This window comes from Syngnathoides biaculeatus, chromosome 6 (assembly GCF_019802595.1).
Source record: "Syngnathoides biaculeatus isolate LvHL_M chromosome 6, ASM1980259v1, whole genome shotgun sequence".
Lineage (NCBI taxonomy): Eukaryota > Metazoa > Chordata > Actinopteri > Syngnathiformes > Syngnathidae > Syngnathoides > Syngnathoides biaculeatus.
This window is the reverse complement of record NC_084645.1, coordinates 2707773-2851951: the sequence shown is the minus strand read 5'-3', so window position 1 is coordinate 2851951 and position 144179 is coordinate 2707773. Positions and strand designations below refer to the sequence as shown.

Here is a 144179-nt window from a genome sequence, read left to right as displayed (position 1 = left end):
TCTGAAGGAGGTTACTGACTGTAAAGTAGTGGTAGGGGAGAGTGTAGCTCGACAGCATAGGATGGTAGTGTGTAGGATGACTCTGGTGGTGGGTAGGAAGATTAAGAAGACAAAGGTAGAGCAGAGAACCATGTGGTGGAAGCTAAGAAAGGAAGGAAGTTGGCAGCCTTTCGGAAAGAGGTAAGACAGGCTCTCAATGGACAGCAGAAGCTCCTGGAAGACTGGACAACGACAGCCAAGGTAATCAGAGAGACAGGCAGGAGAGTACTTGGTGTGTCTTTTTTTAGGAAAGGGGAGAAGGAGACTTGGTGGTGGAACCCAAAAATACAGGGAGTCATACAAGGAAAGAGATTAGCGAAGAAGTGGGATACTGAGAGGACTGAGGAGAGGCGAAAGGAGTACATCGAGATGCGACGTAGGCCAAAGGTAGAGGTGGCAAATGCTAAACAAAAGGCATATGAAGACATGTACACCAGGTTGGACAGGAAAGAAGGAGAAAATGATCTCTACAGGTTGGCCAGACAGAGGGATAGAGATGGGAAGGATGTGCAGCAGGTAAGGGTGATAAAGATGGAAATGTGTTGACTGGTTCTAGTAGTGTTCTAAATAGATGGAAAGAATACTTTGAGATGTTGATGAATGAAGAAAATGAGAAAGAAGGGAGAGTTGAAGAGGCAATTGTGAAGGATCAGGAAGTGGCAATGATTACTAAGGGGTAGGTAAGAAAGGTTCTACAAAGGATGAAAAATGGAAAGGCAGTTGGTCCTGATGACAAACCGGTAGAGGTATGGAAGCAATTTGGAGAGATGGCTGTGGAGTTTTTGACCAACTTATTCAACAGAATACTAACGGGTGAAAAGATGCCTGAAGAATGGAGGAAAGGTGTTCTAGTTCCATTTTTAAGAACAAAGGGGATGTTCAGAGCTGTGGGAACTATAGAGGAATAAAGTTGATGAGCCACACAATGAAGTTATGGGAAAGAGTAGTGGAGGCTAGACTCAGGACAGAAGTAAGTATCTGTGAGCAACAGTATGGTTTCATGCCTAGAAAGAGTACCACAGATGCATTATTTGCCTTGAGGATGCTAGTGGAAAAGTACAGAGAAAGTCAGAAGGAGCTACATTGTGTCTTTGTGGATCTACAGAAAGCCTATGACAGAGTACCAAGAGAGGAACTGTGGTACTGCATGCGTAAGTCTGGTGTGGCAGAAAAGTATGTTAAAATAGTACAGGACATGTATGATGGCAGCAGAACAATGGTTAGGTGTGCCTTGGGTGTGACAGAGGAATTTAAGGTGGAGTTGGGACTTCATCAGGGATCAGTTCTGAGCCCCTTCCTGTTTGAAGTGGTAATGGATAGGCTGACAGATGAGGTTAGACTGGAATCCCCTTGGACCATGATGTTCGCAGATGATATTGTGATATACAGTGAAAGCAGGGAGCATGCAGAGGAACTATTAGAAAGACGGAGACATGCACTGGAAAGGAGTGGAGCACTGGAATGAAGATTAGCCAGAGTAAAACAGAATCTATGTGCGTGAATGAGAAAGGTGGAGGGGGAAGAGTGAGGCTACAGGGAGAAGAGATAGCGAGGGTGGACGACTTCAAATATTTAGGGTCAACAATCCAGAGCAATGGTGAGTGTGGTAAGGAAGTGAAGAAACGGGTCCAAGCAGGTTGGAACAGCTGGTGAAAGGTGTCTGGTGTGTTATGTGACAGAAGAGTCTCTGCTCGGATGAAAGGCAAAGTTTACAAAATAGTGGGTAGGCCGGCCATGATGTACGGATTAGAGACGGTTGCACTGAAGAAACAACAGGAAGCAGAACTATAGGTGGCAAAAATGAAGATGTTGAGGTTCTCGCTCGGAGTGAGCAGGTTGGATAGGATTAGAAATGAGCTCATTAGAGGAACAGCCAAAGTTGGATGTTTTGGAGACAAGATTCGAGAGAGCAGACTTCGATGGTTTGGACATGTTCAGAGGTGAGAGAGTCAGTATATTGGTAGAAGGATGCTGAGGATGGAGCTCCCAGGCAAAAGAGCGAGAGTAAGACCAAAGAGAAGGTTTATGGATGTGGTGAGGGAAGACATGAGGGCAGTTGGGGTTAGAGAGGAAGATGCAGGAGATAGGCTAAGATGGCAAAAGATAACACGCTGTGGCGACCCCTAACGGGACAAGCCGAAAGGAAAAGAAGAAGACGACCTCTACCTTTGCCCAACGTCGCATCTCAAAGTTTTCCTTTTGCCTCTCCTCAGTTCTCTGACTGTCCCACTTGTTCTTCATTAAGCTCTTTCCTTGTATGACTTCCAATATTTTGGGGTTCTACCACCAGGTCTCCTTCTCCCTTTTCCTACCAGAAGACACACCAAGCACTCTCTTGCCTGTCTCTCTGATCACCTTGGCTGTAGTAGCCAGTCTTCCGGGAGCTCCTCCTGTCGATTGAGAGCCTGTCTCACCTTTTTCCAAAAGGCCACACAACAGTCATCCTTTCTTAGCTTCCACCATATGGTTGTCTGCTCTACCTTTGTCTTCTTAATCCTTCTACCCACCACCAGAGTCATCCTATACACCACCATCCTATGCTGTCAAGCTACACTCACTACAGAACAGTCAGGGATCTCCTTCATATTACATCGCATGCACAGAATATGATCCACTTGTGTGCTTCTACCTCCATTCTTGTAGGTCACTCATTATATGTTCCTCTCTTTTCTGTGTTCACTACAGCCATTTCCATCCTTTTTGCAAAGTCCACGACCCCCTAAGTCCCTCAAGTTTCCTTTTCCTGGATGCTGTACTTACCCATCACTTCTTCATTGCCCCTGTTTCTTTCACCAACACAAATCACAACTCTCTCTCTGTCTGGGATGCTCAGAACTACTTCATCTAGTTCCTTCCAGAATTTCTCTTTCAACTCTTGGTCACATCTTACCTGTGGGACATAGCCGCATTATAGATACCCTCAATTTCAATTTCAACTTCATCAGTCTATCTGATATTCTTTTCACCTCCAAGACGTTCTTTGCCATCTCTTCTTTTAAAATAACCCCTACTTCATTTCTCTTCCCATCTACTCCATGGCAAAATAATTTAAACTCTGCTCCTAAACTTCTGGCCTTACTACCTTTCCACCTGGTCTCTTGGATACACAATATATTCACCTTTCTCTTAATCATCATGTCAACTAACGCCTGACCTTTTCCTGTTATAGTCCCAACATTCAAAGTCCCTACATTCAGTTATAGGCTTTGTAGGCCTTTTTCTTCTGGCGACTAAGCGGCTTTCCTCCTCTTCTTTGTCTTCGACAAATGTATACATGAAATATTTTCATGGCGCCATATTCCCGGTCAAACAGAGCTGCTCGATATTGTGGGAGACATTGAACCGGAGGAGAATATTTAAAATACCCGAGACCTGTTGTGCTGTTGGTTGTCACAACGGACGAGACATATATTCAGAGATCATTCTATTGCATACCAGCTGAAAAGACCAGAAAAGATCGATGGATCTCAGCAATTGAACGGGATTAGAGATGATGGGCCTGAAGAAACAACAGGAAGCAGAACTCAAGGTAGCAGAAATGAAGATGCTGAGGTTCTCGCTTGGTGTGAACACGTTGGATAGGACTAGAAATGAGCTCAGTAGAGGTACAACCAAAGTTGGATGTTGGCCAAGACAAGCGGAAGCGAATGAACAGTCCAATTTCTCTTCAGCGAAAACATCGACTTCGGCATTAAAGGCGGACTTTGTTCAAAATTCATATGTCCAATAAACCCCTCCAATGTGAAGTAATATTATTATTACATATATTTTGGGCATAATTGAAAAAAAAATTAAAATACAGAACATTTTTAAATACAAGGAAAATCTGGGTATGTGCCAACAATCACAACCAAACCCGGAAGAAACATCCTTCTGACGTCGCTGGTGCTTAGCATTACAGACCATTCATTCTAGCCAAGCCAGGATGCCGACGTGTTGTGCAACAAAACAGAGAAAACACACACAAATTTCTCCTTCCTTAACCTCCCGTGCTGTCAACCTGACAGGATTAGAGACGGTGGCACTGAAGAAACAACAGGCTGTCACAGTTGAGGCTCGTTCATCAGTGGGGAAATTTGCACACATCTAATCATTTCTCGTTATTAGCTGCTTAGTTATAGCCTCTTGTGCTGGTACTGTATAAGCAACAGCATACTTTATGAGGCAGCATGGTGGTGCAGCTGTTCAATCCGGACCTCTCTGTGTGGAGTTTGCATGTTCTCCCCGTGTCTGCGTGTGTGTAACCTGCATCCTGCCTGTTGTTCTCCCAGTGTCTGTGTGTGTTTAACCTGCCTCCTGCCCGTTGACAGCTGGGATAGGTTCCAGCACTCCTGCGACCATCGTGTGGCTAAGAAAATGAATGGATGGATATGTGTAAGCACACATAACTTCCCGGATACTATTTAGGGCGATGTACACGTGCAAACCCCCTTCCCCCTTACCGCCATCCCACCCGCCGGATGATTGCAAGAAGGTGGCTGCTTGAAAATTACAACTTGGGGTAAAAAAAAGTCTGGCCATGCCTGATGCATATTCTTTACACCAACTCCTCAGAAAACCATCAAACAAATCTCCGCAGTCCATATAATGGGATTATTGTTCGTCGTTAGTGCCACGCCCCCTCTCCAACACGTCAAGTGCCAGCTGTGTGCATTCTGGCTGAAGCGCAGAAGCTTGAACATTGTACATCATGCCATTACTTTTTGTTTGTTTGTTTGTAATAATTTTTTCACAAAAATCGGCCGCAAAATGCCAGATAGTGGACGTTCTCTGTTCGGTGAAATGTATGCTTGAGCAATGGGGGGTCAGAACAGCAAGCACTGCTGGCGTGGAAAACGTTGATTGGCTGTCAGTTTTCCAGCCGGGCTCATTGGAATGTCTGAGGGAGAGGAGAATTTCTATAATACTTTTCCAATTTAGAGATGTTTTTTGGTGAAATCTATGGATAACTCTGGCATTAAAAGAAACACTGAACCCTCATCTACTAATTTTTAATGTGTGCTCCCATTTCTATTAGGTTGGACAAAGTGTTCCTTTAAATATTGGTCCTCTATCCCAAGTGTCTCTCATTTTTCTATTTACCTTTGTTTATTATCAACTTCAAAATGTTTAACGATATCAGACACAGCCAGGGCTGGACCGGCAGGACCATGACAGTAACATCATAAGAGGTCCAGAGTGGACCTGAGTTCAACAAGGAGAGAGGGAGGAGGAGGTTATCTCTACCACCGATATAAAGGAAATGACAAATTAGTCTTCTGTGTACAGGGGGCTGAAGCCTATCCCACCGGTCTATTTTCCTTTTTTAAATACGCATTGGACTCATTTGAGAACAATGCACATTTTAAAAAAAAGTACGTCACGGAGAGGTTCAACGTGTGGCCGCAATGCCGTCTTCCGTGTTTTACCATGGACCCATACATATAAAAAACGTAAAAACCTTGTGTTACCAGGCAGCTCTTGTCTTCTTTATTGGCTATCCTGCCAGAAGACACACGTCTCGTGTGCGGCAGATACCTAGATAAGACCTGGACATCTGTATTGCACATTTCTTAGTAATAAATCCATTTGCTGTTGACTTTTTCTAATCACTGGTCATATCTTTCTCGACTCGTGAACACGTGTAGGGTCCAAACTCGCAATTCCATACAATGTGTAGATCCAGTTGTCCAAGACAAGCGGAAACAGGTTAACAGTCTACTTTTTTATCGGCGAATACATCGACTTCGGCATTAAATATGGGTCCTCTATGCCAAGTGTTTCTCATTTATCCATGTACCTTCTTAATTATCACCTTCTAAATGTTTAACGGTATCAGACAAAACTGTAGATGTCGTCCTATAAGACGTATTTTCATTTCGTCTTGTCAGATTCCGCTTATCCGCAGGACTAATCGGGAGAAATGTCCTGACCGACTCTGCAGTTAAAGGGTTAAGCTACCTCTTTACCCCACCCGACTCTAACGCCGTGCATGCAGGAGGACGGGAGCTTCTTAAGTCGGTGTCGAGATGAATTCGCCTAGGTGTACTAACTGCCTTTAGTTTTGCAGAGCCAATCCGGTCTGCCCCCACTTGTCTGCCTTGTCGAGTAACCTTTCCAAGTAACAAGGTGACAAAGTCTTCGCTCTGCTTTTCCAGCAGCTCCATCTCTTATGAATCGATTGCACTCGTCATTGACCTAGTAAATTTAACAATCCTTATTTGGATAGTATGGATTTGTTTTATCTTAAGACGGAGATTATCAATGAGTGACTGATTAAAATAGAATTTTTACGACTAAATGATGTTAATGTCGATGACGTTCAATTTTTAATGAGGTAGAATGGTAATAATGAGATAACTCAATATAAGAATGACAAAGATAGATGAAGATGGAAATTCTAGGAAATTAATAAAATGATAACAATTATTCCGATAACATTCATTATACAGTCATTCCCGCCAGACGCGGGGTATTGTTGCAATGTTAAGGCAAAATTCAATGTTAATTCAACATAAATCTATAAAAATGGTTAAAATGATAAAACTGATGGTAAGAAGGATAAGATAAATGATAAAAATAGCAAAAAGCAATATAAATAAAGTGAGATTCAAAGCGTCTAAAAGCATCAGAAATTAGGGATGATAAACATTTTTGAGTGAGCCTGTTAGGGTTGATCAAGTCCTATATAGCTCGAAGCCTAATTTAATAATAAGGGTTTTCGGGATTACGGATCAGTTGTCAAGGCAACTTGCCCTTCATAGGTAACCACGTAATATCACTGGTATTATCCTGCCATTACCTTATTATAGTAGTTTTATTTGCACCCAATCTCAAAAAGAGTCGTCAATTTAAGCATTCCAAGTTGCCAAATTCCTTCTCCCTGCCACCTTGCCACAATACTATTACACCTATAGAAAGACCTTGTCTCTTTGTCAGCGAAAACTGAACAAAAAGCCCCGAACTTCCATATCCAAGGTTTTTATAGCTTTTTGGTGGAACATTCTGGAAAATGTTGTCTGAATCCATGCCTAGTAGGAAGGGCCTCCCTTGGTTCATCCTATCGGGCCCCATTCGCCATTCCTGGCTTGACTTGTCACACCCTTCTTTAGCTTCACTCAATTTTGTCATTCTCCCTTTAATTAATAAATGCATCTTTAAAAAATATAACCACAACTCGCGTTCGGTTTCACCCTAGTTTTGAACAATAGCATAAATGTATCAACATTCTTGTGAATACAATTCTCTCATGCATTCTCAGGCTTGTTTTAGTTGGTTGCTCATCATGTGTTGCCTTGTCTGAGAGAGACAGCTATACACAGGTTATATTCTTTTCACAAAGCTGTTTCAAAGCATCTTATTTTCAGCTAAAAGTGTAGTGGAAAAATAGTTGAAATCTATTTCTGCTTGCCGAGATCCTGCGTGGTCATTCGAGTGTGACGGGCTTCCTGTTCAGTAACTTGATGTTGCAACCGTCTTGAAAAACGTTGGGTGTGACCTGACAGCTGCATCCTGTCACTGTCTTTATATCAGAAATAAGATGTGAATACAAAGAGAGAGAGAGAGATCTTTGCCGTGCTGGTGTCCCAATCAAGTATAATTTTGTTTGGCGACATCTGGTGTTCAATTTGAGAGTTGGTGGCTCGGCTCAAAATATGAACCTTAAGCCATACAGCCCAAATGTTATCAATTCGCTCCATTGCTATTTGGTGTATGGCAACCTATCTGACAGTCTCAACGGAATTAACTTGCAACAATGCTTTGTTTGATCAGCAATATGGCGAGTCATATGATTTTATGACATAGGTGCACGAGCTCTTGACAGGTCAAACTTGCATAAATTATAACCTAGGGTGAAACAATTCTTTTCATGCAAAGCAAAGCTTATTTATTTGTATAGCGCATTTCATGCACAAGGTAACTCAATGTGCTTTACATGATTAAAGGCATTTGAAAACAAAGCGATAAAACATTTAAAACTAGAAAAACAATAAAAATGACAAACAAAATATTTTCAAAAAGACATTTAAAACCGTATACAGTGCAAGTAAAATTAAATCTATTCTAAAGCTGACTGGAAGCCAGTGCAAGGACTTTAGTATTGGCGTTATATGCTCTGACCGCGTTGTTGTGGTCAGAACACGAGCTTTAGCATTCTGAATGAGCTGCAGCTGTTTAATACTCTTTTTGGGGAGTCCAGTCAGAAGACCATTACAGTAGTCAAGTCTACTTGAGATAAAAGCATGTATGAGCTTTTCCTGGTCTGGTTACAAGACTTGACTCAAGATATGTTTTTCAGATGGTAGAAGGCAGTTTTTGTGATTGATTTGATATGATTTTTGAAAGTCAGGTTCCGACCATTCACTTGGTCTTTGGTTTTTAAAGATAGAGAGTCCAGGTGTTTACTAACAGCAATTCCATTTTCTTTATTGCCAAAAACAATTGTCTCAGTTTTGTTGTGATTTAGTTGAAGAAAATTTTGGCTCATCCAGTTATTTATCTGATTTAGACAGTGGCACAATTCCTCAATTGAACTGTGGTCATCTGGAGACACAGCTAAATATAACTGTGCCATCTGCATAGCTGTGGTAGTCAAAAGTAAAGTTTTGAAGAATTTGAGCCAAGGGTAGCATATACAGGCTGAATAGGAGAGGTCCAAGAACTAACCCTTGAGGGACCCCATAAGTCTTTGCTGATGTTTAATTTTGTGTATTCACTGAACTGCAGCCAAATCTAAGTGATATGGGATTTACAATATCTGGTTATTCCAAAATATACCCAGGGATTAACAGCTGTTGGGAGCAGCTACTTGGTCCCTAGCCTAGTTGCTATATCACCAATCCTAGGTGATGTGACGTGGTGTTGTCATTCTTGAAAAAAAAAAATCTATCTGAAATACACACGGAAAGGCATATTGTTACTTGATGGTAAGATTTCCTTTGCTGAATGCCGTACTTACCCATCACTTCTTCATCGCCCCTGTTTCCTTCACCAGCATGTCCATTGAAATCTGCACCAATCACAACTCCCTCTCTCTGTCTGGGATGCTCGGACTACTTTGTCTAGTTCCTTCCAGAATTTCCCTTTCAACTCGCGGGCACATCCTACCTGTGGGGCATAGCCTCTAACCACATTATGCATACCACCCTCAATTTCAAGTTTCATCATCATCACTCGATCTGATACTCGTTTCACCTCCAAGACATTCTAACACAGCTCTTCCTTAAAAATAACATACTCCATTTTTCTTCCCATCTACTCCATGATCAAATAATTTAAACCCTGCACCTAAACTTCTAGCCTTACTCCCTTTCCACTTGCTCTCTTGGATGCACAATATATCAACCTTTCTCCCAATCAACATGTCAACTAATTCCCGAGCTTTTCCTGTCAAAGTCCCTACACACAGCTGTATGGTTTGTGCATTTCTCTTCTTCAGCTAACTAAGCCGCGTTCCTTCTTTTTTTTTTTGTCTTTGACCTACATTATCGGAATTTCTACCTACGCCTTGCAGATTAACATTTCCGGGTGCAGGCGTACGAAGGCCGGGCCACGACCTATCCGTTATGGAATTCGTATGATGAACGCTCATGTACGTTTGGCACAGTTTTACTTCGGATGCCCTTTCTGACGCAACCCCCTGCATTTATCCAGGCTTGGCAGCGGCTGACAGGTAGCACAATATTGTACAGCCCAACGGACTGCAGATAGTCAAAAAGAAGAAGCAATCAAATAAACTAAGTCAGCACAAAAGAAACACAATTCACATACTACCTAATCTATGTTAAAGTTAAGGTCAGATGAAAGCAATCACATAAACACAGTAAGCACATCAGGTACACAAATCACAAACTCCCTGTGTGAAAATATTAAGGATATGGCGATTTAAAGGATATGTGGATGGAAGGGATTCAAACCACAATGGCCCTCACTCTAGTAGTTGAAGGTTGAGTCCATGTTCGATGTTTGTTCCTCGTTGTATACTCTACGTAGGTAATGTTGTGAGTGCACTAGGCTAACTTGGGCCGAGCAGCTTCAACGCGAACGATACAGCACCAATTTGGGTACTAAGATGTACGAGGATAAGACTTGTTAAATTTCATATAAGTCCTCACGGCCCTCGTCGTACAAGTTATGAACTTACTCACGTTCGATGTTTCTTCAACATCCACGAATTGCTCACAAACGCGTCGTTTTAAAAAGCTAAGATAAGGAATACTCGGCCGATACCCAAGTTTAAGTTGACATTTCCACTCGCCCAACTTTTTATGAGTACTCACTATCCTTGTTGTGTACGATATGTATGTTTTGCAGGACGTGTAGATACTAGCGTTTGATGTTTTTCTCCTCAGTAAAACAGACCTGTTTTGTTGTCAGCGGTCTAAGATAGGCTAACTTAGGCTGAGCAGCTTCAACGCGAATGATACTGCTCCAATTTGGGTACCAAGATTGCACAGATGATGATTTTACTCCACTGCAGTCATTGCCAGGAGTGTCCTATGTCGATAATAATAATAATAATAATTATTATTATTATAGCATGCCTCCAAGGACATCCATGCTTCATATTTAAAATAATTATATTAAAAAGGCTGTCTTTTCTAAAGAATTCAGTCCACTTATGAGAGATTACAAGATTGTAACCAGCAAGGTAATTTGAATTGTGAGACGCTTTAAAAAATAAAGGTTTATTTAAATTCTGCATACATGACTGCAAGTAACAAAATCTGAATCATTTTTATTTGCAAAGTATGTCAGAAACATACAAGGAATTTGTCTCTGAGAGTTGTCATACTGGGTACTGGGCATGAAAGTGTCCTTTTCTTATCTCCAGTAAAATCTGTTCAGGTCATCAGCTAGCCTACTATTGTTCTCCACTTAGGGGGAAGATGGCAGTCCATGTGGGCAGTGGACTTGTCCTTCAGACTTGTATGGGTTAAACTGACGTCCCTGCCACGAATGCAGTGAAGAAAGCAAAAGAGAGACTGTAAATAAGTGGCCAGGTTGCTAGAACACGCCTTTGTGTGCATCCAATCGATGTATCTGCCAAACCTGAATCAAGCGATGAGATGGACTATTGGACAGCTACTGCCTCCTTCAACATGGGCACCCCGCAGCCAATAAGGTGCTGTCCCACCACAGTATGCTTTCCTCATTGGATGCATGGTGATTAGGAGAAATCCAACAGGCAGTTCATAACCACTCCACCAGGAACTAAATCAAAGCATCAAGAGAGCCGAACTCTAAAACTTGGAAGCTGTAACGTATGGACAATGCTGACCAGCCTTTCTGACAACCTACCGAACGACTCTAGAAAAATAGCCGTCATGAATGATGAGTTTAAAAGGATGAATGTAAATATCTCCACACTCCAGAAAACATAATTAGCTGACTCAGGCTCGCTAAGGGAGAAAGCCTACACCTTCTGTTGGCAGGGGATCACTTCCAACGAGCTACAGAAACACAGAATGGGCTTCTTATGAGAAACACATTGCTGAGAACGATAGAACCAGGCAGCAATGGCTCAGAGCGAATTTTCATCCTCCGAATGAACACCACCACAGGCCTTGTCACCCTCATCAGCCTGTACGCCCCAATGTTGTCCTCGTCATATGATGCCAAAGACAAGTTCTATGAGACTCTCGAAGCCACCATCAGTAGTATACCTGCAAGGAACATATGGTCCTACTGGGCGACTTTAATGCCAGAGTGGGTGCAGATCACATCTCCTGGCCCTCCTGCCTTGGACAGTTTGGTGTGGGCAGGATAAACAAGAACGGCCAATGACTACTTGAACTGTATGCATACCACAACCTGTGTATTGCCAATTCCTTTTACAAAACCAAGCCGCAGCATGAAGTCTTCTGGAGACACTCGCGTTCAAAGCATTGGCACCAGCTGGACCTCATTCTTGTCAGACGCTCTGCCATCAGAAATGTTCTTCATACACGTTCTTACCACAGTGTGGACTGGCACACATACTGCTCATTGGTGTGCTGCAAGATCAAGAGCCAGCCAAAGAAGTTCCACTGTAGAAAGAAGCAAGAGAATCCCTGAATGGATGTCAGCAAGATGCATAAGTCAGACCTCATGCCTCCATGAGGTCGCACACAGCCTTGTGAGAAAGTTGGCATCCCCGTAGCCTAGAGGCTCTGCCACCCAGAGGTGGGAAATGGGACCCTGCGCACCGCGCTGCCTTTGCCACCTTTGGGAAAAATATCACGACTGGTTTGAGCCCAAGGGTGCAGTAATAACTCCTGTCATTGCAGCAATGTGTGATGCTCTCATGGTCTACAAATATTCACTTAGTAAATAGAACTTGCAAGTTCTAAGGGCCACAAGAAATCAAGTCCAACAGACTACCAGACGTTGCACTAACGAGTACTGGACAGAGCTGAGTGAAGCCATCCAGACAGCAGCATTAACAGGGAACATCTGAGGGATGTATGATGGCATTGAAAAGGCCCTGGGACCAGTTTAGAACAAGACGGCCTTCATCAAGTCCTCCAGTGGGGATGTCATCATAGACAGAGGGCAGCAGATGGAGAGATGGGTGGAACAATACTCTGACCTCTACTCCGTACAGAACACTGGAGCCTTCAATGCCATTCAATAGCTGTCTGTCAGAGCCCACCATGGAGGAGATATGCAAGGCCATTGACAGCTGAGCTTCTGGCAAACCCTTGGGCAGTGACAGGATTCCCCCTGACCTGCTCTGCACTGTAAAACCACACTACGGCTCCCACTGCACAATGTGCTGTGTCAGTGGTGGCAGGAAGGCGCCATACCACAGGACATGAGGGACACCAACATCATCATCTATAAGAACAAAGGGGTGTGCAGCGTCTGTAACAACTACACAGGCATCTCCCTAGTCAACAATGTTGGCAATGTCTTGGCTTGTGTTATCGTTGCTCGCCTGCCCAGAGTCACAGTGGTTTTCAAGCCTGGCAGGAGAGCTTTCAAAGTGGAGAGAGGCCCTGACTCGGCAGCTCAAAATAGGCGAAGCAAAGCTGATGAAGGCTGCTGCAGAGAAGTGAGCTCATAGAAAGGAATATACCAACTCCCACTGACCAGCGCCATCTTTGACGTGCAACCTATGCCCAACTCACAGTCTTCGACTGTAGGAATAATTGTGATCATAATTATCATTCATCTGCCTTCAATAAAGAAAAGCTTTGCTCTGCTCTAGATAACGTGGCAGCCTCCTAGCAGGAGATAGCAAGAACAAAAACATCGAATCATCAGAACTGTTAGAACTGCTGCCTGTTAAAGAAATGATGACCACACATGTATTCAGCTATCTTCCACACATGCACACACACATGAACAAACATGTACACTTTGTTTCAAACTGTTTTGCTTGTCGTCTCCTTTTTGTAACATCCATGTAAATAAGGGGCGTCTTAAAACTAAATAAATAGAGGTGCCGAGAAAAGGATAATCAGAGAGTGCAGTGGTGAATTGTATGAAACAGTTCCTCTCCTCTCTCCTCGCGAGACTTGAACTGGTGTCTTTGCTTCCTTTTTTGTCCTGTTGAATGAATGTCTGATTGGTGAACCTGACAACTGTGCATCGAAGAGCAGGTGGAAAGGTAGTAAGGCTAGAAGTTTAGGAGCAGGGTTTAAATTATTCTACCAGATAAGAAGAGAAATGGAGTAGGGGTTATTTTAAAGGAAGAGCTGGCTAAGAATGTCTTGGAGGTGAAAAGAGTGTCAGATCAAGTGATGAGACTAAAATTTTAAATTGAGGGTGTTATGTGGTTAGTGGCTATGCCCCACAGGTAGGATTGAAAGAGAAATTCTGGAAGGAACTCGATGAAGTAGTTCTGAGCATCCCAGACAGCGAGAGAGTTGTGATTGGTGCAGATTGTAATGGACACATTGGTAAAGGAAACAGGGGCGATGAAGAAGTGATGGTTAAGTACGGCATCCAGGAAAGGAACTTAGAGGGACAGATGGTGGTGGACTTTGCAAAAAGGATGGAGATGGCTGTAGTGAACACTTATTTCCAGAAGAGGGAGGAACATATAGTGACGTACAAGAGCGGAAGTAGAAACACACAGGTGGATTATATTTTGTGCAGACGATCTGAAGGAGATTGCTGACTGTAAAGTAGTTGTAGGGGAGAGTGTAGCACCACAGCATAGGATGGTGGTCTGTACGATGACTCTGGTGGTGGGTAGGAAGATTAAGAAGACAAAGGTAGAGCAGAGAACCATGTGGTGGAAGCTGAGAAAGGAAGAATGTTGTGCGGCCTTCCGGAAAGAGGTGAGACAGGCTCTCGATGGACAACCGAAGCTCCTGGAAGACTGGACGACGACAGCCAAGGTGATCAGAGAGACAGCCAGGAGAGTACTTGGTGTGTCTTCTGGTAGGAAAGGGGAGAAGGAGACTTGGTGGTGGAACCGCAAAATACAGGGAGTCATACAAGGAAAGAGATTAGCGAAGAAGAAGTGGGACACTGAGAGGACTGAGGAGAGGCGAAAGGAGTACATCGACGTACGGCAAAGGTAGAGGTGGCAAAGGCTAAGCAAGAGGCATATGAAGACATGTACACCAGGTTGGACACGAAAGAAGGAGAAAAGGATCTCTACAGGTTGGCCAGACAGAGGGACAGAGATGGGAAGGATGTGCAGCAGGTAAGGGTGATTAAGCATCAATAGATGCTTTAATTAATTGATAAAGTAATTCATTAATTAATTCATTTAGCATTAATAAATCCTCAATAGATGGAAAGAATACTTTGAGAAGTTGATGAATGAAGAAAATGAGAGAGAAGGAAGAGTTGAAGAGGCAAGTGTGAAGGACCAGGAAGTGGCAATGATTAGTAAGGGGGAAGTCAGAAAGGCACTACAATGGATGAAAAATGGAAAGGCAGTTGGTCCTGATGACATACCGGTGGAGGTATGGAAACAATTTGGAGAGATGGCTATGGAGTTTTTGACAAACTTATTCAACAGAAGACTAGCGGGCGAAAAGATGCCTGAAGAATGGAGGAAAAGTGTGCGAGTTCCCATTTTCAAGAACATGGGCGATTTGCAGAGCTGTGAAAACTATAGAGGAATAAAGTTCATGAGCCACACAATTAAGTTATGGGAAAGAGTATTGGCAGATAGACTCAGGACAGAAGTATCTGCGAGCAACATTATGGTTTCATGCCTAGAAAGAGTACCACAGATGCATTATTTGCCTTGAGGATGCTAGTGGAAAAGTACAGAGAAGGTCAGAAGGAGCTACATTGTGTCTTTGTGGATCTAGAGAAAGCCTATGACAGAGTACTAAGAGAGGAACTGCGGTACTGCATGCGTAAGTCTGGTGTGGCAGAGAAGTATGTTAAAATAGTACATGACATGTATGATGGCAGCAGAACAATGTTGAGGTGTGTCTTAGGTGTGACAGAAGAATTTAAGGTGGATGTGGGATTGCATCAGGGATCAGCTATGAGCCCTTTCCTGTTTGCAGTGGTAATGGACAGGCTGACAGATGAGGTTAGACTGGAACCCCTTGGACCATAATGTTCGCAGATGATATTGTAATATGCAGTGAAAGCAGGGAGCATGCAGAGGAACAATTAGAAAGATGGGGACATCCACTGGAAAGGAGAGGAATGAAGATTAGCTGAAGTAAAACAGAATACATGTACGTGAATGAGAAAGGTGGAGGGGGAAGAGTGAGTTTACAGGAGAAGAGATAGCGAGGGTGGAGGACTTCAAATATTTAGGGTCAACAATCCAAAGTAATGGTGAGTGTGGTAAGGAAGTGAAGAAACGGGTCCAAGCAGATTGGAAGAGCTGGCGGAAGGTGTCTGGTGTGTTATGTGACAGAAGAGTCTCTGCTATGACGAAGGGCAAACTTTACAGAACAGTGGTGAGGCCGGCCATGATGTATGGATTAGAGACGGTGGCACTGAAGAAACAGGAAGCAGAACTGGAAGAAGCAGAAATGAAGATGTTGAGGTTCTCGCTCGGAGTCAGCAGGTTGGATAGGATTAGAAATGACCTCAGTAGAGGGACAGCCAAAGTTGGATGTTTTGGAGACAATATTCAAGAGAGCAGACTTTGATGGTTTGGATATCTTCAGAGGTGAGAGAGTGAGTATATTGGTTGAAGGGTTCTGAGGATGGAGCTGCCAGGCAAAAGAGCGAGAGGAAGACCAAAGAGAAGGTTTATGGATGTGGTGAGGGAAGACATGAGGGGAATTGGGGTTAGAGAGGAAGATGCAGGAGATAGGCTAAGATGGAAAATGATGACACGCTGTGGCGACCCCTCACGGGACAAGCCAAAAGGAAAAGAAGAAGATGATGGTGCAAAACATGATTGTCAAAAGTTACCAGAAATATGAGTCAAAAGCAAAAGTGGCCTGAGAGATCAGCCTTTAGAAAGAAGTGTGTATTGTAGATAGCTCATCTTTGAAAATGCATGGTATAGACAGCCAATATGCATTTGCAACAGTGCATGTTTTTATGCAGTACTGAAAGAAAGGAAAAAAAAGGTTTAGTTATTTTGGATGCCTTTTCAAAATGGATAGACCACTTTCCAGCCAAACATGCCAAGGGAGAAGGTACCGTGGAAACTCTACACAGAGGAACTCTGAGGGGATTTAAACCCACCTCCTCTCAACTGTGAAACAAAAATGCTCACCACTACTTACCATGATGGAATAAGGGTTCACAATGAGTATAATCTTTATTTTGCACAATTGTACTATGTTGATGTGTGAAAACTGAGCAGTATTGATTTGTAAAAGCAAACTCTTACAATATTTTGTGTTTCATTTTCAATACTGTGCAAGTTACAAATACAATGGCTGGTTGTGTATGTTCAACTTTCTACACTGTCAGTTGGTATTAGTCAGATGCGCCCTTTAGACCACTAACATGGATTTACATCTCCTTGCTGTCCAAAGTTAGGTTTATCTACCGAATCAGCCAATGAGCTTATTGGAACTCCAGTGGCTTTCAAAGCGCGTGCTGGTCAACTATTTGCACATGTACGTAACTGTCCACTCACCAAGGTTCATGACTTCTAAACGTTTGCCGTACTGATTACATGCATGTTTACAGAGTGCACATCCATGCAATCATTTTTAAAAAACAAAATACTTTACCTGCTCCACAATAGAATAGTAGTTAGCACACCTCCCCAACAGCTCTTGAGGTTCCAAGTTTAAGTTTCTGCTCAGACTCTGACTTGACTCTGTCAAGTTTGCATGTTCCACCAACCACTAATTTTGAAAGGCCATCTCAGCGCACATATACACGCAGACACACATACACTGGAAATGTTTTTATTTTTGTAAGACAGGACACCAATGGAGTGTAACCTTCAAGCTCATCACTTAAATAATATATTCACCGCATTATCTAAAAAAGTACGCTTAGTGCTCAGACCTTCCCAGTTACCTTTAAGTAAATTAAACCTAGTGACATTCTTTGTAAAATCACTCCATCTAGACAATCCCCCATACTCTACAACGAAAAGAGGTCACATTTTGTCTGTTTATTAGTCTTCTTGTAGCTGCATTTACAGAATGTTCCCAACGATCATTGCAGCTCTTTTCAGGCCATCATGGACAAACTGGATGGCATGACATTGTCGAGGGAAATATTTGAATTGTCAACACATATTCCACTGCCAGTCACTGTGCTGGTTGAGAACCCTAGTAAAACAGGGTGCACATAGTGGGTAAATCTGTATTTAATTACAGTGTAACCTGACATGGAAGTGCTTCGTATTGTGATGGGAAGCATTGTATTCCCCGGCATCTCACACTTAACGCCTACAACTCTTCAAAAGAGTGATACTGAGGATGAGAGTGAGGGAGCTGAAAGAGAGAAAGAGAGACAGCAAGAGGGAGAGACAGCGACAGAGGGAGTGAGAGAGAGAGCGAGAGAGCGAGAGAGAGAGCACATGGGTCAGTGAGAGTGAGTGAGAGAGAAAGACGCAGAGAGCCATAGAGATGATTAGAGAAGACTTTTAAAATTATTATTCTACTTGTGATTTTTTTTTAGTATTTTTGTAAAAACAAACAAACAAAAAAGATAAATAAGTGATAGTGTTTATTTTTTTATGATCCATTCCCATTTTGCTTTGATTCATCCATTTGCATCTATCATCAGATTTGATGCTTTAGTCAGACTTCCCCAACAAGTGCAATGCTTTTACCATGGTCTGTTTTGGTGTGTTTGGTTTTGTTTCATGTTTTCCTGTCTTGCATGTTTTTCATGTATTCTGTGCTCTGTTGACTGTGTCCACCTGTTTGCATTTGCCCTCAACCTTGTGTTCCCTCCAGCCACTCGTCTCTTCTCCAGGTGTTCCTCAATGTCTCGTCAATATGTGTGTATTTAACTCCCCGGTTTCATTCGGTTCTGGTAAGTCCATTGTTTGTTCATGTTAGTATCCTTATCAAAGTAATTGTGCCTGTCTCTAATCGTGCTTCTGCCATTGCTGACATCAGTGTCGGTGCCACATCTTAGTATCTAATCACGTTATGTTTCCAGTTCTTTGTTCTTGATAATTTGTTTGTTCTATGTTCTGAATGTCGTGCCAGGGCTGCACAGACTACCGGGGACAAATTCCTTGTGTGTTGTTACACACTTGGTCAATAAAGCTGATTCTGTTGTGTTTGTTTCTGACCTTGTTTATGAATTTCAGGACTTTGTGTAGGTTTTTGACCTGATTAAATGTAATTTTTGAGACTCCTGCACTCCTGCTTTGCCTTTCGGATTCCCTGGACTTGGGTCCTCTTCGACTTTGCCTTTCCTCCCTAGTCTACGCAAACCCTAACCAAGAGAGCTTTTTTTTTTTTCAAATGTGGGAATGGAATTGAGAGAGCGCATTAGAGAAAGAGAGAGAGAGCGTGATAGAATGAGACCGAGAGAGAGATATAAAGAGAGAGATAAAGAAAGTTTATTTAGAAGGCCCACGTTTTTTTTATTCTGTTTTTAATAAATCCATCCGTCCATGCATTTTCCATACCCCTTATCCCCAATAGGGTTGCGGGTGTGCTGGGACCTTTGTCATCTGACTCTGGGCAAGAGGCAGCATACATCCTGAACTGGTCACCAGCCAATCACAGGTCACACATACACAAATACCCGTTCACACTAACATGCAATCTTTGTCTGGGGCGTGCTCATTCCACTGTCTAACGTCTCTCTCTTCCTGTGAGCACCCTCCTCACTTGTGCCTTGTTTGTGTTAATTATGCCATGCATATAAGCCTCATGTGTCATGTCATTGTTCGCTAGTTCGTTGTTGAGTTGCCACCTTATAGTCATGTCTTGTATTACATGTTCCATGTTTTTTGCCTTGAAGAAATCCAACCTTGTTTCACGTTTTTGAACTCTCTCGCATTTTTGGAGTCTACCCATGTACTGACCTTTGCCTGTGTAGTGTATTTTGGCATTATATAAGATAAAACATGAGCGAGGGGAATTGAGGTCTGAGCTTAGGAATTAAGATGGACCAACTGCTTGAGATCACGGGCCAACGGTGCGGGTCCGAACCCAAATGCAGGACTCCCAAGAAAAGGCATAATGATCAGTGGATTTTATTCTCAACTAAAGATATCCACAATTGCACAGTCCAAGAAGGCATGATCCAAAAAACAAGAAACAAGGTTTGATGACTATAAGGCAAAGTAGCAGAGTAACCCAGGATGCGGTGAAGCATATGCACTAACACAAAGCAACGAACAGGCAAATGCCAGTGACGAAAACTCCAGCTAAATGCTTGGTCTAAGTGCAGTGCCTAATGCGAAACAGCTGTGACAGGTGACAGGTGTCAGAGGTGGCGCCACCCAGAGCAGTAGCCTGGCCACACCTCTCTTGGCAGTGGTCAAGCCTTGCTCATGATACTTGAGTAAGTCCACTTTAAAGGAATTCTATGGCCATTTGGTGTTTTTACGGTCAGCCACCTAACAAATGACCACTTGGGGTTATCACCATAGGCTCTGATTGCAAATCTGCATTCAATTGTTTATCACACCCAAGTATGGAAGGTCCACAGACATCCCTGCCGGACAGGGGAGGGTGGAACCTCTTTCCATGCCGAGGGAGCCAGGGGGAAGGATTGAGGAAACAGACAAATGGACTCAATGGAAAATACACTTCAGCTGGAATTTAACTTCCCATGATAACGTCACCTTGCCTTGGAGTTTGGGTCGGTTTATGGTTAGGGTCATTTGGGTCCTATCCCTTGTCCTTGCCCATGACAGAACAAACTGGCCTGACATGGACCCAGCTGATACGGACCTCCCTTTGACCGCAGTGATACGAACAATTTGTAGACCATCATTTGTGTCATGCATTGTGCATACTGGACGGATAAGTGTGAGCCCCCCTTTCGACTGCATGGGGCCATGAATGGTGGTGATGTGGGTTTCCAAGAGACACAATAGCAAAAGCCCTGAAAAATACAAATCAGCAGGGACCAAACCAACGTCAAGCTTGCGTGCCGCAGAGGGAGGGAGTGAGGGAGGAAGGAATTAAGGAAGGAATCATTAAAAGAATGGCGGCCAAGGTGAGCTGCAGAAAGACCAAATGAAAACCAGGCAATGATGATATCACGAACAATGCAGATATGAAAATAAAACCTGTGACCCAGCACAAAAGAATTGCATATCACAAGTGGTTACTGCAGGTGCACTAGAAGAGTTGTGTCCAAGGAGTTGTCTTGGAGATGAAAGAGTGAGTTGTGTGGTCAAAATGGCACTAAAGTCCACTTTGCGACGGAAAGTTGGGACACCACAGATGTCCGAGGTCTCTGAGAAACGACAAAAGCCCACATTTGGGATATTGAAGCAACAAATGTGTAAAAGTCATGAAAGAAACAAAATGACTTTGCAGCCATTGAGAGTGATGACCAGTCAAGCAGAAAAAACAGTGAACAGATGGACCAAATATTTGGGTGTGGAACTCAAAGGGTGCGATTCTGCATCTCACCAAGATGTCCTGTGGTCTCAAAAGGTTGAAGGAAGGCCATTGTCCCAAAGATGACCAGTGACGGATATTCTCAGCATTAACGGTGTGGACTGTCAGGTTAAAAAGCCTGACTCTATTAAAAGAAGGCGAACAGACAAGGCTTCAAGTTTTACTTGCTGCAAAGGGAGCGACAGGACTTACCTGCTTCCAACCAACTCCAACTTGTGTCTCCTTGCAGCTTCTTTTTATTCAGTGAATCACATGATGAGTGTGTGTGTGAGTGTGTCTGACTTTTTGATTGTTTACATCTGTTAGATTGATTACATCAAGACAGTGAGTTCAAAGGTACAAGCTTGGTGGTGATGTGTAACCAACTACAGTTTGAACAAAATGAGAACATATGGATGATTATTTCAACATTTCCCTCCTGTTTACCATTTTGGAAATACGACTGGGGACATCAGAATGCTGTTGCATTTTCAGAAAGTTCATCATCTACACTAGAGCGTATAAAAGGCATCAAAAGTTTCCTTTTGGCTGGAGCTGCATATTATCAGGGTCTACTTGTTGTAGAAGGGCATAGTTCACAAAAACTTGCTCGAACCATCATCGATTTCAAATGTGTGATTATACACATCGTGAAAAGGCAGAACAAACCCAGAACAGTAATTACGGATACAACGAACTTCATCATAACAAAATACCAAGGTTCGTAGGTGAATCAGACCAATAGTAATGATAATAATAATAATAATAACAACAATAATAATAATAAATAAACAGTGGGTGAACATCGTTGCTCATTTCTGAACCCATCAAGTGCGGGTACACAGCAGCCCAAGCAAGTCGAGTGTAGATATTCTTGGTACTAGAGTCGTGAAACATGTAAGGAGAATGGCAATGGTTGATGTCGAGATAAACACACAGCCTTCACTGACAGTGGAAGCCGTGATTAGAGATGTAACCCTCGCTGGTGATTGGAACAGTCATGCAGACTTTTGCACCCCATGGCATATAAGGACAAACATAGAAGGGATTCTTCAGCTCTGCTGGTGACAGTGCAGAGTCCTTGTCCATTTAAAGTCAGGCCATTGTCCTGAAGTCCATCGCTTGTATGTTTCCAAACAACAGTCTTTACATCTTCATCACCATGCAAGTCAGGTTGCACACCCTCTCCAGGTCTTGGTGGAGGTGCGTGAATAGCTGCAGTCATCTCAGCAACACCTCGTGTTCACATCTGGCCAGGGTGTCCTCCTCGTCCTTCTTAGGCATGAGCAGCAGCTGGTTGAAGTTAGCTTTGTGCTTCAGCTTCTAGTACTGGTACAGGAAGTCAACTGTCTTGTGTGTCATCTTGAGGTGACGGCCCACTTCCTCTGTGTCCACAAACTGGTAGAAGACCTCCTCCATCTCTTGCAATTTCATCTTGCGGACATTGACACGCTTTTCCTGCGGTCACATTTACAAACAAGACACAAGGACGACGAGGTGAAAGGGATGAGGCAGAGGGCAGCCATCTCCTCTTTTTTGTCCCTTCCAACCTTTCCTCTCAATTTGCCCATCTTGCTCCTGACACTTTCCTCATTTTCAACTTCAGTGGTGGAGTCCCGCTGCACAGAGTCACTGCCTTTAAGGCCCGAGTGCTTGGGCCAGTAGTACTTGACCTTGACTTTGTCGTTCTGAGTGATGATGGTCTCTCCAGGCCGGAGTGGAGGCTGTTGCTGGGAGTGTGCGACACGTTGGTGACGCGGTCCATCTTCTCCAGGTTCCCATTGCTCATCTTTGGGATCCACAAGGCACAGCTGACATCGACCCACTTGGTTCCACTGCGGGTGGGCTTCATAGCATCGCCCGTTTTAAGGGACAACTGGCACTTTGGCAGAATACCTGGTGGACGCAGATATTGCACTTGTTGCAGAACACCATCTCGTTGTCGTCCTCTCCGTTGGGGAACTGGCACGTCGCACACCACATTCTCGGTAGTGTGTGTCATGTTGTTATGACAACGGTGCTCAGCACTCTATGGCAAATTCATCCAGTGGAAGAAGGGAAACCTTGCAAACTCCTCGTCGATGACCTGCAGCCAGGTGACATCTTCCTCGTTGAGGTCGTAGTGACTCATGCCCTCCGCCAAAGTCCTGATGTCCACATAACTGAGGACCAGGTTGGCAGATGTGCGGATCAGCTTCTTGGGCCTGATGAACATGACATCCTTGCTTTTGTCAGATGGACTGCGGGCTAATGGGCACGTGGATACCCTTTTTCTCGCTTCTGCTTTTATGGATCGGCCAGGACGTAGTAATCCTCTGCGTTGAGCTGGTACGAGTCATGCACCTTCATGGTGGTGATCAGGTCCGTCCTGAAGACCTCAGATGGTTTCTCTCTGCATCCTCTCCTGGCCTGGCATGAAGTCTGGGACCAGAAGGTGGAATTGCTGGCATTGTCGGACTCGTCGCTGCTGCACACTTCTTTTCATGGCGGGGCATCTGAGTAGTTCCAGCTTCACCACACTTGTTGATCTGTCATTGGTTGTCCACAGAGGGACACCATATTCACATAAGAGTACCAGGTGTTGGCGTCCATTGGAGAGGTGGGATTGTCCTTGCTCTATGATGATTCATGTCCATAGATCCAGTGATAAACACGTACAGTCCCAGACTGGCCAGTGCGGAGGAGCCATGGTCCAAACAGCACGAAGGCCAGCAGTCCCAATAGTATCTCTCCTTTACCTAACATGCTCAAGCGCGGATCAGCTGAATTCTTCACCGGTTTGAGACCAGGGCAGCCTATTGCTACCCCACCCTTTGTAGCCGGACTTCCACTGCTACTCGTCGTTGAATGAAAAGGGAGCCACAGGCTTGCAGTGGGACAAGTGTATCCATGTGGGACGTTCTGCTATCTTTATCACCATGGGAGTGGACCATCCCAGCGAGGTGAGGACCAACACTTCCTCTTGATGATTTTTCTCAAGACCCAATCACCAATGGACACCAACAGCACCTGTGAAGAAGGCACAGTAGGCGGCAGATCATTTGCTTCTTTTACAGTTTTATTTAGCAGCATCTCTTTCACGCAATCACTTAAAGTATTTTCTTCTGACTGCTGCACTGGCCGCTCTACCATGGGCAGTCTAGTCTAATCTAATCTAATCTAATCTAATCTAATCTAATCTAATCTAATCTAATCTTCTTGATACTATTTCAAATGGGAACAATCCTTTATCTGTTGGGGTTATTTTCATATACAATTTTACTAAATGTAGTTTTCCTTGATCAAGACTTCACTGTCGCATTGCTTCGTTCCACTAATTCTGCACAATGATTTTTTTTTCAAGTTATTTCTAGATTTGCAGGTACTTGACTATTTTTTTTCATTAACAAAATGTGGCACATTGTTGCCATACAATTTTTCTGGGATGCCATTAGAAGGAATAATATATTTACACAAGAACTTTGCCACAGTAATAGCATCTGCACTTGTACATCGAAAAATCTCCACCCATTTAGATAAGGGGCAGATCAATACTAAACTACATTTGTAATGCTGTTTAACTCAAATAAAATTAATGTGTAAAAACTGGAAAGGCTGACTACCTTGGGGAAACTGCCCTCTCTTAGGTCTGCAGTTCCCTTGAGTATTGTGTTTGTAGCAATTAAGACATGATCTACAAAATTTTTTGAGTAAGAATTGAATCCAAAGGTGCGAAAATGTCTGTATAATATCTACCATTACCATCCCTCAGACAGAATTTTGAGACATGGCAAGGCCCATGACTCAAAATTGTCACTGTTTTAAACAGATTTTTTTTTTTTTTTGGATAATACAGGTTTTCCCCTGATTATGTATATCAGTGGTCTCAAAAGTCCATTCACCTCTGGGCCGCTGGAGGCACATTCTGGCTGAGGCTGGGACGCAGCCTCAGTGCACATGCACACAATTTGTCATAACATGTCATTATTCAAGCCGCTTATACTCACAAGAGTTGCAGAACAGCTGAAGCCGATTACAGCTAAATTCAGGCGAAAGGTGGACTACACCCTGAATTTGTTGCCAATCAGTCACAGGGCAGATATCGGCACCATCACTGAGCGGGAATCGATCCCATACTGCCCACACCAAAGGCAGACGTGTGTACCACTACCCCCTCAGTGATTCTCGTTGCACACAATTTAGAAGACTTTTTTTTAAAAAAAAAAACACAAAATAAGATAAGCAAGAAAGCTGGTGTAAACAGGTTATGCGCAAAACTAATAAAACTCTCCATGGCAAAATCACTAACTTTCACTCAATGAAAAATGTTTCTCAGCTTGCATCAGGACTTGTCACTCTCACACCCCGAAAGCCAGAACCCCACCGTGATTGGTAGGTTCACCAGCTCTGCACACAACACCGTAAAGTGCCATTCATATAAAACTTCAGGGCCACACCATCATTTGACTTTCATAGTAAGTAAGTTGGGGGCCGCAAAACATCATCTTGGGGCCACAAATGGCCTGCAGACCGCCAGTTTGAGACCACTAATGTATATTACCTTCTAATTCAGTTTTTTCTGTAAGCCATCACAGAGTTTCACTTTGAGGAGCATGTTTTGCACATCTTTTAGAACTGTTAAATCAATAGGAGGGTTGGGGGCTTGTGATTGTGTCACTATGTGTGTGCCATATTTTCCTGTTGCTGCCTCCTTGGCGCTTTTATCAGCGAATGTATTTCCTAGGGAGACAGCATTTTTTTTCTTTTTTTTTCAAGATTTTCTTACAGCTCTCTTTCTGCCTCACTTTCTTGAGCCTGTTTTAAACTGTTGCAGCTGGTTTTAATATAGCCACTTGTTGCATTACTTCAGCTGACTCTTCTGCCTTTCTTTCTTGCCTATGCTAACCAACCTCTCGCCATCCTAAGATGTAAGTCTTAATCTTGGCTTTGCCTACTTCCCATCAATCTTTCTACCAAGCTGCTGCATCCTTCAACTGTTCACTTGGCATTTAAACCATGCTATTTTTCTTTTTTTTTTTTCGTTCCCATTTCTTTAAGAAACATCATGCTGCCCGGTAAACATTATTTCATAAAGTTTACATCCCCTCTCGGGCAGACTTATTATTCCGGCTCACCATTATGTTTTTCTACATTTGTCCCGTACAGACTACTTGTCCTTTTTGTGACCCAAGTCCTAATCCACTACCTTGTGTACTGCACCGGAGCATGGAATTCTGTTAGCACTGTTAGGTTTCCATCCGTGACCTATGATTCCACAAGTAATGGCATTCACACTTGCATTCACTGACTCACACATTTATGGATCCTAATAAATAACCTCTTTAAAGGTGGAGTAACCTTAAAGCCTCCTTCTGGCGGAGTAGCCTTCAACCTCCTTCTGGCGGAGTAGCCTTAAACCTCCTTCTGGCGGAGTAGCCTTCAACCTCCTTCTGGCGGAGTAGCCCTCAACCTCCTTCTGGCGGAGTAGCCTTAAACCTCCTTCTGGCGGAGTAGCCTTCAACCTCCTTCTGGCGGAGTAGCCCTCAACCTCCTTCTGGCGGAGTAGCCTTAAACCTCCTTCTGGTGGAGTAGCCTTAAACCTCATTCTGGCAGAGTAGCCTTCAACCTCCTTCTGGCGGAGTAGCCCTCAACCTCCTTCTGGCGGAGTAGCCTTAAACCTCCTTCTGGCGGAGTAGCCTTCAACCTCCTTCTGGCGGAGTAGCCTTAAACCTCCTTCTGGCGGAGTTGCCTTCACTTACCGGTTCACGTGTTGTCTGGACGCCAGTTGTTCGTGATCCCGTCAACCTTCGTCCACCGAGGGGAGATTGGACTCTGGCACCGGCCTATCCACGAATTCACGTCCCACTAGGGCTTTTCTTCAGGGACAGCTAAATGCTCCTGGCTGTCGACAGACTTCGGTGTGTCTTCTCCCTCCTCGATGGGCGGTGGTGTGTTGGGATCCGGCTCGAAGGACCAAATGTCAGGTTTAAAAGCCTGACTCTATTAAAAGAAGGCGAACAGACAAGGCTTCAAGTTTTACTTGCTGCAAGGGGAGCGACAGGACTTCCCTGCTTCCAACCAACTCCAACTTGTGTCTCCTTGCAGCTTCTTTTTATTCAGTGAATCACATGATGAGTGTGTGTGTGAGTGTGTCTGTTTGATTGTTTACATCTGTTAGATTGATTACATCAAGTTTGATTGATTACATCAAGATAGTGAGTTCAAAGGTACAAACTTGGTGGTGATGTGTAACCAACTACAGTTTGAACAAAATGAGAACATATGGATGATTATTTTAACATGGACCCCTTTTTGTAAATATGTCATGTGGCTGCAGATTTAGTGAAAGCAACGGCTCACGTACTCTCAGGGCGTAACAATGGCTGGTCTCCCTAGTGCATTTAGACATTTGCTGGGGTATCCGCACCTTTGACCAAATGTCACGTCTTGTAATGTCAATCAAAGATATGAAACAACTTAGCAGATCTTGTCTTATTAGCAAAGGGACTGACTCAACAGGTGACACAAACACAGCATGAATTATGGAATACGGCCCAATTTTCCAGTGTAATGACACAAGAGTTTAATTGGGTAAAGGTAAAGGAGGATATTGTCATTTTACAATGTTAGAGGCCAAGCGTCCACTCCTCTTGCTGTAATTTGTCATGAAGCATCAAAATCATCTTTATTTCCCGTGTTTATAAAAATCACAAGGAATTTGTCTCCAGTAATTGGAGACCTTCATGTACGACAACAGGCAGTCAATTGACAAAGAATACATTTGAGACATCAACACCTTGAAAAAAAAAACAATGAGTAATAAATGTTTGCTAGTTATTTGGTATTGCTGGTACATATTTTAGTTTTTGACAAATGTGAAAAAGATGCAGTCTGATTGCAAGTGACTAATAAAGCAAAGCAAATCAAAGCAGAGTAAGTGTATTTGTATAGCACATTTAATACACAAAGTTTCTCAGTGTGCTTTATATGATTAAAAGCATTCAAATACAGTGGTACCTTGACATACAAGTTTTTCGAGATACGACCCGCTGCCAGGACAGTTTTTTGCATTGTTTTGTGTGCCAGGATTACATCGACTTCGGCATTAAATATGGGTCCTCTATGCCAAGTGTCTCTCATTTATCCACGTACCTTTGTTTATTATCATCTTCTAAATGTTTAATGGTATCAGACAAAACTCTGGACATCATGCTATAAGACATATTTTTGTGTCGTCTCCAATGGCTTTGCATTGCAGAATGGATTGTTTGCCCAGCACTTCCGGCCAGTGACGTGATTTGATGAAGTAGTGCGCAAGCTCTATATATTCTTCAGATGGTAAAAGACAGTTTTAGTAAGTGATTTGATATGACTGTTGAAGGTCAGGTCGGAATCTATCAGAACACCAAGGTTTTGGACTTGGTTTTTGCTTTTTAAAGATAGTGAGTCTAGGTGTTTACAAACAGGAATGATTTTTTTCTCTCTTGCAAAAAACAGTTACTATCTCAGTTTTGGTGTGGTTTATTTGAAAAAATTCAGTTATTTATCTGCTTTAGATAGTGGCACAACACCTCAATTGAACTCGAGTGTCTTGAGTAAGGCCTGGCCACTGCCAAGAGGGGTATGGCCAGGCCACTGACACTTGTCACAGCTGTTTCGCATTAGGCATTGTAATTAGACCAAGCATTTATGTTGGAGTTTTGTCACTGGCATTTGCCAGTTCGTTGCGTTGCATTTACTGCAAGTTGGATTCTCCACTATTGAGAGTAAGTCAGGTGTAGAGCTATCTTTGTCAAAGCGAGTCTGTGCCCTTTTGTTTATTCATGTCTTGTCAAGTCCAGTTTGTTCATAGTCATTGGACCTCATTTCATGTTTTTGAATCCTGCCTTTAGTCTAGCAATTTTGTGCCACTGCTACACCGTGTATAACCCTGTTTTTGGAATAAAGGCACTCTGGACATTATGCCGTTGCCTGGATGTCCTGCATTTGGGTCCGCCCCCATGCCACTGGACCCCGAGAGAATGAACTGGCCAGTACAAGACCCAGCAGGGAAGACGCAGCGGTGCTGGCCATGTCAAGAGGCACGCCGCCTGCCTGAGGACCGGGCATCTCCTATCCGAGTGGGTTCCGTTATGTTGTCTTCACCAACCGCTTAATCTGCACCACCCGGGTGGCCTGATTATGTTCCAACCACGATCCACTCACCACTACATATTTTTTCGGACTCAGATTTTTCGACAACCAAGCTACAGCGGACTATCACTTCCACCCCAGCGGCAACCAAGCCACAGCCAACCCCCATTCATTTCTTACCGGCGACTGAGCCTCAGCCGACTTCTGCTGACGCTTCGTTGACGACCAAGCCAGTGGACCCCGAGTTGATGGAGAAGCTTCTGGCCCAGAGGGAGGAGGGGTCTGCAGCCCCTGAGGCGCAGCAAACTGAGGTCTATGATGCCTTCTTCCGCTATATAAAGGAGCAGTTAGAACAACGGAGTACTGAAATTGAAAAGGTTCAGCGTGATTTAGATTACCGGCCAAGCCACGCCCACGCCTCGGTAGCGCCTGACCCGCTGCCACACCAAGCCCACGCCATGGGAGTACCCGACCCGCTGCCGAGCAATGGGCATGCCTCGGTGGTGATCGACCCGCTGCCGAGCCATGCCCATGCCCCGATCCTCAGCCACCTTACGTTCCTGTCCTGGCAGCGACTCATCCATAGGCGGCTCATGTTCCTGTCCCGGCGGCGACCCATCCACTGCTGCCTCATGTTCCTGTCCTGGCGCCGACCCGTCCACAGCCGCCTCACATCCCTGTCCCGGCGGCGACCCATCCATGGCCGCCTCACATTCCTGTTCCGGCGGCGACCCGTCCAAGGTCGCCTTATGTTCCAGTGCCGGTGGTGATAATGTCTTCACAGCCGCCTCCTGTTCCTGTCTCGGCGGTGAACCGTCCACGGCCACCTCACGTTCCTGTCCCGGTGGCGACCTGCCCACGACCGCCTCACGTTCCTGTGTCAGCAGCGACCGGTCCACGGCCACCACACGTTCCTGTCTCAGACATGGACCCAGCCAACTCTGATCCAGTGCACAATGCCCTCTAGGCTCAAGGTCGGTGTCTCGCTGAACACGAAGGAGTCCTCCAAATGATTGCTCGTCAGCTGCAGGAGGTAATGACCCGGATTGAATCTTTGCCCACATCCTCTTCCAGTGGAGCCAACGCCAGTCCGAATCTGGAAGCTGCTGCGACAGCCCTCTGTACCCCGGAGCCAGCCCTCTCGCCAGTTCCTGATGCTCAGATTGTCGTCTGCTCACCGCTGTCCTGTCCGGAGCGGTTTTCAGAGGAGTCGGGCAATATCAAGCCCTTCATCACTCAATGTGACCTGCATTTCGAATTACAGGCTGCCGCCTTCCCCACCGACCGGGCCAAGATTGTGTTCGGGAAATCCCACCTGACGGAAAGGGCGGAAGCTTGGGTGACTGCTGAATGGAGCCGCGACACAGACACGTATGTGGGCGTCCTTTGTTATGGGCATGCCGCAGGTTTTCCAATATGCGACCCCTGAATGCGAGGCCACAAATTTGTTAATCACGCTCAGCAGGGCCGGCGCAGAGTCTCCAACTACGCCATTGAGTTCCGCATTTTGACAGCCAAGAGCTAGTGGAAAAACACGGTGGTCCTAGATGCTTTTGTCCAGGGGCTGTCACCCACTATCAAGGATCGGTTAATTGCGATAGACTTGCCAACAGACCTCGACTCCCTCAAAGCCCTCGGTCTGAAAATTGACAGTAGGCTCGTCAATCAGCAACAGGACAACGACCCGCGGGGGAACTCCCGGCCATGCCTCAGAGAATCCATCGCTCGTCAACGGGCTGTTACTGATGCGGAGGAGCCCATGCAGCTGGACCATTGCCGCCTGTCACCCGAAGAACTTGAATGACAACTGTGGAATACAGTTTCTACTGTGGGCAGTCGGGTCACACCGTGGCTCGCTGCCCGGTCAAGTAGCAGGACCCGCACTCAGAGTGTCCATGACGGTGAATCTCAACGACATCTTGGACTGTCCCGCTTGAGCACGCCTTTGTGTAACCTTAAATTCAGGCGGACAGCCTCGCACTGCGATGGCTTTCATTAATTCAGGCTCAGACGCCAACCTCCTTAATTCTCGTTTCATTAGCAGTATAGGTCGAGGGACCTTCAAAGTGCAATGCTCCCGTCACGCATATGCTGGAAATGGCACATTCCTCAGCAAAATAACCCCCATATCGACTGGTCCACAACCCATGTCAAGCACGTTCGAGCGGTCCTCCAGCAGCTGCAGCGTCACCGTCTGTATCTCAAAGCAGAGAAATGCAAGTTCCACCAAAGCTTGGTGTCGTTTTTGGGATTTGTCTTGGGAGAGGGCGAGGGCCGCATGGATCCGCCGCAAGGAGGAGGCCGTTCTCCATTGCCCCACCCCCAGCTCTCGTAAGGAAGTGCAGAGATTTATTTTATAAATCGCAAACTTTTATCTAATTAATACGGAACTAGGCCAGGTGGCTTTCCACAAACTCAAGGCCACCTTTACCTCTGCTACTATCCTCATCATGCCGGATCCTGACCGTCAATTCGTTGTGGAGGTTCATGTGTCAGATTCAGTGTCGTGTTGTAGTTTGCAACGGGGCTTCCTGTGTGTAGTTAGTCTATGTGCACAAAGCAAAAGCTTATTCCAGTTCCTTGTTCTCAAGGGCCATGCAACACTTTGATGGAGATCTTCATTTGAAAAGTGTGGCCATTGGGGGTGGGTTGCATACTGTGCGCTAGCGCCTCCTCAAGATGAGTTTCAACATCAACTAGGCGGGATTGTGTAATGTTTGAACAAGTATTGAACTTTGGTTTTGTGACGGGCAGGTTAGTTCTTTTTTGTGTACTGAATCACTCAAACCAGTTCTGGAAAACAATTTGCGTAAAAGATTTGTTCATCGAATCTTTCAGTCCTTTTTCTTATAATCATTCACAGTGCTATGAACAGTAAGGATGTATTTGCCTCCCTCCTGATGTCTGTTTATTTTCTGCACATCCCACCCAAATGTTACAAATAATCAAACAAATTGTAATATTGTTCAGAGACAACCCAAGGAAATACAAAATGCAGTTTTCAAATAACAATTCAATTTATTAAGGCGCAAAAAATTCCAAACCTTTCTGACCCTCTGTGAAATGTAATTTCCCCCTGAACCCAACATGTAGACTTTGTCAAGTCAAAGAGGTCATTGTCAGTCAGTGGTTCCGAGTGACAATCAATTAGGGCACAGATGTCTTGCGTGTAATGTCGAAAAATCCCTCATCCCTAATATTGCAAGCCAGCTTCACTGCCTTCTCCACTGCTGAGTGATAAACTTCATCAAGAGTAAAGCCAGGATAGTCGTGCGCCACTTTCAGCCATAATTTCTTCAAGCTTGAGTTTATCGTCTCAGTTTTCATGTGCCTTAATGCCTGCTGGATATTACATGAAACGTGCCTGTGTCGTAACAACGCCAGTAGTCTTTCACACTGAATTCGTTGCTGTCTTCGTCAACTGCCAAGACGAGGGCCTCCATCGTGGAGCAGATGTAGAGTGCATTAAAGGCACGAATGAGACCTTGATCCATCGGCTGAGTAAGAGATGTGGTGTTTGGTGGTAGAAATTCTATTTGGACCCTGTCACACTGCAGATCCGTTGCATGGCCTCCTGCACAGTCCATCAGGAGAAGGACCTTAAAAGGGGAGGTCCTTTTCAGCCAGATGCAACTTCCCCTGAGGGATGAAGCAATGGGGGAACCATTCATTGTAAGAGCCTTTGTGATCCAAGCCTTGGAGTTGTGCATCCAATAAAGTGGGAACAGAGCCTTATTTTTGTTTTGTTTTTAAAGCTTATGGATTTTTTGAGAATCAGAGAATGAGAATCAGCACCTCCAAATCTGAGACTATGGTCTTCAGTCGGAAAAGGGTGGCATGCCCTCTCCAGGTTGGTGATGACATCCTTCCCCAAGTGGAGGAGTTCAAGTATCTTGGGGTTTTGTTCACGAGTGAGGGAAGAACGGAGCGGGAGATCGACAGACGGATTGGTGCAACGTCTGCAGTGATGCAGACTTTGTATCGGTCTGTTGTGGTAAAGAGGGAGCTAAGTCGAAAGGCGAAGCTCTCAATTTACTAGTCAATCTATGTTCCTACCCTCACCTATGGGCATGTGGGTCGTGACCGAAAGAACAAGATCCCGGATACAAGCGGCCGAAATGAGTTTCCTCCACAGGGTGTCCGGGCTCTCCCTTAGAGATAGGGTGAGAAGCATTGAGAGGGGCCAGATGAGGTGACTGCGCATCTGATTCGGATGCCTCCTGGACACCTCCTTGGTGAGGTGTTCCAGGCATGTCCAACCGGAAAGAGACCCCGAGGACGACCCAGGTCACGCTGGAGAGACTACGTATCTCGGCTAGCTTGGGAACGCCTCGGTATTCCTCCGGAAGAGAAGCGGCTGGGGAAAGGGAAATCTGGGTATCCCTGTTGAAGCTACTTCCCCTGCGACCCGACCCGGAAAAGCAGTAAATAATGGATGAATGGATGGATTTTTTGCTTCATAAATAAAGCCTGGTTTCAGCAGGAAACCCGCTGCATTGCCAGACATGACGACTGTCACATGGTCTTTGTGGGCCTCTTCACTTCCTCCCTGAAGGAATGTGCGTGAAGATATCCTTTTCCAGATCAGAATGGTTTCGTCCATGTTAAAGACCTGCTCGGAGAGGTAGTCTCCCTCACTGATGAAGTTCGGAAAGTCATGCTCAACACTACGACGGGCGGCATCGGTCTCCGCTGAGGAAGCCTCGCCATACAGAGGCATGCTTTTTCAGCTGTAAATTTTGCAAATCAACCTTTGCTTACGGAAAGTCCTGGTCCTCCAGGGGGAGAATCACTTCTTGCTTTGCTAGTCCTGGCTTGAGGTTCGTCTGCACTTTGTTCACTGTCTTTATCATTGTTACAGGGCAGGATTTGTTCATAGAGGGCTTTCGCTTTGGTCCTGATCATGTTTGTGTGCAAACTCACCGCTTTCTTTCGGCAATTTTCAATCCACAAAGCTAACGCAGCTTTCATGCGTACAATCCTGTTATTCTGTGGCGTCACCACATGTTTCGCTTCCTTGTTGAAGGTCATCGACGCGGCTTTACAGATATTTACCTCTTCCTTTTTTATGCAACAAATCGTGGATTCATTCATGACGTATTGGCGCGCCACAGAAGCGTAACCTCTACCCTCTTTGAGCATATTCAGCAGTTGACATTTTTTGACGATTGTCATCATCTTCCTCTTCTGCTTTGGTGCATTGGAGGAAGCTTTCTTGACAGCAAAGCGCTTTGGGGGCATTGTGAACTATCGTACTGTCGAACAATCAAATTGTGTTGGAATGGTGGACAATGAAGAGGAGGAAGTGAGTTAGAGTTGTTGGGTTTGCTTTCGATGATGCGCAGCGGTGGGGATGATATCACACAGGGATGATCCCGCTACAGTACGTAATGTATGCTATCACGCCGGGGATGCTGCATTGTACCCTATCAATGCTGCTTCCCGCTACAGTACACATTGGCTTCCCCTGTAATATACTGTACTGTAGTACATAGTGATCCGGCTTTTATTTTGTGTGGGGGTGAAAAAAAAAAACCGTAATGCAATGAATCCGTGATAGGTGATCCGAGAAGTAGTAGTAGTAGTAGAAGTAGTCTTTTCCTTTCGGCTTGCCCCGTTAGGGGTCGCCACAGCGTGTCAGCTTTTTCCATCTTAGCCTATCTCCCACATCTCCCTCTCTAACCCCAACTGCCCTCATGTCTTCCCTCACCACATCCATAAACCTTCTCTTTGGTCTTCCTCTCGCTCTTTTGCCTGGCAGCTCCATCCTCAGCACCCTTCCACCAATATACTCACTCTCTCGCCTCTCAACATGTCTAAACCATCGAAGTCTGCTCTCTCGTATCTTGTCTCCAAAACATCCAACTTTGACTGTCCCTCTAATGAGGTCATTTCTAATCCTATCCAACCTGCTCACTCCAAGCGAGAACCTCAACATCTTCATTCCTGCTACCTCCAGTTCTGCTTCTTGTTGTTTCTTCAGTGCCACTGTCTCTAATCTGTACATCACCACTGTATTGTAAACTTTGCCTTTCATCCTAGCAGAGACTCTTCTGTCACATAACACACCAGACACCTTCCGCCAGCTGTTCCAACCTGCTTGGACCCGTTTCTTCACTTCCTTCTGATTCCTGATGCACTCCCACCTCCACATTAAATTCTTCTGTCACACCTAAGGCACACCTCACCATTGTTCTGCTGCCATCATACATGTCCTGTACTATTTAACATACCTCTCTGCCACACCAGACTTACGCATGCAGTACCGCAGTTCCTCTCTTGGTACTCTGTCATAGGCTTTCTCTAGATCCACAAAGAAACAATACTGTTGCTCGCAGATACTTCTGTCCTGAGTCTAGCCTCCACTACTCTTTCACATAACTTCATTGTGTGGCTCATCAACTTTATTCCTCTAAAATTCCCACAGCTCTGAACATCGCCCATGTTCTTAAAAATGGGAAGTAGAACACTTTTCCTCCATTCTTCAGACATCTTTTTGCCCGCTAGTATTCTGTTGAATAAGTTTGTCAAAAACTCCACAGCCATCTCTCCAAATTGTTTCCATACCTCCACCGGTGTATGTCAACAGGACCAACTGGCTTTCCATTTTTCATCCTTTGTAGTGCCTTTCTGACTTCCCCCTTACTAATTATTGCCACTTCCTGGTATTTCACACTTGCCTCTTCAACTCTTTCTTCTCTCACATTTTCTTCATTCATCAACTTCTCAAAGTATTCTATTGAGCACACTACTGGCACCAGTCAACATATTTCCATCTCTATCCTTAATCAGCCTTACCTGCTGCACATCCTTCCCATCTCTAACCCTCTGTCTGGCCAACCTGTAGAGTAGTAGTAGCAGAGAGGGATTACTGTAATTCGTAATGAGTCTTTCACATGCCGGCACGATGGAGGAGCTGTAGATCGGTGGTCTCACAGTTCTGAGGATCGGGGTTCAAATCCTGGCCCACCTGTGAAGAGTTTGCATGTTCACCCCGTGCCTGTGTGAGCTTTCCAAGGTTTTTCAGTTTCCTTCCACATCCCAAAACATGGATTCATTGGAGACTCTAAATTGCCCCTGGGTGTGGTTGCGAGTGTGACTGTTGTCTGTTTCCACGTGCCCTGCGATTGGCTGGCAACCAGTTCAGGGTGTATCCTGCCTCCTGCCCAATGACTACTCGGATTGGTTCCAACACTCCTGTAACCCATTTAATTATGAGCAGTGAAAAAAATTGAAAAATTTGTGTGTGATATGCAGAAACAAAACAAAAAACTGAAATACGGAGGCGGAAAATACTTTTTATCTACACTGTAAATGCTTTGTGATCTGAAGTGCTTCAATCTATTACAGAGCTATCCCTGATTAGGTTCACATTCACTTTATATCCACTGAAGTCTAATGCGTTGTTATTTTTGTAAAGTAGCAAAAGTGGGGAAATAAAAAAAAGCAGCTAAATTATCACTTACAGTGCCTTGTGAAAGTATTTGGCCTCCTTGAACTTTCAAAACTTTCGCCACATTTCAGGCTTCAAACAAGAGTCAACAACAAGTGGGACGTAATCGTGAAGTGGAACGAAATTTATTGGATATTTTATATTTTTTTAACAAATAAAGTATTATTATTACTATAATATTAATATAATATATAATAATATTATTTGGCCCCCTTGAATTAATACTTGCATTAATATTTGTAGCGCCACCTTTTGCTGCATTTACAGCTCCAAGTCTCTTGGGGTATGTCTCTATCAGTTTTGCACAATGAGAGATTGAAATTTTTGCCCATTCTTCCTTGCAAAACAGCTCAAGCTCAGTGAGGTTGGATGGAGAGCGTTTGTGAACAGCAGTCTTCATCTCTGCCCACAGATTCTCAATTGGATTCAGGTCTGGATTTTGATTCTTACACCTGGATACGTTTATTTGTGAACCATTCCATTGTAGATTTGGCTTTATTTTGATGGATCATTGTCCTGTTGGAAGATATACCTATGTCCCAGTCTCAGGTCTTTTGCAGATTCCAACAGGTTTTCTTCCAGTATGGTCCTGTATTTGGCTCCATTCATTTTCCCATCAATTTTAACTATCTTCCCTGTGCCTGCTGAAGAAAAGCAGTCCCAAACTATGAGGCTGCCACCACCATGTTTGACAGTGGGGATGTTGTGTTCAGGGTGATGAGCTTTGTTGCTTTTACGGCAAACACATCGTTATGCATTGTGGCCAAGAGTTCCATTTTGGTTTCATCTGACTGGAGCACCTTCTTCCACATGTTTGGTGTGTCTCCCAGGTGGCTTGTGGGAAACTTTAAAAGAAACTTTTTATGGATATCTTTAAGAAATGGCTTTCTTCTTGCCACTCTTCCATAAAGGCCAGATTTGTGCAGTGTACGACTGATTGTTGTGCTTTGGACAGACTCTCCCACCTCAGCTGTAGATCTCTGCAGTTCATCCAGAGTGATCATGGGCCTCTTGGCTGCATCTCTGATCAGTCTTCTCCTTGTTTGAGGTGAAAGTATAGAGGGATGGCCGGGTCTTGGTAGATTTGCAGTGGTCTGATACTCCTTCCATTTCAATATGATTACTTGCACAGTGTTCCATGAGATGTTTAAAGCTTGGGAAATCTTTTTGTATCCAAATCCGACATTAAACCTCTCCAAAACAGTATCTCGGACTTGACTGGTGTGTTCCTTGGTCTTCATGATGCTCTCTGCACTTTAAACAGAGCCCTGAGACTATCACAGAGCAGGTGCATTTATCCAGAGACTTGATTACACACAGGTGGATTTTATTTATCATCATCAGTCAACAGTGGATCATTCAGAGATCCTCACTGAACTTCTGGAGTGAGTTTGCTGCACTGAAAGTTAAGGGGCCGAATAATATTGCACGGCCCACTTTTCAGTTTTCTATTTGTTAAAAAAGTTTAAAATACCCAATAAATTTCCTTCCACTTCACGATTGTGTCCCACTTGTTGTTGATTCTTGACAAAAAAATTAATCAATGTAGCGAAAGGTTGAAACGTTCAAGAGGACCAAAGACTTTCACAAGGTACTGTATTTATCTTTCTCAGAGAGTTTCCAAACACCTGGCTTCAGTTGTGATTCACTGAACATGCGTGCAGTGAGCTCAGCTACTGAACATCCTTATTGTCCCCTGCCGTCAAAGGTTAGGGTGAGGCTGAGGGAGGACTATGAATTAATTCATTCTCTGGATGACATGAACCAGATTTTCTGTGTCTTGTGAAAATAGATTGGCTTGATGAGGGTCAGAGGGGAGGAATGCAGGGTTATGAACTCATTGTTTGACTTTGACAAAGTTCCATAGGTCGTATCCATGACAGTATTGATTTAAAAAGGTCAATGGATATTCTGGAGGCTTGTGTCTGGCAAGGATTCATCCAACTAACACCAACCAAGATATTGCTGACCCATGGCCACTTTCACAGGTCAGCTGATTATATTTTTGAAAATATTGTAATGTTTGAATAGGGCATTAGCTGGATACATTTGCAGGTTACATTTTATATTCATCTATTTTGTTCCTCTTACCTGGGATTGGGTTGAGAGGGCAGCATCTTCAGCAAGAGTTCAGTTTCCCCCAGCCACATCGTTGATCTCTTCGGGCGAGGGGGGGTCATAGTCCCAGATTTAGAGGTGCTAATTGTCATCCCAGCCACTTCACACACAGCTGCAAACCGTTCCAATGAATGTTGGAGATCCTGGCTTGATGAAGCTAACAGAATCACATCATCAACAAAGAGCAGGGATGCAAAACTGAGGCACACACACTGGACTCTCTCTATGCCTCGGCTGTGCCTGGAGATTCTGTCCAGAAAAAAAAGGGTAAAAAAAGGGTAGCCTTGGAGTTTGCATGTTCTTCCTGTGCCTGCGTGGGTTTTCTCCTGGCACCCCAGTTTCCTCCCACATCCCAAAAACATGCAACATTAATTGGACACTCTAAATTGCCCCTCGGTGTGATTGTGAGTGCAGCTGTTTGTCTCTATGTGTCATGCAATTGGCTGGCAACCAGTACAGGGTGTACCCAACTTCCTGCCTGTTGACAGCTGGGATAGGCTCCAGCAGTCCCGCGATACTTTTGAGGATAAGCAGCTAAGAAAATGGATGGATGGATCTTGTCTTTGGAGTGTATGGTTGGCAAATTGTCATCTGTTTATATTTATTTTTTTACATAATGTCGCAACTTCATTGGAACTGGGGTTTTACATTGGATAGTTGGTATTTATGACTCAAAGTATTTCCAATCCTAATATGCACTGTACTCTTTTTGCATAGATTAGTGCAAAGGACATGTGTTCTGACTCTTGAAACATGGCTGTCTGTGTTGCAGTATACTCGCAATGAGAAAGCCTAGTTAAAGTAATTTTAGTCCTTAATTTTAATAATATTTCATGGAATTCCTCATCATAACATACCAGTACTGTAGTTGTGTTTGATAATAGAGTGCCAGTCTAACAGGTTACTCCCCTCTCAAAACTTACACTCCTCCCCTGTAAAAACTTACACACCACATTGTTTATTTAACAAAACTACAGCCTCGGGATTTAAAGATCTCTTTACATGGACTGAATATTCATCTATTAATTTTTCGTTCCGCTTATCCTCACTAGGGTTGTGAGCACTGGTGCCTAACCCATCTACCTACAGGCGAAATTTGAGGCAGAGCTATCAGGGCTCTGGTTGGAAGTTGCATTCAGATCCAGAGACGAGAGAGTCCGCTGTCATGATCCTGGATTCCAGCCAGGGCTGGGCGTGGCCGTCTAATCGGAAGGGTCACACCTGCGCCTCATGACCTCCGATTAGACCCAGTACATATAGGACCCGGGGGACGACAGAGACTCTGCTAGATCGTTGCCTCTCATGCCTCGTTCCTGCACTACCGTACTCCTGACGTCTACCTCCTGTGTACCGACCAACGCCTGTCTCCCGACCTACCCCAAAAGCCTGCCGTTACTGATCTTGCTGCTTGTTTGGACTGACTCCCTGGTAACCGACATTGGAACGAATAAAGGCTTATTCCGCACTGCTTACCTCTCACCTGAGTCGTGCATTTGGGTCCACCCCCGAGTCTCGTCCATGACAGAACGATCTAGCCAAGAACATGGACCCAGCCGACTCTGAAGCCATTCGCCGTGCGCTGCAAGTGCAGGGTAAACGCCTGGGTGAGCAAGAGGCTGCTCTCCAGGGTATGACTCACCAGATCCAGGAGCTCTGCACCCAGCTGCAACCGTGGCTAGCCTCCCAAGCTAGCGCGGCCGCTCCGGTGCCTCCCCGTGCCACCATCACTCCGCTCTCTCGACCAGAGCGGTTCTCAGGTGACTCCGGTAACGTCAAGCCCTTCCTGGCGCAGTGCGATCTCCACTTTGAGCTGCAAGCTTCCGCTTTTCCCACGGACCGCTCCCGGATCGCCTTCGTCATTTCCCACATGACAGGGAGGGCGGAGGCATGGGCCACCGCTGAGTGGAGCCGTAACTCGGAAACCTGCCGCTCATGGGCGAGCTTCGTCTGCGCGCTCACCCAGGTGTTCCAGTATGCGGCTCCGGAACGCCAGGCGGCGTCGTCACTCACGACAATTCGCCAGGGGCGTCGCCGCGTGTCCGACTGCGCCATCGAGTTCCGGATTCGGGCTGCCGAGAGCCGCTGGAATGAGGAAGCCCTCCATGACGCGTTTTACGAGGGACTGTCCCCACAGATCCGTGGTCACCTCGTGGCCATGGATCTTCCGCCTTCGCTTAACTCCCTCATCGCATTGGCCTCAAGGTGGACCAGCGCCTCACCGTGCAGAGACAGATGGAGGGCCTGAGGGAGGAGGAGAGGGAGAGTCGCAGTCCGGTTGTTTCGGCTTCCCGGCCACCCGTGTTGTCAGCTTCACCGGAAGCCATGCAAGTGGAGGGGCTTGGCAGCTCAGCGGAGGAGCGCTTACGTCGGCAACGGGAGGGACGCTGTTTTTACTGCGGGCGTTTGGGACACTTGATCGCCCGTTGCCCGACTCGACCAGGGCATTCTGACATCAGGATCGCCACTCCGGTGAGTGTGCGGTACACCGCGACGGGGTCAGGGAGGTCCCTTCTTCACCTTACCTTGGGAACGGACTCCCGTTCATGCTCTGTGACGGCTTTCATAGATTCTGGGTCGGAAGCAAACCTGATAAATCCCCGCATGGTCGAGGAGCTGGGGGCGGCAACCTTCCCCACGCAACGGTTTCGTCACGCCTATGCCGCCAACGGCAAGTTCCTTTGTCGGGTTACACATCGTACTCAGACGCTACGTATGAGCTTTCCGGACGCTCACTCGGAGCGAATTAGCTTTCATGTCTTCGACGCACGGAGTAGCGACATCATCTTGGGCAGTCCGTGGCTCAAAGAATATAATCCGCACATAGATTGGACCACGGGTCAGATCAAGACTTGGGGTGAGGACTGTCTCAGTCGTTGTTTCGCTGTCCAGAGAGACAGGGGTATTCAAGTCGCGCCGGTTCGGCTAACAGAACCTGGTACCGCCCTGGACCTGACCGCAGTGCCCTCCTGCTATCATGACCTACGGGAGGTCTTCTCTGAATCTAAGGCAAAGTCTCTACCGCCACATCGGTCATACGACTGCGCAATTGAACTCCTGCCAGGCACCTTTCCTACCAGAGGGAAACTGTTCTCTTTAACAGGACCAGAGCATCAAGCCATGAGGGACTACATCGAGGACTCGCTGGCAGCCGGACTCATTCGCCCCTCATCTTCACCAGCCGGTGCGGGGTTTTTTTTTGTCAAGAAGAAGGACTCCACGCTGCAACCCTGCATCGACTACGGAGGACTGAACGACATCACAGTCAAGAACAGGTACCCTTTGCCGCTTATCTCTACAGCATTCGAACTCCTCCAGGGAGCCGGGATCTTCACCAAGCTCGACTTGCGCAGCGCTTACCATCTGGTGCGGATTCGGGAAGGGGATGAGTGGAAGACGGCGTTCAACACCCCCACAGGGCACTATGAGTATCTTGTGATGCCCTTTGGACTGACAAACGCTCCGGCCGTCTTTCAGAACTTCATTAACGACGTGCTCCGGGAGTTCCTGAACAGATCTGTCTTTGTTTACCTGGATTACATTCTCATCTTTTCAGCAGACCTAGCCTCTCACATTCAACAAGTCCGAGAGGTGCTCCGGCGTCTGCAGCAGCACCAATTATACGTGAATATGGATAAGTGTGAGTTCCATCAGGCATCCGTATCCTTCCTGGGCTTCGTCCTGGCTGAGGGAGAGATACGGATGGATCCCGGGAAGGTCGACGCGGTGCTGCGGTGGCCTACCCCCACCAACAGGAGGGACGTGCAGAGGTTCTTGGGATTTGCCAATTTCTATAGGAAATTCATAAGGAACTTCAGTTCCGTGGCCGCTCCTCTGCATTCGCTCACTTCGCCAAATACCACCTTCGACTGGTCCGGGACCTGCCAGGAGGCCTTCGGCAGGCTCAAGGCAAGTTTCACTACTGCGCCCGTTCTCATTATTCCGGATCCCGATAACCAGTTTGTGGTGGAGGTGGATGCATCGAATTCAGCAATTGGAGCAGTCTTGTCGCAGAGGAGTCCCAGGGATGGATGGATTCACCCGTGCGCGTTCCTGTCTAGAAAGTTGACCCCGGCAGAGAGGAACTACGACGTGGGAGATAAGGAACTGCTGGCGGTCAAAAGCGCGTTGGAGGAGTGGCGGCACTGGCTGGAGGGCTCGCAAGTACCGTTCGTTGTCTTCACGGACCATAAGAACCTTGAATACCTGAAGTCCGCGAAGAGGTTGAACGCCCGTCAGGCCAGGTGGGCTCTATTTTTCACCGCTTCCACTTTAAGGTGTTTTACCGCCCAGGCTCCAAAAACGGCAAGCCGGATGCACTCTCGCGGATCCACGAGGGAGGGCGCACTGATTCAGACGCCGCTACTATCCTGCCAGCGGGGTGCTTCGTGTCCGGGTTCACCTGGTCGATCGAGTCGCGGGTGAAGGAGGGCCTGGAAGAGACACCGCCACCCGCGGATTGTCCGTCGGGCCGTCTTTTCGTCATCCCATCTCTGCGGGGAGACGTCATCAACTGGGCCCATACCAACAAGACGGTTTGCCACCCGGGTATGGCGAAGACACGGTCAGTGGTCGAACAAAGGTTCTGGTGGCCTAACCTCAGCAAGGATGTAAGGGAGTTCGTCAACGCCTGCCCGGTGTGTGCTGCCAATAAAACTTCCCGCCTACGGCCCGTTGGTGAGTTGCAACCCCTGTCCATCCCCTTTCGTCCGTGGTCACACATCGCGATGGACTTCGTTACCGGCCTGCCGCCTTCACAAGGGAACACAGTGGTACTGTCTGTAGTGGACCGTTTCTCCAAGATGGTCCACTTCGTGCCGCTCCCGAAGATCCCGTCGGCCAAGCAGACAGCCCAGTTGGTATTAGACGAGGTCGTCCGTTATCACGGTCTACCCCAGGACATCGTTTCGGACAGGGGTCCGCAATTCAGCGCCCGTTTCTGGAAGGAGTTCTGCAACCTCATCGGCGCTTCAGCAAGTCGGACATCGGGTCATCACCCAGAGTCTAATGGCCAGACTGAGAGGATTAACCAGGAATTAGAGACCGGTCTTCGATGTCTGGTATCCAGGGACCAGAGCACGTGGAGCCAGCACATCAAGTGGGTGGAGTATGCCCACAATTCCCTACCCTCCGCTTCAACAGGTATGGCTCCACTCCATGTCGTGCATGGGTATCCTCCGTCCCTGTTTCCTCCACTGGTCACAGAATCCACAGTTCCGTCGGCCCTGGCCGTGGTGCGACGCTGCAAACGGACCTGGGAAGCAGCTCGGAGGACACTGCTGCGTATGAGCAGCGCCTACAAGGCCGCAGCAGACCGCAAGAGGAGGGCCGCACCAGAGCTCAGAGTGGGACAGCGGGTGTGGCTCTCCACCAAAGATCTCCCGCTGCGGACGGAATCCCGCAAACTTGCTCCCAGGTTCGTTGGCCCGTTCCCTGTTTCCAAGGTTATTAACCCGGTCGCCGTCTCGTTGAAACTGCCCAGGTCGATGAGGGTGCACCCTATGTTCCACGTCAGCAGACTTCGCCCGAATCGCACGTCGTCGCTGGCTCCTCCGCTCAAGTCCCCCCTGCCCCCCCGCATGGTCGACGGTGGGTTGGTGTACACCGTGCGCCGGTTGCAGTCTTCCCGCCGCAGAGGGAGGGGGGTCCAGTACCTGGTGGACTGGGAGGGATATGGCCCGGAGGAGCGCTCTTGGATCCCCTCCCGCTTCGTCGTGGACCGCTCCCTCATCAGGGACTTTCACGCGGCTCACCCTGATGCGCCTGGGCCGTCCAGAGCCGGCCGTTGGGGGGGGGGTACTGTCATGATCCTGGATTCCAGCCAGGGCTGGGCGTGGCCGTCTAATCGGAAGGGTCACACCTGCGCCTCATGACCTCCGATTAGACCCAGTACATATAGGACCCGGGGGACGACAGAGACTCTGCTAGATCGTTGCCTCTCATGCCTCGTTCCTGCACTACCGTACTCCTGACGTCTACCTCCTGTGTACCGACCAACGCCTGTCTCCCGACCTACCCCAAAAGCCTGCCGTTACTGATCTTGCTGCTTGTTTGGACTGACTCCCTGGTAACCGACATTGGAACGAATAAAGGCTTATTCCGCACTGCTTACCTCTCACCTGAGTCGTGCATTTGAGTTTGTTTTTGCAATGTTTGTTCATAGTAAACAAAAACCGACTCCAAAAGTTTCTTCCAGGATTTGCAGGGTTCGAAGAAGGAGCAAGTCTGGCAGGGAAGGAGTCCGGGTTGTCAGTGGGCAGAAGGTGGCAAGCGTAGGCAGATGAACGACTGGGGACAAAGACATAGGATGGGTTACAGATTTAATTATAAACGCTCTGGGAAGCAAAGGTGGAACATCTGGCTTGGCTACAACTTCTTCTCGTGTTGACAGTCTGGCGATGTGTTGGAGTCCCCCTGTGGCTTTAGAGCAGTCAGATGCCATTAGTCCAGTGGTTCCCAAACTCATTTTTGCAGCATTCCCCTTTTTCAGAGATGACATTTTCGGACACCCGCCATCCCACCCCATGCGGTCCTAAATCCCCCCCTTTTGCAAACAAAATTCCCTGGGAATCAACAAAAACATGAACAACAGCTGGGTGTAACATAATGATAAGTGTTTATGGTAATTCCAGGTACCCACCAGTCATGGAGTTTGAAAACCATTTCATTAGGGTCATCATCATAAGCAGTTTCTAGACTGCAGCACATCAACCCTGCAAAACGCTCATGACACAACCACACACGTGCACGCACGCACACACACACAATCTGACAGGGCTTCAGGGTGCTGAAGTGTTAGCCCTGACAGTACCCACCTTCCCACGGGCATCACCTGGTGCTCGAGCCAAGCAACCAGGGTCAGAACAATGGAAACGCAGATCAGTGACTTCCTCATTATTCACACAGGGACGCAACTCAAACCATCGCCCTCCCAGTTGACCAGGTACTGGAGGCCATGACCACAGCAACAAACATTCAGGAGAATGTTCACAACCCAAGCGGGATGACCTCGAGTTATTTTTTTTTCTTACTGAGCCACACCTTTTGACCAACAATATAAGGAGTCACAGGGAACCAGGCTTGGCTTGTACCTGAGATTTGGCAGAGGACTGGAGGAGGGTGACATCAGTTTGTTTCCAGACCTTGGAGCACCACCGTATGTGGGCTTGCACTGAAGGGACTGCAAACTCCTGCATCTGTGATAGGAACAGTGGAGACTGGTAGTCTAAGGAGCACTGAAAAGGGGACATGGCCAGGAGGACTTTTGCAGCAAATTATGGGCATTCGCACCCCAGGGAAGGTGGTTGCTGCACAAGGCGGGGTGATACTGGGATATGCAATGGAGTGCTGTTTCCAGCTGTTGATTGGTGTGCTCACATTTCCCTTTACCCTGAGGATGATAGCCAGAGGATAGACGAAATCTGTACTGTTTCTCCTAAAGTCCACAATGATCACCGTTGTTCTTATAGTATTCAGATCCAGATTGTTGTCCGTGCACCAGGTTGTGATTTTGTGGACCACCTCTCTGGATGGTGCCTTGTCTCCTTTTGAGATCATACTGACCAATGTTGTGTCAACAGTGAATGTGACGATTTTGTTATTTTTGTGGACTGGTCTGCAGTCAAAGGTGTAGAGACAGTATAGGGATTGTGCACGTGCTAGCACCACCATATTGCCGGTCAAACAAAGCTGATCGGCAGTGCAGGAGAAGTTGAACCGGAGTAGAATTTTCAAATGGCCCGAGACCTGTTGTGCTGTTGGTGTTCACAATAGACGAGACAGTTCTTCAAAGATATCATACTATAGAATACCATCTGAAAAGACCACAAAAGATCGATGGATTTTGGCAATTAAATGGGATGGATGGTGCCCAACGAAATATACACGCCTGTGTAGCCATCAATTCATTTCAGGTAGAAATTATTCTTCTCAATCTCAAGAACAATGCATATTAAAAAAAACAAATAACATCAGTGAAAGTGAGGTTTATGGAGGTTAACGTGTGGCAGCAATACGTTTCAGTGTCCTATTTTTTTTCCATTGATAGTTAATGAATGCGAGTTTGTGTAAAACCAGGTGTCATTTATTTAAATATTGGTGTTTGTATTGAAAAACTCTGAATGGGTCCATCTCTACATGGGATTTATTTCTGATGGAGAACAGATCCAGCAACGACGTATTTGTAAGCGTCCAGACTTTTATACGCTTTCAAACTCTTCTGTGTAAATCTCGACGAGTTATTTACCATATACTTGTGTATATCCAGTTGTCCAAGACAGGGAAGGGAATTAATTCAAATTTGTTATTGGCAAAAAAAATCGACTTTGGCATTAAATATGGATCCTCTATGCCAATTGTGTCTAATTTTTTCACGTACCTTAGTTTCACCTTCTAAATGTTTAACGGTCTTGGACAAAACTCTGGGTTTCATGCTATAAGACATTTTTGTTTCATTTCAACAGAATTAACTTTCAACAATGCTTTGTTTGACCGGCAATATGGTGACGTAAACAAAAATCATATGATTTTATGATGTAGGCACACGATCTTTATCGGCAAGGCCTTACCACACAGCCCTGTGGTGAGCTAGTGCTCAATGTATGGGTGGAGGAAAGGTGGGAACCAATTCTGACAGTCTGGGGTCTGTTGGTCAAGAAGTCCTTGATCCAGGTGCATGTGAGAGGAAGTAGACCCAAGATGTCCAGCTTAATCATCAGAATGTCCGGAATGATTGTGTTAAAGGACAAGCTATAATCCACAAAGAGCATCCCAAGCATACCTCTGTGGTTGTTCCAGGTGATTCAACACAGCGTGCGGGGCAATGCCGATGTTTTTTCTCTGTTGCTCTATTCACCTGGTATGCAAACTGGTGGGAGTCGAAGTTGGCGGTCAGGGCAGTCTTTGTTGTACTTGAGAATCAGCCTCTCAAATCACTTCATAATGACAGGTGTGAGGGCAACAGGTCGATAAGTCATTGAGGCTAGTAAGGATTTCTTTTAGTGATGGGAATGTTTGTCATATATTAAAAAAAAAAAAAAAGTGGAGTTGACTGTTTGAGCCAGTGAGAGGTTGAAGATCCTGTAGAAGATCATGGACTGTTACTGGGCTCTAAGTACCTTGCCTGGTACTCCGTCCGGGCCAGCAGCCTTCCTGGGATTCACAGCCAGAAGCACATGCCTCACATCGTGCTCTTGTACAATAAGTGGAGAGTTACCGGAGCCTGGTGGTGGTAGGGGGAGCACTGGAGCAGCTGAGCTTTGTTGAGATGATTCATAGCGAGCAAAGAAGCTGTTGAGCTCCTCTGCCAATGACTCGTTTGTGTCTCCTGGTGCCGCATCACTGCGTCTGGAATTTGTGAGGCTCTGCAGACACGCCACACCTCCCGAGGTCTATTGCTGGGAAGGTGGGATGCTAACCTACTTTTGTACTCCTTTTGGCGTTATTGGTCCCCTTTTTCAGTTCAGCTCGAGCCATTCTGTAAAGAGTACTGCAGGAATAATTGTGATAATAATTATCATACATTTGCATCCAATAAAGAAATGCTTTGCTCTGCCCGAGATAACGCGGCAGCCTCCTAGCAGGAGATAGCGAGAACAAAAACATCTAATCATCAGAACCGTTAGAACTTCTGCCTGTTAAAGAAATGATGACCACACATGTATTCAGGAATCTTCCAAACATGCACAAGCACATGAACAAACATGTACACCTTGTTTCAAAGTGTTTTGCTTGTCGTCTCCTTGTCCCTGTAAAAGGTCATCTCAGCTGAGTCACCCAAGGGGAAAGGTGAGCAAAGACCAGCATACGGTGGGTGCAGATTTATAGTATCTGAAAATAGCTGAAGGCTGGTGAAGATTTAAAAGACACTTGACTCATTTAGGGGTGACTTGGTCGACATTACTTCAAAATGGCTAAATAATATTATAGCATGTTGGGCTGCAACATTGACAGCCGTCATGATATTTTTGTTCATATGCTACTTTTGGACACCTGTAAAGCTGGCAAAAATACATAACAACAGAACCAATAATTATACTCAGTCAACTATGCCTACCACACATAAGATAAAGAGGAGCAACCTCATTTCAAATAACATTGGTAAACAACTATGTGGGAGTCACCGAGGCATGAGAGAAGGACTCCATGTGTGCATCCCAGTGAATCAGTTCAGCACTTTTTCAATTCCTTGGCAGAGTCTAATTGCTGGGGATTCCATCTATGGGCTTATGCTAAAGGAAATCCCGACTTTCTTCTCACCATTTGCCAATTTAATGCTACCTTAAACCCAAATGCCATACAAAAGAATACGTATACTATGGAGGGAGTATTTTAACCGAAAAAGCCTGAGGAACATTTTTTCATTATTATGATTATCTTTTTTTTTTTACAAATAGGATCAAAACTGGTTGTTTTTAATGTAGAATGCAGCTAACAAGGTAAACTATAGTTACATCACATGCATGGGTCCCTAGGCCACTAATGCGTGTCATTCCAACAGAAATCACAACACAATGTACCCTGGAGGTAATGACTAAAACAACTCCTAACACCACTTGTCAGAAATGGAAACCAGTGTTGTTTATTCCAAATATCACAGCACCTGATGGGTCATGCACAAGGGCCATTCAAGGCCTCCGCACCCTGAACCACAAGATGAAGGAGCACTCTGGTGTAAATACATCAGCCAGGTCTGAGTGGTGGAAGAAAAAAAAACTTTGGCAAATCTAAAAATTTGGTGTTCTCTGTCTAGTTTCTATAGCTGTTTGCAGCTATTCTTGTATTGTGTGGATGTTGATGTATTCCCTGCATAAAGGCATCACTTAACCAACTTATAACCACTGCTATTGCCCCAACAAATTCAAAATTGGTAGAAGTATATCCACTCTTGGCACAACAGAGTAATGACAGTGATATTCTTGACCACGATGTTGACGTTATGACTTCTCTTCCAGACCTGTTCTCTGATCCAGAAGATTACAAGTAATTAGTGCTATATTTTCCTCCGAGTGTAGGCCGAAAGGGTGATCTATTAGATGATTTAAGGATTTGAGCAAATGTAGGATAAACAGGAGGATAATGTAGAAATAATTGTAAATAGTATTAAGTAACAGCTTCTGACTGCAATGAAGAAATGCTTTGCTCTGCTCCAATTCAGTTACTGTCTCTGCCTGCAATGAAGAAATGCTTTGCTCTGCTCCTATTCAGTTACTGTTTCTGCCTGCAATGAAGAAATGCTTTGCTCTGCTCCAATTCAGTTACTGTCTCTGCCTGCAATGAAGAATACTTTGCTTTGCTCTAGAAAACATGGCAGCAAATGTAGGATAAACAGGGGGGAAATGTAGGAATAATTGTGATCATAATTATCATACATTTGCTTCCAATAATGAAATGCTTTGCTCTGCCCTAGATAACGTGGCAGCCTCCTAGCAGGAGATAGCAAGAACAAAAACATCTAATCAGAACTGTTAGAACTGCTGCCTGTTAAAGAAATGATGACCACACATGTATTCAGCAATCTTCCACACATGCACATGCACATGAACAAACATGTACACCTTGTTTCAAACTGCTTTGCTTGTCGTCTCCTTTTTGTAACATCCATGTAAATAAGGGCGTCTTAATACTAAATAAATAGAGGTGCTGAGGAGAGGATAATCAGAGAGTGCAGTGGTGAATTGTACGAGACAGTTCCTCTCCTCTCTCCTCGCGAGACTTGAACTGGTGTCTTTGCTTCCTTTTTTGTCCTGTTTAATGAATGTCTGATTGGTGAACCTGACAAGTACTGTCACCTGACCTGAAGGCAGTATCACAGGTCCTGAGGTGTGAACTGACCTGGCTGGTCATCCAAGACTTCTGATTTTGAAAAACCCAGATCCTTTTCCTCATACACATAGTTTTCATTAGGAATCTGATGTAGTCCAGTACAGACCCTGTGTATCTTTCTAGGTCCTGGTGTACAAAAATGTCCCAGTCTGTTGAAAGAAGTCCTGGTGTTCACTGAGTGTACCAGGTTATTAAAGTTTTTGTGGTAGGCCTGGATCTGCGTCTGATGGGGATGTATGAAGGGATAGGCAGCAGGGAGATGTGGTCTGATTCACCAATGTGTGTGTAAGTAATCACAGAACGTCCGTGGAACGTTTTACTAAGGTTCGCCGAGCGTTGCACCCGTTTGGCTATCATTAGTCAGTCGTAACTCTAACTTTACTTGATTGTTACTTGCAACTGGCAACCTGTCAACGACCACTCAACAATCCCCTAGCGCACACAGCATGTAACTAAAGTGAAACGAACCTCGTTTGGCGTTCATTGAGCGTCATTCGAGCGTTTCCCGAACTTCCATCCATATGGGTATATAAACCGATGCTTTGTAAGCAAGGTCCATTTAATATTAAGCTACAGTAGAGAGCACCTACTATTGAAGATCCAGAAAGCACCAGTTCGTTTTCGCGGAAAAAGACTATCCTCAACAGCCCGGTCCAGGATTCTGCAATCCTTTCTCTGCTTCTTTTGTCTCTTTGTCGGACCATCCTCACTGGGGTTTCCAAGGTGTTTAGGGTGCTCAGGGGGTGTCACATGGTGCATGACTTCGCGGAGGTGCTCTCCCTCCTGCTGTTGTTTTTCCTCCAAACACATTGTTCCTGATGAAAGAGGCTTTTCTTTCTAACGAGCAGCGCTAGTTGCTGAAGTCCGCACCCTAACTTTTTTTCTTCTCGGCGGCATGATGCTCACTGTTCTAACTCACGACAACAACTGAAGTCACTATGAACTTTCCAACGTTTTAGTGCCGGTTCCACTGTAAAACTTACACGCCAGCAGTTCAGTCCAGTTATTCATCCATTGGGCACACGCTCAACACGCTCGTCGTGCCCCAATGACACGTTTGCACACGCTAATGGTTTTTACGGGTATCTTATTTGGTCGCTGTTACACGCTTTTCGTGCGTTAGACACGCTTTTCATGCGTTAGACACACGTTAAGTCATGCGTTAGACACACGTTAATCACCCGCCAGATGTGTCATCCGTGTTTGAGAACACTGAAAAATAGAACAATTGAAATGTTCAGAGGACGTTGACCAGAACGCCATGGTGTGACGGAGCCTTTAGAGACAGAGTGAGAAGCTCGGTGATCTGGGAGGGGGCGCTGCTCCTCCGCATTGGGAGGAGTCGGATGAGGTGGCTGGGGCTTCTGATTCGGAAGCCTCCTGGACGGTTCCCTGGTGAGGTGTTCCTGGAACATCCCACCAGAAGGAGACCCCAGGGACAACCTAGGACATGCTGGAGAGACTACGTCTTTCGGCTGGCCTGGGAACGCTGGATGAAGCCGGATGAAGTGGCTGGGGAAAGGGAAGTCTGAGCATACCTGGTGGAGCTACTACCTCCGTGACCCAACCTGGAAAAGAGGTAGAAAATGGATGAATGGATGGATGGGTGGTCTCTGATGGACATTTTCCTGACCTCTTCCCTCAGTCCAACTGCCTGGATGATGCTGACCATTATTCATGTTTCTCATCCTTTGTCTGTTACATAATTGACAATGCTCATGATAGATTTTCTTAAACTGGTGGTGTGAATTTTTGGATGACTGTGGGGTTGTTTTGTCAATGCATGATGATTTGCTGTTTCATTTTCCATGTTTTAACTTTACTTGAACTTCACTTTTTGTGATTTTCTTTCTTCAGAATCATTAATATTTAGTACGTACTTAGTAATAATGTTTGATGTCTCTTTTCATTTAGTTTTTACTGTTGAATGTGTTTCATTAGTTTTTAGGTTTAAGTTTTAATCAATACTATCTAATGGTATATGCGGTGGTAGTGGATTGATGAGATTGAATTAATCAAAAAGGGGAACTATGTTGGAAGATTTATGTTTGTCAGTGCTGTGAAAAAGTATTTCCCCCTTCTTGATTTCTGTGTTTTTTGCATATCTAGCACACACAAAGGTTTCAAATCATCAATTTAAATATCACTAAGACAATCCAAGGAAATATAAAATGCAGTTGTCAAATGACAATTTAATTTCTTAAGGCACAGAAACCTTTCTGAGCCTCCCTTGTCACAAAGTCACCATGAGTAACTACATATTTGGGAATGGTGTGTCCAATTTCACAAGCCACACCCAAACCTGATAACCACCAGACTTGTTGAATCAAAAAATCACTTAAATAGAATCAGTCAGAGAACGTCAGCCAAAAAATCTCAAGAAAACAATGCATCAGTCCATGATCCAAAAATAATCAAGAAGAAATGAGAAAAAAAGTGGTTGAAATCCATCAGTCTGGAAAAGGTTAAAAAGCCATTTCCAAAGTTTTGGGGCTCCAGCGAACCACTGTCAGAGCCATTATCCACAAACGGAGAAAACAAGGAACATTGGGAAACCTTCCCAGGAGTGAAAGGCCAACTAAAATTACTACAAGAGTGTGATGATAACTCATCCAGAAAGTCACAAAAGAACCTTTAACAACAACTGGAGACCTACAGGCCTTGCTGGTCTCAGTTAAGGTGTTCATGACTCTACTATAAGACACTGGCGAAAAATGGCATCCATGGGAGACTTCCCAGGTAAACACCTCTGCTGTCAGCAAATATTACAAAGGCACGTCTCCCATTTTCCCAAAACATTGTGATAATCCTCAAGACTTTTGGAGAAACATTTGTGGACTGACAAGTGAAACTTTTTGGAAGGTGTGCGCCCCATTACATCTGGCATAAAAATGGCACAACATTTTATAAAAAGAACATTATGAAGCATGGTGGTGCCAGTGTGATGGTCTGGGGCTACTTTGTTGCCTCAGGACCAGGACAACTTGCTGTGATTGATGGAACAATAAATTCTGTTAAGTATCAGAAAATCCTGAAGGAGAACATCTGGCCATCAAGTCATGCCCTCAAACTCAAGCACTCTTGGATCATGCAGCAGGACAGTGAAAGGCTCAAAAAAAAAAAAAAAAAGGTTTTGGAGTGGCAAAGTCAAAGTCCGGTTTTAAATCCAATTTAGATGATGTGGTCTGACCTCAAATGGGAAGTTCACGCTAGAAAACCCTCCAATTCTGAACGATGTGAAAGACTCATTACCAATAATCGCAAACACTTGATTTCAGTTATTGCTGCCAAGTGTGGTACAACCTGTCATTAGGTTCAGGGGGAAATTACTCTTTCACAGAGGGTCAGAAAAGTTTGTATTTTTTGGCTTAATGAATTTGTCATTTGAAAATTGCATTTTGTATTTCCTTGTGTTGTCTCTGACGGATATTAAAATTGGTTTGTTGAACAGTAATAAACTAAAAGCAAAAGTGAAACAAAGCAACTAAATACTAAACATTAACAGGCTAGAATAAATTAAAACAAAAAGGAAAGGTAAGGTATAATAAAATGAAACAGGAAGTCATCTTACATCAACAAAACAACAACCTCAAAGTCATCCAGAAACTCACACCGGCGGTTTAAGAAAATCTATCATAAGTTGGTCGTTTTCAAGTATATAGCAGATTCAGGATGAGGAAATTGAAGAGGGAGGTTAAAGGGAATGACCACACATATGACATTCACAGCACTGTACATCAAAAATTATTTGTATTAGTTCTACCTTCAACTTTAACGCCACTCCCACACCATGAAAGTAAGTAAAAAAGGTTTCTTGGGTTCGCTAACTTCTGCCGCAAGGTTTATTGTTGATTTCAGCACGATAGCTTCACCCTCGCACAGCCTTCTTGGGATTCAGCTTGTGAGCTCACTTATAAAAACCTAAAGACTAAATTTGCCTCAGCCCCTATCCTCACTATACCAAATTCCAACCGTCAGTTTGTGGTTGAGGTCGATGAGTCTGATTTTGGGGTTTGGGTGGTTCTCTCGCAGAGAAATCCCATGGATGGCAAGTTACTTGGCAAGCTATTTGTTTCCCACTTTAGACCCTGAATCTGTGGTTCCATCCGTGTTGGCCCTGGTGAGATGCTGTAAGAGGACGTTGACACGGGCCCGGCGTATGTTGCTGTGCCGGGGAAGCTCCTATAAGGTTGCGGCAGACTGTAGGAGGACTCCAGTCCCTGCTTACAGGGTGGGCCAGCGGGTTTGGCTCTCACGCAAACACCTGCCCGTCTGGGGGGGACTCCCATGAGTTACTTCCTAGGTTCATAGGGTCGTTTCCTTTTGCATAAATTGTCAACCCGGTGAATATGAAGTTGAGAATCTGCTCAGGCCGGCTTGTGTGTGTCCGTTAATCCCCACTGCCAGGCCTCCTCCCCCCTCCAATTTGTGGACGGGTGTCCGGTCTATTCTGTGTGGCGTCTGCTGTCCTTGCACTTTCGGTGGAGGGGAGTGCAGTGTCTCGGTTACAGATTCAATCATAAAGACCAAAGAAGCAAAGACAGAAAGCCTGGCTAGGGTAAAAACTCTGTAACGTAAAAACGTTGACAGTCTCACTGTAGTTTAAAAGCACTCAGGTACTATTTGGCTGATCATATGCAGCCTCTAGAGTCAAGTACGTTAACCCTGCAAAACACTAATGACACACCCAGACAAATAGGCACACAAAACGCACACACACGCATGCTCATGCACATGCACACACCCACACACATTCATATATAATAACTAACTTGAAGTAATGTATTTTTTGTCTTCATGTGTGAAAGGAGTGTTAATTAGTGATGCTTCCCATAACCGTCGAATACCCGAATGTATTGTGCAACCATGGTTATATAAGTTGTTTTTCACTCACCTGTTTTTCACTCACTTGTTTTTCTGGTCAAGACGTCTTGACCGTTTCACTATCGTGTTCGCATGCATACACTCACTTGTTTTTCTCATATAAGTTGTGTTTCACTATCTTGTTCACATGCTTACCAAAGACGAACATTGTTGTGGGATGTCTCGACAGTTATGGCTGCGTAAGATGTTTCTCAGAGCCTGAAGTACACACTTAGGTGTCAATAGTAAATCGGCTACAATTGTTGCTCATATGATTGATTTCACGCAATGTCAACTGTGTTTTGAGAACTTGCATTTGGTCGAAATAAATATGCCAGTTATTGAGGCTAAATAGAATTTGGGAATGTTGGTCTTTTGTTGAGTGTCGTCTTTGTCTCCTGAGCGCCGACCAGCACCGATTCTTTCAATAAAACAATGTGCAATTAATGTAATAATACAATGCTCAACGGGTAAATTGCTTGTAAGAACAGTAACGCTTATTTATCTTGGTGTTCACTGTTTACAATTCTTCCTAATTTAGTAATTTGCAAAGATGACAACATAATGACTTAGCAATGATAAACTCATGCACACACCTTATTCATACACAGCTTCAAGGGATTGCTGAGGGAGCACTAAGGATCAAAGCGTCAACCTGCAAGACTGGCACAAGCACCCCACATTTTTTATTTAGTTATTTATTCTATGTAAAAAGGATTGTAAACTCCTAAGGCTGTAGTTTTATGAACAAATAATCTGGAATGAAAATTTTGACAGAGAGGATGAGTACCGATCTTCAAGGCGAGTTGAAAAATTAACTTCTGGAGACATTTAAAAACAACATGTTGCAGATACAAAGGTCTTTTATCACTTTTAGTATTAAAATCTCTAAAATAGTTGAAGGACGTGTGACAGTTTTAGATGGTTTTGTGGCATTAATATAATTAGAATACTGCACACAACCAGCATTGTTAGAAAATAATGAGAACAGATTGTAAGGGAGATGTAATCATTGAGTTTTATGACAAGATATTAATGTGAAATACCATAAACCTGTGAAACAATAATAAAAACAAATCTACTGTACTCAGTCACTGGTTTTACTTAAGTGGGCAATGTACAGCATGAAATATTTCAAGTAAATATGTTTGAATAAATTCTGGATGAACTACACTTTTTGCATATTTCTTTTTTTTCACACTGAGTGTCTGATGCGTTTCTTGGAACAGCAACAGGCATGTGGTCTGTGAAATCAACCCCCACCCCTTCTCGATAAGGATCTGGTGAGGGTTGGAGGTGGTATGCTTCTGGTTAGTGATGTAAGGGGGTGTAGCAGCACAACCCTCTCAGTCTGCACCAATGGAAATATGGGCTTGGTTCAACACCCATTTTCTGAGGTTTTGCTACAAAATGTGCTTATCAAATCCCTCTGCTTTCATTAGTGCAGAAGTCCTTAACTCGTGCAATCGCTGCTTTCGGAAAACTCAAGAGTCAATTTATCATGAGGTAAGAATATCTTTATTTTCGTGCTACTGGAGTCACATTTTGTTGAGCTAATAAAAATTAGGCGTATTATATTAAGCTTCTGCTGGTGCTGGAGATGATGATGATGATGATGCTCATGTCCATTATAATGCATGCATTAAAAATGCATTAAATATATCTTATTTAAAATATGTTGGAGGGGGGAATTTTACAGCTTCAGTAAGTCTAATACCTATTGCTCAAGGAAAAATGTACTACGACGGCCACAGATATTACTACCAATTAATCATCATCATTATATTAGCTGTGCAATAAAAAAATTTTAACCAAGAATTTCCTGTTAGGTCAAGAAAATATCATATTCAAATATTACTTATTAAATATATTATATATTATTTATTAAATGTACTTTAACAACTACTCCCAGTACGACAGCTCTTACTAATGATCACAAAATCTTCTCACAAGTCAATGTAAATTAAAAAAATGTCCTAATTATTAGTGAAGTAGACTATATTTCATTTTTTATTGTGTTTGCTGGATAATTTGAATATATTACTAAATAATAGTAATAGCTTGGATGAAAAGCAAGTCGATTGATTAGATGTATGAGGATAGGCTAACTTACTTTTAACCATGGGGAATTTCCCTCTATTTTATTGTTCTAACAATCATTCTCCATTCCAGTGCTGATGATGATACCACGTCTTACCCAGTTCAGAGAAATGAGAATGGCATTCATAACAAAGCCACTGTCAATGGCAAACCCCTGAATGGGAATGGGGTCAATGGTAAGGCCATTAACCATGTCAGTGTCAATGGAAATTGTTTTCCTGTCACAAACAAGAACCACAGGAAGACATGGGAAGTGAAGCCTTCCTTGATGGCTGATAACACTGCCAATCCCATAAGGGCAATTGTGGATGGGATGAAGGTCTCCCCAAACCCAGAAAAAGCCATGATCGCCCTTTCGATAGGTGAGAAGCTTCTTTGTGAGTACTGTAAATCCATGAACGAAAAACCAAACGAAAACACCATAACAGGACAATGACTTTCTCTGCAACTACTAAAACTGTCTCTTTCTGAAAGAAGACACTCTCTGACTCTGTTAACATAGAGTTTCTTTTTTCCACATATTCTTTTTAGGGGATCCAACTGTCTTTGGTAATCTTCCTACAGATGATGCAGTGCTTCAAGCCATGAAAGATGCTATAGATTCACACCAGTATAACGGCTATGCTCCTTCGGTTGGTGAGTTTTACATGTCAGAAAATGCCTCAAAACCCAAAACACATCCTATATATGAATGTATCTTTTTCTTTACCTCACAACATCCATCAACCTTTTCTTTGGTCTTCCTCTCGCTCTTTTGCCTGGCAGCTCCATCCTCAGCACCCTTCTACCAATATACTCACTCTCTCGCCTCTGAAAATGTAGAAACCATTGAAGTCTGCTCTCTCTAACCTTGTCTTCAAAATATCCAACATTGTCTGTCCCTCGAATGAGCTTGTTTCTAATTCTATCCAACCTGTTCACCCCAAGCAGGAACCTCAGCATCTTCATTTCTGCTACCTCCAGTTTTGCTTCCTGTTGTTTCTTCAGTGCCATGATCTCAAATATGTACATCATGGCCGGCCTCACCACTGTTTTATAAACATTGCCCTTCATCCTAGCGGAGACCCTTCGGTCACTTAGAACACCAGACACCTTACGTCAACTGTTCCACCCAGCTTGGACCGGTTTCTTCACTTCCTTACCGCACTCTTCATTGCTCTGTATTGTTGATCCCAAGCATTTAATGTCGTCCACCCTCGCTATCTCTTCTCCCTGGAGCTTCACTCTTCCTCCTCCACCCCTCACATTCATGCACATATATTCTGTTTTACTACGGCTAATCTTCATTCCTCTCCTTTCCAGTGCGTGCCCCTGTCTTTATAATTCTTCCTCCGCCTGCTCACTGCTTTCACTGCAGATCACAATATCATCTGCAAACATCATAGTCCAAGGGGATTCCAGTCTAACCTCATCTGTCAGCCTATCCATTACTACCGCAAACAGGAAAGGGCTCAGCACGGATACCTGGTACAGTTCCACATCCACCTTAAATTCTTCTGACACACCTACGGCACATTTCACCGCTGTTTTGCTCCCCTCATGCATGTCCTACACTATTCCAACATATTTCTCCCCGACACCAGACTTGCGCGTCCAATACCACAGTTTCTCTCTTGTTACTCTGTCATAGGCTTTCTCTAGTTCTACAAAAACATAATGTAGCTCCTTCTGATCTTCTCAGTACTTTTCCATGAGGATCTGTGGTACTCTTTCTAGGCATGAAACTATACTGTTGCTTGTAGATACTTCTGTCCTGAGTCTAGCTTCAACTACTCTTTCCCATAACTTCATTGGGTGGCGCTTCATCTTCATTCCTCTATAGTTTCCACAGCTCTGAACATCGCCTCTGTTCTTAAAAATGGGAACTAGCACACTTTTCCTCCATTCGTCTGGCATCTTCTCTCCCACTAGTATTCTATTGAATAAGTTGGTCAAAAACTCCATAGCTACCTCTCCAAATTGCTTCCATACCGCCACTGGTATGTGATCAGGACTGTCTTTCCATTTTCATTCTGTTCAGCGCCTTTGTAACTACCCCCTTACTCATCATTGCCAATTCCTGTTCATCCACGCTTCCCTCTTCTACTCTACCTTCTCTCCCATTTTCTTCATTCGTTAACTTCTCAAAGTAATCGTTCCATGGACTTAGCACCCTACTGGAACCAGTGAACATATTTCCATTGCTATCCTTAATCACCTTTACTTGCTGCACATCCTTCCCATCTCTTTCCCTCTGTCTGGCCAACCTGTAGCGATCCTTTTCTTCGTTTTTCGTATCCAACCTGATGTACATGTTGTCATATGCCTCGTGTTCAGCCTTCGCCACCTATACCTTTGCCCTACGTTGCATCTCAATGTATTCCTTCCGCCTCTCCTGAGTCCTCTCCATGTCCCACGTCTTTTTCGCTAATCTCTTTCCTTGGATGACTTCCTGTATTTTGGGGATCCACCACCAAGTCTCCTTCTCCCCTTTCCTACCAGAAGATCTCCTGGCTCTCTGAGTACCTTGGCAGTAGTATTCCAGTCATCCTGAAGCTCTTCCTGTCCATCTCGAGCCTGTCTCACCTCTTTTCGAAAGGCCACACAACATTCTTCCTTTCTCAGCTTCCACCACATGGTTCTCTGCTCTATCTTTTTCTTCTTAATCTTCCTACCCACTACCAGAGTCATCCTACACACCACCATCCTATGCTGTCGAGCTACACTCTCCCCGACCTGTACCTTACAATCAGTAACGTCCTTCAGATTACATTGCACAAAATATAATCCACCTCCGTGCTTGTACTTCTTGTAAATCCCTTGTTTGTCCCGCTATAATCCTGTTTCTTCTGGAAATAAGTGTTCACCACTGCCAATTCCATCCTTTTTGCCAAGTCCACCACCATCTGACCCTCAAAGTTCCTTTGCTGAATGCTGTACTTACCCATCACTTCTTCATTGCCCCTGTTTCCTTCGCCAATATGTTCATTGATATCTGCACTAATCACAAACCTCTCTTTGGGATGCTCAGGACTAATGTTCCCTCTAAGATGCGCAATTGTGCAATTGTGCACATGAAAACCAATCCAGCGCAGTGAACCATAGCCTGACTTTTTTTTTTTAAACACGGCATTATGCGGTCTCTAACAAGCTACTGCTCGGCCACACTATGCCACACACTCTACTTCCTTGTTTATCTGACACCGGCCACCTCCGGCTCTTAAAGAGGTACACTCATAATTACAAACACTGCCCACCACCGGTGCTTTAGTTAGAAACACATGTAGAGCAAAGACGAGTTAGACATGCTGCTTATGTGTACTCTCGATAATAATGGCAAAAGTAAAAAAGAAAAAAAAGAGAATGATGTTGCATTCATGAATGTCAGAGGATGTGAATAATAATAATAATAAAGAAATAGTGGATGAAATTTTCTCTTTTTTTTAGTAAAGTAGAAAGTACAGGATGAGATGGTGTGTAATGTTAAAATTCCAGCTTGGCGCAGCCTGATAGAGGATGAAAGCAGGGACAATACAGTGCACAAAAAGCTAATTCTGTATTTTAAAATGGGAAACATCATAACATTAACCTTAAAACTGTTTGGTAGCATCATTCAGCTTTCAAAATGCATTCCTAAAGATCTTCTACAAGCAATAATTCTGTTTTACACCAACAAAAACAGATTCGGTTATCATTGTGGGTTAAAAATAAATAAATGAAACAAAGTTGGATGTGACATTTCAAATTTATAGTTCATAGTTGGCTTGGTTTGGTTAGCAATGGATTTTTTTGTTTGTTGACATTTTCATTGCAAGTTTGCAAAAACACATTCTTAATTGTTCTTAAAATTTTCTGATGGTAATGTCCATCCATCCATTCTCTTCATCATTTATCCTCATGAGGGTCACGGGGAGTGCTGGAGCCTATCCCAGCTGTCAACGGGCAGGAGGCAGGGTACACCCCGAACTGGTTGTCAAACCAATCGCAGGGCATGACGGTACTGTAAATACTGTAATCTGAATCTTTTAATGAGGCATGTAACTTCAATAGACACCAATCTTACCACAGTGCATACGCCTGATGTTGCTCACTGTGGTCAAAGGGGGCGCTCACGGGTTTAGCGTGTTTGCTCAGATGTAAAAAATTTGAGGGAACGTTGCTCAGGACTACTTTGTCTCATTCTTTCCAGAAGTTAAAGTTAAAGTCAGATAAAAGCAATCAAATAAACACAGTCCGCACATAAGGTACACATATCACATACTACCTGTGTGAAAATATAAAGGATATAGCAATTTAAAGGATATGTGGATGGAAGGTATTCAAACCACAATGCCCCTCACTATAGTAGTTGAAGGTTGAGTCCACATTTGATGTTTGGTCCTCGTTGTATACTCTATGTAGGTAATGTTGTCAGCGCGCTAGGCTAACTTAGGCTGAGCAGCTTCAATGCGAACAATACAGCACCAATTTGGGTACTAAGATGTCCTAAAATAAGAATTATTAAACTTCCTATAAGTCCTCACGGCCCTTGTCGTACATGTTATGAAGTTACTCACGTTCGATGTTTCTTCAACAGCACGGTTTGTTCACAAACGCATCCCGTTGTTAGAGAGCTAAGCTAAGGTGGTCCGGACCTATAAGTTTCTACTTGCCCAACTTCCTATTAAGTACTCACGGTCCTCGTAAACGAAACGTAGATTTTGCTGGTCGTGTAAGTACTAACGTTTTAAATATTACCTCCGCTCAGTTAAATATTGGAATACAGACGTGTTTTCTTGTTAGTGATCTGGTCTAGCCTAACATAGGCTAATATATATATATATATAAAATAATTATTATTGTTAATTATTTTATAATTATTGAATATGTGCATTAATGAGAGGGTGGAGGAGAAAGAATGAGGCTACAGGTAGAAGAGATGGCAAGGGTGGATGACTTCACATACTTGGGGTCCACAATCCAGAATAATGGTGAGTGTGATAAAGAAATGAAGAAACAGGTCCAAGCAAGTTGGAACATCTACCGGAATGTCTCTGGTATGTTATGTGACAGAAGACACTGAAGGGCAAAATTTATACCAAAGTGGTGAGGCCCACCATGATGTATGGATTAGAGATGCTCGCACTGAAGAGACAACAGGAAGGTGGTGGTGGTACAAATGAAGATGTTGAGGTTCTCTCAAGAAGTGAGCAGGTTGGATAGCATGAGAAATGAGCAAATTAGAGTGACAGCCGAAGTTGGATGTTTTGGAGACAAAGTTGGAGAGAGCAGACTTTGATGGTTTGGATATGTCCAGAGGCGGCAGAGTCAGTACATTCGTCGAAGGGCACTAAGGATGGAACTGCCAGGCAAAAGAGCAAGAGGAAGACCAAAGCGAAGGTTGATGGATGTTGTGAGGGAAAACATAAGGGTGGTGTTAGAGAGGAAGATATAGAAGATAGGTCATATGGAAAAAGATGACGTGCTATGGTGACCCCAAACAGGACAACCCCAAAGGTAAAGAAGAAGAGGATTCTTTTGTTTTATTATTTGCTAATTATGGTATTCTGTTTACTGTGGTGGGATCGTTTTAGTTTCAATCTGACATCATGTGTACAACATCAGTAATGACCTGCCAACACAGCAGTGTGTGGGTAATGTAAGCTTCTTTTGCTTATAGATGTAAAAATAAATTCTTTCTCTCTGCCTAATAAGTGCTGACATACAGTAAAGAAAATAAGTATTTGAACACCCTGCTATATTGTATGTTCTCCCACTTAGAAATCATGTAGGGTTCTGAAATTTTCATCATAGGTGCATGTCTACTGTGTGAGAGATAATCGCAAAAGACAAATCCATAAATCACAATGTATGATTTTTTTAAAATGATTTATTTGTGTGATACATCTGCAAATATGTATTTGAACACCTGAGAAAACCAATGCTAATATTTGGTACAGTCGTCTTTGTTTGCAATTACAGAGGTGAAACGTTTCCTGTAGTTGTTCAAAAGGTTTGCACACATTGCAGGAGGGATTTTGGCCCACTCTTCCACACAGATCTTCTCTAGATCAGACAGGTTTCTGGGCTGACGCTGAGAAACGCGGAATTTCAGCTCCCTCCAAAGGTTTTCTATTGGGTTTAGGTCTGGAGACTGGCTAGGCCATGCCAGAACCCTGATATGCTTCTTACGGAGCCATTCCTTGGTTTTCCTGGCTGTGTGCTTCGGATCATTGTCATGTTGAAAGAGCCAGCCACGACATATCTTCAATGTTCTGACTGAGGGAAAGAGGTTGTTCCCAAAATCTCCCAATACATGGCTGGGGTCATCCTCTCCTTAATACAGTGTAGTCGTCCTGTCCCATGTGCAGAAAAACACCCCCAAAGCATGTTCTTGGGATGGAACTCGTCATTCGTCTTCCTCCAAACATGGTTTGAATTATGACCAAAAAGTTCCATTTTGGTCTCATCTGACCACAAACCTTTCTCCGATGACTCCTCTGTATTATCCAAATGGTTATTGGCAAACTTAAGACGGGCCTTGAAATGTGCTGGTTTAAGCAGGGGAACCTTCCATTCCATACATGATTTCAAACCATAACGTCTTAGTGTGAACGGTGGTCCCAGCTCTTTTCAGGTCATTGACCAAGTCCTGTCGTGTAGTCCTGGGAGGATTCATCACCTTTCTAAGGATCATTGAGACCCCACGAGGTGACATCTTGCATGGGGGTTCCACTCCGATTGAGAGTGACCGTCATGTTGAGCTTCTTCCATTTTCTAATGATTGCTCCAACAGTGGACCTTTTTTCACCAAGCTGCTTGGCAATTTCTCCATAGCCCTTTCCAGCCGTGTGGAGTTGTACAATTTTGTCTTTGATGTCTTTGGACAGCTCTTTGGTCTTGGAGGTTTTGGATGTTGCAGGTTTGAGTCTTACTGATTGTATGGGGTGGACAGGTATCTTTATGCAGCTAACGACTTCACACAGGTGCATCTAGTTCAGTATAATACATGGAGTGGAGGACTTTTGAAGGTGTACTAACAGGTCTTTGAGGGTCAGAATTCTTGCTGATAGACAGGTGTTCAAATACTTATTTGCAGCTGTATCACACAAATAGATTATTAAAAAGCATACGTTGTGATTTCTGGGTTTTTCTTTTTAGATTATCTCTTCTCACAGTGGATATGCACCTACGATGAAAATTCCAAACTTATCCATGATTTCTAAGTGGGAGGACTTGCAATATAGCAGGGCGTTCACATACTTATTTCATTCACTGTATATACTAAAACGTGCTAACAATGTAACCAGAATAATCTAGTTTATGTCATTTGATAAGTCACACAATAATATTGCACAAAGCTATGCTGTCAATTTTGGAGAAATTCAATACTTTGAGGTGGATTTTATAGTTGCAAAAATATGGTCCAGATCATACAAAGGTATATTAATACTGCTTCCATTATTTGTGGATCTTTGTTATTCATGGGGGTGTTAGGACCAATAACGGGAGATTTTTTTTTTTTATTGTATGTTTATAGTATTATATAAATGACGAAGTAATGGTAGTGGTAGGGGAGAGTGTCATTCAACAGCATAGGATGGTGGTGTGTAGGATGACTCTGGTGGTGGGGAGGAAGACTAAGAAGACAAAGGTAGAGAAGAGAATCAGGTGGTGGAAGTTGAGAAAGGAAGAATGTTGGGTGGCCTTTCGAAAGAGGTGAGACAGGCTCTCGATGGACAGGAGGAGCTCCCGGAAGCAACGTTCCGTCAAATTTTTCACGCGTTTGAGCAAACACACTAAGCTCCCGAGCGCTCCCTTTGACCACTGTGAACAACATGAGATGGATGTACTATGGTCAGATCAGTGTTATCCATTGAAGTTACATGGCTTCAGAGATTCAGATTACAGCATTTACATTCCCATCAAAACAATTTTTGCAAACTTACAATGAAAATATCAACAAACAAACAAAAAAAAAACATTGCAAACCAAACCAAGCCAACTAGAACTATAAATTTGAAAGGTCGTTTCTAACTTTGTTTCTTCTTTTTTTTTAATCCACAACAACTGTTTTTCTTGGTGTAAAACTGAATTATTCCTTGCAGAATACCTTGAGCAATTCATGTTGAAAGCTGAATGATGCTCCCAAACAGTTTTAAGGTGAATATTATGTTGCTTCCTATAATTAAAATACAGAATTTGCTTTTTGTGCACTATATTGTCTGTGCTTTCATCCTCGATCAGGCTGTGCAAAGGTGGAATTTCAACACACTATCTGATCCTGCATTTTCGACTTTGGCTTCAGATCAGACCTTTCTCACTTGAAAAAGAGAAAAACTCATCCAGTTTCACCACTTTTTCTTCTTTTATGCACATACTCCAACATTCGTCGTATCTTAAAGCAAAAGGATTTGTTTTTTAACTTTTGCCATTGTTATCAAAAGTAGACATAAGCAGGACGTCAAAATGCACACAAACTGAATACTTGTACGTTATACTTTCAATTTCTGCTGAATATTTTTTTTTGTGGGCAAAGCAGAATATCTGTGCACAGAGACCACATCAGTGGTGCGCAATTGCGCACACGTGCAATTTAGAGGGAACACTGCCCGGAAGACTGGACCACTTACAGCCTTGGTGATCAGAGAGATAGGCAGGAGAGTACTTGCTGTGTCTTCTAGTAGGAAAGGGGAGAAGGAGACTTGGTGGTGGAACCCCAAAATACAGGAAGTCATTCAAGGAAAGAGGTAAGTGAAGAATAATTGCAAAACTGGAAGGACTGAGGAGAGGCAAAAGGAATATCTTGAGATGCGACGTAGGGAAAAGGTATGGGTAGCGAAGGCGATACAAGAGGCATATGACAATATGTACACCAAGTTGGACACAAAAGAAGGAGAAAATGATCCCTACAGGTTGGCCAGACAGAGGGATAGAGATGGGAAGGATATTCAGCTGGTGTGACAGAGATGGAAATGTGTTGACTGATGCCAGTAGTGTGCTAAATAGATAGAAAGAATACTTTGAGAACTTGATGAGTGAAGAAAATGAAAAAAAAATGAAGAGATAGTGAGGGTGGATGACTTCAAATACTTGGGGTCAACAATACAGAGCAATGGAGAGTGTGGTAAAGAAGTGATAAAACGGGTCCAACAGTTGCCGGAAGGTGTCTGGTGTTCTTTGCGACAGAAGAGTCTCAGCCAGGATGAAGGCCAAAGTTTATAAAACAGTGGTGAGCCCGGCCATGATGTATGGATGAGAAATGGTGGCACTGAAGAAACAACAGAAAGCAGAACTGGGGGTAGCAGAAATGAAGATGCTGAGGTTCTCGCTTGGAGTGAACAGGTTGGATAGGATTAGAAATGAGCTCATGAGAGGGACAGCCAAAGTTGGATGTTTTGGAGACAAGGTTAGAGAGAGCAGACTTAAATGCTGATGATGGAGCTGCCAGGCAAAAGAGCGAGAGGAAGACCAAAGAAAAGGTTGATGGATGTTCTGAGGGAGCACATGAGGACATTGGGGGTTACAGAAGAAGATGCATGAGATAGGCTTTGACGGAAAAAGATGACACGCTGTGGCGACCCCTCACGGGACAAGCCGAAAGGAAAAGAAAAGAAGAAGAAAATGAGTGATGAAAATGAGAGAGAAGGGGGAGTACCAAGAGAGGAACTGTAGTACTAGATGCGTAAGTCTGGTGTGGCGGAGAAATGTCAGAAAAGCACTTGACATGTATGAGGGCAGCAGAACAGTGGGTAGGTGTGCCATAGATGTGACAGATGGATTTAAGGTGGAGGTGGGACTGCATCGGGGATGAGCTGTGAGGCCCTTCCTGTTTGCTGTGGTAATGTATAGGCGACAGATAAGGTTTGACTGGGATCCCTTTGGACCATGATGTTCGCAGATGACATTGTGATCTGCAGTGAAAGCAGTGAAACTCAACGAGTGAAAAGGTTGGATAGAATTAATTAGTAATGAGCTAATTAGAGGGACAGCCAAAATGTTATGTTTTGGAGACAAGGTTCGAGAGAGCAGACTTCGATGGTTTGGACATTTCCAGAGGCAAGAGAATGCGTTTATTGGTAGAAGGGTGCTGAGGATGGAGCTGCCAGGCAAAAGAGCAAGAGGAAGCTCAAGGAGAAAGTTGATGGATATTGTGAGGGAAGACATGAGGGCAATTGGTGTTAGAGAGGAATATGCCGGAGATTTTCATGGAAAAAGATGACACGCTGTGGTGACCCCTTGTCTTGATGTGCCCTGCGATTGGCTGGCAACCAGTTCAGGGTGTACTCTGACTTCTGCCTGTTGATAGGTGGGTTGTCTCCAGCACTCTGTGACCCTTGTGGGGATAGGTGGCAAGGAAAATGAATAGCTGGATCTATATAATATAGCAAACATGAGACATGCAGATGACGCCCCGCAGTTCGGTGCTCGGCCCATGTCCCAACAGGAATGGAAGGTCAAGATGGCAGATTTGTTGTGGCATTCCCAAATGAAGTGGACTGCCAAGAAGAACATCAGGGAAAAGACTGAACAGCAGTGGCTAGCATGGTGGTAATAATCTAATTAATTGCCACCCCAGACAAACCCCCCAACCCAGGGGGTTTCTTGCCTACTTGAAAGGGACACCATTTGGGTTGCCTGGAGGAGACATTTAACAGGTCAAGAGCAATGCCAACAGGCGATGGAGCGCCAGGGCAATTGAGTCTTTCTTCCTCCCAATCCTTGGAGGACAGGACAAAAAATATCATATTTTAAACAGAAGAATGAACACCATTGGTGACTGGATTGCTGCAAACTTGAATGTCTGATGCTGAATCTATGTCAATCGAATGTTATTGTAAACAGTGGGATAATTGCAACAATCTATAGCCATATGAATTTGACCGTGGACATAGTCAATGCTAGGGGAAAAAATGTCGTGTTGATCTGAAACCCAATAATTCACTCTTTTTAGTTATCAACTGGTTAAACCAAATTAATCTTGAAATGAAAAGGAAGGATCAAAAGAGGCTTGGTCTGGCCGCCGGTTTAAGCTCGGGTATGACAACACCTATTTGTCCCTTCTCCAGGGATCAAAAAAGGCCAACGTCACACTTGGCTCCCTCTACTGGGACATGCACACTCTCATGCCATGCTTCACTCTCTTGGGCTGCCGAATGCTCTCCTCCTGGCTGATGCCCTGGGTTTTCAGGTCTGCTGAATTCTACCCAGACCTCCTTGATTAAACTGTATCGTCTCAACCTCACTGAGGAGACGCGGACCCGTCAATTAGCTGCCTTGATGGCCGAACATTCATTAGCGTTCAAAATAATAACAGTCTAATGTGACTAACTAATCCACGTTTTAGTATATTTTTTATTGCTCCATGTCAAACATACAAACAGTATACCTACTATTACTATTTTAATTTGGGATTTCAGTCCGCCTTTTGATTCAGTAGATCATAATATACTGCTGAAAAGGTTTGAAACGTGGATAGCACTAATGGTCCTTTAATGGTTTAGGTCCTACCTTGCATGGGGCTCCACTCCACTCCATTGAAATTGACCGTCATGTTTAGTTTCTTCCATTTTCCAATGATTGCTCCAACAGTGGTCCCTTTTTCACCAAGCTGCTTGGCAATTTCTCCGTAGCCCTTTCCAGCCGTGTGGAGTTGTACAATTTTGTCTCTGCTGTCATTGGACAGCTCTTTGGTCTTGGCCATGTTACAAGTTCAAGTCTTAATGATTGTATGGTGTGGACAGGTGTCTTTATGCAGCTAACGACATCACACAGGTGCATCTGATTCAGGATAATACATGGAGTGGAGGTGGACTTTTAAAGACGGACTAACATGTCTTTGAGGGTCAGAGTTCTAGCTGATAGACAGCTGTTCAAATACTTATTTCCAGCTGTATCACACAAATAAATCGTTAGAAAATCGTACATTGTGATTTCTGGATCTTTCTTTTGAGATTATCTTTCTTAGAGTGGACATGCACCTACGATGAAAATTTCAGACCCCTCCATGTTTTCTAAGTGGGAGAACTTGCAATATAGCAGGGTGTTCAAATACTTATTTTCTTCACTGTAACTCCATTTCTAAAGTCCTTCCACTGGCTTCCAGTCAGCCTTAGAATAGATTGTAGAGTTGTGGTCCTGGTCAATAAATCACTAAAAGGTTTGGGTTTTAAATACATGAAAGAAATAAATACAAACCCAGTGGAGCTCGGGTAAAATAGTGGAGTGCAGAGTCCAAGGCAAGCATGGTGAAACAGCATTTAAGCTATTATGCTCACACAAATGGAATAACTTGCCAACAGAGGTAAGTTCAGACCCAATTGTGAATGTTTTTAAACAGAGATTGAGAATTGAGAATTTTTAGAGTATTTCCACTTTTCCTGAACTGTACGCTGTTTTTAATTGTACTTTTATTTTTTGTTTAATATATACATTTTGTTGTCATTTTTTTTGTTTTCCCCCAGTTTTAAATTATTTATTTCTTTGTATTCAAATCCTTTTAATCATGTAAAGCACACTGAGTTACCTTGTATATGAAATGCGCTATATAAATAAATTTGCTTTACTTTTCTTTGCTCTTAAGGCTGTGAAATTGGGCATTTGTTGTAAGAGGTGTATTAAAAATAGCAGTGTGGCATTCAATCAATCAGGTCATCAATTTTGTGAAAAAAGGTGTGAATCGAGTGGCCCATATTTATGGTTGAAGCCAGCACCTATTGAGCATGGATTTCTCCTTGAAAGCCTTAGGAAATTTCACACATTGTTCAGAAGAACAGCTTACTTTGATTAAAAGTTTGTCTGTAGAGAGGAAACCTTATAGAGAGATGCAAAAAATAAGCTGTTCAGCTATAATGATCTCTAATGGCATAAAATGGAGAGCAAAACTTGAGACACGTGGCAGAAAATGGAACAAAACCATCAAAATACACCTCAGAATAACGAGAATGGCAAAGTCTCAGCCAATGATCAGCTCAAAGAGAGTCTGGAGTTACCCGTCAGTACTGTTACAGTGAGAAGATGTCTACATGAAGCCATTGTATTGAAAAGAATCCCCCACAAAGTACCTCTTAAAAAAGACCTGTGCTGAAGAGGCTACAATTTGCCAAAGAACACATCAACTGACCGAAAGCGAAATGGAGGGACAATTTTTGGACTGATGAGATTAAATTGGTTCTTTTTGGATCCAGGGCCTGCAGAGAGTTTGTGAGACGACCCCTAAATTCTGAATTCAAGCCACAGTACACAGGGAAGACAATGAAGCATGGTGGTGCAGGCATCATGATATGGCCATGTTTCTCCTACTATGGTTTAGGGCCTTTTAATTTAATTGCATACCAGGGATCATGGATCAGTTTGCACATGTCAAAATACTTGAAGAGGTCATGTTGCCTAGAAGAGCACATGCCCTTGAAATGAATGTTTCAACAAGACAATGACCCCAAACACAGTTGTGAACATGACAACTGTCAAACCAGACTTGGTTTGAAAATGCCAAAGTTAATGTCTTGGAGTGGCCAGCTCAGTCCCCAGACCTTAATCCAATCAATAACAGCTTCACATTTGTTGTAAAAAAAACTGTGGTCAAACAACTAAATATTAGTTTAGTGATTCAAAGGACTGGCAAATCTTGGAAATAGTTTTGAGTTTCCAAAGTCAACAACAGACTGCTATTTTTTGAAGACACCCTTTCAATAAATTGTTCAATTACACACCCTTAAGAGTGTGTATATCATGAATGCTAGGTCTTGTTTCCCTGAGAAACGACTGAACCTACTGGTAACTTGTTTGACATGGAGCAATATATAAAACACTGAAAACGTGGATTAATCTGGTTAGTCACAATAGATAATGAGCTATTATTTTGAACGCTACTGTATGTGCCCATGCTCGAAGCACCACGCGCCTGCTCTGACCCTCCTACAAACACCTGTTCCTTCGGGCGGACCCGGACGCTTGATCTGCCTGCCTAGATCTTGGTCAACACTTGTCAGTGCAGCCTTGTAGCCGATTAAAAGGACAATTTGGTCCATATTTGTGTTAAATTAACGAGAAAAGCAAATCCTACTACGTGCCTGGTCAGCCCACGCTCACTGACCCCCTTTTCATGACAACTCAGCTTCCCAAACCAATGTTCATGTTTCTCCAAAACCTGTTATGTACTCTTCAGCATTAATGGTGCCTTCACCACCCAGGCACGGATCTAACGTGGAAACTCCACACAAGCGGTGATGGTATTTGAACGCCAGACATCAGAACTGTGATGCAGTTCAGCCTCTTACCAGTCACGCCATCGTGCTGCCTCTCGTCATTGGACTGTATTTAATTTGATATAGGTGGAACAGGATTTGACAGTCATTGTATTTTGTTTTTATTTTTGGGTTTGTGTGTGTATGTATAAATCAGTCGTCTAAAAAGAAAATGTTAGATTATGTTATATGTGCATACTTTTATGTCAATGCCCCTGTTTAGTTTAGTTTTGCTAGCTATTGTTTCATTGTCAAACCAGTACTTTATGATATCTATATATTGTATATTTTTTTGGCAGGTTACTTAAAGAGCCGGCAGGCAGTAGCCAAATTTTACAGCTGCTCTGATGCACCTCTTGATGCAGAGGTGAGTTACATTATCTGCATTCTAACCATCATAACATAACATCATAAACCCTCATATCAAAACTTCAAATTAAACGTGGTGCCCTGGAAATTCCTGCACCATCTCATGGATAAATACATGAATGATTAAAAGCTGTGCAATCTCTCTGAAAGCTTGTGATACATGCAAAATTGCTCTCCCCATTATGCAGGATGTCATTTTGACCAGTGGTTGTAGCCAGGCCATTGACCTGGCAATCAGTGTCATTTGTAATCCAGGGGACAACATCCTAGTTCCATGTCCTGGTTTCTCCTTATATAAGACGTTGGCTGTTTCCCTTGGCATCGAGGTCAGACTCTACAACCTGCTGGTATGTTTTCCTCCTCATAACCTTCATGGGAAAAAACAACGTTTTTTTTGGTCATTTTGTTTTTAAAAAAGTCCCTATAATGTTCATTAGATTTCTGCATTATACATTTGAAACTAAACTCCAACAAAAGATATGGGATTGTGTTTTTCTCAAGCATTGATAGCTTGCAAGTTGTTTCAGAACTTAAGTACGGCCAAGAATGTTACAAGACACTCAAGTAATTTGTCCCTGGTAATTGGAGCCACTCGAGCATGGCAACAATCACATCAAACTGTATATGACTCAGTTGTGCACATGTTGAGACATGCAGTATTTTTCCCCATTCCTCTTGCTAACCACAATCCAAGTCGCTGAAAGCCCTTTGCCATTGGGCATGACCTTCGCCACATAGTCTAACTTAGTGGTCCATAGCATTTTTTGCACCACAGACTGGTTTATAGTATTTCATGGGCTGGTTGTTAGGATATGGAATTTACTGTATATATTGTGCAGCAAAAGTAAATTAGCATGAACATCTTTAAAAAACAATGCTACATGCATGAAAAACACAACTCACAATATTGCATAATTCATAAAAGTAGCTTTCTTTTTCTTTGAGTTTGTAAGCTCTCCATCTGGCTCCTAAGGTGGCCTTTTTCCTTTTGAATGGAAGCTTTCTAAATGATATTTGTTTTGCTGTTTTCCTTTCTTTTTTGTTTTTTTTTTTATTTTTTTATTTTGCTAACTTATTTTTGGTAATGTATCATGTGATTGATATGCAGGCTAGTGGTGTCTTGGTCACAAACGTTTTGGTCGAAAGTACAAATCTATTCAGTGAATGTGTCATGGCCAGAACACGAGGCTGAACCCAAAATGCAGAACTCACTAGACCAGGTATAGTTTGGGAAGAGTCTTTAGTCCAAGGTCAAAACACAGGCAGGCGGTCCAAAGAAGCAGCAGTACCAAAATCAGCAGGTGAGAAAGCAGGATCGTTAACAAGGCAGGGTTCGGTACACAGTAGCAAGGACGTAGAAAAAAGGTTGCGGGAACGTGACATACTAGGTCAACGATCTGGCAAAGGCCAGACTGCATGCGTGGCAATACATACGTGAGCCGTAACCACTAAGACGAGACACAGGCGCACCTTCTCCAATTGCAGATGTGCGCTGCATCGAGGACAGATACACCAATGACAGAACGTGATGAACTGAATAAATTTATGAAAGGATTCGATCTTTGAGCTCGATCCCCACCATGAGAGAGTTGGCTGGGCATGGAAACGGAACTACCTCAGTGTTCTTTGGCGTATTGGAAACTCAATACAGCGGGGAATATCTTGTAACCCCCCCCAAAAAAAATACATTTAATGTGAAAACACAATAAAATGGAAATTGTTGTGCAATCTATTCTCACTTCCACTTATCCTGGTAAGGACAACAGAAATGATTGGTAATCCCTTCTATGCGGCCCAGTAACAAATGCCTCACGTACAAGTACCAGTTGTAGGCTGGGGGTTGGAGACCACTGCTCTGACTGCCATGGGGGCAATGAAAAATATGAAAGCCCAATCATGGACTGGCCCCCAGTTCGAGTTCAGGTGTGAAAATGCCCATTTGTCACTTCTCCAAGGATAGAGCAAGCCGATGCTACGCTTGGCGCTCCCTCTCTCTCCTTCTGAACCCTGTCTCTCACTCTTGCCCCACTTCTGGACGTTTTCTGGCTGGTGCTGGTTTTTTTCAGTCTCATGAGGTCTCCACGGACCTTCCAGATCAAGATGCAATTTTTCACCTTTACCAAGGTGACGTAGACCCATCAAAATAACAGTCTCGACAGTTGACCGTTCCTGCACTTGAGGCAGACAGAAAGGTGCACCATACGCCCTTTCTGAACCTCCTGCATACGTCTGCTCCCTTGGGTTGAACCTGGAAACTCGACCCGCTGGCCTCAACCTTAGTCACTGCTTGGAGGTGCACCGTTTGCAGCCTACAAAAGTACAGATTGGTGCATATTTGGGTTCAATTAACAAGAACAGTGAATCCTACTATGCATATGGTCAGCCCATGCTCACTGGCCCCATGTGATGTCACAACTCAGCTTCCTAAACCAATGTTCATCTGTCTTTGTTTGATATCGTCTAATCTTGTTTATTGTTGTAGATTCCGTTGTTAGTTTCGATTAAAATTCGTATAAAATTCATTATGTGCATCCTCATTGTTTGTTTGAGTGAGTACAATCGATGCACCGTAAACAGAGAACGTAAATTGATTTATTGTAGCAAACCTTCAATGGTTATGAGATTGATCAATGACTAAGAAAAGGGAAAAGGTTTTTCTCATCATTTTTCATTACGCACACAAAACAAGTGACGTGGTACGCCATTAATCAAAAATTAGATTTACAACACTTATTCTAAAAACTACGTCAAACCAGAAGTGGTGCAGGTGTCCCTCCCGGCAACTTTATCCATTCCAAATTAATTACATTTTATTTAATCTGGTAATCGCTACACAAAGTATATCTCAACAATGCTTACTCCAGTTTCATCTCATAATCCAAAAATGTTCATGGTAGGTTAATTGAGGACTAAATTGTCTGTAGTTGTGAATGTGAGCGTGAATGGTTGTTTTTTTCTCAAGGTGCTGCCCAAGTCAGATGAGATGGGCACTAAACACCCCTGACCCTAGTGAGGATAAGTGGCTCTAAAAATAGATGGAAGGATTAATGATGAGCATTGATGCATATAATTTGAGTGAATATTGTATCATGCTTATTGACGTTTCATATTTTCTGATTGACTGAAATTGTGATTGGGCACAATTACCAAATCTGAAGTACAGCTCCTATTCAACAAAACTGTGAGTCCTCATTATCGTCCCAATGTAGTAACACGCTGTGACTTTGAAAAGTAACTTTAATCTGATGACTGATCTTGAAGGATATTTCTCTGGGGATCCAAAATAATTAAATTTTCCACTCCCATGAGTTACAGTACAAATGTAGCATGTTAATTGTTTCCCGTGTTTGTAACAGAGCTGATTCATTAAGTCTTTTGAACTTGCCAGCCGGAGAAGTCATGGGAGGTGGATCTGCAACATTTGGATAGCCTGATTGATGACAGAACATCCCTTCTAATTGTCACAAATCCATCCAATCCATGTGGCTCTGTTTTCACAAAGGGACACCTACAGATGATCCTCGAAGGTCAGCAGAAATATTGAGAACTGCTACACTGAAAAATGCCCTCTAAATATTTATTTATGGGTTGGTCTTTTTTACAGTGGCTTCTAGAAACTGTCTTCCCATCCTGGCAGATGAAATCTACAGCAACATGGTGAGTCCATTGTGCAGATTGTAAAGAGTTCTAATAGGTGGCAAGTGGTCATGCCTGGCCTGTTGGGCCCGACTGTGAGGCACATTTTTCAGCACAGCTAAGTTAGGTTAAGTTTTGCTTTGCGTTGCATTTTTGGGAGTGAAGGTAGACCATATGACCACACAAAAGATTAAGACTGATGTACTGTGAATGACACCTGATAGTACAAATAAGCAAGCCCATCCAGTTGGACCACCTCGGAGTCTTGGTGTCAAAAAAATATCCAAATGCACATTTAAAATTGTTTCGGTCTTTCACTCCTTCACAGGATTTATAGTATATATATTGTATGTGGCAGAGTTGGTACACCCGGTCTTCCAATAACCAAAGTTGCACTTGTTCGAATCCTGGCTGAAATTGTTTGCTGTCAAAGTGTCCTTGGGCAAGACAAAGAAGACTGATTTGCTCCCAGTGGCCCGGCAGTGCAGTGAATGTGAGGTTTTTCATAAAGGGCTTTGGGAACAAAGAAGTATCAATAAAGCCTTTTATAAGTGCAATAGTATGTAAAATGGCTGTAGCACATCCATAAGGACGTGGGCTTTGAAACGGGAATGAGGGTTTCAGCTTTAATGAGGGTTTACTAAATTTAGTTCCCAGCCGTTTCAATGTTTATGGCTGTGTGTTTGATTATTTTGAGGGGACGGTCTACAATTTACACCATTACATAAATGCTTGAGTGTAGCTCATGAAAATATACATAGTGTTGCCGTTTATAACACAGGGATTATGTTCCAAAAAAACCCAAACTGCATTAAGTAAAATCTGTGTAGTAAAAATCAATTTTTAATTATTTTATACAAACATATATATATATATATATATATATACACACACACAACCATTTTCTTTGCCACTTATCCTCACAAAGGTCACAGGGAGTGCTGGAGTCTATCCCAGCTGTCAACGGGCAGGAGGCGGCTACACCCTGAACTGGTTGCCAGCCAATCGTAGGCTACATCGAGACAAACAGCCACACTCACAATCACACTTCGGGGCATAGAGTGTTCAATTAATGTTGCATGTTTTGAGGATGTGGGAGGAAATCAGAGTGCCCGGAGAAAACCCACGCAGGCTTAGGGAGAACATGCAAACTCCAGACAGGCGGGGTTGGGATTTGCACCCCTGACCTTAGAACTGTGAGGGCAACACAGATGATATTGTGATCTACCGTGAAAGCAGGGAGCAGGCAGAGGAACAATTAGAAAGATGGAGAAATGCACTGGAAAGGAGAGGAATGAAGATTAAGCAAAGTAAAACAGAATATATGTGCGTGAATGAGAGAGGTGGAGGGGGAAGAGTGAGGCTACAGGGAGAAGAGATAGCGAGGGTGGAGGACTTCAAAAATTTAGGGTCAACAATCCAGAGCAATGGTGAGTGTGGTAAGGAAGTGAAGAAATGGGTACAAGCGGGTTGGAACAGTTTGCGGAAGGTGTCTGGTGTTCTTATGTTACAGAGGAGTCTCCGCTAGGATGAAGGGCAAAGTTTATAAAACAGTGGTGAGGCCGACCATGATGTACAGACTAGAAAGAGATGGTGACTCTGAAGAAACAACAGGAAGCAGAACTGGAGGGAGTAGAAATGAAGATGCTGAGGTTCTCGCTCGGTGTGACCAGGTTGGATAGTATTAGAAATGAGCTCATTAGAGGGACAGCCAAAGTTGGATGTTTTGGAGACAAGGTTCGAGAGAGTAGACTTCGATGGTTTGGACATGTCCAGAGGCGAGAGAGTGAGTATATTGGTAGAAGGGTTAGGGTTGGGCTGAGGATGGAGCTCCTAGGCAAAAGAGCGAGAGGGAGACCAAATAAAAGGTGGATAGATGTTTTGAGGGAGGACATGAGGACAGTGGGTGTTTGAGAGGATGCACGAGATAGGTTTGGATGGAAAAAGATGACACGCTAATGCGACCCCCAACGGGACAAGCCGAAAGAAAAAGAAGTTTGGTCACATTTTTTTCAGAACTGCTTTACATCTTTGTGGCATGGATTCAACCAACTTGTGGCAACTTTCAGATGTTGTACCACTCCATCCATCCATCCATCCATCCATCCATTTTCTACCGCTTTTCTAGGTCGGGTCGCAGGGGAAGTATTGTATCTTCAGCCGGGATACCTACACTTCTCTTTAACCAATCACTTCTTCCAGCACTTCCGTAGGGATTCCAAGGTGTTCCCAATCTAGCCGAGAGACATAGTCTCACCAGCCTGTCTTGGGTCATTGCCAGGATCTCTTTCCAGTGGCACATGCCCGGAACACCTCACCAGGGAGGCGTCCGGGAGGCATCTGAATAATTTGGCTCCTTTCAATACGGATGAGCTGCAGCTCGAGACTGAGCCCCTCACGGATGCTGGAGCTTCTCCCCCTATCTCTAAGAGAGAGCCCGGAACCTTGCGGAGGAAAGTCTTTTCGATCGCTTGTATCTTGGATCTTCTTCTTTCGGTCAAGACCAACAGCTCGTGCCCATAGGTTAAGGTAGGAATATAGATCGACCGGTAAATTGAGACCTTCACCTTTCGACTTATATTGAAGAAAATACTTATTTTAACACATTGCTAAGTTGCAAGTTCTCCCACACTCACCCGGGGGTCTGAAATTTTCTTTGTAGGTGCATGTCCACTGTGAGAGAGATAATCTAAAAAGCAAAATCTGTCACGTCCCATCGGAACGAGAGTAGGACCCAAATGCAGGAACTTGGAAGACGCAAGGTAGTTCAAGAAGAGACACGTTTATTATATGCAGAGGTAGGGGATCGAGCAGGCAGTCCGGTGCAGCAGCGGTAGTTGGGACGTCGGGCGAAAAGAGCAGGTGAGCGGACAGGCAGGAGTCGGTACACAGGAGAACAATCAAAGCAGGCAGAAGTAACGAAGGAGTCAGGCTTACAAGGTTGGTCGGAGAACGGACGAAGGTCGGTACACACAGGTTCAATCAGGGATACCGGAGCACACGAACGGGACATGAAGATCATACAAACTGGCCAGTTGTCATCGCGGTCATATAAATCCACAGCATAATCAGCCTGCATGAGGCGCAGGTGTGCACCTTCCAATCAGCGCACCTGCGCGGACACCCGCACAGCTCGTGCTGAAGCGGCAGGATCATGACAGTACCCCCCCCCCCAAAGGCACGGCTCCCAGACGTGCCTAAACGAAAAAACAGACAATAATTAACACAGGCAGGGGTGGGCGGAAGGGGTGTCCGGAGGAGGGCACGCCCCCCCCCCGAACCCCAGTCTGGTGGCCATCCAGGCCACCAAACACTAGGCGTCCGGGTGGACAGGTCAGGAGGACGACCCGGACGCAAGCACCAGGGTCCCCAAGGGGCGATTCGGGCGGACGACCTCTGTGAGGAACCAAACGGCGAAGCAGGAACCACAAGGAGGCAGGCCACTGCTCCGGGCGAGAACCTCCCACGCCGTCTATGCAAGACGACCAGGGATTGGTCGGCACCGAGGCTTGGTCAGTAGGCAGCCGTGGATTGGTCACCAACGAGGCCAGGTCATGAAGCGGCTGGGAGCCATCTGGAGCGAATAGGATGATGGAGAGAAGGACCAGAGCCATGACCGCCACCATCCCGAAGTCTCTCCAACTCCAGGGTGGCTCCACAGAACTCCCCAGCTCCTCCTGGACAGGAACGTGAGAAGGCGGCGACACCATCGCCTCCTCCTGGACAGGAACGTGAGAAGGCGGCGACACCATCGCCTCCTCCTGGACAGGAACGTGAGAAGGCGGCGACACCATCGCCTCCTCCTGGACAGGAACGTGAGAAGGTCGCGACACCATCGCCTCCTCCTGGACAGGAACGTGAGAAGGCGGCAACCCATCGCCTCCTCCTGGACAGCAACGCGAGAAGGCGGCGACAACATCGCCCACTCCTGGACAGCAACGTGAGAAGGCGGCGACAACATCGCCTCTCCTGGACAGCAACGTGAGAGGCGGGACACCATCGCCCCCCTCCTGGACGGCAACGTGAGAGGCGGCGACACCATTGCCCCCTCCTGGATGGCAACGTGAAAAGGCGGCGACACCATCGCCCCCCTCCTGGACGGCAACGTGAGAAGGCGGCGACACCATGGCCCCCTCCTGGACGGCAACGTGAGCAGGCAGCGTCAGTGTCACCGTCGCCACCTCCCGGACGGGAACACATGGGCGTGCCCTTCGCCGACAAAGCAGGAGTCTGGAGCGTCCGCGGGACGGTCGCCAACGAAGCAGGAGTGTGGAGCGTCCGCGGGCCGGTCGCCACTGGCACTCCAGAGCACGGACGAGAAGCGGCTGCGGAGACGTCGCCACCCCCTGGACAGCAACGCGAGGCGGCATCGGGTCGGTCCCCACTGCCATGTGAGCCCGCAGTGCATCCATTGAAACAGCAACGTGGGCGTGGCGCGGTGGCGAATCCGTTTCCAGGGCAACGTGAACGAGAGTCGGCAGAGAGTCAGTCAAAACTGACACGTGGGCGTGTCTCGGGAGCGGGTCAGTTCCGACTGCTGCGTGAACTCTGCTCGGAACAGCCAAAACTCGACGTGGGAATGGCGAGGAGGCGGGTCAGTTTTCCACAGCTACGTGCGCTTGGCGAGGTGGCGAGTCCGTACCCACTGCGACGTGCACTTGAGGTGGCGAGTCCGTTCCCACTGCGGCGTGCACTGGCAAGGGGGTGGGTCGGTTTCCACGGCAACGTGAACCTGAGCAGGCGGAGAGTCAGTTGAAACTGACACGTGGGCGTGTCTCGGGATCGGGTCAGTTCCAACTGCCACGTGAACCTGTATCAGCAGCGAGTCCGTCGCCGTTGCGACGTCAGAGTAGCTCGGCTGGTTCGCCCATCCTTGCCGGACCTGGGCCGTGAGAGCCGCCAATTCGACGCTCTGCCGCTCTATCTCCGCCCGCATTTCACGGTATAACGCCTCGTGATTTGGCTGCTCCTCCTCCCTCTGGGCTGGAAGCTTCGCCACCAGCTGCGGGTCTGCGGGCTTCGCCGTTGCCGGCAAGGAGTGGGAGGACCGTGTCTTAGTTGCCGCGCAGCGGGAGGCACAAGGGAGCGCCCGGCCGGGGCGTCTCCTCTGGCCGCCACGCGGAGGTCCCGGGTAGATGGCCAAGCGGGTTCCCTCGTACAGATTGGTGTACTTGGATAAACTACGATAAAAATGTCAGACCCCTCCATGATTTCTCAGTGGGAGAAGTTGCAATACAGCAGGGTGTTCAAATACTTATTTTCTTTACTGTCGCTCCCACAACGGACCGATACAAAGTCCGCATCACTGCATATGCTGCACTGATCTGTCTGTCGATTTCCCATTCCATTCTTCCCTCACTCATGAACGAGATCCCAAAATTCTTGAACCCCTCCACTCGGGGCAAGATCTCAGCCCCGACCTGGAGAGGGCACGCCCCCCTTTTCCGACTGAGGACCAAGGTCTCAAATTTGGTGGTGCTCTCACTCCAGCCACATCACATCGGCTGTGAACCGCTCCAATAAGAGTCGGAGATCACGGCTTGATGAAGCCAACAAAACCACATCATCTGCAAAGAGCAATGCTGAGGCCACCAAATCGGACACACTCTCCACCTCGGCTACAGCTAGAGATTCTGTCCATAAAAGTTATGAACAAAATCAGTGCCAAAGGGCAGCCTTGGTAGAGTCCAAGTCTCACCAGAAACGGGTCCGACTTATTGATACCCCTATAATTTGATCACACCCTCCGTTCACCCTTCTTCAAAAGGGGGACCACCACCCCAGTCAGCCAATCCAGAGCACTGACCCCGATGTCCACACGATGTTGCAGAGGCATCTCAACCAGGACAGCCCCACAACATCCAGATCCTCTAGGAACTCTGGGCGAATCTCATCCACCCCCGGCACCTTGCCACCAAGGAGCTTAAACCACCTCAGTGAGCTCAACTCCAGAGATAGAAGAGCCCGCCTCAGAGCACACAGACTCAGCTTCCTCATGGGAAGACTTGTTGGTGGAATTGAGGAGGTCTTCGATGTATTCTCCCCACCGACTCACAACATCCCGACTTGAGGCCAGCAGTGCCCCATCCCTACTATGCACAGTTGACGGTGCACTGCTTCCCTCTCCTGAGACACCTGACGATGGACCAGAATTTCCTCTAAGCCCTCTTGAAGTCGTTCTCCAAGGCCTCACCGAACTCCTCCCACGCCCGGGTTGCCTCATTGAGCACCTTACAGCCACAGGTCCGGTCGGCCGCCTCAGCAATGGAGGCGCGGAACATTGTCCACTCGGACTTAATGTCCCCCGCCTCCCGTGGGACGTGAGCAAAGTTCTTTTGGAGGTGGGAGTTGAAATTCCTTCAGATAGGGGAACCTGCCATCCGTTCCCAGCAGACCCTCACAATACATTTGGGCCTGCCGCGTCAGACCGGCATCTTCCCACACCATCAGAGACAACTCACCACCACGTGGTGATCAGTTGACAGCTCTGCCCCTCTCTTCACCCAAGTGTCCAAGACATGCGGTCACAAGTCCGATGACATGACCACAAAGTCGATCATCGAACTGCAACCTAGGGTGGACATGTGAACACCCTTGTGCCTGAACATGGTGTTCATTATGGACAATCCGTGATTAGCACAGAAGTCCAGTTTCAGAACACCATTTGGGTTCTGTACAGGCAGGCCGTTCCTCCCAATCATGGCCTTCCAGGTCTCACTGTTATTACCTGCGTGGGCATTGAATTCCCCCAGCAAAAAGATGGAGTCCCAACATGGGGTGCTCTCCAGCACTCCCTCTCAGGACTCCAAAAAGGGTGGGTACTCTTAACTGCTGTTTGGTGCATAATCATAGACAACAGTCAGGAAGCGCCCACCTACCTGAAGGTGGAAGGAAGCTAACTCCAGAGTGGAACAGAGTCCAACCCCTCTCAAGAGGAGTGGTGCCAGAGCCAAACCGGTGCGTAGAGGTGAGTCCGACTATATCTTGTCGGAACTTCTTGACCTCACGCACCAAATTGTACTCATTCCCTGGCAAAGAGGTAACATTCCATGTCCCTATAGCTAGTTTCAGTAGCCAGGGATCGGATTGCTAAGGTCCCCGCCTTTGGCCACTGTCCACCTCGCATTGCACCCGACCCCTATGGCCCCTCTCACAGGTGGTGCGCCCATGGGAAGGGGGACCCATGTTACCCTTTCGGGCTGTGCACGGCTGAGCCCCATGGGTGCAGGCCTGACAACCACGCACTTACCTTCAAGCCCCACCTCCAGGCCTGGCTCCAGAGGGGGGACCCGGTGACCCGTGTCCAGGCAAGGGAAACCGAGATCCAATTTTTGTACTCGTCATCGAGGTTTATCATCCCATTCCAAGATTCCTTTATGACATTCCACAATTAATTTACAATTCTTGATTTTGCTTCAGAAACAGCATATTTTATGTCATCTCACAAGTTATTGATTGGATTGTGGTCGAGGGATTTGGCTGGGCACTCCATGACATTAACTTTCCTGTTTTGGAATCACGATTGCATGTTTACTAGTGGATTTGGGGTTATTTTCGTGTTGAAACGCCCGTTTCAACAGCATGTCCTCTTCAGCATAAGGCAGCATGACCTCTTCAAGTATTTTGAAATGAAGAGTTTGTTTTCAAAACGAGACATAGGCATTTTTTTTCAGATTTACAAAACTCGCACCAAAATTATCCAGCTCCGAATGGATAATTTTGGCGATAGTTTCGTAAATCTGAAAAAAAAATTCCTATGTCTCGTTTTGAAAACAAACTCTTCAAATATAAAAACCAATCCATGATCCCTGATATGCGTTAAACATGCCCAAAACAATAGTAGGAGAAATATGCCCATATGTTGATGCTTCCACCAATATGCTACACTGTATTCATTGAGTACTGTGGCTTGACTTTAGAGTTAGGGGATCATTTCACAAAATGTCTGTGGCCCTTGGATAAAAAAAAAAAAATATATACTCATTAATTCCCAAAATGTTCCTCCATTTCTCTTTAGGCCAGTTGATGTGTTTGGAAAATTGTAGCTTTTTCTGCGCATACCAATTTTGTTTAACAGAGGGATTTTGCAATGGATTTTTGTAAATAATCTTCATACAGAAGTCTTATCACTTTCACGGTACTTATAAGTAACTCCACACTGTCTTTGAGCATCTGGTAGTTGGTGCCGCCCTGGTACGGCATCCAGAAAATATGACAAACAAATTAACGAGAACAAAGAACAAGAGACATTCAGTTAGAGATGTGCAAAATGTAGTCTTCTTTAGTTAGAACAGTTAAGAGTCAACGCCCCACATTATGTTCAGCACACACAGAGTGCCCTTACCCAATCGCAGTTCTGGTTATGGACCAGTGCAATGACAATTGTGCAAAGGGAGCAGTTTAAAGTGATGAGTCGTGCAATAGTAAAGTAATAGTCGTAAAATATATTACAAATACTAATACTGATTGCAGGATATGAGGGTGTGTCCGAGCAAAATCCCAACAAAAACTGTACGAATGCCATACAGTTTTTTCCCTCTGGCAATTAAGTCATTCAATTATTGATCAGGGATGTGTAGATTGTGGACTTCAGGAAACATCCTTCTGCACAGCTGTCACTGACGCTGTCCAACCATTGTGTCAACCATCGAGACCTTCAAGTTCTTGGGAATTACAGTCTCAGAGGACATGATGTGGGAAACGAACATCAACTCCATCCAATCCAATCAGTACTATGTATCTCTATCTGGTTTAAAAAAAAAAGGCCAAACTCTGACTGCAATGGACAATCAAAACCACTGAACAGCTTGTCGGGACCACCCTACCCACTATTGAAAACTTGCACACGACTCGCACTAGGTCCAGAGCGCGCAGGATCCTTTCGGAGCCTCCACATCCTGGCCACCAGCTCTCCAGATCCTTCCTTCAGGAAAGCACTACCAATCATTGCAAGTCAAAACTAGCAGGCATTCAAACAGTTTTTTCCCTTTGACAATTAAGGCATTAAATTCTTGATCACCAAACCTACTATTTTCTGCCTAGTGTCATTGTTGGCACACACTCACACATACTACTGATACTGTATTAGTATTAGTAATGTATTTTGTAGATTATCACATGATTCATCACTTTAAACTACTGCCTTTGCACAATTGTTTTTGCACTGGTCTATAATGGGAACCGTGAACGGGTAAAGGCACTCTGTACAAGCTAAACACAATGTGGGATGTTGACACACTCTTATCGCTTACCTGTTCTAAATGAAGAAGACTTTACATCTTTCACATCTGTAACTCTTATAAGGAATAGTTCCTATCAACAGAAATATCTCGTTCTTTGTTATTGTTACTTTTCTGTTCTTTGTTGTGAATGTCAAACCAGTGTTTTTACACACTTGACCAAAAAAGATGAGTTTGATTCTATTCTGAATGAAATCAAAGATTAAAACCTGTTTGACGCCAAAAAATGTATTTAAGAAAATAAATATATCCATCCACTTTATCTTAGTATTTTCCTCCACTTAATTCAGGATAAGCATTTTCCTATACAAAGAAAAATTATAACGACGAAACTCTGCGGGGCCTGCTGGCCGTTCCAGTACATGGGGCGGGCGATCACGCCGCCGTGGAAGTGCCAATAAATTGATAAAAACAACCTTTGATTGAAGATTTGTACTACTTTTCAAAAGTCTGCAGCCTTTGTCAACATGTTCAGTGGCTACATCTTTTACAATGGTGAGTATGTAATGTGGACACACATCATATGCTGGATGCTGTCACATTGTATTTGCATTTTTGGCCAAATGGTTCCATAATTGGAAGCCGATATGAAACGAGGTGAAAAAAATTACAATTTTAAACAAATCGTATCAGACCTTCAACTGTCCCGCCACACTGTTGAACAGAGAATATCGTACATTTGCATGGCTATTGATTCACAGTTGCACTCAGACCTCCAATAATGTGAGTAATTTAGTGTTGTGACATACAAGACAAGACTTGGTTGAACTGGAAGTTTGTATGAGAAAGACCTTTTTTTTTTAATACTGGCCTCTGGACGTGATTTTTCTTACCACGTTAGTGTATGGCATTAATAATAAATCTGACTGAGCAAAGGTATGTTTGGGAGAAGGGATTGATGTTCATGTGTTTGATGTTGCTCTTCGCTGTAACAGTACAAAATGTGGCTATTTATCTCTGGTTGCCCACTCCTGGTCTAAGGGATACAAAGGTTTGTTGGTGAGAGGGAAAAAGAGTCTAAATCACTGTATAGAAAACTGAATCCCAAGCAGTGGAAAACTTTCCATCTTTTAAACACTTGCAAAAAAAAAAAAACCCTAACAAAACCAAACACAAGATGTGCGGGTCGACCTCATTGCGTTTCGCTGTGCTTTATATTTCAAATGAAATGCGGGTCACCTACCGATCTAAAAATAAAAAGGACTGGATAGCTCATTGGCCACTATAGCTGAAGTCACCGGAAGCAGGTATCCGCCATGTTGATACTCCCAAAACAATCATGCCGACCTGTGCAGCGATGAACTGTTTCGCCAGTTTCGTCGCTGTAAATATGTATTTACATATTCAGTGTTAACACTTGGACTAAATGTCTGTGGAAATATATTTCTAAATAAAACAAACATGGATGTCCTTAAAGCTCATCTTACTGGTATGTTTTGAAGTTACATTCCGGATCCTGGTGCAGTATGTTGGGCTGAGCGGCAGCCAGCCTCCAGATTTCACTTTTTGAAGGTAACATTTTTTCTTTTCCTGTTCACTTCCGAAAAATCTTGACATCGGGTCAGGAAACACAATAAACTGCGTAACTTGACACTGTTTAGGGACACAACTTTTGTGTCAATTTAGAGGAATGTTTAGCCTTCATAAGTTTGCAAGAGACCCGGTTCGTTGTGAAAAATGGATTGCATGGGTGCAGAGGACAAGAGCTTCGTGAGTTCCAAATAATTGGTAGGTGTGTATACGGCTACTAAAAAAAAATTTTGGGGCAGACCACGTAATCGGTCTCTCATCACGTAACAAAATATCCGCGTAGGAAATATGGTGATGTGCGCATCGGACGGCGAACCCAGCCAAGAACGCCTCACTCAGCCGCATGCGCGCAGTAAAGCGCCCCGGCTCGACTGTGTTGTTCATCGCGTACTGCGACGTCTATGAACAACCCCCTAAAGCAGCACCGCTCGGCTCCGTCATAAGCCACACCGGCCGGCTGCGATGAGCCGCAATGCCTCATCTCCGCCACGGAAGTGGATCTGACGGGGATGCGGTTTGGCCGTGATCGCATATGATCTGAATGTGGCTCGAAACAATAGTGTAATATTGCCCTGGTAACTTCACTCTTTTTCTTGGTGTTTTCTTTTTCGAAAAGAGCTTCCGTGTCAGAAGGGGCGCGTTTGTCTCCCATAGTTAGGGTGCACCGTGTCTTTTTATTGACGAATGTCCCGGTGACGTCACGGGCGGAGGATGCAGCCAATATGGCGACCACTTGGATATCGTAGAATGACACCATGGATGACGCGCTCTCCGCTCACATTTATTTTTTCGTATAGACATCGAAGTGAATAATGTTATATGTATTTTTCATTACAATATCTATTTTAGAATGTTTATAGGTATGACACTTGGGCTTTAAGATTTCCATTGCTCTTTATCTGGTTCTGCCTCACCGAGACAACTAGCCAAAGACAGCCAGCAAGCCCCCTCACCTAGTCACATTATAGGCCTACTAACAGTGGGCCAACCAGTCGCTGCTCTAACTCCTATTGCTGAGTGCCACACAAGACAGACAGCTTCCGGTGTTACATGTAGTCTTGTGTCAAGACTTGAACAGGGTTTTAAACCTGGATCTCCCAGCCTAGAAGAAGATGCTCTACAGGCTATATCATTTATTTTCACACCGATATCAAATGTAAGCTACAGCTGTGCAAGCTTTTGCGTTTTTCTGCAAACTCTCTTCTTGCTTTGAAGTGCTGAAATAGTATTGACATACAAATGGGGGGCGGGTGGGGGTGTCTAAATTTTGTCTACCTTATTCAGGTTCTGGGGCCTCCCTGGTTTAATCAATAGTCAGTGCCTAGTGAAAGTATTCGGCCCCCTTGAATTTTTCAACCTTTCACCACATTTCAGGCTTGAAAGATAAAGATATAAAATACATTTTTCTTGTCAAGAATCAACAAGTTGGACACAATCGTTAAGTGGAATGAAATTTATTGGATATCTTGAACTTTTTTTTAACAAATAAAAACCAAAAAACTGGGGCATGCAATATTTTTCGGCCTCCTTGCATTAATACTTTGTAGCACCACCTTTGGCTGCAATTATAGCTGCAAGTCGCTTGGGGTATGTCTATCAGTTTTGCACATCAAGAGACTACAATTCTTGCCCATTCTTCCTTGCAAAATGGCTCCAGCTCAGTGAGGTTGGATGGAAAGTGTTTTTGAGTAGCATTCTTCAGTTCTGCTCACAGATTCTCGATCGGATTCAGATCTGGACTTTCACTTGACCATTGTAAATCCTGAATACGTTTATTTGTGAACCATTCCATTGTAGATTTGGTTTTACATTTTGGCTCATTGTCCTGTGGAAGATAAATCTCTCTCCCAGTCTCCGGTCTTTTGCAGACTCTAACAGGTTTTCTTCAAGAATGGCTCCATTCATCTTCCGATCAATTTTAACCATCTTCCCTGTCACTGCTGAAGAAAAGCCGGCCCAAACCATGTCAGTGCCACCACCAGGTTTGACAGTGGGGATGGTGTGTTCAGGGTGATGAGATGTGTTGGTTTTACGCCGAAAATTTCATTTTGCATCTGGGCCAAAAAGTTCGATTTTGGTGTCATCTGACCAGAGCATCTTCTTAATGTGTCTCCCAGGTGGTTTGTGGCAAACTTTAAATGAGACTTTTTATGGATATCTTTGAGAAATGGCTTTCTTCTTGCCACTCTTCCATAAAGGCCAGATTTGTGCGGCTGATTGTTGTCCTATGGACAGACTCTCCCACCTCAGCTGTAGATCTCTGAAGTTCATCCAGTGATCATGGGCCTCTTGGCTGCACTGAAAGTAAAGGGGCCGAATAATATTGCACGCCCCCACATTTCAGTTATTGATTTGTTAAAAAACTATAAAATATCCAATGTATTTCGTTCCACTTCACGATTGTGTCCCACTTGTTGATTCTTGACAAAAAAATGAAGATTTTATATCTTCATGTTTGAAATCTGAAATGTGGCGAAATGTTGAAAAGTTCAAGGGGGCCAAATACTTTCAAAAGGTACTGTATATCTGTCAGAGATTTGGTCTGCACTCTTGGATGGAATGCTTCTATTTCACATAGTGCTTCACAGCGTATTTTGGGAAAAGTTAACAAGTCACAGAAATTGGGCCCTAGGAAATTTGCAAGGTTTCTTGGTAGTCACGGTGTTTTATGTCTTTCCTTTGGACTTAGCCTTTTTTGGCTTACCAAGTAAAATAAAAAATCCTTCATGTTACCAGAACTGAAAAAAATGTCAAGCTCACACGACCAGTTTTAATTCTACATGCCAAACATTATTGAGAAAAACCCAACCATAATCCAACCTGTAAACTGTGTCCTCCACACGTTTTGGGAGTACCAAGATGGCGGCCAACTGGTTTCAACCAATCAACACACCGCTAGATATGTATGAGCTATCCAGTCTTTTTTTTTTTTTTTTTTTTTTTTTTTTTTTAAGATCAGTGGGTTCACCAGCAAATCACTTCCCGAATCTGCCATGTGGTACAACTGGAGAATGAGGCTTTGGACGTCATCATTTCTGGCCCCTCCTCCAAATTAATAATGCTTCGACGCTTTGAAGCCTTGGCACGTCTCGTAACTTCACTTCGAGCATTTCACACTTGAACCAAGGAACCAGGTCGCTTCCAGACCAAGCTTAAAACACATTCTGCAAGGTGGATGGTCATTTGATGGCCCAGATTCCTCTAAAGAGTGGTTTATCTCAAACTCTTGCAGCAGATCCTCGTATAAGGACCCTCCTGAAAAATGAGCAGGTAAGAGCTAACTTGCGAACCTTTAGTGTTTCGCAAAGTACTTCTGTAAATGTCCTTGTCTGTATGTACAGTTTAAATATACATATGTTGCCAGTATTAATGTCAATGTATAATTCTGAAATCACCCACAGATGCATGCAGTGCAAACAAAAGGAAAAATCTTCACGATATACTGCAGCAATAATTTTGAAAATAGTATTTTGATGGTAATTGTTTTGTATAGATACGATGGGTAGGGAAAGTATCCAGACCCCCTTGGATTTTTCACTCATTATAATTTAGCCATTTGCTAAATTAATTTACATTCATTTTTTTCTGTCATTAATGGCCACACAGGCCTTGGTATTGACACACACAAAAAAAGAATTGTTGAAATTTTTGTAGATTTCTTAAAAAAAACCCTGAAATATTACAGCCATAAATATTGGGACCTTGTGCTTAGTATTTAGTAGAAGCACTCTTTTGAGTTAATACAACCATGAGTCTTTTGGGGAATGATAAAATAAGTTTTTCCACACCTGTATTTGGGGATCCTCAACCATTCCTCCTGACAGAGCCTCTCCAGTTCTATCAGGTTGGATGGTGAACATTGTTGGATTGGAAGATAAAGAATAAAGATTGGAAATCACTGCTCTAGTTGGGTAATGTATTCTAATTAGTCGGGTCAAACCAAAATTACAATGTGACAAAAAAAGGTGCAAACGTACTGTAATTAAATGACTTTATTGTGATAAAAATACTTCACCCACACCAAAACTTTAGAGCATGATTTGGCAGAACGGCAACGTGTTTATGCACAACCGTTTGTGCTAGCACTAACTTGCTAGGATTCATAAAGATTTATTGACTGCTTGCGACACGTACTAAAAGTATGTGAATATATCTCAAACAAGCCTTGAATGAAAGTCCTCCCTTGAGCACCAGTGACCACCAGCACACATTTTTCCTCGTTTTGTCCTTATAATACAGTCGGCGCAATCCACACTTGTTGACATTGCCACGGTAATGAGTGTATCTGGTCCCATCTTAGCTAAATAGATAAACCCAGTGATTGTAAAAAATGGGATGTGGTGGAATCAGAATACAAGTTTTTAATCCAGTAATCTGACACAGTGGGAGAGAAATTTTGTCTTTTAGTCAAATCTGGGCATTACCTTTCTGTGTCAGACGTGTTGTCTGTGCCACGCGGCCAACATTTTTTTCCCCATGTAATTAACCATCAGACATTTAGAGTTAAATTATAAAGTAAATTTTTAAAGACACGAGAGAAGGCTAAAAATAAGCACACTTTTGTATATACTGGGCACAATGCTGACACGGAGTAAAATAGTTGTCATCAGCATTGCCACTTCCTGGTCAATCTTACTTGCCTCTTCCACCCTTCTTTCTGTCTTATTTTCTTCGTTCATCAACTTCTCAAATTATCCTTTCCATCTACTTAGCACAGTACTGGCACCAGTCAACACATTGCCATATCGATCCTGAATCACCCTTACCTGCTGCACATTCTTCCCATCTCTATTCCTCTGTCTGGCAAACCTGTAGAAATCCTTTTCTCCTTCTTTCATGTCCAACCTGATGTACATGTCGTAATATGCCTCTGGTTTAGCTTTCACCACCTCTACCTTTGCCCTACGTCACATCTCAATGGATTCTTTTCATCTCTCCTCAGTCCTCTCAGTATCCTACTTATTTTTCTTTTGCCTCTTTCCTTATATGACTGCCTCTATTTTGGAGTTCCACCACCAAGTCTCCTTCTCCCTTTTCCTACCAGAATACACAGAAGCACACCAAGTATTCTCCTGCCTGCCTCTCTAATCACCCTGGCTGTAGTAGTCCAGTCTTCTGGGACCTCTTCCTGTCCATCGAGAGCATGTCTCACCTCTTTCCGAAAGGCCACACAACATTCTTCCTTTCTCAGATTCCACCACATGGTTCTCTGCTCTACCTTTTGTCTTCTTAATCTTCCTCCCCACCACAAGAGTCAACCTACATACCACCATCCGATGCTGTCGGGCTACACTCTCTCCAATACCTTACAGTCAGTACCCTCCTTCAAATAACATCGTCTGCATAAAATGTAATCCACCTGTATGCTTCTACCTTCACTTTTGTAGGTCACCCCATGTTCCTGCCTCTTCTGGGGACAAAAGTGTTCACTACTGCCATTTGCATCTTTTTTGCACCCCCATCTATCCCTCAAAGTTCTTTTTCTGGGTGTCATGCAAAACCATCACTTCTTCATCGCCCCTGTATTCTTCACCAACATGTCCATTACATTCTGCAATTACAAGTCTCTCTGTGTCTGGGATGCTCAGAACTACTTCATCTAGTTCCTTCCAGAATTTGTCTTTCAATTCTTGGCCACATCCTACCTGTGGGGCATAGCCGCTAATGAGATTATCCATAACACGTTCAATTTCAAATTTCAACCTCATCTGATACGCTTTTGACCTCCAAGACATTCTTCGCTAGCTCTTCCTTTAAAATAACCTCTACTCCATTACACTTCCCATCTATTAAATGGTAAAATAATTTATACCCTGCACCTAAACTTCTAGCCTTACTACCTTTCCACCTGCTCTCTTGGATGCACAGTGTATCAACCTTTCTCCGAGTCAACATGCCAACCAACTCCTGGGCTTTTCCTGTCATAGTCACAACATTCAAAGTCCCTACATTCAGTTTTAGACTCTGTCCATTATTCTTCCGATAATGGTGTTGGGGGCAGGCGTTGTCAACCTGGGCCCCCACCGAACCGATATGGGATTTTTTTAGACTAATGCTCACATTTGTTTGGCAAACTTTTAAGCCAGATGCCCTTCCTGACGCAACCCTCTGTGTTTATCCGGGCTTGGGACTGGCCTACAGATTGCACTGGCTTGTGGCCCCATAGGGCTACATTCCGTACCCACTGTATATTTCTGTAATTTACAGAGAGTCTGGTTGCTGGTGGCAGGGCAATGAAGAAAAACAAACAAAAAAAAAAACAAAAACAACCACCACCGCAGTAATAAAATGTGGATTCATTTTGATAGCAATCATATATTTTTCCAGATCACACATTTGACATTGCATAGAATAAAACGTACTTATCACTATGCTACAAAGATTAAAATTATATATTTTTTATTTTCAGGGTTCGTACAGGTCAGGGAATTTATGGAATATCATGGAAAGAAACGCTGCCTTTTCCAGGTCTTGGAAAGTCCGGTAAATAAAAAATATTTGGCTTGGGTCAGGGAATCTCATGGAATTTGTTACGACTAGAAATACAGAGACATTCTCAGCACACATGAAAACCAATCTAGCAATGAACCACAGTCGGACTCTTTTTTTTTTTTTTTTTTTTTTTTTTTTTTTTTTTTTTTTAAATTTTCCCCCAACACGGAAGCACACAGTCTCCTGATAGTTTACCTGACTCCGCCCACCTTCGGCTCTTAAAGGGGTACACTCATAATTACAAACACCGTCCACCCACACAGTCTGGGTAGCATAGAGTAGTGATTTCCAACCTTTATTGAGCCAAGCCAATATTTTTCAATTGAAAAATCCCACGGCACACCAAAAAAAAAAAAGTCACCAAAAGTGGATTGATTAATTTCTGGATGTACTTCCTGCCATCGAGTAGAAGAGGATTTTGTTTTGTTCTGTCTGTCATTGTGCCTCACTGGCATAAATAGATGAATAAAGATACATTATTTCTTGGAACAAATGTTTTTTTAGCAATTACATAAAATTGGATAACTTCCCACGGCACACCTGAAGAGCGCTCACAGCACACTAATTCACCCGGGCAGACTGTTTGCAGGCATAAGCATTTCACGGAAACGATCGATCCGTTACCGTGTCGTTACCCAACCTGAGAAAACACGGAACCGAAAGTCCGCTTCCCAGATCTCAGGGCTTACTTTTAATAAAATTCACCCATGTGTGGAAGGTAAAACAAGTTCTCAACGAAATACAGCAATCTGTATAAAACAAACCTACATGAACCCCTTTATTTTTAATGATTAAAACGCCCAGCTTTGTCAGTGTGGTTTACAAACAGCACCGGTTTCCGCTTCTGCGCTACGCATGCGCAAGGTCGAGTTATTCATATTCGGGTCACTCAAACGCTAGTCAAACATGTCAGTTGCTAAGCGTAAAAGACAAAATGCTCATGCCTGCTAAGGCTTTATTCTGAAGTACATGTAAAAACCGGTTCCCATGAGCATTATCAATGGGAACCAAAAAATTGTTTCCCACGACAAAAATCAACGGAACCGAAAGATCGGTTACCATACTTGCCGAAATCCTCATGCCTGTGTTTGGGAATCACTGGCGTGAGCAGAATTAGACATGCTGCTTCTGTTTACGCTCGATAATAATGGTAAAAGTAAAAAAAAAAATGAAATAAAAAAAAAAAAGGTGCTATTGCTTTAATGAAAAAATGGTGCAACTGGAAAAGATTTTTTCTATTTTTGAGTTAAAGAGGTCTGGTCTGAAGCTAAAGTAGAAAGTACAGGATGAGATGGTGTATAATGTTAAAATTCCACCTTGGCACAGCCTGATCAAGGATGAAAGCACAGACAATACAGTGCATAAATAGCTAATTCTGTATTTTAAATATAGGCAACATAACATTAACCTTAGATGAAAATATATGTTCAACATGTAATTATAGTTTATATTTTTAATAACCATAAATTTCACAGTCATTATGATGCGCCTACTACATTGATAAGCTTTGGCATTTATTATTTAAGTTAAAACACACAATCAGGTAGCTGAAATGTTGCTGTCTACCACAATCAGTCAATCCAATATTAGTCATGGAATTTTGTATTTCATACTTGGAAAGTCGTGGAAAATTCATGGAATTTTGATTCTCTGGAAGTGTATGAACCCTGTATTTTATGATGTTAATTGTTTGAATATTTTATTTCCATTTCATGGGGAAAATTCTGACTGGCATGGAGAAAGATGAGCTCCTCCAGCAGATCTTTGATGAGCCAAATATCTATAATTATCAGATTATCAAGGCACATTCTGACAGTTTACCAAATAGCAGAAAAAATGCAATAGTTCGTTCATTCATTCATTCATTCATTCATTCATCTTATGTATCACAGACCCTCACAAGGGGCACCTTGCCAGACAATCAGAAAGCACTTCGAAACAAACAAACAAAAAAATTCAGACTCACATTTGCACAAAGGCGCAATTTAGAGTCTTCAGTTAAACTAGCTTCCACGTTTTTCGGATGTGAGAGGAAAGCGGAGTACCTGGAGAAAATCCACACAGGCACAGTGAGAACATACAAACTCCACACAGGCAAGACCCGATTTGAACCCAGTTCCTCAGAACTGTGAGACACACGTGCTAACCAGTCATCCACTGTTCCTCTTGCAATGGTTCGGTAGTTTAGGTAAAAATGATACATGGTTGTCTAAATGTATTACTTTGCCATCAAAAGCACTTTTTCATCATTGTTGTTGATGTTTAATAAGAGAAAAACACTGTTTAAATGTTTGAGGTGTCACTAAAACAAAATATATTATTGACTCGGTCACTGTTGTGCACAAATACATAATCTGTCATGTACTGCCCCACAGTACACTTGTGCTCTCTCTCTCTCTCTCTCTCTCTCTCTCTCTCTCTCTCTCTCTCTCTCTCTCTCTCTCTCTCTCTCTCTCTCCTCTCTCTCTCTCTCTCTCTCTCCCTTCTTCCCTCCCCTCTTTTTTCCAGCACCTGTTATGAATCAGCCATCATCACCACTATTTGAGCCTGCTTGTTTCCAAAGATCAAAAAGTATTGCAGACTCTCTAGTGGTACCACAGCCCACCTACTACGAGACTTACACTCGCAACTCTTTGTTCCCTCGTTTACTCTTGTTCGTAGTGCTTCCGTGTCCGTGACCCATGCCATTCCTGCCACCAAGCCAGCCACTTGTTCAATCTATGGCTTGGCACTTATCCACGCCGCCGCCTGCAATCACATCCAGGAATACCTCCATTACCTTCTGTCAGGTTCACCAATCAGACATTCATTAAACAGGACAAAAAAGAAAGCAAAGACACCAATTCAAGTCTTGCGAGGAGAGAGGAGAGGAACTGTTTCGTACAATTCACCACTGCACTCTCTGATTATCCTCTCCTCAGCACCTCTATTTATTTAGTTTTAAGACGCCCCTTATTTACATGGATGTTACTAAAAGGAGACGACAAACAAAAAAGTTTGAAACAAGATGTACACGTTTGTTCATGTGTGTGTGCATGTGTGGAAGATTGCTGAATACATGTGTGGTCATCATTTCTTTAACAGGCAGCAGTTCTAACAGTTCTGATGATTAGATGTTTTTGTTCTTGTTGTCTCCTGCTAGGAGGCTGCCACGTTATCTAGGGCAGAGCAAAGCATTTCTTTATTGAAAGCAAATGTATGATAATTATGATCACAATTATTCTTACATTTCCCCCCTGTTTATCCTACATTTGCTCCCACGTTTTCTAGAGCAGAGCAAAGCATTCTTCATTGCAGGCAGAAACAGTAACTGAATTGGAGCAGAGCAAAGCATTTCTTCATTGCAGGCAGAGACAGTAACTGAATTGGAGCAGAGCAAAGCATTTCTTCATTCCAGGCAGAAACAGTAACTGAATTGGAGAAGAGCAAAGCATTTCTTCATTCCAGGCAGAAACAGTAACTGAATTGGAGCAGAGCAAAGCATTTCTTCATTGTAGTCAGAAGCAGTTACTTAATACTATTTACAATTATTTCTACATTATCCTCCTGTTTATCCTACATTTGCTCAAATCCTTAAATCATCTAATAGATCACCCTTTCGGCTTACACTCAGAGGAAAATATAGCACTAATTACTTGTAATCTTCTGGATCGGAGAACAGGTCTGGAAGAGAAGTCATAACGTCATCATCATGGTCAAGAATATCATTGTCATTACTCTGTTGTGGCAATAATGGATATATTTGTGCCAATTTTGAATTTGTCTGGGCAATAGCGGTGGTTATAAGTTGGTTAAGTGATGCCTTCATGCAGGGAATACAACAACATCCACACAATGCAAGAATAGCTGCAAACAGCTATAGAAACTAGGACAGAGAGCACCAAATTTTTAGATTTGCCAAAGTTTTTTTTTTTTTTTTCTTCCACCACTCCGACCTGGCTGATGTATTTACACCAGAGTGCTCCTTCATCTTGTGGTTCAGGGTGTGGAGGCCTTGAATGACCCTTGTGCATGACCCATCAGGTGCTGTGATATTTGGAATAAACACAGAACATTGAGCAGTTGCCACCCTTCTCGGCCAGGAGCATGTCGACCGCTATGCGGTGCTGGAAAGTCATGAGTGAGGTTGCAGCTGGTTGTTCCCTTATGGCAATAAAGCCAGCTTCCGTATAATTACCTAGTTTCTGTACATTGTAATGTATGCAGTTGATTCTGTCAACATTTTTATTTGGGGTTATCCATAACAAGATGGATTCCCATCCTGCAGCAATCTCGTTAACCAATTTATACTCATCTGGTATGCCGTTGGGATGCCATTTGCATCAATGTATGTCAGATCTCCATCTTTCCAAGAGGACCTTTGCCTTCGGGAGAACCCAAGGGGAGGTCCAAAGATGGATACGGCCAATTGTATATCCTCTCCTTTTGATGGAAACACAGTCACAGATTAGAGCAGTGATACCAGTGCACACGTTCCTGCTGCATTTATCAGTGTGTCATACAACTTTTGACCAACACACCACCACAACAAATCGCTGCATGGGAGCAGTGGGGCAGTTTGCAGATGGATATCATGACACCATGTTTTGTTGAGACTTCCCACCTTAAAATCTGTCCCTGTAAAGCTAACGCAGGGGAAATTAGCCAATGCAACATTAGTAGAAAATATCAGTTTATCATTTACTGCCTTAGTTGTTGCATAAACACTTTTCCATTTCTGACAAGTGGTGTTAGGAGTTGTTTTAGTCATTACCTCCAGGATACATTGTGTTGGGATATCTGTTGGAATTACACGCATTAGTGGCCCAGGGCCCATGGATGTGATGTAACTATAGTTTACCTTGTTAGCTGCATTCTACATTAATAACAACCAGTTTTGTTTCCTATTTGTAAAAATTATAATCATAATAATGAAAAAATGTTCCTCAGGCTTTTTTGGTTAAAATACTCCCTCTATAGTACTCTTGTACTCTTTTGTATGGCATTTGGGATTAAGGTAGCATTAAATTGGCAAATGGTGAGAAGAAAGTGGGGGTTTCATTTAGCATAAGCCCAAAGATGGAATCCCCAGCAATTAGACTCTGCCAAGGAATTGAAAAAGTGCTGAACTGATTCACTGGTAGGTACACATGGAGTCCTCCTCTCATGCCTCATGCCTCCCGCATAGTTGTTTACCAAAGTTATTTGAAATGAGGTTGCTCCTCTTTATCTTATGTGTGGTAGGCATGGTTGACTGAGTATAATTATTGGTTCTGTTGTTATGTATTTTTGTCAGCTTTACAGGTGTCCAAAAGTAGGATATGAACAAAAATATCATGACGGCTGTCAATGTTGCAGCCCAACATGCTATCATATTATTTAGCCATTTAGTCATGTCGACCAAGTCACCACTAAATGAGTTAAGTGTCTTTTAAATCTTCACCAGCCTTCAGGTATTTTCTGACACTATAAATCTGCACACACCGTATGCTGGTCTTTGCTCACCTTTCCCCTTGGGTGACTCAGCTGAGATGACCTTTTACAGTGTGTAAGGTGTATCCACGTGTTTCTTTCTGCTATTTTGTCCATGTCATTCAGCTCTTGCTCAGTCTATGCCAGTGTTCGGATAAAACTGCATGTACAGTAGATGTTAATTCATAAACAGACATAGGATGAATAAACAAATGGTAGTAAGAAGGTTATTAAAGCACAGTAACTTGTTACATTTTTTTTTTTTTTGATTGTATCTTTGATTGATTTGTTGAGTGTAGTGCTGGGATGTCAAACTCATTTCTCTTGCGGGCCATGTTGTAGTTCAGGTTTGGCTCAAAGGGACATTTCGAGTGAAGGCAGCGTGGGATCGATTCCCGCTCAGTGATGGTGTCGACATCTCCACTGCGACTGGCTGGCGACCAGTTCGGCGTATAGTCTGCCGCTGCCCGAAGTTAGCTGGGATTGGCTTCAGCTCTCTCTCCGAATAAATGCATTCGTTATCAATTAATAGCACTGGTATTATCTCTGGATCTGTGCAAACACTACAATCTTTTGGACACGTTTTTTGTATGTAGTCCCTGAGAAGGGTTGCGTCAGGAAGGGCATCCGGCGTAAAAATTGTGCCAAACATATGTGCGTTCATCTGAGATGACACGCTGTGGCGACCCCGAAAGGGACAAGCCGAAAGAAACTTACTTACTTTTTTTTGTATGTAGTTATCTAACTTGTTTTGTTTTTATTTTATTTTATTTATTTTTTTGGGGTGGGACCTTGAGTGGTTCCCACAGGTACCACTCGAACAGAAAAATTAAAATAACGGGTAGCGTTTTCATCCAACACCCAACAGCAAAATTTAACTGTTTAGTCACCATTATGACAGCAGTCTCACTCCCATGTGTAACCGGACTACAGCGACCTTGGCAGTGGGAATGACAACAGCTATCTTACAAGTGGCCAATCAAAACAAATTAGTTTTGTTTGTGTTAACAATGGTTTGAAAAGCAATAACTTTCCTTCATTCAACAAATGAACACAAGTACCCCTTTTTGCAATTTTTAAAGCTGTTTGAGGTTGTTAATAACTCCTGAAAGGGACCCACTTGTGTTTTTTTTCCTTCATCATTCGTCTATCTCTCATTGTGTGGAAAATATTGGTAAATTGTATGGTCTCCCAAACAGTGTTTTGAATGGAATGAGACCCTTTCGTGCTTGTAATGTATGTATAGTTCGACTAAATCTATCATTGTGTCCAAATTGCCCCTACATGTGATTGTGAGTGCGGCTGTTTGTCTCCATGTGACCTGCAATTGGCTGGCAACCAGGTCAGGGTGTACCTTGCCTCCTGCCCGTTGACAGCTGGGATAGGCTCCAGCACTCCCCACGACCCTTGTGAGGATAAGCGGCTAAGAAAATTAATGGAGGGATGAATGGATGTGTAGCTTGAGGAAACTGACCACGTTTTGGATGCACATTCCCTTGTGGATTATGTCGCACACAGATCAAACAAGCCCTACAAAAAGGATTTTTGGCATATAAATTAAATCCATGGATCATGTAATGCCTTTGTACCAGGGCAACCATTCCCCCTGTTGAGACCTGAGACTTCCAATGGCTCAAGATTGCCGCCCACTTAAAAAATGTTTTCGTAGAATTTTTTTGTTTTTTTTGTATCTGTGCTGACACAATTCCCATTTTGTAATGTAGTGCCTTACTTTTTCCACATTTTTAGTTCTGCTGATAAGCTTTGTTGTTGCATTTTGTTAAACACATCATCTCAAAGTATGTCTTCATTTGTTACATGGTCAGCTAATCCCATAAAGGTTTTGCTGCTTCTTTTGCTGTTTTATCTTTAAATCCATTTCCTAATGATTCTTTGTCTGTATTTGATGTGTGTACTGCACATTTACATATGGCTATTTGTTTTGGTAATTGAACTGCTATGAGCAAATTTTGTCGTAGCTCTGCATATGTCACTGTGTTCCCTGTAGTTGTCGCTATTCCTCCATTTTTCCAGTATTGTCTGTGTAGATTGTGATACCACCGTGAATACAGCAGCATCTGGTCTCAGATTGTTTAAGACTGTCCAATAATATATTGTCTGTACAGTTCAGTCGTCCCAATCCAAATCTTGTTCTTTTTCTGTCCAATCGGGAACATTTCGTACTACCAAAACAAATTGTCCCAAACTCTCCCACTCCTGTTGTAATGACGTGTGTGGTGGTGTCCATTCCTTGTGTAGTGGATTTAGTTCGTCAGTCAGTCTTGTTCCTGGCACCACGACTGATGTACCATCTGAGTACAGATTATCAATCATGATTTTGTCTGGTGTGGGCTGTTATAAGTTTACAGTATCTTACACTACATAGTCACATGCAATGAGTCACTTCCTACGTCATTTTGTGGTTGTTCAATCACGTCTTGAGCTGTTTGCAGCAAGAAATCTCCTGTTCTTGTGGGAGGTTTGTTTGGAATATCTAAGGTGTAATAATAGAGGGCTGGATTCCTATTTGGTAAGATATTTAACTGACCTCCCCGTAATTCCTTTTTTTTTTCTTTTTACTTCTATTTTTCCTGTCAGAGAGGGAATTAAGGGCAGTCGTAGTTTCAGCAAGCCATCTCTTCCCAAAAAACATGGGACAAATTAAAAAGTTGCATTTTGGGAGCATGAATTGTGACATTTTTTATGTTTCGCATTAAAGCTCCATACATTTCTCCTTTGTTTTATAGGATTATTTGAATTCACATAAAGAGCATTTTTTTAATTGCCCTTCATACACACTCCGTGGAGTGTGATCTTCAGGAATGCTACTATTTGCTTTAAAACATGCATTTATTCCAATTCTATATTCTTCAAATGGTTCATTGTTGTTTTATTTTGCTCTTCCAATGGCAGAAAAATTGCTTTTTTTTTTTTAATCTAGTAGAAGTGTGCGATATTAACCCTTGAACTCCCTGCTGCTGTGAGAAAGTACTTTGCTGTCATCCAAATTTGTTGGACTTCCACATCATTTAAGTGGTAAGATTTTGTCAAGTCTTCTGTTCCCTGGGCGAATTATGTTACATCAACTTTATGAGATGTGATACCTTTTATGGCCGTTTTCACATCATCTTGAGTCCAGCTTTTTTGTTGTTGTTGTTGTTGTTGGTGGTGTTTTTGTTTTTTTTTTGTGTGTGTTTTTCTCTTATTTTATCCTGCAGGTTAACTATATATATTTTTGTGTATGTTGAGCTGGCCAGCAAAGTCATATTGTGCTATCCACAAATTTAGATGTTTTGTTTTAGTAGGACATTTGCTTTCGACAAACTTCTAGTCTTTACACATCATTATTATTATTTTTTTTTTCAGATGTTGTGTTTCAACTATTTTGCTATTTATCAACTATTTTGCGATTTGTTTTTCCTCTGTTGGAGTCAGTGGTTCACCTCGGGTGACTATACTGACTTCCCCCTGAACAGGGTGACAATTACGTTCCGTTTGAGGTAATTCTCAAGCTTCTCCCACAAGTGGCGGAGAATTCTTACCTCTGCATCCTCAAACAGTTGTCACTCAATTTCCTGTTCAAATGAGGTCGCGAACCTCCACTTACACTTTTACACATGCACACGTTTCACGGAGCTCGCGTACAGGACACACCTTGCCCTTTTCTCAGTTTTATAGACTAATTAGTCTACTCAATAGTGACTAAGATTGCTCAATACATATGTGGTCATCATTTCTTTAACAGGCAGCAGTTCTAACAGTTCTGATGATTAGATGTTTTTGTTCTTGCTATTTCTGCTCGGAGGCTGCCACGTTATCTAGGGGAGAGCAAAGCATTCCTTTATTGGAAGCAAATGTATGATAATTATGATCACAATTATTCCTGCACCTTCCATCAATAAACTGTTCATCATGTTACATCTACCTCCGCCTGCTCTGGGGTCCAGATCTTCCCAGTTCATGACATAACTTCTCTTCCTAAAACTTTTTTATTTTTTTGTTTCAAAATATTTGGGTCACGACAACCTATTTCTACTAATGATTTCTAAGAATCGGAAAAAGAAACTTTTTTTTCTAAGTCTCTTTCAATTGATAGTGTGTGTGTTTACATCGTCAAAAAAACAAAATTCTGACGACCTTTAAAGATCAGTCAAAATGCTTTAAATCAGCTGGCACTCAGGAGGTTGTCTTTTCTGAATATGGCTGGTATTGAAAGAATTAAGGTAATTAAAAATCTTTTTTCTTTTACTTGGGAATAAACTCTTACATGCAAAAGATTAAAATAATATTTTGACCTCCTGTATCTAATTATGAAAATAATGATTTTGTTTCAATCAGAAATTAAAAAATGAAATAATATTTAATTACTTATGATCTTTTTTTTTTCTCAGGTTTTCCCAACTTGTGACTGTCAATCTCTGGCATCACTCAGCAGTGATGTACCAATTATTTCCTGTGGCGGCCTGGCTAAGCGCTGGCTGGTCCCCGGTTGGAGAATGGGATGGATCCTCATCCATGACAGGAACAACATCTTTGGGTCTGAGGTTAGTTATAAAGTATCTTATACTGCATCATATAGTCTTGAAGAGGTCTCAAACTGGCCCCCGGGAGATGATAATTTGTGGCCCCCACTTTAATATGAAAGTTCTCCCCCCCCCCTCCCCCCCCAGTTTTACAGTGTTTTGTGTGGAGCTGACGAAACTACCAATAACGGTGGGGTATCTGGCTCTCGGGGGCATGACATCGACTAGGTTTGATGCAAGCCAAGAAATATTTTTGAGTGAGTGAAAGCGACAGCAGCGTTGCCATGGAATTTCATGAGTAGTTTAACACACAATTACTTATTCTTATTTTGTGTTTAAAAAATAAAAAAGACCTTTGAGAAGATAGGATTTATTTCTTTTACATTTCTAACTTAAATTGGGCGCACGTGCATGTGCGCCGAAGCTGCGGCCCAGCCTCAGCTAGACTCTCTCAGGCAAATTGAGTTTGAGACCCCTTGTCTTGTCACTGACCTACTGTACATTGACAGCCTTCTTCTTCTTTTCCTTTCGGCTTGTCTCGTTAGGGGTCGCCACAGCGTGTCATCTTTTGCCATCTTAGCCTATCTTCTGCATCTTCGTCTCTAACCCCAACTGCCCTCATGTCTTCCCTCACCACATCCATAAACCTTCTTTTTGGTCTTCCTCTCGCCCTTTTGCCTGGCAGCTCCATCCTCAGCACCCTACCACCAATATACTCACTCTCTTGCCTCTGAACATGTCCAAACCATCAAAGTCTGCTCTCTCGAACCTTGTCAGCAAAACATCCAACTTTGGCTGTCTCTCTAATGAGCTCATTTCTAATCCTATTCAACCTGCTCACTCCAAGCGAGAACCTCAACATCTTCATTTCTGCTACCTCAAGTTCTGCTTCCTGTTGTTTCTTCAGTGCCACCGTCTCTAATCTGTACATCATGGCCGGCTTCACCACTGTTTTGTAAACTTTGCCCTTCGTCCTAGCAGAGACTCTTCTGTCACATAACACACAAGACACCTTCCGCCAGCTGTTCCAACCTGCTTGGACCCGTTTCTTCACTTCCTTACCACACTCACCATTGCTCTGGATTGTTGACCCTAAATATTTGAATTCGTCCACCCTCGCTATCTCTTCTCCCTGTAGCCTCACTCTTCCCCCTCCACTTTTCTCATTCACGCACATATATTCTGTTTTACTTCGGCTAATCTTCATTCCTCTCCTTTCCAGTGCATGTCTCCATCTTTCTAATTGTTCCTCTGCATGCTCCCTGCTTTCACTGCATATCACAATATCATCTGCGAACATCATGGTCCAAGGGGATTCCAGTCTAACCTCATCTGTTAGCCTATCCATTACCACTGCAAACAGGAAGGGGCTCAGAGCTGATCCCTGATACAGTCCCACCTCCACCTGAAATTCCTCTGTCACACCTAAGGCACACCTCACCATTGTTCTGCTGCCATCATACATATCCTGTACTATTTTAACATACTTCTCTGCCACACCAGACTTACGCATGCAGTACCACAGTTCCTCTCTTGGTACTCTGTCATAGGCTTTCTCTAGATCCACAAAGACACAATGTAGCTCCTTCTGACCTTCTCTGTACTTTTCCACTAGCATCCTCAAGGCAAATAATGCATCTGTGGTACTCATTCTAGGCATGAAACCATACTGTTGCTTGCAGATACTTACTTCTGTCCTGAGTCTAGCCTCCACTACTCTTTCCCATAACTTCATTGTGTGGCTCATCAACTTTATTCCTCTATAGTTCCCACAGCTCTGAACATCCCCTTTGTTGTTAAAAATGGGAACTAGAACACTTTTCCTCCATTCTTCAGGCATCTTTTCGCCCGCTAGTATTCTGTTGAATAAGTTGGTCAAAAACTCCACAGCCATCTCTCCAAATTGCTTCCATACCTCTACCGGTATGTCATCAGGACCAACTGCCTTTCCAGTTTTCATCCTTTGTAGTGCCTTTCTGACTTCCCCCTTAGTAATCATTTCCACTTCCTGGTCCTTCACTCTTGCCTCTTCAACTCTTCCTTCTCTCTCATTTTCTTCATTCATCAACTTCTCAAAGTATTCTTTCCATCTATTTAGTACACTACCGGCACCAGTCAACACATTTCCATCTCTATCCTTAATCACCCTGACCTGCTGCACATCCTTCCCATCTCTATCCCTCTGTCTGGCCAACCTGTAGAGATCCTTTTCTCCTTCTTTCGTGTCCAACCTGGTGTACATGTCTTCATATGCCTCTTGTTTAGCCTTTGCCACCTCTACCTTTGCCCTACGTCGCATCTCGATGTACTCCTTTCGCCTCTCCTCAGTCCTCTCAGTATCCCACTTCTTCTTCGCTAATCTCTTTCCTTGTATGACTCCCTGTATTTTGGGGTTCCACCACCAAGTCTCCTTCTCCCCTTTCCTACCAGATGACACACCAAGTACTCTCCTGCCTGTCTCTCTGATCACCTTGGCTGTCGTCGTCCAGTCTTCCGGGAGCTTCGGTTGTCCATCGAGAGCCTGTCTCACCTCTTTCCGGAAGGCTGCACAACATTCTTCCTTTTTCAGCTTCCACCACATGTTTCTCTGCTCTACCTTTGTCTTCTTAATCTTCCTACCCACCACCAGAATCATCCTACATACTACCATCCTATGCTGTCGAGCTACACTCTCCCCTACCACTACTTTACAGTCAGTAACCTCCTTCAGATTACATCGTCTGCACAAAATATAATCTACCTGCGTGGTTCTACCTCCGCTCTTGTAGGTCACTATATGTTCCTCCCTCTTCTGGAAATAAGTGTTCACTACAGCCATCTCCATCCTTTTTGCAAAGTCCACCACCATCTGCCCTTCAAAGTTCCTTTCCTGGATGCCGTACTTACCCATCACTTCTTCATCGCCCCTGTTTCCTTTACCAATATGTCCATTACAATCTGCACCAATCACAACTCTCTCGCTGTCTGGGATGCTCAGAACTACTTCATCTAGTTCCTTCCAGAATTTGTCTTTCAACTCGAGGTCACATCCTACCTGTGGGGCATAGCCGCGAGCCACATTATACATAACACCCTCAATTTCAAATTTTAGTCTCATCACTCGATCTGATACTCTATGACAGCCTAAATTCTAATATATTTCATGAAATTCATCTCAACTCTTTATTTTGTAGCATTTCTCTTGACTGCACTGCTTCTACTAAATGCAAACAAATATTGGACTTTTTCCCTCAATCGCACATCAGCCTCCATGTGTTGCCATGGCAATCCTATTTGCCCCAGGGCCTTCAGAACCAGTAGGTCTGGCTCATGTAACTCAAACTGTATGAGCAATGGAGATGTTTCTTTAACCAATCAGATCAGATTTCAAATTCATCCCAGTGAGCCTCAATGTCAATATTTGTTAATTCTCTGATTGGTTCGCAAGCGTAAAACAAGTTCGACTTGCAAACACATCTGCAGCAATCTGCACACTCTTCTTGTTTTCCTTTTGGCTTGTCCTGTTAAGGGTCACCACAGCGTGTCATCTTTTTCCATCTAAGCCAATTTCGTGCATCTTCCTCTCTAACACCCACTGTCCTCATGTCCTCCATCACAACATCCATCCATCTTTTATTTGGTCTCTCTCTCGCTCTTTTGCCTGGCAGATCCATCCTCAGCACTCTTCTACCAATATACTCAGTCTCTCGCCTCTGAACATGTCCAAACCATCAAAGTCTCCAAAACATCCAACTTTTGCTGTCCCTCTAATAGCTCATTTCTAATCCTATCCAACCTGTTCACTCAAAGCGAGAACCTCAGGATCTTCATTTCTACTACCTCCAGTTCCGCTTCCTGCTGTTTCTTCAGTGCCACTGTTTCTAATCTGTACATCATGGCCGCCCTCACCACTGTTTTATAAACTTTGCCCTTCATCCTAGCGGACACTCTTCTGTCACATAGAACACCAGACACCTTCCGCCAACTGTTCCACCACACCTGGACCAGTTTCTTCACTTCCTTACCACACTCTCCATTGCTCTGTATTGTGTCAGATTCCACTTATTCGCAGGACTAATCGGGAGAGATGTCCTGACTGATTCTCCAGTTAAAGGGTTAAGCTACCACTTTACCTCAGCCGACTGTTAACGCCGTGCATGCAGAAGGACGGCAGCTTCTTAAGTCGGTGTCGAGATTAATTCGCCTCGGTGTACTAACTGCCTTTAGTTTTGCAGAGGCAATCCGGTCTGCCCTCACTTATCAGCCCTTGTCAAGTAACCTTACAGAGTAACAGGGTGACAAAGTGATCGCTCCGCTTTTACAGCAGCTTCATCTCTTATGAATCGATTGCACTTGTCATTGACCTAGTAAATTTAACAATCCTTGTTAGAATTGTACGGATTTGTTTTATCTTAAGCCGGACATTATCAATGAGTGACTGATAAAATAGAATTTTACGAAAAATGAAGTTAATGTCGTTGACGCTCGATCTTTTATGAGGTAGAATGGTAATAATGAGACAACTCAAGATAAGAATGACAAAGATAGATGAAGATGGAAGTTTAAAGCATTTAATAAAATGATAAAAATTGTTCAGATAACATTCATTACTCGACAGTCATTCCCGCCAGACGCGGGGTACGGTTGCGATGTTAATGCAAAATTCAATATTAATTGAACATAAATCAATAAAAGGAAAAATGATAATGCTGATGGTAAGTAGGATGAGATAAATGATAAAAATAGTAAAAAGTAATATAAGTGAAGTAAGATTCAAAGCATTCAAAAGCATCAGAAATTCCGGAAAATAGACATTTTTGAGTGAGCCTGTTAGGGGTGATCAAGTCCTTCTTAGCTCGAGGCCTAATTTAGTAATAAGGATTTTCGGGATTAAGGATAAATTGTCAAGCCAACTTGTCCTCCATAGGTAACAACGTAATATCACTGGTATTATCCTGCCATTATCTTATTGTAGTAGTTGTTTTACTTGCGCCCAATCTTAAATGGAGTAGTCAAAAATAAACATCCCAAGTTGCCCGAAGACTTCTCCCCGCCAGCTTGCCAGACGACTTACACCTATAGAAGGACCTTGTATCTTTGTCAGCGAGAAACGAACAAAAAACCCCGGACTTCCGTATCCAAGGTTTTTATAGCTTTTTGGTGGAACATTCTGGAAAATGGTGGCTGAATCTACGCCCAGTGGGAAGGGCTCACGTTGTTATCCTATTGGGCCCCTTTCGCCATCCCTGGGTTGACTTGACACGCCCCTCTTAGCTTCACTCAATTTTGGGCCAGGCGCCCGCAAACTCAACTGTCATTTTCTATTTAATCAATAAGTGGAGCTTTAAAATGTAACCACAAACTTGCGTTCAGTTTCACCCTAGTTTTTGAGCAATAGCATAAATGTATCAACATGCTTGTGAATACAATACTCACATGCATTCTCAGGCTTGTTTTAGTTGGTTGCTCATCATGTGTTGTCTTGTCTGAGAGAGACAGTCATACACAGGTCATATTCTTTTCACAAAGCCGTTTCAAAGCATCACATTTTCTGCTAAAGGTTTAATGGAAAAATAGTTAAAATCAATCGCTTGCAAACATCCTGTTTGGTGATTCAAGTGTGACGGGCTTCCTGTTCAGCAACCCAGTGATGCTGCAAACATCTTGCTGGCCCGTGTGCTTCGCCGTTGAAAAACCGTTGGAAACTGCAGGGTGTGAGCAGCTGCATCCTGTTGATGTCTTTATGTCAAAAACAAGATGTGAATACAAAGATATGATAATAATTGGGTTCTTAAGGTTGCTGACCTTGATATATGTATGTCATACAAAGATGTGAAAAATAATCAGGTTTATATAAGGTTACTGACTTTGGTATATGTATGCAATGCAGTGAGATGCTAAGTGGGAAGGCTACGTTTATCAGAGAGATCTTTGCCGTGCTGGTGACCCAATCAGGTATAATTTTGTTTGGCGACATCTGGTGTTCAATTTGACAGTTGCTTCTAAGGCTCAGCTCAACACATGAACCCAAGCCATACAAGCCAATTGCTATCAATTCACTGCATTGCTATTTGTGGCATGGCAACTTACTTGACAATTGTTGACCCCAAGTATTTGAAGTCGTACACCCTCGCTATCTCTTCTCCCTGGAGCTTCAATCTTCCTGCTCCGCCCCTCACATTCATGCACATATATTCTGTTTTACTTCGGCTAATCTTCATTCCTCTCCTTTCCAGTGGGCACCTCCATCTTTCTAATTGTTCCTCCGCCTGCTTCCTGCTTTCACTGCAGATCACAATATCATCTGCAAACATCATAGTCCAAGGTGATTCCAGTCTAACCTCATCTGTCAGCCTATCCATTACTACCGCAAACAGGAAGGGGCTCAGCGCGGATCCCTGATGGAGTCCCACCTCCACCTTAAATTCTTCTGACACACCTAGGGCACATCTCACCACTGTTCTGCTGCCCTCATACATGTCCTGTACTATTCTAACATATATCCCTGCCACACCAGACTTGCGCATGCAGTACCACAGTTCCTCTCTTGGTATTCAGTCATGGGCTTTTTCTAGGTCTACAAAAACACAATGTAGCTCCTCTGACCTTGTCTGTACTTTTCCACAAGCATCCTCAAGTCATCTGTGGTACTCGTTCTAGGTATTAAACCATACTGTTGCTCCCACATACTTACTTCGGTCTTGATTCTCGCCTCCACTACTCTTTCCCATAACTTCATTGTGTGGCTCATCATCTTTATTTCGCTATAGTCACCACAGCTCTGAACATCTCCTTTTTTCTTAAAAATGGGGACAAGGACACTTTTCCTCGATTCTTCTGGAATCTTCTCTCCCGCTAGTATTCTATAGGATAAGTTGGTCAAAAACCCAACAGCCAACTCTTTGAATTGCTTCCATACCTCCACTGGTATGTCATCAGGACCAACTGTCTTTCCATTTTTCATTCCGTTCAGTGCCTTTTTAACTTCCTCTTACTATTCGTTGCCACTTCCTGGTCATTCACGCATACCTCTTCTACTCTCCCTTCTCTCACATTTTCTGCATTCATTAACTTCTCAAAGTACTCCTTCCATCTGCTTAGCACACTACTGGCACCAGTCAACATATTTCCATCGCTATCCTTAATCACTTTTACTTGCTGCACATCCTTCCCATCTTTATCCCTCTGTCTGGCCAATCTGTAGAGATCCTTTTCTCCTTCTTTCGCATCCAACCTGGTGTACATGCCATCATATGCCTCTTGTTTCGCCTTCGCCACCTCTAACTTTCCCCTACGTCACATCTTAATCTATTCCTTCTGCCTCTCCTCAGTCCTGAGTCTCACTCCTTCGCTAATCTCTTTCCTTGGATGACTTCCTGTATTTTGGGGTTCCACCACCAAGTCTCCTTCTCCCCTTTTCCTACCAGACGGCACTCCAAGTACTCTCCTGCCTGCCTCTCTGAGTACCTTGGCAGTAGTATTCCAGTCTTCCGGGAGCTCTTCCTGTCCATCTAGAGCAGGGGTGCTCAATGCGTTGATCGTGCGAGGCAGTGTTGGTCGATTGCAGGATGGCAAGCCCCCCCCCCCAAAAAAACGCTCTTAAAGACGTACACTCATAATTACAAATGTTACAGTACTTACGCAGCCCATCAATGTATTTTAAAATGACAGCGTCCACCTCCGCTGCTTTAGTTAGCAAAACGTAAAGCAAAGACGAGCTAGACATGCTGCTTATGTTTACTTTCGATATTAATGGAGTAAGTTAAAAAAAATGCTGTTGTTTTAAGATGCATCGACTGTCAGAGTATGTGAATAATCATATAAAATAATAATAATATAAATAATAATAGAAGAATAGAATAAAAAATATAATAATAATAAATTATAATAGAAGAAAAAGTGGTTCAAATGGCCGAGATTTTGTCTTTTCTGAGTGGGAAAGGTCTGGTCTGAAGCCAAAGTAGAAAGTGAAGGATCAGATGGTGTCTAATTTTAAAATTCTCCCTTGGCACAGCCTGATCCAGGATGAAAGCACAGACAATACAATGCACAAAAAGCTAATTCTGTATTTTAAATATAGGAGGCAATATAACATTAACTTTAAAACAGTTTGAGAGTATCATCAACATCCCCCCGGGGCCTGGGTCACGACCTAGCCGTAATGGAATTCACTAGATGAACGCTCATATATGTTTGGCACAGTTTTACGCTCGTCCTGCCGCAACCCACATTTATCCGCGCTTGGGACCGGCCTACAGGACGCACAGGAATTGTGCCCCCCTTTGGGCTGCAGATAGTCTAAACAACCAATCAAATAAAGAAGGTCAACCCATAAGATACATTTACAATTTACATACTATCTAATCTATGTTAAAGTTCAAGTCAGATATAAGCAATCAAATAAACACAGTCAGCACATAAGGTACACAAATCACATACTACCTGTGTGAAAATGTAGAAGATATGGCGATTTCAAGGATATGTGGATGGAAGGGATTCAAACTACAATGGCCCTCACTGCAGCAATCTCCAGACAATACATTTAATCATCAGCAATTCTGAGTATGATGTACAGGTACTCTATTTTTGTTTTTGTCATGTTATCATGTTATTAATACTGATTCATTGATTATACTTCAGATGATATACAGTGCCATGAAAAAGTATTTGCATCCTCCTGTCTTTAGGGTTTGTTTTTTTTGCATATCTATCACACACAAAGGTTTTAAATCATCAAACCAATGATTGAATCAAAATTTAGAGACAACCCAAGGAAATATAAAATACAATTTTAAAAGTACAACTCAATTATTAAGGAAAAAAAATAAAAATCTTTCTGATCCTCTGTGAAAAGGTAATTGCCCCCTAACCCTAATAATGGGTTGTGCCACCCTTGGCAGCAATAACTGAAATCAAGCTTTTGTGTGTTGTGTTTGTCTAGAGGAATTTTGTCATACCCTTCTTTCCAAAATTATTTCAACTCCACTATATTGGAGGGTTTTCTAGCATCAACTGGCCGTTTAAGGTCACACCACAGCAAATCAGTTGGATTTAAATCCAAACTTTGACTTGGCCACTCCAAACCTTAATTTTTTTGTTTTAGCCATTCAGAGGTGGGTTTGCTGATGTGTTTCGGATCATTGTCCTGCTGCATGATCCAAGAGCACTTGAGTTTCAGGGCATAAATTGATAGTTGGACGTTCTCCTTCAGGATTTGGGGGTACACAACAGAATTCATTGTTACATCAATCACAGCAACTTGTCCTCGTCCTGAGGCAGCAAAGCTGCCCCAGACCATCACACTGCCACCATTATGCTTCACTGATGGCCTGATGTTCCTCTTATGAAATGCTGTGCCATTTTTACGCCAGGGGTAGTGGGCCGCACATCTTCCAAAAATATAAGTTTTTGATTCATCAGTCCACGGAATGTTTCTCCCAAAGTCTTAAGGATCATCAACATGTTTTTGGTAAATGTGAGATGCGCCTCTGTACTCTTCGCTGACAGTCGGGGTTTTCGCCTGTGAACTTTTCCAGGGATGCCATTCTTGGCCAGTGTCTTTCTTGTGGTTACTTGATTCTTGTGGAACACTGACCTTAACTGAGGCCAGTAAGGCCTGTAGTTTTAAGATGTTGTTCGAAGTTCTTTTGATACCTCCTGGATGAGTCGTCATCGCACTCTTGGAATTATTTTAGTTGTTAATCGACTTCTGGGAAGGTTTGCTACTGTTCGGTTTTCATGATTTGCAGATAATGGCTCCAACTGTGTGGCACAGTGGCGCAGTTGTAGACTTGGCAAGTCAAAACGTATTGTGGTGGTTTGTTTGTAACGTCTGGCAGAAACCCATTTCAGAAGGACCGTCAACTTGCACATCCAACGGAATTTTGCTCGTGTTCTGTGGGAGGTAAGGGAGATTGAGTCCGAGTGGACCATATTCGACGCCTCCATTGCTGAGGCAGCTGACAAGCTGTGGCCGTTAGGTGGTCAGTGCCAGTTGTGGTACATCAAGGGTCAGCCATGCTGTCAAGATGAAGAAGGGTTATCAGTCTTATCAGTCCTTTTTGAATTTGGGACTCCTGAGGAAAGCTGATTGGTACAGGCTGGCCAAGTGGAACGCAAATTTGGTGATCATTGAACAAAACTCGGGGATAGGAGGAGTTCAGTGTGGCCATGGAAAAAGACCGGATGGCTTCAAGTAATTTTTTTATCACCATCCAGCATCTCAGGAGTGGGACGCAAGACATCATCAACACTGTGGAGATTGTGGCGGTGGAGACCTCGACTCAGGACGTCGTGAGTCATGAGGAAAATACTTTGAAACCTCTTCAATTCCACCAAAATGTTTTCCCGTGAGGAAGCAGAGTCCGAGGTCTCTCAGGCGGGCTCTCCAAGCTCTGTGTTTAAGGTCATCGAAGTGGTTAAAAAGCTACTTGGTGGCAAGCGTCAGAGGATGGATGAAATACGCCCCAAGTTCTGAAAGGCTCTGGATGTTGTGGGGTACCCGAGACTATGCCTCTAGATTGGCAGACTTTCTCTCTTGGAGATAAGAGTGAGAACCTTGGTCGTCTGGTAGGGTCTCAAAATAGAGCTGCTGCTCCTCCACATTGAAAGGAGCTAGATGAGGTAGCTCAGGCATCTGATTAGGATGCTTCCTGGCTGCATCCCTGATGAGGTTTTCCAGGCACATCCCACCAGGAGGAGACCCTGGGGACGACTGTGGACCCATACTGAAGAGATTACATCTCCTGGCTTGATTGGGAATGCCTCGGGATCTACCAGAAAAGCTGAATGAAGTGGGAAAGCGGAGAAGGGGTCTTCCCTGCTAAAGTTTCTGCGTCCACGACCTAACCTTGAATAACTGAAAGAAAATAGATGAATAGATGGATGGATGCAATTTGGGGAACGGAAGTGGTTCACAGAATGACTTGAATGAGCTGAACATGTTGAAGTTGGAAAGGTTTAAATTGAATTAAATTTTGAAGGAGGAGAGAATAGTGTCGAATATAACCTAATGTGTGAATTTTGTGCATCAAACAGTGGATTTCCTTGGGTGGAAATTGTGAAATTTATGGTCTGGGAATTTTTGGAATAAGGATGAATAGTTTGGAGTTGAAATGTTTTTTAAGCAGGAGGGAATATTGTAGAATGTGAAACTATGGGTATTTTGTGGGTGAAAGATTTGGTGGAAATAGTGAAATTAGGAATATGTGGGAATTTTTGGTTTAAAAGGTTTTGAACTTTACATGGTTTGAATCAGACGATAAATGTTAGAGAATGGAATAATTGTGAATATGTCCTAGTACGGTACGTTTGTGGGTCAAAATGTGGAACATTTTGGTGAAAAAAAGGGGGAATTTTTGAAACATAATTAATCCCAAGGTGAATTGAATGAGCTGAATATAGAATTTTGGATTGGAGCCATGTGAATGTGTTTTCGGTGGGACGGTGGTGCAGCTGTAGAGCGTTGGCCTCACTCTTCTGAGAAGCAGGGTTCAAATCCTGGCTTCACCTGTATGGTGTTTGCATGTTCTCCCCGTGCTTGCGTGGGTTTTCTCCAGGCACTCCGGTTTCCTCCCATATCCCTAAAAACATGCATCGATTGGAGACTCTCCATTGCTCGTAGGTGTGATTGTGAGTGCGATTATTGTCTGTCTCCTTGTGTCTTGCGATTGGCCGGCAACCAGTTCACGGTGTCCCCTGCCTCCTGCCCGATGACAGCTGGGAGTGGTTCCAGCACTCCCATGACCGCCATGAGGATAAGCTTCTCACAAAAATGGATGGATGGATGGATGGATGTGTTTTTTTTAATGTGCCACTGGGAATGAGATGGTATTTTTTTTTCAGGTGCAAAAGAAGGAATTGTGGGAAATTTGAAAATTTTGCAGATTAGAGAGTAGTAAGTAAGTAAGTAAGATGTAACATTTTGGGACATGTTGAAGTTGGAACGGTGTAAATGGTGAAGGAAATTAAAAATGGGGTACAATAAGAAGAAAAATAATATGAGTGTAATATGTTTGAATGTGCTCTAGTCACACAAATACTGTAATATTACATATAGTAACATCTCAAGACAGTTGCAATGAAATGAAAGCTTGGGTGAAAATGGGTCTTACAAATGGTCATTGGCCAAAAGCCTACTGCCAAACCAGTTACCAAGTGGGTTAAAGATAAAGTGTATGTTTTGGAGTTGCCATCACAAAGCTCTTATCTCAATCCAATTGAAAATTTCTGGTCCTACTTGAAAAGCACATCCGAAAACGTTTGACTGTTACACTAGTTCTGTCAAGAGGAATGGGTCAAAATTCCTGCCGACTGTTGCAAGTAGTTTTGAGGAATTATATCCAAAACGATTAAGTCCTACATTTTCAAGGCAATGGTACCAAATACTAATGCAGCATGTAATGTACCATAATTTCTCATGTATAATGCGTCATCAAGCATAATCTACACCCCCAAAGTACAATGCACAATACCAATTTGCTGATATACATCCATCCATCCATTTTCTTAGCTGCTTATCCTCACAAGGGTCGTGGGGGTGCTGGAGCCTATCCCAGCTGTCAACGGGCAGGAGGCGGGGTACACCCGGAACTGGTTGCCAGCCAATCGCAGGGCACGTGAAGACAAACACCCGCACTCACAATCACACCTAGGGGCAATTTACAGTGTCCCATTAATGTTGCATGTTTTTGGGATGTGGAAGAAAACCCACACAGGCACGGGGAGAACATAGAAACTCTTTACAGGTGGGGCCGGGATTGAACCCGGGTTCTCAGAACGTTGAGGCCAACTCTTTACCAGCTAACCCACTGTTCCACTTTGCTGCTATCCATATGCTCCAAATATTGGGAATGATCTGTATTTCTATTTTGCTGGGTTTGTACTTTTATTGTTTATACTTGAATGGTTTTTCAAAAAATTGTCTGTCCAACAATCATTAATAATAATCTGTGCATATGTTAATGTAGCAGTAATATATATCTTGGGACAGGGCACAGGACATTCTTCTTTTGGGCCCTGTGGTTGTCAGAATAGAATCGCTGAACCAACTAAAATATCCTCAATGATGGTATAACATTTTATAATACTGTTGATAACACGTATTACAGTTTTAAATAAACAATTTAACACCATTCAACTTATACTCTCTGTTCAGAAACCTTTTGTTGCATGAAACATTTTTGCATAGTCCAGTTTATCCACTACAATACACATCCTGTGCCAAGCCTTCAAAAGAAGTATCTCAATTATCTCCAATCTGAAAAACATCCAGATCCTTTGGTGCATCGCTATGGAACTCATCATTGATAACTTGGTCCAGTTCCGGTGTCTCCGTCATTGCATCATGAACAGTGATCCCATCATCCTCCCACAGTATGTCATCCTCTGTCCCATCCATGGCGTTTGTGAGGAAACATTTTTTGAGTCCCAAGAGTCTTAGTTCCCTTTTTTCCTCATTATTGTCAGCGCTTTGAGGTGAAGCTCCACAGTGCGAATAGTGCAGCCTCTTGCCCTCCGTTCGGCTACAATCTGTAGCAACTCTTCCGCAACTCTGCGAACTGTGCAATTCTCCCACATCCCAAAACTCTTACATTTCCATTTTTAAGGATCATTTTCTCCTTCGTCTTCGTCTACAATCTCTCATTCGATTCAGCCACTTGTAACTGCCGCGCTGCTTTGCCACTGGTTTACTACTTCTTAGGCAGCAGCTTTGACACTTTTCTTTTAAAATCGGCTCCATAACTAATAAATACTAATCTTTTTATTTTTAATCTATACCGAAAATATCTATTGACTTTTTGAAAACATTTTTGGAAAATTTTCCGCATTGTACACGAGAAATTACAGTATGTAAATTTCTGACTTTGAAATAAGTTGTGAAAAATTGTCTAAAATTAAAGGTCATTTTTATAACATTCAAAAAATAATTTTTGCTATCCTAATTGACCTAAAATATGAAGCTTAGTCTGATTTAATTCCGTACAGTTCGGGGAACATATGTAATTTTATATAGTGCATGAAAACCTCAGGTTTGAACTGTGTGTACACTGAAGCATAAAAAGAATATTGTATACACTACGTAACATCTGCAGATTCGACATGGCCTTGTCAAGCTGAGCCAGCGTATTCTTGGACCCTGCACCATCGTCCAGGGTGCGCTGGAGGGAATTCTCAACAACACACGTCAAGGTTTCTTTGATGACACGATTCTTTTTATCAAGGTAAACAGAAGACAGATTTGCATCATGATGACTCTTAATGACAGTGGAACCTCCAAAGTTGAATGGCCAGGTTCTACAGTTTCAAACAACTCCAGGGAGTCAGATGTATTAGGACCCAAAACCTTAATGAAGACAGCAGAGGAGACAATGAATAGAGGAAATGGTGACAGTTTGAGTTTGGAACATCTGATTCAAATGATAATTTATCCCTATGAGAGACATAAGTGAGAAATCAATGTCATAAACTGACTTCAATTTACAGAGGTTCCACTGTATCTGGTAACATTGCACATATCATGATGATCTAATACAGTATATGCATCTTTTTTGTCCATAGTCCAACGCTGACATTTGTTTTAATGAGTTGTCCACCGTGCCTGGCTTGAACCCCATCATGCCCTCAGGAGCCATGTACTTGATGGTCAGTATAACAAATGGTTAGGATTGCTAGATGTGCAAAAAGGTGATGCGATAATTCTTCAACCACAATAACATTCCACTTATTAAGTAAGCATATTGTGTCAGAAGCTGTTTTGTCACAAATTCTGTTTTGTCAGAATTATGATACATTTATACTCCTGTATCATGAAAAATCTCTTAGGTCACCACTAACTTTGTTTTAATGATTACCCTGTTTCAAGGCGATCAATATTTTGTAAAACGTTAATGAATAGAACAAAGGAGGTTCACACAAATGAATACAGGACCAATCTCCACAATATGTTTGATTGGTGCATGAGGGAACAACTAACTACAACCAACCAATACATCTTCATTGTAACAGTACAAGACCTAGAATCATATTGTCATCACCTGTCCATTAATCAGGATGTAGCCTGCTCATGCAGCCCGAAGCGGCAAATGCAGCCCTATGGGTGCACAAGCCAGTGCAATCTGTAGGCCGGCCCCAAGCCTGGATAAATGCAGAGGGTTGCTTCAGGGAGGGTATCAGACATAAAACTGCCAAACAAATAAATATAAGCGTTCATCTAAAGAATACCATAGCGGATCGGTCTTGCCCCGGGTGAACAATGCCCACCCCCGGCACAGTTAACCTCCAGGGTGTCGGTAGAAATTCAGCTACTGTGGTTCGAAGACAAAGAAGAGGAAGAAAGCGGATTTGTCGGCACAAAAACAAGGAATGCACAGAGCCTACAACTGAGTGTAGGGTTTTTGAATGTTGGGACTATGACAGGAAAAGCTCAGGAGTTGGATAACATAATGAGTCGGAGAAAGGTTGATATATTGTGCATCCAAGAGAGGATGTGGAAAGGTAGTAAGGCTAGAAGTTTAGGACCAGGGTTTACATTAGTTTACCATGGAGTAGATAATACGAGGAATAGAGTAGGGGTTTAAAGGAAGAGCTGGCTACGAATGTCTTGGAGATGAAAAGAGTATCAGATCGCGTGATGAGGCAGAAATTTTAAATTGAGGGTGGTATGTATAATGTAATTCGCGGCTATGCCCCACAGTTAGGATATGACCTAGAGTTGAAAGAGAAATTCTGAAAGAAACTAGATGGCGTTCTGAGCATCCCAGACAGACTGAGAGAGAGTTGTGATTGGTGTAGATTGTAATCGACATGTTTGTGAAGGAAGCAGGGGAGATGAAGAAGGGGTGGGTAAGTACGGCATCCAGGAAAGGAACTTTGAGGGTCAGATGGTGGTAAACTTTGCGAAAAGGATGGAAATTTGAGTAGTTGACACTTTTTTCCAGATGAGGCAGGAACATAGAGTGACCTACAAGAGTGGAGGTAGAAGGTCGCAGTGGATTATATTCTGTGCAGATGATGTAATCTGAAGGTGACTGACTGGAAGGTCGTGGTAAGGGAGAGTGTAGCTCAACAGCATTGGATGGTGATGTGTAGGATGACTCTGATGGTGGGTAGGAAAATTAAGAAGACAAAAGTAGACCATAGAACCATGTCTGGAAGTTGAGAAAGGAAGAATGTTGTGCGGACTTTCGGAAAGAGGTCGGAAAGGCTCTCGGTGGACAGGAGGAGGTCTCGGAAGACTGGACTACTACAGCCAAGGTGTTCAGAGAGACAGACAGGAGAGTACCTGGTCTGTCTTCTAGTAGGAAAGGGGAGAAGGAGACTTTGTCGTGGAACCCCAAAATTCAGGAAATCATCCAAGGAAAGAGATTAGTAAAGAAGAAGTGGACACTGAGAGGACTGAGGAGATGCAAAAGAAATACATTGAGACGCGACGTAGGGCACAGGTAGAGTTGGCGAAGGCTAAACAAGAGGCATATGACGACATTGTGAAGGACCTGGAAGTGGCAATGATTAATAAGGGGGAAGTTAGAAAAGCACTAAAGAGGTTGAAAAATGTAAAAGCAGTCGCTCCTGATGACATACCTGTGGAGGTATGGAAGCAGTTTGGAGATGTGCCTGTGGAGTTTTTGACCAACATATTCAACAGAATACTAGCGGGCGAGAAGACGCCTGAAGAATTGAGGAAAAGTGTGCTCATTCCCATTTTTTTAAGAAAAAAAGGGGATTTGAAGAGCTATGGGAACGATAGAGCAGTGGTCTTCAAACCCCGGGCCGCTGACCGGTTCCGGTCCGTGGATGAATTGGCACCGGGCCGCCAAAGAAATAATCAATTAGTTCAGTTTCATTATCCAAGTATTTTCGAGACAACAACTCTGCCCATGTTCTGGCTTAAAGTCATGGCAGAATACCCAGAGATCCCTGCCCCTGAACTCCCATGCACCCTCATAGAGCAGTTCGACGCCCAGGACGAAAATCACATTGGTCCTCCTGAATCTGAGATTTGACTTCCCGACAGATCCTCCTCTCCAGCACCCCTGAATAGACCTCACCAGGGAGGGTGACGAGTGTGATCGCCCTATAGTTGGAACACACACTCTGGTCCCCCTTCTTAAAAAGGGGGACTACCACTCCACTATCCTTATTCGTCATAGGGGTTTTCCGAGCCGTATGTTATCTTGTCCCTGACCTAGAACCTGTTTGCCATGGGTGACCCTACCAGGGGTGTGAAGTCCCAAACAACTTAGCTCCTAGGATCATCGGGACACACAAATCCCTCCACCATGATTAGGTGACAGTTTGAGGAGGGGAAATGTTAATAATTAAAGCCCAAGTGTCATCCCTATAAACATTCTAAAATAGATATTGTAATGAAAAATACATATAACATTCTTCACTTCAATGTCTATACGAAAAAAAAATGCGCAAATTGCAGAAGTGTCATTCTACGACATCCAAGTGGTCGCCATATTGGCTGCACGTGACGCCACCCGGACATTAGCCTATGAAAACACGCGGTGCTCCCTAACTACGGGAGACAAACGCGCCCCTTCTGACACGGACGGTCTTTTCAAAAAGAACACCACACAACCGAGTGAAGTTACCAGGGCAATATTACACAATTGTTTCGAGCCCTAGGGGCAATATTACACTATTGTTTCGAGCCATATTCAGATGATATGCGATCACGGCCAAACCGCATCCCCGTCCGATCCACTTTTGCGGCGGAGATCAGCCATCGCGGCTCATCACAGCTGGCTACAGCAGAATAAATTGAAGGTTCTGGAGTGGCTAACTCAATCGTCTTACCTCAATTAAAGTGGGACTGACATTCCTATAAACAATCTAAAATAGAAATTGTAATGAAAAATACATATAACTGTATTCACTTCAATGTCTATACGAAAAAAAAAGGGAGCGGAGAGCACGTCATCCATGCACAAAGTTGCGCAATTGAGTGTCCCTCGACATCCAAGTGGTCGCCATATGAGTCGCGTCCTCTGTCCTTGACGTCATCGTCACTTCCGCCGTTGAAAACGCGCAGTGCCTGCTACTATGGAAGCCGAACAACAGAGATTTTCGCATTTTTCCGACACCCCTTCTGACACCGAATGTCTTTTCGAAAAGGACAACACCACACAACCGAGTGAAGTTACCGGGGCAATATTACACAATTGTTTAGAGCCCTCAGGGCAATATTACACTATTGTTTCGATCCATATTCAGATGATATCCGATCACGGCCAAACCGCATCCCGTCCGATCCACTCGCGTGGCAGAGATGAGCCATCGCGGCTCATCGCAGCCTTCCCCGGGTGGCTTATGACAGAGCCGAGCGGTGCTGCTTTTGTCACAGTCGAGCCAGGGCACTTTATGCGCGCACGCGACTCAGTAACGCATTCTCGGCTGGGTTCTTCAGAGCCGACCCCGTCGCAAAGCCCGACTCGCAGCCTTCGCAGAAGCTGTGAAGGCCGAATACGGCGCCTCAGGCTGTGGCTGAGTTTCGGCGCCCGTGTTGGCATGTAAGGAGGAAGTGGAGGCGACCTATGTTGCTTTTAGGGGTATGTTCAAAGTCGCCGCAGTACGCGATGAACACTATCGAGACATTGTTGGTTGGGCGACGCGCACATCGACACATTTCACACGCGGATCATTTGTCGCGTTCTGAGAGAGACCGATTACGTGGTCCGCCCCAAACTATTATTTTTTTTTAGTGGCTGCATGCGCACATCAACACATTTCATACGCGGATCTTTTGCTACGTTATGAGAGAGACTGATTACGTGGTCCGCCCTAAACTATTTTTTTTTTTTTTGGAGCTGTATACACACCTACCTGTTATTTGGAACCCACGAAGCTCTCGTCCTCTGCACCCGTGCAATCCATTTTTCACAACGAACAGGGTCTCTTTCAAACTTATGAAGGGTAATTCCATTCTCCCGAGTGTTCAAGAAATGTCCAGCAATGCAATGAGCCGGCATTTTGGCCAACACAAAGGAACAACGAGCTACTTACTCGAAGGTAAAACTAATGGAAACAAACGAATCCACGAGGGGGCGCCGCTGTCCTTCACGTCACTTCCTGCTTCTTCTCAAAAACAAATCCCTGAGAGGATTTTCATGGCGGGAGTTACAAAAAGCTGTATACATCAAAATCATGTTTTGTGGTGAAAAAACACATGTGACCATATTGGCTGTGGGTTTTTTATTAATAATATACCAAAAATCATCCATTTGACGACACTTGACCTTTAATTATTTATTTGCGTTATTATTTATTTGAATTTTTTTGTAGTGGGTAAATGATTTTGACTCGGTCATTTTGTAAGTAGCTCCCATGCTTGAAAAGTGTGAGCACCCTTTCTATGTAGTTTAATCGTAAACTACAAGCATCATAAGAAACATTATAGTGTATGTAATTTCAAAATTATGTATTTATGTCTTTGTAAAGTGGAAGCTCTGATATAGCTCTTTAATTGGATTTGATTGGACAGTGCATATGTTCATTGTGTTCTATTTGTATGCATAATGCATCCATCCAACCATTTTCTACATTGCTTATCCTTTTGTGGATTCTGGTTGAGCTGGATCCAATCCCATCTGGCTTCATTTGGACTTTGCTCTGGACTGGTTGCCGGTCATTTGCATTATCACAGGGCACATACAGTACATACAGAGTCAACAACAACTATTCACTCTCATATTTTCAAAGTCACTGACTGGCAACTGAACTTATACTGCCTGCACCAAAGAGAGGCCAGTGTACCTTTCCACCATCAGTGACAATAATACATGCAGTACCAATTTGCAACTATTTAATTTTCAGTTGTTAGTTTTTGATAACTAACAAAGGGCCCGTATCAATCATCATCAATTGTAATTTTGCTGTTTGTAAACAAGTATAAAGATGATTAAATCTAAAACTTTCCCTTATCTGACACGTATCAAGAATAAAATGTGTTTTTTCAGATTGGAATCGACATAGACAGCTTCCCAGATTTTCTCAATGATGTAGACTTTACTGAACGACTGGTGACCGAGCAGTCTGTTTTCTGTCTGCCCGCTACAGTAAGTTCTCCCCTTCAACATCTTTGATCTCATTGGTCATAAATATATCACAAAACCATTACCAGTGTCACATCCATTGCCTTTCTTCTCGCAGGCTTTTGAGTATCCCAATTTCTTCCGCATTGTGGTGACTGTTCCGGAACAGATGATTCTGGAAGCATGTGGTCGGATCAGGGAGTTTTGTCAGCTTCACTATCGGTCAAGTAGCTGTAACAAATTCTCCCTAAAAGATACATCTGTCTGATGGCACAAAAGACAAAACAGATGACCACTGAACCCTTAGGACCACTGGAGATCAATTTTAACTCAAGTGGGGCCATAAAAGTAGATAAAGGTCCTCGACACTGCCTCGGGGGAATTAGCAAAAACATAGATCATTCAGTGTGGAATGCAACATCATAACCAGACGTGGAAGTTCAGAATAATTAACGACAATGGACTTATTAGTTAAACTGGCCTCAAAGAATTTACTATTTAACCAACCTCCCCAAGATGGAGCCACAATAAGAATTAGAAGAGACCATTTTGATGATTCTTAATGTCATGACCCCCACAGTGTGATTCGGGAAAGGTTGAGATGACTGTTGCACAATGGTTCACAGAGACTTACTTGAGATTAATAGAACACAATAAACCCCCCAACCCTCAAACCCCCCCCCTCCCCCCCCCCCGTTTCGATTACAGACACTGCCAGTTGAACTCCTCGTGATTGTTTACCATGTGATGCCAGTGGACAATCAAATGACAATAAATAAATCTCATGTTTGTACCAAATAAAACAAGCCTTCATAACTATTCAAAAAGTATAAATTGATTTTGGTGACATTAACTTCTTTAATGGGACCCTTTTTCAGAAAAGAAACACCCTTGGGTGCCAGAATACAGAATATTTTCTTTTTTTCAGAATATTAGCGCGACACGCTGGCGGAGATGTAAAGCGTTGGCCTCACAGTTCTGAGGACCTGGATTCAATTCCGGCCCCACCGGTGTGGAGTTTGCATGTTCTCCCCGTGCCAGCGTGGGTTTTGTCCAGGCACTGCGGTTTCCTCTCACATCCCAAAAACATGGAACATTAATTGGACACTCTAAATTGCCCATAGGTGTGATTATGAGTGCGACTGTCATCTGTCTCCAGGTGCCCTGCGATTGGCTGGCAACCAATTTAGGGTGTACCCTGCCTCCTGCCCGATGACACGTGGGATAGGCTCCAGCACTCCCATGGGCCTTGTGAGGATAGGGAGCTAAGAAAACGGATGGATGGATGGATGGATGGATGGATGGATGGATGGATGGATAATATTAGAATCAGAGTCAAACTTTATTTGCTAAGTATGTAACAAGACACAAGGAATTTGTCTCTCGGGTAGTTGGTGCTGCCCTAGTATGATGTTGAGTATGAAGATCAATAGACAGTCAATTGACAATAGACAGTCAATTGACAGGGAACTTGGAATGTGCAACATTTTGCACAGATACAGTCTTCTAGCATTTAGAATAGAGTCCCCATAAGAGCAATACTGTAGTCGAGTGCAATAACAATTGTGTAAAGAGTGTCAAGACTTCAAGGAGTGTATGCAGTTTAAAGTGATAAGTCGTGCGATAGTCCTTTACATTATACAGTACATTATACTAATACTGATTGGCTCAGCAGGGTGTGACAACAACAAATCGAGGGAGAAAACTGACAACATTTTGCACTGGAATTGTAATTTGAAGAATTGAATAACTTAATTCCAAGAGGGAAGAAGCTGTTGTATCCGGGATCTTGTTCTTTCGGTCATGACCCACATCTCATGGCCATCAGTGACGGTAGGAACGTAGATTGGTAAATTGAGAGCTTTGCCCGACCCACATCTCGTGGCCATCGGTGAGAGTTGGAACGTAGATTGGTAAATTGAGAGCTTCTCCTTCCGACTTAGCTTCCTCTTCACCACAACGGATTGGTACAAAGTTTGCATCACTGCAGACGCTGCATCAATCTGCCGATCAATCTACTGCTCCATTCTTCCCTCACTCTTGAAGACCCCAAGATACTTGAACTCCTCCACGTGGGGCAGGATCTCATCCTGGGCACGCCACCCTTTTCCGACTGAGGACCATGGTCTCAGATTTGGAGGTGCTGATTCTCATCCCAGCCGGTTCACACTCGGCTGCGAACCGCTCCAGTGAGCGTTGGAGAGCACGGCTTGATGAAGCCAACAGCACCACATCATCTAAAAAGAGCAGAGATATGATGCTGAGGCCAGCAAACCGAACACCCTCTACATCTCTGCCTAGAGATTCTGTCCATAAAAGTTATGAACAAAATCAGTGACAAAGGGCAGCCTTGACGGAGTCCAACTCTCACCAGAAACGAGTCCGACTTATTACCAGCAATGTGGACCAAACTTACATTGGTCATACAGGGACCGAACAGCCCGTATCAGGGGGTTCAGTACCCCTTGCTCTCGGAGAACCCCCCCCCCCCCCACAGGACTCCCCAAGGGACACGGTCAAACACCTTCTCCAATCCATAAAACACGTCGACTGGTTGAGCGAATTCCCACGTACCCTGCCGAGGGTGTAGAGCTGCTCCACTGTTCTACGGCCAGGACGAAAATCACATTGCTCCTCCTGAATCTGAGATTTGACTTCCCGACGGATACTCCTCTCCAACACCTACTGAATAGCCCTTACCAGGGAGGCTGAGGAGTATGATCCTCCTAGAGTTGGAGCACACCCCATGGTCCCCGTTCTTAAAACGAGGGACCACCACTCCAGTCTACCAATCCAGAGGCACTGTCCCTGATATCCTCACAATGTTGCCTTTAGAGCCTTTAGGAATTCCGGGCCACCAAGAAGCTTTTTCAGAATCATAATCAGCTTTATTGGCCAAGTGTGTAAAAACGCACAAGGATTTTTTCCCCGGCAGACGGTGCTGCCCTGGTACGACATTCAGAACAAAGAACAACAGACTCAGCTTCCCCGTAAGAAAGCAGGTTGGTGGAATTGAGGTCTTTGAAGTAATCTGTCCGCCGGCTCACAACATCTTGAGTCCTCAAGGGTGGTGCCAACAATTCATTCAGCAGTTTTGATTATCCATTGCAATCGGAGTTAGTTCTTTTTTGTGGCAGCCCCAAACAAGATTCTGATCGTCACAGTATTGATTTCGATAACCGCTGTGTAGAACTGTCCCAGCAGCTCTCGTGGCAGGCCATGCTTCCTCAGAAGCCACTAGAAGTACAACCTTTTGCTGTTTTTTTTTTTTTTTTTTTTTTTTGAGGATGGAGTTATGTGATAGAAGAGTTTCTGCTAGGATGAAGGAGAAAGTTTATGAAACAGTTGGGAGGCCAGACATGATGTACGGATTAGAGACGGTGGCACGGAAGAGACAACAGGAAGCAGAGATGGAGGTGGCAGAAATGAAGTGAATGTTTAGGTTCTCTGTAGGAGTAAGCAGGTTGGACAGGATTAGTAATGAGCTCATTAGAGAGACACCTGTAGTTGGATATTTTGGAGGCAAAGTTTGACAGGACAGATTTTCATGGTTTGGACATGTCCAGAGGCGAGAGAGTGAGTATATTGGTAGAAGGGTGCTGAGGATGGAGCTGCCAGGGAAGAGAGTGAGAGGAAGACAAAAGAGAATGTTGATGGATGTTGTGAGGGAAGATATGAGGTCCGTTGGTGTTAGAGAGGAAAATGCAGGAGATGGGCTTAGGTGGAAAAAGATGACACGATGTGGCGACACCTAATGGGACAAGCCAAAAGGAAAAGAAGTTGTTTTTCTCCCACTTCAGGTCTTGTGACACTGTAATTCCCAAGAATTTGAATGTCTCCAAAGTTGACACAAGACAGTCGGAGAGAGTGAGTGGCAGCTGTGGTGAAGGATGCCTCCTGAAGTTCACAATCATTTCTACAATCTTTAGTGGGTTCAGTTCCAGGTTGTGGCTCCAGGTTGTGTTGGCTACACCAAAGTTACAGCCTCCCCACATCCTGTTGATAAGCAGACTCATCATCGTCTTTGATGAGCCAGATGACTGTGGTGTCATCTCCGAACTTGACAGCCGGTTGGCTTGAGGCGCCATCATTCATATAGAGCGAGGAGAAAAGCGGGAAAAGGATAGAACCTTGGAGTGCCGTGGCTCATGCTGCGTGTGGATGAGGTTGTGTCCCCCAGCCTCACCGGCTCTGTCCTGCCCGTCAGGAAGTTGTAGATTTACTGGCAGATGGCAGGCAAGACACTGAGCTGGAGAAGCTTAGAGGAGAGGAGCTTGGGGAGGATTGTATTGAACGCAGATCTTAAGTCCACGAACAAAGTCTGTCACAAGCAAGCGGCAAGTGTTAGAACCTAAATGCAGGACTCAGAGGCAGTGACATGATGTTGAGCGTGGTTTTATTCCAGGCAGAGGTCATACACAGGTAAGCAGTCCAAAAAAAGCAAAGGCACAAAAAGAGATGGGAAAAAGCCAAGGTCCAAAAACATGTAAATGAGGTCGGATAACTACTAGGCAAAAACAAGACTTAGCTCTGGTGGCACAGGAACACTGGCCGTGACAACGAGGTGAATACACAACAAGACTAATGCAGTCTCATGCAACGAACTCGCAGCTAACAATACAACACTCAAGCCTTAAATACATGGCATAATTAGCAATAATGAGTCGCAGGTGAGGCAGCTGCGCACAGGGCAGTGGCTTGGCCACGCCCTTGACTGTGTCTTCGCGCAGGTTATCTCCCTTTTGAGGTGTTCAAGAATGAAGTGCGTACCAATGTTCTCTCTAAGATATGCGCCATTGTGCACCGCTGATGTGGTCTCTGCGCACAGATATTCTGTTGTGCACAAAAAATAAATAAATAATCCAACCCAAAACGTATATACGAAAAGTATAACACAACTATTCAGTTTGTGGCATTTTGCAATATGATTCAATAAGTGAGGGATGACCCGTTGCTACATCCAATGGCACAATTCACATATGCACTGTAAAAAGAAAAGGAGAAGCCACTGATTTCTTTTAGCTGGCTTTTATTGAACACTTGGGCACCACAGGGAACTCTCTCTAACAACGACCTGCTGCTCGCCCACACACTCTCCTGCCTAGTTTACCTGACATCAGTCCCCTCTGCTCTTAAAGGGGTACACTCATCATTACAAATGTTAAAGTACTTATGCAGTCCATCAATGTGGTTGATAATGACAGCGTCTTTATGCGCTGCCCACAACCGGTGGTTTAGTTAGCAACACAGTCTGGGAAATTTAGAGCGAAGACAAGATAGCCATGTTGCTAATGCTTATTCTTGATAATAATGCCAAAAGTTGAAAAAGAAATGCTGTTGTTTTAAGACGCTGCGACTGTCAGAGTATGTGAATAATAGAAGAAAAGGTGGTGAAACTGGATGAGATTTTCTCTTTTTCACACGAGAAAGGTCTGGTCTGAAGCCAAAGTAGAAAGTGCAGGATGAGATGGTGTGCAATATTAAATTCCACCTTGGCAAAGACTGATCGAGGATGAAACCACAGACAATACAGTGGGTCAACCTGGGGATCTGCAACACTCTTGTGGGACAGCACAATGCATTGGAGCGACTTCATAATCACATATGTCAAGGCAACAGGCTTGTAGTCATTTAACCCAAGATTGATTGTTTCTTGGGAACCAGGATGCTGGTCGAGCTTTTGAAGCTGGTTGGTACTTCACATAGTTCTAGAGCCCTGTTGAAGATTTTTGTGAAGACCGGAGCAAGTTGGTCTGCGGCAGACTCTGTGACAGGATGGGGGCACAAGGTCTGGGCCTCCCGCTTTGTTGTACTTTAGTTGTTGGAAGATCCACCTCATGTCCCATTAATGGATGGTCGACGAAGGAGTCGGAGATGTTGAAGTGGTTAGTGGTGCAACTCGATGGGTGTATCGAATGAAAGTGTCCTTTTCGATTGTGAAGTAAAAGCTGTTCAGGTTCAGCTAGCCCTACTGGAGGGGATCGTCCCCTTTCATTAGTTAGTTATTGTAATGCATGCCATAATGATTTGGGCTCATGAGCGCCAAATTGTTTTTCCATTTTTCCTTCATAAACCCTCTTTGGAATGGTAATTTCTTGAGTCAGCTGGTTTGTAGTGCGACTGTACAGGGCCCTATCCACGCTACGGTATGTGACATCTTTAGCCTGGGGGAGTTGCCAAAGTCTGGCTGTAAACCACAGCTTGTTGTTATTGAATGTGCAAAAAGTTTTTTGTTGGTGCACACACTTCCTCACAGAAATAGAGGACCTGATGTGGGAGACAAACATCCTCAAAAGAGCCCAACAAAGGATGTACTTCTTGTGGGTTCTGAGGAAGCACGGCCTGACACAAGCGCTGCTGAGACAGTTCTACACAGCGTCATTCAATCAGTACACTGTACCTCAATCACAGTCTGGTTTGGGGCCGCCACAAAAAAGGACAAACTCCGACTACAATGGAGAATCAAAACCGCTGAACGGATTGTCGGCACCACTCTACCCACTATTGAAGACTGGCACGCAACGCGAACTAGGTCCAGAGCCGGCAAGGTTTCCTTTCGGACCCTCCATGTCCTGGGCACCAGCTCTTCCAACTCTTTCCGTCAGGAAAGCGCTACAGATCAATGCAAGTCAAAACTAGCAGGCATTCAAATGTTTTTTTCCCCGATGGCAATTACGTCATTAAATTCCTGATCAGCGAACCTACTATTTTCTGCCTTGTGCCATTGTTGGGACACACACTCACATCCTGCTGGTCCAATCAGTATGAGTATTAGTAATATATTTTGGAGACTATCACACGATTTGTCACATTAAACGGCTCGCTTTGCACAATTGTCATTGCACTGGTCTATAACGGAAACTGCAAACAGGTAAAGGCACTCTGTACAAGCTTAACACAATGTGGGACGTTGACACGTTATCTCCTAGCTGTTCTAAACGAAGAAGACTTTATATCTCGCACATCTGTGACTCTTATGAGGAATAGTTCCTATGAACAGAAATGTCTCTTGTTCTTTGTTCTTGTTACTTTGTTGTTCTTTGTTCTGAATGTCGTACCAGGGCCGCACCACCTGCAGGAGAAAAATTCCTTGTGTGTTCTTACACACTTGGCCACGAAAGCTGATTCTGATTCTAATTTTGTTAGGAAGCCAACGTAGATTTGCGAGATGAATTGGCAGACTCGCCACTCTGGGTCCTCTCCTACAAAGTTTCACTTGGATTCCGCCACGTGTCCCCCTCCCGCGTGTTGCCACCACACTCCGTATAGTACTGACGTTGTCATCGTTGCCATCACTGAGTAACTCGGAGAAAAGACTCAGTGAATTTGCAAGAGTTGTCAAAAAAAGTCCATAGAAGACTCTCTCTCTGATGTTCCAGAAATGACACACAAAACGCAGAAACATAAACAATACTAGGGAGCAACGTGCCGAAACCGCCACACAAGTAGGTGCCATTTTGATTGCCCATGCCAAATCCACCAAATTAAAGGATAACCACTTTTCAGACCTTGTTCCTCGTTGTTTGTACATGCGCAGTGAGCTAAAGGTCAGAAAAATACGTGTGATGTCTTTTTTTATTCTCGCGGCACGGCGTCGCAATTGACGCATTGAGCACCCCTGCATTAATTCATCTCAGTGCAGTGTCTATAATCACAAACGGGTGGGTTGGTTGTTTTTCACTTGTGAAGAACTGTACCTATTGGTTTTAAATCAAACAGTACATAATGTTGTTTGAACAATAAGTAGTTGATCTGCCAAGACTAAGGTTTAAACAATCATTTTATATGGTTGATCTCTGCTTAAGTATGTTTCAAAGTTGGGAATCGTTTATTTGAATTTGTGCTGAGTTTCAACTCTCGTTTTGGGCATGACTTATGTGGATAGAAGGAAATTTAACATGGAAACCCGAGTAGATGGACCTTCTCTGACCCAAAAGATACAAAGAGCCTCAAAATCCTTTCTTTTTGGCTCACTCTTTTTCACGCCAACATCCCTTCAGCTCCTCTGCTTGGCTCTGGCCAACCTCTCCCCCTCACCCCTTTTTCCTTGGTTCTGCTACCACGTGAAGAATGACTCCAGACCACATCAAAGGCCCTGTCAGATAAAAGAAGCCTGCCATGCTAGGTTACACTCGCAGTCTAGCACAAGAGTGTGGCCCGCAATAAGTACAAATGGCAGGAAAAGTTACGAATGCACCTTTCTTTCAGTAATTCCTCTTTTGTTTTACTTTGAGTGCACCCTCTTCAATTAAACCTGTCTCCTTTCCTCCAAAAACAAGAAAAAAAAAGACTATCTGCAGACAATGTGATCTACAATTGTGAGTAAAATATTGCAGTAATTACTCAATTGTGAGTAAAACATTGCAGTAATTACGAGAAAGTACAAATTGGTGCATAGTGACTTTGTAGTAAATTCGCGACTTCACATGAGTCCCAACTTTGTTCTCCCCCAAAATGCTTCAATTCATTTTGCACTCACATTTATGAGTTCAATTGCCCTGTATTATCTTGTTCTTTACACACATTTGCTAGTAATTTTTGTGATAAGGTTTCTCTGCATTTCCCCCCAGGTTGATTAAATTTTCCTGAAAAACAAACCCTCCTGTTTTGCTCTGTGTGTTTAAATGCAACATTTCACTGCTGAGAAGAAAGAACAGGCATTGATAGTTTTTCAGCACTTTCCGTAAAAATTGCAAATGTAAAGAGATGTGTTGCCCTATTTGAGACAAAGAGAGCTTTAATTGTAACCTTCTAACGTTCGTTGAAAGAGCCCAGAAGTGTGAAGACTAAGGCATTGGCTCTCCAACCCTCCTTTCGAAATTAATTGCACTTTTATTCGTGTGGGTTACAAACTTTATAATGGATGCAGTACGGATACACACTGTTTACACTGTAAGCATGCTTGCCAGTACGTGTTTTAGTGTGTATATAAGCTATAGGCTATAAGCTAGCTATGATGGCACTCATGAGGCAGTGAGGAACAATTGCATTTGAAATCTGGAGAGATAAAAATCTTAGATTGCTGTACACACTGCCTATGTAGGCAAGTCATGACTGACAATGTTGTACACACTCACTGTTTCACACTGAAATGAAAATTATCACACTACAGAAAACAGAATAGCAAAACTAGCAAATAATAAATAATAGAATGACTCATAAAAAAATTGACACAAAACATGCACATTAAACATGATTTATCTCGGGACCTCCGGAGTCCCGCATAGCAGGCTGGTAAAATGCTTATTATTAAATATTATTTTCATCATTATTGATTGTTGAATATTATATTTTAATATTCTTTAATTTGAATATTAGTTTATTCTGATTAATTTACATTTTGATATTTTAGGCTCTATAAATGTGATAGTATTCTAATTATTCTTTTAAAATGTATGGAAACTCAATTTCCTCCTTGAGCTGTCACTATATCATGGTGGAGGGGTTTGTGTGTCCCGACGATCCTAAGAGCCAAGTTGTCTGGGGCTTCACGCCCCTGGTAGGGTCACCCATGGCAAAAAGGTCCTAGGTGAGGGACCATACAAAGTACGACTCCAAAACCCCTATGATGGGTCCAAATATTGGATCTTGGTTTCCCTAGCCTAGACGCAGGTCACTGGGGCTCCCCTCTGGAACAAGGCTCGAAGGCCAGCGCCTGGTGGCTGGGCCCCCACCCATGGGTCTCGAACGGGCACAGCCCGAAAGGGTAACATGGGTCCCCCTTCTCACGGGCTCACCAACAGTGACAGGGACCACAGGGGCCATGTGTAATGTGAGCTGGGCAGTGGCCAAAGGCTCTAGATGTTGTCTATTGGGGAACACACTCCTCACGTTCCCTGGTAAGGTCAATTCAGGGGTGCTGGAGAGGAAGGTCTGTCGGGAAGTCGAATCACGTATTCAGGAGGAGCAATATACTTTTTGTCCTGACCATGGAACAGTGAACCAGTTCTACACCCTCGCCGAGGGTGCATGGGATTCGCCCAACCAGTCAAGATGTGTTTTGTGGACTTGGAGAAGGCGTTTGACCATGTTCCTCGGGGAGTCTACCGGGGAATTCTTCAGGAGTATGGGTCAGAGTTTGGTCCGCATTGCAAGCAATAAGTTGGACTCCACCAAGGCTGCCCTTTGTCACCGATTTTGTTCATAACTTTTATGTAGTGTGTCCGATTTTGTGGCCTCAGCGTCGCATCTCTGTGGAGGTGGAGGAGTTCAAATATCTTGAGCTCTCGTTCATGAGTGAGGGAAGAATGGAGTGGGAGCTCGACAGCGGATCGGTGCAGCCTCTGCAGTGATGCAGACTTTGTCTTGGTCTGTTGAGGTAAAGAGGGAGCTATGTCGATTAGCGAAGCTCTCAATTCACCAGTCGGTCTACGTTCCTACTCTTACCTTTGAGCACGAGCTGTAGGTCGTGACCAAAAGAACAAGATCCAGGATTCTTCTTTTCCTTTCGGCTTGTCCCGTTAGAGGTCGCCACAGCGTGTCATCTTTTTCCATCCTAGTCTATCTTCTGCATCTTCCTCTCTAACCCCAACTGCCCTCATGTCTTCCCTCACCACATCCATAAACCTTCTTTTTGGTCTTCCTCTGGCTCTTTTGCCTGGCAGCGCCATCCTCAGCACCCTTCCACCAATATACTCACTCTCTCGCCTCTGAACATGTCCAAACCATGGAAGTCTGCTCTCACGAATTTTATCTCCAAAACATCCAACTTTGGTTGTCCCTCAAATGAGCTCATTTTATCCAACCTGCTCACTCCGAGCGAGAACCTCAACATCTTCATTTCTGCTACCTCAAGTTCTGCTTCCTGTTGTTTCTTCAGTGCCACCGTCTCTAATCCTCTAATCCATCATGGCCGGCCTCACCACTGTTTTGTAAACTTTGCCCTTCGTCCTAGCAGAGACTCTTCTGTCACATAACACACCAGACCCCTTCCGCCAGCTGTTCCAACCTGCTTGGACCCTTTTCTTCACTTCCTTACCACACTCACCATTGCTCTGGATTGTTGACCCTAAATATTTGAAGTCCTCCACCCTCGCTATCTCTTCTCCCTGTAGCCTCACTCTTCCCCCTCCACTTTTCTCATTCACGCACATATATTCTGTTTTACTTCAGCTAATCTTCATTCCTCTCCTTTCCAGTGCATGTCTCCATCTTTCTAATTGTTCCTCTGCATGCTCCCTGCTTTCACTGCATATCACAATATCATCTGTGAACATCATGGTCCAAGGGGATTCCACTCTAACCTCATCTGTCAGCCTATCCATTACCACTGCAAACAGGAAGGGGCTCAGAGCTGAGACTTGATGCAGTCCCACCTCCACCATAAATTCTTCTGTCACACCTAGGGCACAACTCACCATTGTTCTGCTGCCATCATACATGTCCTGTACTATTTTAACATACTTCTCTGCCACACCAGACTTACGCATGCAGTACCACAGTTCCTCTCTTGGTACTCTGTCATCGGCTTTCTCTAGATCCACAAAGACACAATGTAGCTCCTTCTGACCTTCTCTGTACTTTTCCACTAGCATCCTCAAGGCAAATAATGCATCTGTGGTACTCTTTCGAGGCATGAAACAGTACTGTTGCTCGCAGATACTTACTTCTGTTCTGAGTCTAGCCTCCAATACTCTTTCCCATAACTTCATTGTGTGGCTCATCAACTTTATTGCTCTATATTTCCCACAGCTCTGAACATCCCCTTTTGTTCTTAAACATGGGAAGTAGAACACTTTTCCTCCATTCTTCAGGCATCTTTTCGCCCGCTAGCATTCTGTTGAATAAGTTGGTCAAAAACTCCACAGCCATCTCTCCAAATTGCTTCCATACCTCCACTGGTATGTCATCAGGACCAACTGCCTTTCCATTTTTCATCCTTTGTAGTGCCTTTCTGACTTCCCCTTTACTAATCATTGCCACTTCCTGGTTCTTCACACTTGCCTCTTCAACTCTTCCCTCTCTCTCATTTTCTTCATTCATCAACTTCTCAAAGTATTCTTTCTATATATTTAGTACACGACTGGCACCAGTCAACATATTTCCGTCTCTATCCTTATTCACCCTTACCTCCTGCACATCCTTCCCATCTCTATCCCTCTGTCTGGCCAACCTATAGAGATTCTTTTCTCCTTCTTTGTGTCCAACCTAGTGTACATGTCTTCATATGCCTCTTGTTTAGCCTTTGCCACCTCTACTTTTGCCCTACGTCACATCTCGATGTACTCCTTTCGCCTCTCCTCAGTCCTCTCAGTGTCCCACTTCTTCTTCGCTAATCTCTTTCCTTGTATGACTCCCTGTATTTTGTGGTTCCACCACCAAGTCTCCTTCTCCCCTTTCCTACCAGAAGACAGACCAAGTACTCTCCTGCCTGTCTCTCTGATTACCTTGGCTGTCGTAGTCCAGTCTTCCGGGAGCTTCTGCTGTCCATCGAGATACTGTCTCACCTCTTTCCGAAAGGCTGCAAATATTCTTCTTTTCTCAACTTCCACCACATGGTTCTCTGCTCTACCTTTGTCTTCTTAATCTTCCTACCTACCACCAGAGTCATCCTACACATCACCATCCTATGCTGTCGAGTTACTCTCTCCCCTACTACTACTTTACAGTCGGTAACCTCCTTTAGATTACATCGTCTGCACAAAATATAATCCACCTGCGTGCTTCTACCTCCGCTCTTGTAGGTCACTAGATGTTCCTTCCTCTTCTGGAAATAAGTGTTCACTACAGCCATCTCCATCCTTTTTGCACAGTCCACCACCATCTATCCCTCAAAGTTCCTTTCCTGGATGCCGTACTGACCCATCACTTCTTCATCGCCCCTGTTTCCTGTACCAATATGTCCATTACAATCTGCACCAATCACAACTCTCTGTCTGGGATGTTCAGAACTACTTCATCTAGTTCCTTCCAGTATTTCTCTTTCAAGTAGAGGTCACATTCTACCTGTGGGGCATAGCCGCTAACCACATTATACATAACACCCTCAATTTCAAATTTTGGTCTCATCACTCGATCTGATACTCTTTCCACCTCCAAGACATTCTTAGCCAGCTCTTCCTTTAAAATAACCCCTACTCCATTTCTATTCCCATCTACTCCGTGGTAGAATAATTTAAACCCTGCTCCTAAACTTCTAGCCTTACTACCTTTCCACCTGCTCTCTTGGATACACAGTACATCAACCTTTCTCCTAATCATCATGTCAACCAACTCTTGGGCTTTTCCTGTCATAGTCCCAACATTCAAAGTCCCTACACTCAGTCGTAGGATCTGTGGATTCCTCCTTTTCTTCTGACGATGGATCCGGTTTCCTCCTCTTCTCTGTCTTCGACCCACAGTAGCTGAATTTCCACCGACGCCCTGCAGGTTAGCAGAGCCGGGGGCGGGCGTTCTTAACCCGGGCCACGACCGATCCGGTATGGGATTCTTTAGATGAACGCTCATATTTGTTTGGCACAGTTTTTACGCCGGATGCCCTTCCTGACGCAACCCTCTCCATTTATCCGGTTTGGGACCGGCCTACAGATTACACTGGTTTGTGCCCCCATAGGGCTGCATTAACAAGATCCAGGATACAAGCGGCCAAATTGAGTTTCCTCCACAGGGTGTTCGGACTCTCCCTTAGAAATAGGGTGAGAAGCTCGGTCATCCGGGAGGAGGTCAGTGTTGAGCCCCTGGTCCTCCGCATTGAGAGGAGCCAGATGAGGTGGCTGGGGCATCTGATCCGGATGCCTCCCTGGTGAGGTGTTCCGGGCAAGTCCCACCAGAAAGAGACCTGGGGACAACTTAGGACACCCTGGAGAGATTATGTCTCTCAACTGGCCTGGGAACACCTCGGGATCCCTATGGATAAGTTGGAAGAATTGGCTGGGGAAAGGGAAATCTCAGTATCCCTGCTGAAGTTACTTCCCCCATGACCCAACTCAGAGAAGTGGTACAAAATGGATGAATTGATGGATGGATGGAACATCACTTTTCGAGAGCAATTTATCTTGTTTAGACAAAAATACTGTATATGTTCAACTGTTCCATAAAATATACATCTTGTTTAATGTTTTTACTGAAAAATATAAGTATTTATGAATAAAAATACCCGAACTTTGATCAATTTTGCCGGACATGGCAGAACGTCTCCCGTTTTTTTTTTTTTTTTTTTTAACCTCTGACGTCTCACCGAGGCGACCTGTGGTTGTGGACCCGGATTATTGCTTGGACCATTGGTTGTTGACGCTGAAGATAAAAAAAACTATATATTTTTTGAGAATTCCTCAAAGATTTTAAGACAAAGTCAATCTGTAACAATGGTGAAGAAGTGTGTGGTTCAGTTTTGTAGTAATTCGGATTATTCACAGTTTACATTATTGTCACAAAGATCGAAGCCTCAGAAGACAGTGAGTCAGGTTTGTGCAAACAAAGGGAAAATTTTCCAAACCCAGTCACCAGTCTGTCATATGCAATGAAAATTTCACCCCTGGACTCCTTTACTGGTTATAAATGGAAACAAAATGTTGAAACCTGGATCAGTACCTACCATAGATCCAGTTCCGACACCTGAACAGATCAGTGCTGCTAAAGGGATCAAAGGCCATGGAAGAATATGTTACTTCACTGAAATGCTGTTTGAGAATGTCAAAGACAAGCTTGGGGTCTTCACCAGGTTTTAAAGAAGGGATGCTGCGGAAAGACGCCCTTACAATATCCTTAGCTTTTCCCACTAGTTTTGACGTTATCTCTTGGGAGTGTTGGAGTGGAATGCCCCTTTTCTTCAGATAAACAAACTTCCTCTCATTCATGTACTGTGTATTTGTCCATCCCGTCACCCCTGAAATGCGATGGCTCTTTGACATCTGCCTGCCTGACAAGCTTCATCCTTGTCAGATTCAACTCAGGATGACCCTGTCCTACATTTACACTGGGCGTAGGGGCACTCTGCCACTCTGATTACTTGCTGTCTTTTGTATCTGGTTTGCAATGCTCTCGCCAATTTGATGCGCTAATTGAGATATTAGATTTCCCATGTCTAGAGAACTGATCTCTTCACTAGAATTGTGTTGCATGGGAGACTGTGGGTCAGTAAGTGTATGTATGTATGTGTATATGTATGTAAGTGCACTGCACTCATACCTTTCCCCATGCTGGTGATGTTACTGACTGGATCTAGTGCTTCTTGTGGGCTAGTGATGTCACGGCGCATGTGAGTCGAAGATAAAACTGGGTGACCAACTGTACTGACACCCCTAACTGGAGTGGAATCACCCAAAAACTTGCCTCGCCCAAATGTCATTGCCACAGTACCTTCATCATAATTAAGTGGCCTCTCGACATCATCATTAGCCATTTTAACCAGGTAGGTTTTTTTTTCTTTTTCTTTTTTTAAAACCTCTGGAAAATCCCTACTTCTCCCTGGCGATCACTCTGTGGATGATCTGTGCCGAAGAAATCCGGGTCACGGCACCAATGGAGCCGGGGCAGTCTGCACACCCTGGCTACACTGCATTGTGTTCTGGTGCAAAGAGGGAGACTGGACACAGAGGTTGCTGTCTGATTGGCGTTTTATTCCTGCATCATATGAAATGAAATCAAGAGTGTGAGCTTCATGCCATCCAAAAGGCCACCTTCTCGGAGTCAGAGTCGAGGCAGACTCACATTATGCTCCGCAACCTGACAATTTTATGAAAATTAAAACAAATGTATGAATAAATTGTATATAAAATTAATAAACGACAAGCCAGTGCTTAATGCACGGTATTAAAATAATACAACGGGATCACTGTGTGATTGGATAAGCGGAAATAAAGAAAATACAAAAACCAAACCAAAAAAATACGTCGAGGAGTCATTGGCTGCAGGGCTCATCCAACCGTCTTCCTCACCGGCTGAAGCAGGCTTCTTCTTCGTGAAGAAGGACACCTCACTATGGCCTTGCATCGACTATAGAGGGCTCAACGACATCACCATAAAGAATAGGTACCTTCTTCCCCTGATTGCGACCGTTTTTAAACTACTTCAGGGGGCCTGGATCTTCACTAAGTTGGACTTACGAAGTGCATACCATCTGGTACGCATCCGGAAGGGGGATGAATGGAAGACGGCATTCAATACGCCCACGGGCCATTACGAGTGCTTAGTCATGCCGTTTGGGTTGACGAACGCACCAGCTGTATTCCAGAACTTTATTAATGACGTGCTCCGGGAGAAACAGAATAAAAGTTTTTGGATACCTCGACGACATCCTGATTTTCTCCTCTGATTGACCTTCCACATCGAACATGTCAGAGAGGTGCTTCAACAGCTGCTGCAACATCAGCTGTACATGAACGTGGAGAACTGCGAGTTCCACCGAGCCTCCGTTTCATTCCTGGGGTTCATCCTGGCAGAGGGACAGATTCGTATGGATCTCGGGAAGATCGGCACGGTTCTTCAATGGCCCACTCCCTCTTGTCGGAAGGACGTGCAGAGCACTCCGTCGTCGACTGTTTCTCCAAGATGGTCTATTTCATGCCGGTCCTGAAGATCCCGTCCAGCTGCTGCTCGATGAGGTCGTCTGCTACCACGGGCTGCCGGTGGACATCATATCGGACAGGGGACCACAGTTCGTTTCCTGTATTTGGAAGGAGTTCTGCACCCTCATTGGGGCTACGGCGAGCCTGACGTCACGCCATTACCCAGAGTCCAACGGCCAGTTGGAGAGGATTAACCAAGACCTGGAGACCGGCTTACGCTGCTTGGCATCTTGTGACCACAGCACATGGAGCCAGCACTTCGAATGGATGGAGTATGCTCACAACTCCCTGCCCTCCACCTCCACAGGTATGGCTCCTTTCCATGTAGTGCACGGTTATCCTCCCTCTCTGTTTCCATCAATGGCCACAGACTCCGCGATGCCATCCGCTCGGGCGGTGGTGAGACGCTGCAAGCGAACCTGGGAAGTGGCTTGCAAGACGCTGGTGTGCATAGGCAGCTCAAACAAGTCTGCAGCGGATCTCAAGAGGAGGGCATTCAAGGTGGGACAACGCGTGTGGTTGTCCACAAAGGATCTTCCGCTGTGGACAGAATCGCGCAAGCTTGCTCCCAGGTTCGTTGGTCTGTTGCTCGTCAGCAAGGTAATCAACCCCATTGCCGTCTCATTAAAGTCCACCTCCACTCCATGTCTTATGCTGAATCAGATGCACCTGTGTGTGGTCATGAGCTGAACAAAGACACCTGTCCAACCCATACAATCAGTACGACTCAAACTTGTAACATGGCCAAGACCAAAGAGCTGTCCAAAGACACCAGAGACAAAATTGTACAACTCCACATGGCTGGAAAGGGCTTTTCTTTTTACTTCCTCTACCTCCCTTTTCAACTTAGCTGTCTGCCTTTTTTCTGCCAAAATTATGCAAAATTTTGTATCTTCATATCTGTCTTTTTCCATTCTTTTTTAAAATTTTTGCACATTGTTTTTATATTATCCTGCAGGTACATTTTTATTGTGTTCAGCTGGCCAGCGAAATCATATTTTGTTATCCACATTTAAATGTTTTATTTTAGAAGGACATTGGCTTTCTACAGACTTCCCATCTTTACATGTCAGCTTTTGCTGAGGATCCTCTTTATTTATGGCCTTACAGTTTGCAATCCCCATTTTTTGCAAATTTAGTTGTCAGCGGCTCACCTATCGTGACTATCCTGACCTTTCCCTGAACAGGGTGACCATTACTTTCTGGCCGAGGTAATTCTTAAGCTTCTACCACAAGTGGCGGAGAATTCTTGCCTATCAGCCAGTTGCCACAAAAATTACCCATTCAATTTGAGGTAGCAAACCCCCACTCACTCTTTACACATGCACACTTTTCTCACGCAGGACATCACTGCCCTTTTACAGTTTTTACGACTACTTTGTCAAAGTTACCTGCCGGTGACTAGAATTCTCAGGGTTTTTGTTTTTTTTTGCCGCAGTCACCTCGACGTGCAGCCCCTTGCTGTGGCCACGGTCTTTGCCTGGATGTCAACTCAGGTCCTGGAAGCCTCAGGTGTCTTGGGATCCGGCTCAAAGGACCTAATTAAATGTCAGGTTATTTACATTACATTTAGTTAAAAACATTTAAAATCAGGAGGAGACACTCATTACCAGTTTGCTTGCATGCAAGGAGAATGGAAGAGAACTATATCCTACAATTCTCCATCATGCTCTGGAGTTCTCCCCAGCCCCTTAATTTTTATTGGGTTCCACAATTACAACATCCCCAAAAAGGGGAAGCCAGATTCATTGTTTTGATCAAATATTGTGTCATGTGACTGACAAGTAATGGAAATAACTTTCATAAGCATTTTAAAATTAGTAAGTATGGCAGAAGTCATCTCGAAGTTAACTCCGGGAGGCCTCCATTGAACTGGCTCTGTCTGGTCTTCTTCTGCAGCGAGCGTCTTCCTCTTTCTGGTGAAACTTGTTTCCTGCTAATATTGCTAAATAAGCTCTATATTTTATTTGTTCAGCAAAACAATTTTATTGCAAAGCAAATGTATAATATCTGATTTTCACAATTTTTCCAACCGAAAGTCACAGCTGTGCTGTCAGGAGCATGGCCAACCACGGGCCTGGGCGATACTGCCTGTCAGGGGCATGGCCAAGCCACTACCCTGGGCGGTGCCGTCTCTGGCTGCAGTCCCACAACTGTGGTGCATTGGACGCTAATTAAACTAGGCATTTAAGCCTTGGTGTGTCATCTACATTTGCCAGTTCGTTGTGTTACTGCGTATTGGATACTCCACTTTCGTGGGTAGGCTTGCAGGCTTTGTGTAGTGCATCCCTTTGTCACAATGAGCCTGTGCCACAATAGTCTTGTTACGTCTTGTTGATGTTTCTAAGCTTTATTTAGAATAGCTCAGAGATAAGAGTGTATCAACATCCCACATAGTGTTAAACTTGTACAGAGTGCCTTTACCTGTTCGTGGTTCCAGTTACAGACCAGTACAATAACAATTGTGCAAAGGGAGCAGTTTAAAGTGACAAATCGTGCGATGGTCTACAAATTATTACTTATACTGATTGGACCAGCAGGATGTGAGTCTTCAGTGTTTCTTTTTATCCACAAATTTCACAGAGAAACAGCTCGAAATTGGAAAAGTATTATCAAAATTCCTCTCTCGCTCAGACATTCCAATGAGCCTGACTGGAAAACTGACAGCCAATCAGTGTTGGCCATGCCTGCAGTGCTTTCTGTTATGACACTCCATTGTTTGTGGATAAATTTCAGAAAATGGCCACTATCTGCCATTTTGTGCCCGATTTTTGTGAAGAATAATTATGAACAAACAAAACAAAAATAGCATAATGTAGAATGTTCAAGGCTGTATGTTTGAGCCAGAATACACACAGGCAAAACTTCACGTGTTGGAGAGGGGCCGTGGCACTGATGACGAATAATAATCTCATTATATGGACTGCAGAGATTATTTTGATGCCTTTATGAAGAGTTGGTTTAATTGTAGAGAATGTACAACAGGCGTGGCCAGATGTTTTTACCCCAAGATGAACTTTTCAAGCAGTCAGCCTCTCTTGATCACTGGAAGGTTAGGGGGGGCACAAGCGCCTTGCCATAAATACGAGCCGGGAAGTGTTGTGTTCCAAGAGCCAAGAAAGCGAGTATAATAGGGAGTTGATGCTCCGTGTTATTACTACTCTCGCCATTGAGCAGACAAAACAAAAATATAAAAGTTCAATGGGGCACACAAGCGCCTCGCCATGAATACGAGCCGGGAAGTGTTGTGTTCCAAGAGCCAAGAAAGCGAGTATAACAGGGAGTTGATGCTCCGTGTTATTACTACTCTCGCCATTGAACAGACAAAACAAAAATAAAAAAGTTCAATGTTCAAGCATTTGAGCCAGAATACACACGGGCATAACTTGACGTGTTGGAGAAGGGGCGTGACGCTCACGGAGGGCATAACATGGACCTCGGAGATGTTCCAGACAGGCTCATTTCGTACTACTGGTGTTCTTGTTCTCTTTGACCTAATGCCAACTATGGCGGAATGTCAGTGTTGTCGTGAGTTAGAAAAGGTCGAAAATCGGAGCATACCGGAATGAAATTGGATCACAATCAACTTGTCAGCATAACATACAGTGAAGAAAATGAGTATTTGAACACCCTGCTCTATTGCAAGTTCTCACACTTAGAAATCATGGAGGGGTCTGAAATTTTCATCGTAGGTGCATGTCATCTGTGAGAGAGATAACAAAAATAAAAATCCAGATATCACAATGTATGATTTTTTAACAATTTATTTGTGTGATACAGCTGCAAATAAGTATTTGAACACCTGACAAAACCAATGTTAATATTTGGTACGGTAGCCTTTGTTTGCTATTACAGAGGTCAAACGTTTCCTGTAGTTGTTCACCAGGTTTGCACACACTGCAGGAGGGATTTTGGCCCGCTCCTCCACACAGATCTTCTCTAGATCAGACAGGTTTCTGGGCTGTCGCTGAGAAACAGAGTTTTAGCTCCCTCCAAAGATTTTCTATTAGGTTAAGGTTTGGAGACTGGCCAGGCCACGCCAGAACCTTGATATGCTTCTTAAGGAGCCACTCTTTGGTTTTCCTGGCTGTGTGCTTCAGGTCAGTGTCATGTTGAAAGAGCCAGCCACGACATATCTTCAATGCTCTGACTGAGGGAAAGATGTTACGGAAATCTCACAATACATGGCCGCGGTTATCCTCTCTTTAATAGAGTGCAGTCGTACTGTCCCATGTGCAGAAAAACACCCCCAAAGCATGCTGCTACCACCGCCATGCTTCGCAGTAGGGATGGTGTCCTTGGGATGGAACTCATCATTCCTCTTCCTCCAAACACGGTTAGTGGAATTATGACCAAAAAGTTCCATTTCGGTTTCATCTGACCACAAAACTTTGTCCCATGACCCCTCTGTATCATCCAAATGGTCATTGGCAAACTAAAGACAGGCCTTGACACGTGCTGGTTTAAGCAGGGGAACCTTCCGTGCCATGCATGATATCAAACCATGACGTCTTAGTGTATTATAAATAGTCACCTTGGAAACGATGGTCCCAGCTCTTTTCAGATCATTGACTAAGTGCTGTTGTGTAGTCCTGGGCTGATTCCTCACCTTTCTAAGGATCATTGAGACCCCACGAGGTGATATCTTGCATGGGGCTCCACCAAAATAGAATGAAATAAACCTGTGCTTTATCCATACATTTTTGCTTATTTTATAAACTTTGAACCTTTTTTTTTCTATATTAATTACAGATGTTTGCAGGAAGCATCTTCTGCACAAGAGGTTGACATGGAACCAGCAGATGCTGACTCTCTA

At 43.9% G+C, this 144179-nt stretch overlaps 1 protein-coding gene across 1 annotated transcript; it reads left to right on the top strand.

Annotated features, from left to right (window-relative positions):
* Nucleotides 1–56684: 56684 nt before the first annotated feature.
* tat (tyrosine aminotransferase) lies at nucleotides 56685–131455 on the top strand. Its single transcript, XM_061823325.1, has 12 exons — nucleotides 56685–56802; nucleotides 57469–57758; nucleotides 57928–58032; nucleotides 71900–71967; nucleotides 72158–72316; nucleotides 75358–75496; nucleotides 75574–75626; nucleotides 102709–102861; nucleotides 116913–117041; nucleotides 117379–117462; nucleotides 122784–122882; nucleotides 122977–131455. The coding sequence occupies exons 1-12, from the start codon at nucleotides 56798–56800 to the stop codon at nucleotides 123124–123126; spliced, it is 1434 nt and encodes a 477-aa protein (XP_061679309.1). The 5' UTR covers nucleotides 56685–56797; the 3' UTR covers nucleotides 123127–131455.
* The last annotated feature ends 12724 nt before the right edge of the window (nucleotides 131456–144179 follow it).

Bases quoted from the DNA above. Each gene is read 5' to 3' on its own strand.
- tat (XM_061823325.1), top strand. The intron at 75,497-75,573 runs GTCAGCAGAAAT...TCTTTTTTACAG, and splicing joins CCTACAGATGATCCTCGAAG to TGGCTTCTAGAAACTGTCTT. The intron at 117,463-122,783 runs GTCAGTATAACA...GTGTTTTTTCAG, and splicing joins CAGGAGCCATGTACTTGATG to ATTGGAATCGACATAGACAG.